Source organism: Artemia sp. Qi Xiang Cuo, chromosome 8, assembly GCF_049724085.1.
Source record: "Artemia sp. Qi Xiang Cuo chromosome 8, ASM4972408v1, whole genome shotgun sequence".
NCBI classification, from domain to species: Eukaryota; Metazoa; Arthropoda; class Branchiopoda; order Anostraca; family Artemiidae; genus Artemia; species Artemia sp. Qi Xiang Cuo.
In genome coordinates, this window is record NC_142801.1 from 9679864 (window position 1) to 9824042 (window position 144179).

A 144179-nucleotide genomic window follows, 5' to 3' on the forward strand; every position below is an offset into this window, starting at 1 on the left:
TATTGTTTTGAAAAGTAGCGTTGCGACAGTCAACCTTTAGCGTAAAGAGCGAGGCGCTGAGAAGGGGCAGCCCCTTTCAGCAGTATTGCCGTTTCTCTTTTCCAAAACTTGGTCAAAGGTTGCTTAAAATCGATACATTTTAGGTATACTCGAAGTAACTGTCGGCAGCAAGAATTGTAAATAATTTCTGAGACCACACTGGCTAATTATAATAAAAGGAAAAACCGTAAAGAAGAGAGAAATGAGGATAATAACAGTGAAAAAAAAATAACAAAACACCGATAAGAATCCAAATGATAATATGAAAATCAAATCTTAAACAAACACTAAAACTAAAGTAAGAAGACCCTCTCAAAGCAGCGGCGAAAGGGTAACTGAAAAATAACACAATACTGAACGACAATTCAATCTTTTAGTTTATGTAGAGCTACCTTAAAACCAAATCGATTACTATGTATGGTATAATCAGAGATCCTATTAGGTTGCCAAATATTATTTTGTGGATGGATATATAAACGATCGGAATTAATGTGTTCATTGCAATTGGGGCTTAGACAATTTCTCCAGTATCTTTATTAAGGGCGACCTTTTATTGAATGTGTTTTCTTTATTTCAACTGCCTCCCTGAAACCTTTAACGAGGGCAGTAATGGAGGTGTTGTCGAATAAAATGAAATTTTGCGAGTTTTCATAGACATGTTGATCTAAAGCGGAATCAAAAGTCTCAGACCTTCGCTAGAACCCGGTGGCTTTGCAGATTGAGGATCTTTGTTCCGACAACATCTCCCCAATTGTTGGTGGGTTCTTCTACCAACAATTAGAAATATGTATAGAAATAGCCGCAAGGGAAACCCTATAAACATTCCTCCCTAGAATGGCTTGACTTACTTGATTTAAGGCTCCTGTCACGTTGGGGGTGGCGTAGAGAGCGTCGCAACTCTTCTCCTCCAGGCTGACCGGTCTACGGCTATTAATGGGGCCTCTTCGACAGTGATATTAACCATCTCCAGGATTTTGGTGAGGCTCTCCTTCCACCTTGTCTGAGGTCTGCCCCTCTGGCAAGACCAGCCATCAGCTTCAGGGTCAGAATCGTAGACTATTCGGGCTGGGGTTGTCGTCGGCATACGCAGGAGGTGTCTGAACCATCTGAGAGTACGGTGCGCTATTTGGACGGAGAATGGCCCTTGGGAGGTGAGTGCGAGCAACCTTTCGTTACTTACGAAATTTTCCCATGAAAGTACCTGAATCCGACGGTGTTTTTTCATCTGGAACGCGTCTATCAATTTGATGGTTGCTGGTTTGAGAAGACAGGTTGTTACTGCATAAAGAAGAACAGAGCCTACGACTGTATTATACATTCACATATTCTTGTGCCTAGGTATACGCAGTATTCTTCAAAAATTGTTGAGCCTTCCGACGATAGACGAGGCTTTTGAAACTCGGCTGCACACCTCTTCCTCTATAGAGCCTTCATTAGACAGCGCGGAGCCAAGATAAGTGAAGTTCTTTACAACTTCAACAGGAGCTCCGCAAACATTTATGTTCTCAGGGGGCGAGACTGGGCTTGGGGGATCAATTGCCATTATCTTCGTCTTAAGCCAGTTTATTTTTAGCCCCACTTTTGCTGCCTCTTCCTGTAGGACTTCCAGAGCGTCAGTCAACTGGTCGATCGAGTCAGCAACGAGACCAAGATCATCTGCGAAGTCAGCGTCCGTCAGAACGCGATTTTCAAACTGCAGACCAAAGGGCAGGCGATTTGTTGTTCGTGTCATGACATGGTCTATCACGCAATTGAACCGTTCCGGGGCGGCAGCACACCCTTGTCGTACACCGGTTTTGTTACCGAATGTCGTGCTCCGTTTGCTGTTGACTTGGACGCAACCCACGGTCTCTTCGTAAAGCTTTTCAAACAACTTGCAGTATTTATCTGGTAGACCAGTTGATCGAAGTATCAGCCAGAGCGAGTTGCGAACCACCAAGTCAAACGCAGCCTTGAAGTCCACAAAGACTACACATGCTTTCCTCCTGACGTCCTTCGTATTCTCAATGAACTGGTGGAGGGTAAAGATTTGTTTGATACTTGATATCCCAGGAATAAGACCCGCCTGCTGTATTATCCTCTTCTTTCCGAGAACGCTTATGTATCTATCCAGCACGGTCATCGCAAGGAGTTTTCCCGGTACTGAAAGTAGCTTTATGCCTCTTTAGTTCGAGCAGGTGCTCTTGCTCCCCTTTCTTTTCCATAAGGGCAGGATCATACCAGCTCGCCAGTCCTTCGGGATCCATTCTGTGCGCCAAACCACAGAAAACAGCATATAGAGCCAAAATAGCATCGCCGGTCCGGCATACTTGAGGAGCTCAGCAGATATTCCACATACGCCTGCCGCTTTGTTGTTCTTCAAACGTTTTACTGCTGTGTAGATTTCTGATGACGTGAAAGGAGTTTCTGTGTCACTTATCAGCAGTTCCTGGGTGCTGGTGGCTAGACTGATGAGTTCCTGGTCAGTCTGTGTTACGGCTTCGGCGTTGAGGAGGCCCGAGAAGTGGTCTTTCCATCGACTGACCTGGGCAGCTTCGTCACTGAGCGGCTGACCATCCACAGAGACAACACATGCAACCGAGGGGGCTATGTCTCCTGTTAGATCACGGAGATGCTTGTAGAGACTGCCAACGTCACCTTTCTTGGCTGCACCCCCTAGCTCAAGTGCCTTCCTTTCCAAAAACAGCTTCTTTTCTCGCTGTATCAGTTTTTTGTGGACACCATTAAGGCTTCTATAGGTGGTCATGTCACCGACTAGTCTCGCCTTGCGTCTCTACTCTATGAAGTTAAGCGCATCCGACTGTATCCATGCTTAATTAGCACGCTTTTTCCGACCAACATTTGCTGTCGCTGATTCCAAGACATTCTTTTTGAACGAGAGCCATGCGTTTTCACAACTTTCAAACGGCAGGAATGTGTCGAAGCGGTTCGAGACATCAATAGCACATTTCGACTGTATCTTCTGATCGCAGGGGCGAGAGACTTCGATCTTGGCTGGTCTTGGTTCTGGGCTTTGAGCCTTAGTCGTATGTTAGCGTCGACGAGGCGATGATCAGTGTTGCCAATCTCAGCTGCCCCATATGTCCTGCAGTTACTGATCGAAAACCTTCATCTCTGTGACTCGATGATGTAGTCGATCATTTTTTTGGTATGGCCGTCATTGCTGTACCATGTATATTTGTGAATGTCCTTCCTTGCAAACATGGTATTCGTAATCACAAGGTTGTGCATACTGCAGAGTTGTAGAAGCCTTAGACCATTGTCATTTAGCGAATCCAGAGTAACTGGTCCAATGACTTGTCGCCATAAGTCGTGGTTGTCGCTCACAGTTGCATTAAGGTCACACAGGAGAATGACAATATCGTGTGGGGATATCTTAGACAATTCATTCGTCAGGGCAGAGTAGAAAGTGTCCTTTGTTTCGGTTTCAGCTTTGTTTGTCGGGGCATAACAAACAAGGACCGTCATTTTTCCTTGCTTGTGATTCAGTCGAGCATTAGCAATTCTATCCGAGACGGGAGTGAATGACAATAGACACTTCTTGGATTTGTTATCAAGAACTAGTCCGACTCCATTTCTTCTGGTGGTTGTCTGGCCAGACCAGAGAAGATGGTATCTCTCACCTATGGGATCATTTCCATTCCTGACTAGGTGGGTTTCTGTTAGTCTAGCAATAGAGATGCGGAACCGCTTCAGTTCCATCGCCAGAAGCGTCTTAGCTCCGGGAAAATTTAATGTCAATACATTCCAGTTGGCAATTCGGAGGCCACCTTGGTCAATAAGATTCAAATGCTGGTCATTTCTCAGTCCAGGGGCAAGCAAGGGTCGTGATGGGACACAAGAAGGTTGGTCATCCGAGACAGTTGCTAAGCTATTCGTTGCAATGGGTCTCGGGTGGAAGGCTGCAAGCCCAACCGACCCTAGGCCTGGATTCTGATTAGAGCCAGGATTTACCTGGATACTGAGAATTCTGGGGTGGGCTCCACCCACCTCATGAGGTTGAGGCCACCCTGATCGGAGCGTTTAGTTAAAGGAAACCCCGTATCCAGAGGTACATGGTCAACAGACATGGTCTGCATCATTCCGGACGAGCTCCATTCATTTGCCGCTGTTGAAAAAGTTGTCTTTTATTAGAATTTTTAAAACTGACATTAAAGTTATGTTATTTTTAGGATTCTTCTCACCTTGTCACTCAATTTGGGACTATAGGGTAAAATAGTGATAAGTTTCTTATCACTCACCGAAGTGATGATATCTGTCAGGGATTGTGGAGTTGACACATCTTTTTTTTTATGATGGATTTCAACATTTTTATGGATATCCTTTGCAAAATAAAATATCCTTAAGACACTTCAGTTCTGGGACTATATGAGCTTCTGAGCATATTCTTATTTACACGGTCAGCCAAAGGTATAACAATTCCTCTTTAATCAATCATACCTATCTATTTCAGTATTGTATTTTTGATCTAGTTACTCCTTCTTCGTTGTTTGGAGACTGAAATAGGGAGCTAAAATATTTTAATATTTTAAAATAAATATATTTTAGACTAAAATATTTTAGTTTTAGGATTTGTTTTAAGGTTCGGTTTTTATATTATTCTTTGTTTTTATTGATATTTTATTATTCTGCACTGAAGACGGTCAAGCGGAGGTCTTGACCGAAATATTTGCAATGTCCTCTTGGTTCTTTTCACTAACTTCTCTCTTTTATCCTCGTTTCTCTCTTTTTTAGATTTTTCTTTTCGTTTTGTCATGATTAGCCAGTGTGATGTCAAAGATGATTTTGATTTGTCCAAAAAACACGTTAACCTAATTAACCAGCAAGTTTTTACAGCATTGTAGGGTAAAGAGGATTCTTTCAAAGTATCTTGGTTTCCGCTTAAGTCTAGGCACAATCTGAAAGGAAATTTAGAGATAGGATTGATTTCACATTTTAAAAGACCATTAAAACCGAAGTTTTCCTTAGTAATACAATCTCAGAAATTCCAGATTTTTTTTTACAGCAAAACCTCTCATAACTATATCACCAACTCTATTAAGGGTATAACTATATTTATCTATAAAATATAACTATATTTTTAGTTTTGGGATTTGTTTTAAGGTTCGGTTTTTATATTCTTCTTTGAATTTTTATTGGTATTTTTATTAATCTGCACTGAAGACGGTCTTTTCACTGGCTGTTATTATCCTCGTTTTTCTCTTTTTTAGATTCTTTTTTCGTTTTGTCATGGTTAGCCAGTGTGGGGTCAAAAATGATTTACGACAAGCTTACGGGGAGCATATGACCAAGTCCGTTCTTAATTATTTTGATTTGTCAAAAAAAAAAAAACGTTAACGTAACTAACCAGCAACAATTTTTAAAGCTTTGTAGTGTAAAAAGAATTCTTCCAACGTTTCTTCGTTTCCACTGAAGTCTAGACACACAATCTGAAGGATATTTAGTGACAGGGTTGGTTTGCAGTCATTTATCCACATTTTAAAAGACCATTAAAACCGAAGTTTTTTCCTTAGTAATACAATCTCAGAAATTCCAGATTTTTTACAGCAAAACCTCTCATAACTATATCAGCAACTCTACTATGTGTATAAATATATTTATCAGCAACTATAAGTAAATTGTAAGTAAGGAGCGATTCGGTTCCATAGTAACCGAAACTAAAAAAAAACAAAAAAAAATGAATTTTGATAACAATAGATCAATAAAAAAAAATTGACTTTTTATCCAGCTTCCAAATAATAAAAATTAATTAAGTTTAATTAATTAGTTAAATTTAAACCCATCAAAACTTACGAACGTGAGAAAATTTTCCTGAGTTTCGAAAACATGGGGAAATGCCACCAAAAGTCATACATCAGATTCAGCACATCAGGAAACCTTAAAGTAAAGGTTTCAAGCTCGTATCTACGAAAATTTAGATTTTTATTGCCAGAAGAAAGACCACGGATGCGTGTTTATTTGCTTTTTTGTCCAGTTACCCACTTCAAGCCAATGGACCGAGAAGATCGGAAGAGGGCTGATTCAAATAGAAATCAAAAGCTCTAGTGCTCATTTTTAAGTAACGAAAAATATTGTAGGGAAACTCGTCCCCCTCTCACGTCCCCAAAGACTTCTAATCAAAATGTGAGATAGCCATTGGATTCAGCATAGTAAAAAAATCCAATAAATATGCCTTTGGAGATGAAATGCCCCCCATAGTTCCCGGGGACAGGGCGGTAAGTTTCGCAATTTGCCCATTGTTCACCAATGATATATGTTATTAAATGAAAAAAAAGAAAGTTATTTCACCTGAAAGTAAGGGTAACTGAAAGGGTATCACTAAATGGGGGAAAGAGGAGCCTATTGTACCCTTTGTATGTTGACAATATTTTTTTTTTGTATTGATGAAAATTGAAAAAAGAGAAAAGGAAAATTGAAAAGGTCACACATAATAATTCCTCCTCTTCCTCTACCGGATTTTCTCCTTCTTTCCTTTTCTTGTAAATATATGTCCAGTTTTTATATAAAAAGAGTAGTTTTCTGGGACATTCCCAAAAACTGGGTAAGTTTCACAATGTGCCCATTGTTCACCAATGGTATATGTTATTAAAAACAAAAACAAAAAAAAACAACAAGTTATTTCAACTGAAAGTAAGGAGCGACATTAAAATTTAAATTAAACGCTCCTGATCAAAAGGAGCCAAGAGATGTCATCAAGATTGCTCGAAATGTATCCGAAATTGCTACTTTTGCAAAAAGTACTGCACTTTTGCAAAAGTGCACCGTGTTTTGAACACGGTGCAAGATTAAGCTGAAACTTCCACTCGGCTGGTCTTTTGGTCGTCTAATAACACCTTTATCACGTCACGTTCAGCATAATAAAATATTAAATTAATCTTATTTCTCATTAAAATTTATTAATGTACTATGATGCCATCTATTCATTGATAAAAATTGCTCTATAAATTTGGGAATGAATTCTTATAAGTCAACTCTAAAAATAACTTTAAAGCCGTTGCAATTCTCAAATATGGGATTTTAGACAAAAGTGATTCCAATGGTAGTTTTGATTTCGATTCAGAACCAGTCTTCAGGCTCTTTTTCAAAAATGCTTCAAATTTTTTTTCACTATAAACGTTTAGTATTAAGAATAACCGAAACAACAGTTACTAATCCTGAGTCAGCTGCAAATGGAAATTTTTCATCTCTAGACATTTTTAGCTTTGCTTTTTCGTGTTTTTTTTCGAAACTTCTTTTTAAAATTCCGGTTACTACTGGCCATGGTTAAATCTTTAATAAGTTGCAGTCATAGCTACAACCATGATATTTTTTTCAACAACTTTTCTGGCAACTTCAAACTGATTTCCTAGATTTACAAGCTTGTACCTCAACTTGAAAATAGTTAATTTATAATCCCTAATACATTAGGGATTGTATTCCTATTTGGGATTATAATAAATTTAAATCCCTAATAACGGCCTAACAATAATAAAAAAAAATTACACCACACTATTTATTCCATTCAACCACTGAAATGTGTTTTTTACAAAACAAGAAAAATGGCGAGGAAAAAACCATCATAAGAAACAAACAAAAAATCAGGGCATAATCATAAGAATACATACTCTAAAGTAACTAAAAATTCACAAAACACTAGTAAAGCCGAAAGTACACAAAAGTAAAAGAGCCATTTTAGGTACGCAAAATACAGTCTGAACTAAGGCCTATATGTAAGACTCCTACAACACAATATATTTATTTTTCTGCTATCCACAAGAGTGATCTTACTCTTCGATGGAAAATATAGTTTCTTTAAACTATTTACTAATCTTTTTCGACGGCGCCACCCCTGCACAACACATACAAAGCGATTTTCATTTTTTCTTACTGATACCCTTGCAACAGTGTTTTACTACACATAATGTGTTAACAAAATTTTGTAAAAAACATTATGCTACACATAATGTGTTAACAAAATTTAATCTTAAGTTTTTTATCATTGCACGTTAAAATTTTTACAAGCTTTGTTCTTTTCACAATTTTTACTGAGAATAAATAAAAACACTAATATAAGAGATAACTGGAACTAAAAGGACACAATTTGTAGAATAACAAAGAATGGAAACGTTGGATTCGGGCGATTCTTATCAAAAAGTTTTTTTAATGGAATTAGAAAAAAAAAGAAAAAAAAAAGAGAAATGTTTTATAGAGTTTTCCATCATTGTACTTCCGATTTTTCTTTCGCGCATCCTTCTTTCCGAAAATAAAGTCAAAAAACGCAAATTCTAAATAGGATGAACAAGGCTAGAATTTAAACTGACGGACTGTATGCACGTAAATTTCTGAACAGGATGAACAAGGCCAGAATTTGAATTCACTGACTGTATGCATGCAAACTTTCAACTTTTTGGCCTAAATAAACTCCTTTGAAACTAAAAATAGCCATCCTTAGAGTTTACAGCATGGTTACTTGGAGGGAGGGGTCTGTGCTAAAGGGACTACAAAAATTTTGAATTGAACTGCTTTATACTTCTGATTTACTTGAAAAATCAAGCAAAGCATCTTAAAGCACAAGTTTTGAAATTGAATGTGCAATAGCATTGAATATAGACAACAATTGTTACCAGATTTAGTAGCAAAATTCAAGGTAATTACCCCCCCCCCCTCCTCCTCGAAGAAAAGAACACAACATAGCCCGTGCTTTAAAGGGCCTAAGTAATAGGAAATCCAGTTCCAAAAATTAGTATACAGGGTATATGAACTACAAATTAGCCCTTTCACCCCTTTGACTCTCCAAAAAGTATCATCGGATATTCAGAAATCCATCATCCTCATCTATAACTAAGTAAGTATTCTTATCAGTTAAATAGTAAGTAGTCGTATAAGTTAAAACTAATAACTCCAATTAAAGTTCTGAATTCTAATTGGTGGGTTATGGGAAGTGCGGGTATTTGAGTTACCTATCCCTAGAAGTTTAAGGCCTATAGTTCCCATTTAAACTTAGGCACCGTCGATAAAACCTAATAATTAGAATACACAAAATATTATCCTACCAGAAACTGATGGAGGCTTTCCCAAATATTTAATTACCCCCCCCCCCCCCAAAAAAAACAAACAAAACAAAATCAATCAAAAGACAAGAGGCAAACAGTTTTGACCTCCCATACTAATCTTGGGCTATATGCTGAACATTCTATTGGACTCATCCAATCATACACAATTGAATCTAAGTTTAACCTAATACAAAAAAGTGCATTTTAAAACAAATTAAATCTGTTAAATGATAAATAAGTGGGACCACTGAAGACAGAAAAAAAAAAATTGACTGTAAAATACGAGTTAGCTCAAGCTATTGTTAGTCAAATAATAAATAAGAGTAGGGAACAGCGTTAATCATAATATGCGTGGGATATCTATGATTCCTGGGCCCGTTAAGAGGCATGGCTTCATGCACTTTCATTACAAAAAGTGGATTAAACTAATCCAATCAGTTACATGACAAGTAAAAAGAGCACAAAGATACAACTTTCATTACTGAGCTAACTTAACAATTAGCTTTAACTGCTGGACTTTGGTACCCGAACAGAAAATTTGAGTCAAGTAGTAAAAACCAATGAGAGCCTTGAGTGACAAGAGGTAAAGGCATGTTACCCTCCCTCTTTTTGGTAATCCTAATAGAAGTTTTGGCAATACATAATTAAAAATCAAGAGTAAGGAGGATCGCCAACTTGTCTAGTAGTAAAGCTGAGGATTAAGCAACAAAAAATAAAGAGCAAAAAAAAAAAAAAAATAACATTGACTTAGGCAATTAATGACATTGAAATAATTGATCAATCATATTGACATATTACTAGATAGAACACAATTAATTCAAGTACAAAAATAAACAGCCTAGTTTTTCGGCAGTTTCAATTTGTACCTCGAAAAAATTGTCAAGCTTTGATTTACTAATATATATATAAAAAATGATTTTGTTGTTTTTATTTTTGGCTATTGAAATTTCGGCCAAAATAATCGGCTCTACGTAACGATACTGAAAACAAATTCTCAATCATTTCCATCATTTTTGCTGATTTACCAAAAATAATTTTTCGATTTTTTTTTCAAAATATAGCAAAAAAAAAAAAAAATATAATAGCCACCGATTGGCTGATAATAATAAATAATCGGCTCTATGTAAGGATACTGAAAACAAATTCTCAATAATTTCCATCTTTTTTGCTGATTTACCGAAAATAATTTTTCGATTTTTTTTCTTCAAAATCTAGCTAAAAAAATAAAAAAAATAATAGCCATCGATTGGCTGATAATAATAAATAATCGGCTCTATGTAAGGATACTGAAAACAAATTCTCAATAATTTCCATCTTTTTTGCTGATTTACGAAAAAATTATTTTTCGATTTTTTTTTCTTCAAAATCTAGCTAAAAAAATAAAAAAATAATAGCCATCGATTGGCTGATATTTAATTTTCAGGGCTGGCTAAATCGTAGCTGGACAGAATAATCCACACGATTTCGAAAACAAGAAATACAATCAATAGTTTCTTTAGTCTTTACTACTCTCTTAGGATACTTTTGAGTTTACAACAACAAATTTTTTTTTTTTTTTTAATGATCTAGAGACATCTTAAAATTAATTTAGTTGAATGCTGTAAAGAAAAAGGACAGATAAAATTTATAATATGTAATATATTAACATAAATCTTATATATGATATATTTCATAGATAATATATCATTGCTTAATGATTGTATCTGATATTTTCATACTTTGTAGATCTTTATGTAAAATCAATTGCAAAACTATCCTCAAAGAGAGGATCCAAAGAGGAAACAAGATAAAAATTTAACTGAAAACAGATTGCCATGAAGACCCTCCCTTTGGGAACAGCTTAGCAATCATTTTTTGACATACATCAGAATAAAAATGTCAGATACGATTTTTTCACTGAAAGTTATAGAAAAAACAGAAACAAAACAAAAACAGACAAATACTGCAGCAATGAAATTGGCATAGAGCAGAGAATCTTTACTATCTTTCCACTTTGGTAAAACTTGTGTCTTGAAGAACACACCGAGAGATAATATCAAGACATGACAAAATCATATCAAACACTATTTCGTGAGTTTTGGGCTGATAGTCATTTTCTAAAAAAACAACACAGAAATTGGCTTTTGGTATAGACTTTTTACTAAAACTAAATTGTTCTCACATTAATACAATTTGTATACAGAAGAAAGACGAGAGGCGATACCTAGATACAAAAAATAATATTAAAAGTATGAAAAACTGAGTCATTTTGTGGATTCATTTAAAGAGGAAAAACCCATGTTTTGGTGCGATTGAGAAGAAGCCAAGGGCGTGTGTGCATGGGGTGAGGGGGCAACTTAGGAAACAAAACTTTACTTAGATCCCTAGGCTATTGTGTATTTAGCCCCCTTTACTCTTAGATCTATTTATAAAACGGGTTAGACATTACTGCCTTTTTACATATTTAAAGATCTTTTCATAGTTACATATTCATTGGAAAAGTGCCCCCTTTCCCTGGAAAGCATTCCTGGTATCATCTTTGCCCCTACATATTGGTAAACAGAAATAATACAAAATTTTACTATCTTGCAACACAATCCTTGCCATCCTAATAATATGATGATAAATCTTTATATTGATGATATAAAAAGAAAATTGATTGTAACATTGTCATACCATTAATATCAAATTTCAAAAAAAAAAAAAAAAAAAAAAAAAAAAAAAAAAAAAAAAAAAAAACGAACCGGGGTAAGTACAAAAAAGGAAAAAAGAAACAGATACAATAGGGGGTGCAAACTTATATTACAGATCCCAAAACCATATTAGAGGAAAATCACTGGCAGTTTGTACAATTGAATGATTTCTATTTTCATTCTAATATATTTCTCCGTCACTATTTCCTAATTTTCGCTGATTATATTTTATCTCACATATCTGCCTTCTATTTCAACAATTTTTATTTCCAGACATTCTCACAAATTCATTTCACTTTTTACTTTTCTTAGATTTTTTCGTTTCTTTTGCTTTCTTTGCTGGTGGCTCTTCCTCTTCTTTCTCTGCCTTTTCCTTTTCTTCTTCTCCCTTTTCCGAGGATTCTAAACAATAAGAGCAGTAAATTAAAGTGATATGAAAAAAAAATCCAATGTATGAAAATATGCATAAATTTTAAATGCAAAAAATACAAAACACAATAGTACGCAATACGGTTTATATTGTTCAGAGATACCAATAAGGCACATGCCCTTTTTGCATGACAAGATTCTTATAGAAACGTAGATAACGCCATGAAATTAAATTTATATAAATATATATATTTATTTTTACTTAATATTTATGTAAAAAATCATACTAGAAAGGAAAGCAAGGTTAGATCTTTATTTGTGTAGGGTTTGTGACTAGTTCCAAAAAAAATGAGGATTCTAGAATTTGATTTTCTCCATCGCGGTATCAATAGACAGCATTTTTTTTTTTTATAGTTTCCCTCGACCTTTGTAGAGCAAAATTATAATACCGATAACAGTGAAAATTACACGATGAAATGCAAAATATCAGAGAGTCCTATCTACATAAGAAACTATTTAAAGAATTAAGAAACTTCGATATTCTCCTGAGAAGGATGATACCAGGGATGATCAGACTGAGCTAATAGTCTTATAATATCGGAAGAGGACTCATTCAACAACTTTTTTTTCCAAAAACAAAAAATAATACCAGAACAAGGTACTGAATCCTACCATTTTGTACGACAAAACTACAGTTTTGCTCGAATAGGGCCAAAATATTTTCGAGTAGAAATTCTGACTATCGAATAGGGCCGAATAGACCCTACCGAAAAGGACCGAATTTTGCTCGAATAGGGCCAAAACATTTTCCAGTAGAAATTCTGACTATCAGTTAAAAAATATCAAAAGTCTATGAGTAAAAGTTTACCCGGGATATCTAACAGCGGTGATGCATTCATCCCTAAGCATACCTGCAGTCTACACAAAAGAGCAATATACACTAAAACACAAACACATAACTAATACACATACACATACTATACACAAACACAAATACACAAACACTAATACACATAAACAATAAATGGTAAGAACAACTTCACTATGTTTATTTATTTTTTAATAAATTGTTCATATATTGTATAGTTATGCAGCAGATAGTAGGGGATGAGTCAGTGGAGCTTCTTGCGAGGAGGAGAGAAATGTCTAAAGCACTAAGGTATTCACTTATAGACTCGGATTTCCCAAATGAGTCCTTTCATTCTCAATGCATTTCGAAAACAGCTGAGGGCAGCATCCCGTCTATTTTGGGGATAACACTAACACTTAAACATGAACTTTATTCTGATCCATCAAGAAAAAGCGAAATGATGGGTATAGGGGGATATGATGGGATGGGAATGGGAATGATGGGGATAACACTAACACTTAAACATGAACTTTATTCTGATCCATCAAGAAAAAGCGAAATGATGGGTATAGGGGGATATGATGGGATGGGAATGGGAATGATGGGGATAACACTAACACTTAAACATGAACTTTATTCTGATCCATCAAGAAAAAGCGAAATGATGGGAATAGGGGGATATTATGGGATGGGAATGGGAATGATGGGGATAACACTAACACTTAAACATGAACTTTATTCTGATCCATCAAGAAAAAGCGAAATGATGGGAATAGGGGGATATTATGGGATGGGAATGGGAATGATGGGGATAACACTAACACTTAAACATGAACTTTATTCTGATCCATCAAGAAAAAGCGAAATGATGGGAATAGGGGGATATTATGGGATGGGAATGGGAATGATGGGGATAACACTAACACTTAAACATGAACTTTATTCTGATCCATCAAGAAAAAACGAAATGATGGGAATAGGGGGATATTATGGGATGGGAATGGGAATGATGGGGATAACACTAACACTTAAACATGAACTTTATTCTGATCCATCAAGAAAAAGCGAAATGATGGGAATAGGGGGATATTATGGGATGGGAATGGGAATGATGGGGATAACACTAACACTTAAACATGAACTTTGTTCTGATCCATCAAGAAAAAGCGAAATGATGGGTATAGGAATTAAAGGAAACGGCAGCTCCTCTGATATTTAGGATAAGCGTGAATACAATATTAAAACGAACATAATACTATAGCTGAAAGTAAAAACTTCACAAAAATTAGTTCTACTACTTCACAGTTGAAAAAAGTTTGGAAGAATAGGAAGATAAGTCTGCAAATCAAGATTAGAATATTAGAAGCCACAGTGTTGACAGTGGTCAAATATGGTTCTGAAGCATGGGCGCTCCGAAAAGCGGTTGAAGATTTGCTAGATGTTTTCCAGAGAAATTACCCACGGATTATTATGGATACTCCGCTGACTGACCGTATTTCAAACAATAGGCTGTACGAAAAGTGCGGTTGAATCCCTTTTTCTAGGGCTATAATGAGGGAAAGGTTGAGATGGCTAGGGCACGTTCTGCAGACGAAAGATGACAGATTGCCAACGATTGTCCTTTTCGGCCAACCGTCTAGGGCTAAAAGGAAAGAAACTCATCCACGGTTGGGGTAGGAGGATGTCATAAAGAAAGATTTAAGGAAAATAGGAATTTCCTGGGAGGGTGTAAAGAGAGAAACTTTAGATTGGGATGGACGAGGAGCGTGCGTAGCTGTGTTGGCCTCTGACGACTTTGTACTGCGGTGAGTTGTTAGTAGTAGCATAAAATATGCCTAGGCTGATTTAGTAGCATTTACTTTGAACAATACATTTTTTATTGCAAATTGTTTTGAACGGCAATTTTAGAATAAACACGAAGCAATAATCAACTTGTTAAATTTGTAAAACTTTCAGTAAAGCACATGTTAAATTTTAATGAGAACATAAGGGGTTAGACGGGGAGGGGGTGGGGACTTTTTATCATCAATTCAATTTCATTAAAAAAATCCTTGTCATAATCAAAGAATTTCACTTGAAAGAAAATGTGTTTCCCCAAAGCTTAAAAAGAGCTGTTATACCAAATAATCAAAAATAACAGAACAACTAAAATAACTGAACGCCCAGAGAGTGGGTAACAAAATCGTCACCTTTTTCTTTTTTCAATTTCTTTTCCTTTTTGGCTGCTTTTTCTTCTTTGGATTTCTTCTTCTTGCTCTTTTTTTTCTTCTTCTTCTTTTCACCTTCGCTCTCCTCTGATCCGTTTTCGTCATCTGGAGAATCACCTTGAAAGATAAATATATAAAATATTATTGACTTCTGTCAGTCATCATCTATCAATATACAAAAACAAGTTTCTATTCGTATAAAAAGGTAAAAAAAAAAAAAAAAATAAAAAAAAAAAAAAGACATAAAATGTATCTGTGACGAACACGATTTAACTACTCAAATATTAACCAAAAAATCCCTCAGTGTTATAAAAATTATATAAAAAACGAAAGAAAAACCTAACAAACTGGCAGCGTCCCCCGAACGTCAGTTTACTGAAATTACCTTTGTAAGTTTAATGAAACATCATTACAGCGTTGAGCCACTTGAGAGTTCAACCCAAAATCAATCCGATCTTTCATCCCTTAGTTCTATGACTATCTACCTTAGTTATACCCTAGGATGGATGATAAGACTTATCTATCAACAAGTAAAATGACATCATTTTTATACAGTCCTAAAAATGACTTATGCCAGATTTGCCCCCCACTCAGACTATGTGTCTTGGCTTCATCCCCAATTAGCCATGGCTTGATGGCAACTTTAAGAGGCAAAGTATTACCCCCTCAAATCACCGCCCTGTGCAATGGACTTTAATTTTAAGATAGTAATAATTCAAGAAAAAAGGCTTATTCAGGTGCAAAGCCGTATCCAAAAGGGCAGGGTTGACCCCCCCCCCCCCACCCCCACCAATATGTGTGATTCCTAAAAATGTAACAAAAATGTATGTAAACAAATTTCAGATGCTTTTTTTTTTAAGTTTTCTGTAAACCCATCCCTACCCCCGAACAAAAATACTGGATACGGCCCTGTTCTGGTGTGTTTTTTTTCAAATAAAATATAATTCTCCTAAATAAGAGTGAATCAAACCGTGATTATTTCTACTAAGTTCAACTTGTGATAACAGTGCTTCAATAATTAAAACAAATACACCCTATTAAAAACTACTGTTGCAGAAATAATAGAGTAACTGTAATCTTAGTACCCCGAATTTACTACTACTAATAACAACTCACCGCAGCACTTAGCGGCCTGAGGCCAACACAGCTACGCACACTCCTCCTCCATCCCAATCTATTCAAAGTCTCCCTTTATAAACCTCCCGGGAAGTTCCCATTTCCTTTAAATCTTTCTTTATGACGTCCTCCCACCCCAGACGAGGACGACCTGCTTTCCGTTTAGCTCTTGAAGGTCGGCCGAAATGGACGATCTTCGGCAATCTGTCCATCCTTCGTCCGCAGAACTTGCCCTAGCCACCTCAACCTTTCTTTCATTATAGCCGTAGAAACGGTATTGAACCCCATTTTCCCTACAGTCTATTGTTTGAAATACGGTCAGTCAGCCGGGTACCCAGAACAATCCGTAAGCAATTTCTCTGGAAAACATCTAGCAAATCTTCATCCGCTTTTCAGAGCGCCCATACTTCAGATCCATATTTGACCACTGTCATCACTGTTGCTTCTAATATTCTAATCTTGGTTTGCACACTTATCCTCCTATTCTTCCAAACTTTTCTTAACTGTGCAAAAACACCCTGAGCCTTGGCTATTCTACTTTTAAGTCCTTGACTGCTCACACCATCTTTACTAATAATACTACCAAGGTAAGTGAAACTGCCCACCTGATCAACCTTTTCGTTACCCGACGTCACCTTTTCATCTTCACTAATTCCTAGCCTTAGTGACTTAGTCTTCCTAACATTAATTTTCAAACCAATTCTAGCACCCTGAACTGGCAAAACCTCTAAAACTTCATTCATTTTGCTCACACTTTCATATAGGGTGCTTAAGTCATAAGCGTATTCTAAGTCCAGGAGAGTTTTCCTCACCATTTGATTCCGTGGTCTCCCATTGCCTTTCTTGTTCTCCTGAAGACAAGGTCCATCAAAATAATCCATATAAAGCGGGATAGAATACAACCCTGCTTAAATCCTGATTTAATACAAAACTAGCTGCTAACCTCATTTCCTACCTTAACTGTAGCAATGTTATTCTCGTACATAGCACTAATCTTTTTGATATATTTGTTTGGTATACCATATAAGGATAAAACCTTCGCTAAAGCTCTTCTATCAACAGAATTGAACGCTTGCTCATAATCTATGAAACTGAAGACCAAAGCTGTTTGATAACTCAGGCACTTCTCAATTATTAAACTAAGAGTGAAAATTTGGTCGACAAATCCTCTACCTTTTCTAAAACTGGACTGTTCTTCTCTTAAAACTTAGTTTACATTATCTATCAGTCTAAAAAGTATCACATTACTAAGTAATTTGCTACCTATATAGAGACCAGTCACCACCAGACTACACAGTCAGTGACACTAGTAGTTTTTAATCCCTATTTTCCCACGTTAAATCGCTGAAGATCCAACTCTTATAAGTTTCCTATTCTCTTTGAATCTGTTCGTATTCTCTTTCTTTTAATAGTGGATGTAACGGCCTTCAAAATGTTAGTGTATCTTCCATTTTTTTTTTGTATTCTTGTATTTTTTAAATTGATAAAAATAATGAATCATGGAGGTATCATCTTCTTCTAATTATAGAAGTCAAGGGTAGAAAGAAAGAGAGAGAAAGAGAGAAAGAGAGAGAGAGAGAGGGAGGAGAGAGATAGGGGAACACATCAATGTTCCATGTTGTCAAATCCCTATCTACTTGTATGAATTGGTAAATTCAAATGATTCTTACCCAAAAAAGGAGGAATTTATGTACCAACACAGTTAAACGCTAATAAATAATAATTTAAAAATAGTTTATTGTTATAAAATTTATAACGAGAGGCGCTAGATACCTAGCTTTGTTACCTAGTTACCTACCTTTTGTTCAACATTACGACATAACAGGTTCCTAATCCTCTTCCCATCTACTGTAAATTAGACAAGCAAAAAATAATAACTTCTCTACTGTTTCAACTGTTGCAATTATTATAATCGTTAGGCCATAACTGAGGAAACTAGCAAACCAAATCCGAATGTCCAATACAGGTTTCTAACAAACCCATGAACGAGCTTCTCCGCTTAGCGTCTAGCTGACAATCGCAATGTTACCTTCGTGGCGTTCTAATGTTTCATAGTCTATATTTAGATCACATCCCGTGACCTGGATACGGCAGCAACAAATGGAAAGGTAATTAGAGCCTATATAGGCTCCAATGTCCCAAAGATTTAAAATTTAGCCCTCCCTGGAAGACGATAAATTTATATTGGATACTGTCACTTGACTACGATTTCAATACTCAATATATTCTATTTGGTATTGAAATATCGAGTATAGAAGTTTATTTAGAGCAGATAGTATTAAAATATTGAGTTATAGAGCACTCTGTAGAGTAAAGTATAGAGTATTTTAAAATATATTATTTCAAAACTCTGTATTGAAATACAGAGTTCTATTTGGTAATAGTGCAATTTATTCCTTCCTCTGAACGAAACCCTACGAAGAAAACTTCTACTTTATTAAATTGTTCAGCAGGATTATTAAATTGGCAAAGCACGTCAGATTAAATAAAGGGAATAATTTAAATGAACACACCTGACTTACCGAGCAGTTCCTCAAACTCGTCGTCTGTCAATGGTGGCAACTCAACAGCTGAAGGTCGAGCACGTTTCGATGACCGTCGACTTTCTGAGGAGCTCGACTTTTCGTCACCTAAAAAAAAAAAAAAAAAAAAAAAAAAAAAAAATGTATCAAAATAAGACTAAAATTTTTGCTACCAAAGTTCTCAACCAAGACACTTAAAAATTATTTTTCATCAGTTAAATAATGTGTCTTTTCTACAGTGTAGTGATTTTCCAAGCATGTACCATATAAGACAAGTTCATTTTTTTTTACCCTCAGCATAGGGAGGCCCCTCCCCAAAAATTGATGAAAAGCAGTCCCTTTCAAAAATTGAAAATTTCCACGCTCATAGCACACTTTATCGTATGTTCAGTTTAATTTTAAAATAGTTTAGTTTCAGTTTCAATTAAAATAGTTTCTGTTTAATTTTAAAATAGGATTTAAAAACTATGTATTTTAATAAATTTTGTCCCAGGAAACATTAAATTTTGTCGACCAGGAAACATCGCTATTTAATAGCGCTCCTTAAAAAAAAAAAATAAATAAAAGGTGTCAATCTAAAAAGCACACTTTTTTTTACCCTCAGCATAGGGAGGCACCTCCCCAAAAATTGATGAAAAGGAATCCCTTCCAAAAATTGAAAATTTCCACGCTCATAGATAACGTAAGGAAGAACATGATTGATAAGAGGGGATATAGTAAATATGGGGATAGATGTGAACTCAAATTTGTTCTGAAAAAAGATTAGCAATGCCATCTAGTATTACCCAATAATATCGTTTTGTAGCCCACCAATACCCATTAAAAACCCTCTAGCCCCTCTCCCCTGTAATGGCCGACCTTTCTCAATTTATATCGATGTCGGTAGATAGTTCAAGAATTAATTGAATCACGCTAATGATCATCTACCTTAACAGGAGCCACTATTTTAAATTATAGACTTAATTTAATAGTATCCTTAATTAATTTAATTAAATTTTAAATATATTACAGAAAAGGATAGTACTAATATCCAATCAATTACAACATGGGGCATAAATAAAAAGTTTGGAAATAATTGGGTCATTGCATATCTTTGACATTTTAAAATGAACGCCATATTCTTTCTTTTATATAGATCGACTCACTGGAACTGTCTAAGGAGTTTTAGGATACGTTATTTGTCATTTATGATATACTATATCACAGGAGAGGTGATGTATTGAGCACAAAAAAAATTAGCTCACCATCAGAGAAAACAACCAAAACTTCAATTAAGAAAATGGAACGGTTTTCTGAGATTGAACAATAGAACTTTGACGTTTTCCAGAAGGTCCCTAGGCTTACCGTGAGAAATTTATGAGATTAACTAATTTAATATAATATTTGCAACATAATCTACAAAAATATTGAACTTGAAAAAAAAAAAAAAAAAAAAAAAAAAAAAAAAAAAAAAACTTTTTAGCATTTTTCTTTTCCTTTCCCTCCCACTAAAGAATAGTGTCATTCAACTTAAGCACAAAAATAAAAAAGAAGAAGAGTGGCCTATTTTAATTTTTACTTCATATTGAAGTTTTTTGTTTTGAAATTTTTAATATTGAAATTTTAAAATTAATTTCAGACGGAAGTCAGTCAAAACCACAGTAGACAGAATACACCAGTAAGCTTATTGCAGATAATTTCTGGTCTTCGTTCTCGTTGCGAACAAAAAGCTCCTCCCACTTATTTCTGCATTAGCGGGAATGCAGGTTAGTCTATTTCCATTTGTTTCAATGGACTTTGATGGAAACAGACGTAAACAGAATAACTTGCATTCCCGCTAATCTGACTTCGCCTATGTTTATATCTGCAAAAACGTTCTCCGGAGCATTCGCACCCCGGTCCGGGTTTTTATAATGGGTGAGATAGAGAATGATCATACTGGATTATATTGTGGTCAAAACAATCAAGCAACGTCACTATTAAAAATTTAAGTTATATGTCTGAATGAAAGCTAAATTATTTGGTTATCTGGAAAAAAATATATATAATAGATACTGTTCTAATCTAAAAAGAATAACAATAGTACATTTTAACCAGTGGTTAAACAGGAAGTTTCCATTTTGAACCGAATGTTATCGGCCCTAGAAACATATTTTTCAACTTCAATCAGGAGCAGAAAAAACTGAAAGTTCGCCAACGTTACGTTTTTTTTTTACATTTATACAAACTAATTTTTTTTTTTTTTGCAAAAATATTTAGCATGGCAGTATTATTCATCCAATAGCAGTTTTAGTATTATTCAACTTTAAAGTCAGAATATCCTTAAAAAACGTAAGTCTAATTTTATTAATGAGAAAAAAGAAATCATGATATGTGGAAGCAGAAGTGTGTTCCTTACACAAAACAAAATTTTCCTAAACAAAATCTTAGTAAAAAAAAAAAAAAAAAAAAAAAAAAAAAAAAAAAAAAAAAACTCATAAAGTTAACAGACCAATGGTATTTTCTCGTAATTGCTGTTAGATACCCGAAAAAAAAAACAAGAGAAAGTACCTGTTGCAGCAACAGCCTCCTTCTTAGATTTAGGTGTTGCTCTTAGGTTCACCGCTGCCTTTACTACTGTCTTTAAGGGTGGTGCAGGGGTTTTGGGTTGAACTTTTTTAGCGGGCGTCTTTTTTACTGGAGTTTTCTTGGTTATCCTAACCGGTTTTTCTTCTTCTTCTTCCTCATCCAGAACATCTTCTTCACTTGTGGACGCAGCTCCCGCTGAACGTGTACGTTTTCGTATGCCTTCACTATCTTTTATTAGGGAAACGTCAACTATAAACGAAATCAAAATAAGGTAAACAACCATTATACAGTCCATGGAGCATTGGCCAGGTCTGACCCACGGAATGCTCCCCAGCACAGTGATTTGATAATGAAAACACGTAAATGGTATTTACCTCTTTGAGGCACTAACTAGTTGGTAAAATATTCATTCTAGTTTTACGAGTCTATAAGAGGGCCATAAGAGGTTGATGACTATTACTTTAAACATATTACTTTAGTTGGTAAAATATTCATTCTAGTTTTATGAGTCTATAAGAGGGCCATAAGAGGTTGATGACTATTACTTTAAACATATTACTTTAGTTGGTAAAATATTCATTCTAGTTTTATGAGTCTATAAGAGGGCCATAAGAGGTTGATGACTATTACTTTAAACATATTACTTTAGTTGGTAAAATATTCATTCTAGTTTTATGAGTCTATAAGAGGGCCATAAGAGGTTGATGACTATTACTTTAAACATATTACTTTAGTTGGTAAAATATTCATTCTAGTTTTATGAGTCTATAAGAGGGCCATAAGAGGTTGATGACTTTTACTTTAAACACGCTTCATTATTAGGCTTATCTTTATTGTGAAGAGGGGGGGGGGGGGCTACATGTAGATTACGGAAAAATGATTGTTAACAACTACTAAGTTGGATTAGCCTTGAAAAATTAGTAATATGATGGTTTATTTCAAGCAGACGTAAGGAGGGGTCTCAGAAGAGAGGTCTTAAGTAGGATTTCCACCACCAATTGTTTCTCCCGATTGTCTAATTTTTCAAAAGGTAATTTCTTTTAAGTAGTGGGCATAACAGCCGGATGTACCCCATCAATTTGCAATTAACAAAGATGAAGGACTAACAAACGCTTTTTTTTAGTATTATTCCTAAAATTCAACTATTTTTAGCTGAACAATTTTCATTTTTTTAGAGCTTTCTATATTCTTTTTAGACTCTCCTCTTTTATGGATTTCGAAATAATAAAAAATCGTCATGATTTTATCATGGTATAACTTATGATTTTTTTTGCAACTGGTGGCAACCTTAGTTATGGGTATTAATCAACGTGAATCTTGATCCATTGTACTCCTTACCAACCATTGTACTCCTGGCAACATTGGTTATGGGTATTCATCCACGTGAAGCTTGATCCATTGTACTATTTACCAACCATTGTACTCCTGGCAACCTTGGTTATGGGTATTCATCCACGTGAATCTTGATCCATCGTACTCCTTACCAACCTGTTCGTAATCCTTACCAACCATTGTACTCCTGGCAAAATTGGTTATGGGTATTCATCCATGTGAATCTTGATCCACTGTACTCCTTACCAACATGTTCGTAGTCCTTACCAACAATTGTACTCCTGGCAACCTTGGTTATGGGTATTCATCCACGTGAATCTTGATCCATCGTACTCCTTACCAACCTGTTCGTAATCCTTACCAACCATTGTACTCCTGGCAAAATTGGTTATGGGTATTCATCCACGTGAATCTTGATCCATTGTACTCCTTACCATATAGTATTGAAAACTTGTAAAATGGGAAACTTGTACTAGTGTCGAAAAGGAAAATCGGTAGAGACATCTAGCTATTGGCAACTCTGAACACTGTAAGCAGCATTAGTGGTTTTTAATTCCTCTCACACTGAATCGCCAAATCTCCAACTCTTATACATTCTCCATACTTTTTGGCCCTTAATTTAACAGATATTAGCATCAGAATTCAAACTAAATATATTTCCTCTTGAAATGCATACAATGTCAACAATTAAAGGGTGGGTTGGGATAGAAATTCCAATTTACAGGCAGTTTATAAGCTTAGGGGGAGGGGACATTAACATTTTGGTGGTGGTGGGGGAAGAGGATAATTCACTTGCCAAGTCCACCCTTCATGGTGTAAATTATTCTTTCACATTTAAAATGTTGTCCTTACCTTTTTGCTTTTGAGGATTAATTTCTAAGGCCTATATTTTCTCCTACACCCAAAGAAGAGATTCAGAGAGCAGAAGGACACGAATGTAAGTGATAGTGAATTGGGTATTAAAAAGAAGAGGTCACTGAAGAAAGAATAACTATGCTATAAGTTCCATCAATATTGATGAATAGTGAAAGGAAAAACAAAAATGGAATAAGAAAAGAATATAAACAGAAGAGATTCAGAGGGCAGAAGGGGGACACAAATGTAAGCGATAATAAATTGGCTATTAATGAAGAGGTAACTAAAGAAAGAATGACTTTAAAATAAGGTCCAGTCAAAAAGTCAAAAAGATAATTCATATTTTGGATTCATATCTGAATAAAGAAGAAGTGAGAAAAGGAATAAGAATGCAGTTAAAGCTTCTTATCATTAAATTCATAACATAGAAAGCAATAATGAAAGCTAAGCGGAAGGTTTACAAATCAAAACAGAAAAATACACAATCAGGATCTATATTAGAGACAGGCAGAAGAAATTTCAGGATTTTGGTAGGGGGGGGGGGGGGATAGTACCCCCTCTTTTGGTAAGGGTGGTGGTGGTTGTGATCCAAGTAAAGTTTAAAGCCGAAAGTTTTCACGTTTCCCGGAAGCTTACTTCAGGACAATCTTGAAAGGGAGACTCCCCCATCCCTCACCTTTACGTTGGCATAAAATCAATATGCTTAACTTACTATCCCTCACCTCTTAGACTCCCCTACCCCTCACCTCTACGTTGGTATAAAATCAATGTGCTTAACTTACTATCCCTCACCTCTTAGACTCCCCTATTCCTCACCTTTACGTTGGCATAAAATCAATATGCTTAACTTACTATCACTCACCTCTTAAACTCCCCTATCCCTCACCTCTACGTTGGCATAAAATCAATATGCTTAACTTACTATCCCTCACCTCTTAGACTCCCCTATCTCTCACCTCTACGTTGGCATAACATCAATATGCTTAACTTACTTCCATCCGGGTTGTCTTCTGTAATAGATGCGTCAACAACTCCCTTTTCTCTGTCCAGTGCTCTCTTCAAAATGTTTTCTGTTCTTTTGGCCTCTTCTTCTGGTAATCGAAAACTGTCTTTATCCACTTTCTCCATTGTTAAGTTGGTCAATATGCATTCAAAATCTAAAAAATAGATTTTAATTCTAAAATATAATTTTAGATTTTAACTTAAAAACTAATAAATTCTTTATTCTTGTAATAAACGTAGCCAGAATCCTTTTTGGAAAAATTAAAATTAGCATAAAACGCCCTTTTCCACTGGTTAAAAAAAGAAAAGAAAAGAGGGCAGCTCAGAAAACACGAGAGCTTACAGGTGGGGCGAGAGCCGAGATTTATCCTTGGAAGAGGGTTCAAGATAAAAAGAAAGAAAAAAAAAGAAAAAAAAAAATTATCAAGAGAATGACTCTGTCGAAAAGCATATCCCTTCAAAGCAGATCCAGGTGTCCAGTAAGGACAAACCTTGATTCAACGCCCAGTGTAAGAAGACAATCCGAGCAAAGCAAAAGGCACACAAGCGATGGCTACTTTCGAAGAGCGACGAGGACAGAATTGCATTCATAAATTCGCGCAAAGATGCAGTTCAAGCGATTCGGCAGTCCCGGGTTCAGTATAAGGAGAAATTCGCCACCAAGCTTCAACTTGCTTCGGCAGAGTTGGTGGAGAATTGTCAAGGAGGCTTTACCGTCGTCCAAGGGGACCGCAATTCCTTCTCTCCAGACTAACGGTACAGTGGTACAAGATCCACAGGCAAAGGCTGATGCTCTTGCTAAGGCTTTTGCCGAATTCTCGAATCTAGACGACAACGGTAGAGAAGTGCCAAATTTCTCCGACCGAACCGACACTGTCCTGGAACGCGTGAATTTTTCTGCTCCCAAGATCCCTCGCATTCTGCAGCATCTTGATGTAACCAAAGCTACGGGTCCTGACAACCTACCAAATGTTGTCCTCAAGTCCTGCAGTGCCGAACTAGCTGGACCCTTGTCATTGCTTTTCCGGCTGTGCTGTCGCTCCGGAACCTTCCCACGAACACGGAAGTCCGCCCATGTTATACCTACTCTAAAGCCAGAAGGCGATCCAACGAGCGTGGGCTCCTACAGGCCTATTAGCCTTCTCTCCTATGTTGGCCAAGTCTGCGAGAATGTTCCTAATAAAACACTTCATCAATATCTGGAATCCAATAACCTTCTAGGCAACTACCATGATAGATCCTGGTCGAGATGCCCAGCAAATCATTGGCGAGTGGCCTATTACCAGATTTACGTATAACTATTGACACTGTAATACGACATTAGGCTATTATCGTCTGTCATGCGAAAGATTTTGATAGAATATGGTACCATGGTCTGGTAAGGAAACTATATGTATGGTGTTCGTGTATGTCTGTTAAAAGTGATTGAGAGCTTTATTTCCGATCGTTCACAGCGGGTTGTTCTTGACGGGTTTATTTCCCGCGAATATCCAGTGAAAGCAGGGGTACCCCAGGGCACTGTCTTGGGACCCACGCTTTTCCTTATATACATAAACGACATGGGAGACAACCTCGCAAACCCTCTGCACCACTTTGCCGACGATACCACGACATACTCAGCCGTCCCTAAACACGAAGACCCAACACAAGCCTCACTTTCCCAACAGATGGATCTTTTGAAAATTGAAAAGTAGTCTGATGCAAGGATGATCAACTTCAATGCATCGAAAACAAAGGAGCTTCTAATTACCCGATCAAAGGTGCCACGTCAACACCCCAGTTTCATCTTCAAAAATGAAGCTATAAAGAGAGTCGACGAGCTTAGTCTATTGGGGATTCAATTCTTCACCAATCCCTCTTGAAATAACCACCTTGATCGGGTGAGAACCTCCTAAGCAAGAAAACTGGGAGTTACTCTTCGCTGCAAAAGCCAACTTCCATGCAGCTCGATCATCCCACTCTACAAGTCTTGCATCACTCCCACAGCGGAATAGGGCTTCCCACTTTGTTTTGATGCTCAAAAAATACAGTTGGCCTCACCCCAAAAAATCTTTAATTGAGCAAACAGGGCGGTTTGTACCAGTAAACATGAACTGACGATGTCTCTAAATGAAAGGTTTGATGCAACGTCGATGACCTTTTTTTGCGAGTACATGAATTCGCCTCCCTCAGACGAGCTCTCTCGAATTGTGCCTCCCTTTGTCCAGCCGACAAGGCAGACACGAAGGCACACAGCTCGGTTAAATTATCTAAAGGAGGATACGCCGAACCGAGTACTTGAGGAACAGCTTCATCCGGCGCTGCACTTCTATCTTGAACAATGATTATAGAGACGTCATTATCATAACTTTATCTGGTGACACCTAAAAGACAAGGTTTAATGGACATTTTAAGTCTTGGGATTATTGACAGACACAAAAAAACACCGACTTATCGGATCCCACTTCGTATATAATGCCATAACCGTCAGAATATTAAAAAAAAAAAAAACAAAAAAAAAAAATAAAAATAAAATAAAAAAAAAACTATCAGGAGAATATTATCATGTTAGGGTTAGATTAATTTTAGTTGAGTCGCTGAGTTGGGTCGCTAGAAACAAAAAAAGTTTACTTCTTATCTCCAATTGAACTCAAAATTTAATAGCAAAAGGCCATCTAGGAGTGGGAGCAAATTTACCAGCTTTTTCCAGCCTTTGCTCACCTTAGAGGATTTTTTAGAGGAACTGAGTCTTGTCCACCCCACCCATCTAAAGAGGTCACAGGAAACGAAATGTCTAAACTCTCCCATAAATGAGAATTTCTAAGAAGGCTACCATTACATATGAATACTATTCTAAATAACGTGAACTGTTCTGTTAAAATTTGACTGCGAAGAACTACTAGCACATGTTAGGGATGTTCAAATTCGCGGTCATAGGACAAGAGAAGGATATATACTCCACACATGTGGCCATAGGATAGAAGAGAAATTATGAATTGATTGCGCCGTTTACAGTGCAGTGTTACCCAGAAGAATTAAAAAAAATGTATTGAAATTGTATATTAAAAGTCTAGTTTCAATTGTTGGATCCAATTCAAATTGTTCTAAAAATAAAGCAGGCTTTAATGCCTTTTGAATACTTTTATTGATTATGTATGGATTGTTGACACAACTGTATCTATTGTGCCCTTTTAAAGTTTTAATTGTGCCATTTTTAGAGTTTTAATTGGTATAAGGAATGAAAGGACTCCACATATTTTCCTCCCACTATTGAAACTGGATTAAGAGATTTATAGATAATTGTAAGAATATGATACATAAAATTTTCATTTTTTACTTTTCATCAAGTTACTTCTCACTTTCATTTCAGTTGCTTCTCATTTTCACTTCATTCAGTAGCTTCTCATCTTCATTTCAGTCATAGCTTCTTCAATCGCTAGACATTTTCAGTCATTCACTCATTTTAACTTAGACATGCTATATTAATTCTATTCACTCCATAATATAAGTTGTATATCTTGCATAATATATGAGAGCTTACCACTCTTACTGAGCTCATCTTTCAATGCCTACTGCCAACATAAGAACAATAAAGGGATTTCAAAATCTAAGACAGGTCGCATAGTCAAGTAAATCTGTGAAACTCTGGGACAAAATTACAATATAAAAGATTTTTACACCGTATTGTAGAGAAAAAAAAAATCCTGTACAACATTTCAAAAGTCCCTAAACTTCCCCTAGACGGAACAGGGTAAAAAACAGGGGGGAAGGAAGAAAACTGGAAAAATTCAGGGGCAGATTTATTGTGCGCTCGAATTTCACTTCTGCTTTTTTTCTGCGCGGAGAACTCGAAAAAAGAAAATTATAATGTTTTATCACTGGACTTGGTTCGATTTCCCCCTTCGGTGGGGAAGGGGGAGGTAAAGAAAGCATCCTCGAGAGTTGTATGATATGGCTGGTCAAAATGTTGCCCCCAGAGTTTTTGACTCAATGATTTACAAAAAAAAAAAGTATTAGATTCGTATCTTGCTTTTCTGCAGTATTTTCACTGTAGGGGAGACAATGCATTGGGCCTTCGGAGTACTTGGGCAGATTTACTTCGACTATATAATAGAAACATAAGTACAAAATGTAAAAAATGAAACAAGTCAGGTAACTTCGGTAATCACAGCAAAAGATAATTACGGTTTTGATTGAACTAAAAAGGATAAGATTAAAGATTTGCACTAAACATCGTCTTCTTCATCGTTATCAACAAAAACATCTTTATTGGAACACACTATCCCTTGGCAGTATTTTCAAGCAAGTGTGCAAGGCAATCCATTTTTTTGGGAACTACAACGTGAACTGTCACGGTTGGAACGAGTGCAGCTGCAACGAATCGCATTTAGCAGATGAGGCGGTGTAGTTCCGATGTCTGTCATGATCGGAGTGAGGCGTCCGTCACGTAAGGCCAACCCCAGTATTACGGGTCGAGTTCTGACACAGTATTACGCCATTCCATTAACTGATAGAAGACTATAAGAAAGAAATTTCACAGCTGATGGAAGTCTGTCTGGGTTCACAAAAGTTGATGTCTTTGAGCTGTTCAGTTTTTTAAGAAAAACCCTGTACCTAGCTTTGCTGAGACCATCGCCTTTCTCAGCCTTTTAGAAACACAGCAAAATATTTTCACCGGCTTCCTGGACTTCTTCCTTCGTAGAGCGCAGATTAAGGAATACTTCACAGTGATTCCTAAAATCTTCATGGCTTTTCAGGAATGGCAGGATAGCCTGCTTTCCTATCCCAAACACACGGGTCGTCGTGTCACAACCAAGAAAAGCGTGGGCAATAGGAATATAGTGACAAATCTGTCCCAGCTATTTTTTGATAAAGTTGATGTATCAATATTTAGTTGACAGCGCTCTTAACTTCATACTGTTTTCGAAGTGGAGACCCCTGGCTTCTAGAGGTAGGTGATGGAGGAAAATGATCAATGAATCAGTGTCGTTTCCAACTACTGCGGTTACCCTTTTTTTTGGCCGCATTAATACCTGCTAATGCAATCAGAAGTTCTGCATCCCTCTCTGCATGAAGGACAGTGAGGCCGGCTTGGACAAGCTTCTTGCCAATAGCTCGAATAATGTTTTGCTTATTGTTGAGATTCCGCAAGAAGTCCTCCTTCTTCCTTTGTAGCTTCATATACAGTAAGAAATCGACGGTCGGACACTGGATACATTTCGTTCCTCTAACCTAGGTGACATCTTTGGTAGACAGACCTGAAGTGTAACCATCAAAGACGACGGAAGCATTTGAATACTTCTGTGTCACAAATGAAACGTAACTGTTGCAAATCTGTTCGAAAGTGTTTCCTGTTTTCCATGGAATATGCTGGAGCGGCCATCCACACCATCGATCACGTATTTTTCCGGTTCTTTTGATAGGACGTTTACAGGTTCTGCCTTTGCTACTTTCCTAATAGCTTTCGCTAGCTCCGCTTTATCTGGATGTCGCGGCAGGCTTGACGATTTGAAAAGGGCAGTGGGATAGCTAGAGAGTTCGAATCTGAGAGTGTCTGCCATATCCCACCCGGCTGTAGTTGCCGCTGCTGCAAGACGTTGGAATAGAAGACTTGGGTCAATATTTATGTCTTCATCGTCAGCTTCAAAAATGTTGCCTTAATAGGCCATCGTAATCGCTTTGCTTTTGCGCTTGAAGATGTAGCGATCGACATCGCCGTCGTCCATTGACTTAAGAATTTCTTTTCCTATCGCCTTTACTGCATCCGTGTTAACATCCTTTGCTGCTGTCATACCATTCGATATATCGCGCAACAGAGTGCAGTTGTCGCACGGACAGGACTGCGCAAAAAAGCTACTAAAGCCTTTAAGTCCTTTTTATCTCTTTCTATCCGAGCTGGTCTTGCGGAAACGTGTTGGGCAGATGACACGTACTCAACGCCAGTGAGTGTCTGTATAAGCTCATTAGTTTCAGCTCGCACTGGCAATGACATTGTCCAGTTCAGCCTTAGCGTCTCATTCCATTTCCTCTTGTGAGTCCAATGCTTTTTTTCAGCAAGCTCATCAGTACTTGCTCAATTACTGAGTCGGGAGAGAGCCCATCCCAAAACCTATCGCTTCTTCAAATGACAAACATCCCATTCGTGACGTCTTTATACAGCTTCTGGTTACTTTCTTTCAGTTCTTCCATTTGCTGAAGAAATATTCTCCCCGATTTCACATAGAGGTTGTGGCCGGCAGCTGCAAAGTAAGGGAGCATCTCAGAGAGTGCTTGAACATATGGCACCCAGTTTCCGGTCCGTTCTGTCCTGATGGCCTTCTTAAGCTCTCCAAACATTTCTGAATACTGAAGCCATATTTTTGTAGTCCAGTTGTTCTGCAGCGTGTGATGAAACTCCATCATTCGCGTTTGGATTCGACGCGCTACGTCTGTGCTGGATGCGTCTTCAAGGGTTACTTCCCCATTCAGTAGAGCTATACGTATTGCCGAAGCTTCTGCAAAGACTTGATGACTCGCATGTATGCCATTTGTGCAGTCGAAACCATACGATTTTCAAATGAGAGTGATCTGCAATGTTGAATCTATAAGCTCGTGCGCTCTCATGGCTCTTGAAACAGCCTTACTGCTAAGGACATGCTTAATGGTGTTACCAACATATAGGCATTCGAGCACTTCTTTTATTTCTTTTTCCATTTTCAAGTGCCCTATCGCTCCAAGAAAGATTGTACGGCAATGGAGACCACCGATCATTGGAACTGCTGCCTTGAGATGACTATCAGCAGGCTCAGCATTGATGATGTTCAACGCTTTTATGTACCAAAGTTGGTCGAAAATGACAACTGGTACCATTCCGTGCTGGCGTGCTTTATCGGAGATAAAACGTAAGGATGTGTATACACAGGAAAGATCGGAGAGATTATAGTCGATCATAGACAGAAAATAATCGACGAAGCGCCTTTGTATGACCCATAGTGAATTGCTTGCATAAATCCAATCCATCCGACCCGTTTCATGTCATGTATAAAGCTTGTATGCCGTAGTAGGTCAATGCCATCGATCTTGTCATCGAAGATGATGGTCGGGATGGGTTTGTACACAAGACTGTTCTCCTGTTGGCTTCTGCTGTAGAAGAAGAAAGGCACTTGTCCAACTTGCTGGAGTACTTCAAGGTTTACAAATGCTACTGGGATTATGATTGGAAATTTTGGTAGCCTTGATGTGGCAGCAGCTAGCATGCCCATCCCATGGAAAGTACCTTTTCCGTCGATAGTGCAAATGTTGTGGTCGACATTGTAGCCAATGAACTGGATGAAACTTTTAGAAGTCATCCCTGGATATTCCTTACCATGAGTTACTGCATTAAAACGCTTGAACCGAATCACTTCAGAGTAACAAGTAGAAAACTTAGCATATTCAGCTGGTCGATGAGAAAACGTGAACAGGATTGCTGGCGTAGCTGGACTCCAAGGTATACTTGTAAAAGAGCGAGTAAAGATTGGGCACGGCAAGCCTGCATTATTGCTTGACCGATTGAAACTAGTAGGTAGTGAATCTCCATCAAACAGGGAAAGAGAAGCACCAGGGAAAAGGATATTAAACTCTCGTCAAAATGGTGTTAGAGAGGTTTTAAACCGACTTGATAGACCTTTGTTTCCTCTCTAAGTTCTGTAAAGCCTTCTGACTATCTTTTCCCTTTAGAGGATATCTTGATTTCCCCCTCGTTTTCCCTTGTAACTATAAAACGGGGGGAAAGGCTAATGACAGAGCAATCAATGTAACATATTCATTCTTCTCGCACTGGGAAACCCCAGAAAACAATACAGGATCTTTATTTATCCCCTCTTTTCCCCCTTTAAGTGGGGAAACGGGGGGAGGGGGGACGACTTATTACACAGCAATAAAAAAAAACGTATATTCGATCTTTTTGGACCCAAAAGCATCAGGAATGCCATTCTCAGCATCAAGAACTACCGGTTGTACATTTTTGAGTTTTCCCCTGGATTTTTCTTCTCTCCCCCCCCCCCCGTTTTCACGCTGTTCCGCCAAGGGGATTCTTGGGGACTTTTGGTATGTTGTACATAATTTTTTTCTCTACAAAATGGTGTAAAAACCATTGCAATTTTGCCCCAGATCATCGATTTTTTCCGTAGATTTACCGAACTACAAGGGCCTCCTCCCTTTTCCCAAACGTTTAAAAAATTGATGCAACGTTTTAGACGTTTCAACGTCCCAAACTTTTAAAAAATGATGCAGTAGATATATGGTACCAAATAAAAAAATTAGCATTATATTGACTATTCGAAAAAATTTCGGGCTCCTTCCCCACACTTTCCAAAAATGTACGTCGTTGCCGATGACAGGAGGGTTGGTACAATTCGTCGTAACGTAAAAACATATTTCAAACATATATTTGTGGCTCGCGAGCCACATGCGGACACTCACAAGCCACAATTTCAAACGTATAAATTGTGGCTCGCAAGCCACGTGCGGCTTTTTAGAAGAGCTAATGCGAGTCTAAAAAAAAAGAAAAAGAAAAAAAAGATGGAAATTAACGGACATGGAACTTATTATTAATATCAAGACGATCCCTCAGTAAACTCTACGACTCACTGCTGACTCAACTGTTTCTGTGAATAAAATACATACATTCAATTTTTAGTGTCAAATATGGCTTCCTTATTTCTTTTGTTTCATTTTGTACTTCGCTTTTTTTTCCATTTATCCATTGTAAGCGGGCACAAATATATAAATATATATAAATATATATATATATATATATATATATATATATATATATATATATATATTTATATATATCCAACTGTACAATCGTAGTGACTTGAGACAAAAATAGTTATTCTAAATAATAACTGTAAAAAATTGCAAATGAAATAAATTGTTGGAGCATCAAGATCAGTCTTAAAAATACATCGCAAATCAACATATTCTGAATTTTGGAAACCAGTGCTACAATCAAAGTACACCGCTTGCAGACTACCCTCCATAATCGGCACAAAATATTATTATGAGTGACTTTTTTCAACAATGAAGTTTATAACTCAATGCACAATTCTATAGAAACTGATGTTTATGAAATTTCATTTTTACGTTAGCTCTCGTAAAAAAATTTTATTGGAATACGGCTCCACCTGTAGTGAGGCTTGGTCATCCCTGATATATAAGGTGAAATGCCCCATTTAAGAGAAAAAAAAAAGTTAGAGGGAGGAGAGAAAGAGGAAGAGATAGTGAGGGGAGAGAGGGGAAAGACACAGAGAAACATGCGGCTCCACCTGTAGTGAGGCTTGGTCATCCCTGATATATAAGGTGAAATCTCCCATTTGAGATAAAAAAAAGCTAGAGGGAGGAGAGAAAGAGAGATAGTGAGGGGAGAGAGGGAGACACAGAAACATGCGGCTCCACCCGTAGTGAGGCTTGGTCATCCCTTATATATAAGGTGAAATGTCCCATTTGAGAGAAAAAAAAAGTTGGAGAGAGATAGCGAAGGAAAGACAGAGAAACATGCGGCTCCATTTGTAGTGAGGCAAGGTCGTCCCTGATATATAAGGTGAAATGTCCCATTTAAGAGAAAAAAAGCTAGAGGGAGGAGAGAAAGAGAGAGAGAGTGAGGGGAGAGAGGGAAAGACTCGGAGAAACATGCGGCTCCACCTGTAGTGAGGCTTGGTCATCCCTGATATATAAGGTGAAATGTCCCATTTGAGATAAAAAAAAAGTTGGAGATAGCGAGGGAAAGACAGAGAAACATGCGGCTCCATTTGTAGTGAGGCTTGGTCATCCCTGATATATAAGGTGAAATGTCCCATTTAAGAAAAAAAAAGTTAGAGGGAGGAGAGAAAGAAAGAGAGGAGAGAGAGGGAGAGAGAGAGAAAGAGAGCCAAAGTGTGGAAGAGGAAGAGGAAGAGAGAGAGAGAGAGAGAGAGAGAGAGAGAGAGAGAGAGAGAGAGACAGAAATTACCTGTTTTGTCATTGTAGTCTTTCACATAAATGTCCTTACTCGGCTGCTTATCGTTCGTCATCCAACAAATTTTTATGTTATGGCTGTTCCTTAGGACATCCTGAAGTGCTCGACAAATATAGAAACTGCCCTCAGGGTTACGAACAGCGAGAAATTCGTTTCTAAACAAAATAAAAGTTAAAATATGAATAATGATCTTTCTGATATGGAATGGTCTAATATATACACTTAACTAATAGGACATATAATTTCTAAGTTAAAACAAAATATTTCTTTCAAATATATTTCTTTTGACAAACATCAGCAATATTTAAAAATTAAAAACTAATTTACAAATAGAAAATATAGATAGTGCAATGTAGTGTATCCCAATGTTCAACAACATAAAGGGTATAATATAGAGTTTCTAGGACTTTACATTGCTCAGAAGGATATGAGAAGTTATTTCACGGGTTATGACACAGTGAAGAGTTACATAGTAGAATAGTCAACGTATACGTATAGGACAATGGACAACGTATAGGGAATAGGACGGTACGTCTTAGAGCTAAGGGTAGGATACTTGAGGCAGTAATGACAGTTGCCGAGTTCGGGCACTTTGGACAAAGGAGGTAGACGCTAGATGTTTTCCAGACAATTTTTCCGACAATGTTTTCGTAGACAATTACATAGACTACGTAGACTATCGTAGACAAAGTAGACACTCGTTTGAACGACTGTATTTTAACAATAAACTACACAAAATCACGGTTCGATCTAATTATCTAATAAGGTTGTAATGAAGATTAATACAGTTAGGTCATGAACAAAAGATGATAAAATAGTGTTTTTGGGCAATCTAATAGGAGAGGGGGGGGGGGACAGGACGAGAAAAGAAAAACAGGATGTCATCAAGCCCGATAGGGAGAGGTTGTAATAAGACATTTAAAGGAAGTAGGGACGTCATTGGTGGGGGCAAAGAGTGAAAAAGAAGGCGCTGAATTGACACAGTTCATCTACATCTACCTTTAACCAAGTAAAATGAACAAGAAGTTTTGACTAACTATATTTTATACAAATAAACTCTCTGTCTCTCAAAAATTGTACTATAAACATATGTGCGAATCAGTTCATCTGTTATTAAACCAAGATATTTGTATAATACAAAACCATGTATATTATATCATATTGTTCTAACAGTAGGGAGTTTATCTAAATCCAGTTTCGGGTGGGAGAGGGTTGCTTAAAATTGCGCTTTGCAGCAATCAAGGCAGGACCAAAGAAAACGCTGGGCGTCCTCGAATGAGGTGGGAACAGGTTATATGAAAATATTTAGAAAAATTAGGGGCATCACACTAAGGATGAATCTATGAACAGAGCAGGAATGAAAAGGAGCAGGCATAGCTTTGTTACCCTCAGCCACATTGATGCTATATTCATAATAGTATTAAAACTAAACATTTTTACCATGCAAACAGCATCTTACAAATTGAATTATTTTATTATTAATATTACTTAATTCATTAAGTATTGGATTTGAAAATCGTGAGTACAAAAAAAAAAAAAAAAAAAAAAAGCACACACACAAAAAAAATCACAGCAATGAATTTGAAACACATCAAATCAAGATGGCATTGACCCCGCCACGTGAATTAGATTTGGTATAAGAACCTATATTAGTCTGTGATTATTATGTTGTATCATTGCTGTTGTCATTTTTGTAATGTGAAGGGCCAATGGGGCAATAACCTCTATGGCTTTGATGCTTAGAATCAGAAGCGTTATCTCTAATTTTGTTATATTCTTGTTATTTTGTAGTGGCTATCAGACTGTTATATTTATGGTTTTGTTACATGTTTTTCTATCGTCTTTGAAACGAGACAAGTCTAAGGCTTGTTCCGTTTTTGTTTAAATAAAAAATGAAACAGTTTAAATAGTCATGTTTAAATCGGAGGGGGGGGGGGGCGCCTACCCCAAAAATTTTCGGCTGACATGTAAAAAAGTAACAAAATGGATTTAAACAAATCTTCGATGCGTTTTTTTGTACTTTCTTTAATAATGCTTATTGCAATCAATGGCAATTAATTTCCGTCACTGACAGCCAATGGAAACCATTGTTCTTCAATGAAAATGGTTTAGATTGGTTGTCAGTGACAAAGACCCATTAAAGTCGATTATGTATTATTCTTTTTATTCAAGAATCATTCATCACCAATTCAACCTAATGGCATGTATCTCGAAGGAATAAACCTTAATATTGGAGCAAGTTTAAGTCTGATACTGGATAAAAATAAGAAAATTGTAAATAATAAAATAATAATAAAAAAACTCAACAAGGAATGACAATATAAGATGAGTTACGACTACTTTTTTAGGTTTCTTTTTACAAATTTGGAAGAAGAAAAAAAAAGAAATGGAAAAGAAGGCTTTTATCATAGAATTCGTTCTGGCTCAAACGGGCTGAATTTCCTGGCATTCTCTTATCAGTTCCCTAATTCAAGTGGCTCAGTTCCCTCTTCCCCTCTTTGTAGGTATTGTAATATTGATAATGAAACAATTGACCATTGCCTATTTGAATGTAATATGCTGACGTCTGCACAGTATACCCTGCATTGTAAACTCTTAAAGTGGTTCAAACACCACAAAATCTCACTATCAGCCAAGAGTCTAGCTGACTATACCTGCCCACAGAGCACAGAAGTAAATATCTATCTTTTTATATTTCAACTACTAGAATCAAATTTACTGAAAGAAATCTGAGAATATTCATATAACAAGAGGCAACCAAGCCAGTAGCTCTGTTCAGCTCACAGAGTGAAGCAAAAGGAAAAGGGCTGAATAGTCTTGACTGAAAAGCCCGCCTTGCTGAAATAGAAGAAGAAGAAGAAGGCTTTGTAAAAGCCAGGCCTGAACGCAGAAGAAGAAGAAGAACGCAAGTCTTCAGAAGCCCTTTTCTAAAGGAATTCATCCCATTGTAGTGTTCACACATTGCATGTGTTATTTTAGACTATCCGTTTCAATAAAAGACCATTTCCTACCAATTCAACGTAGTTGGATATTTAAATGTCTTAGGTTTTGGTTTGACTCTGTTTGCAATGTTTCGATTTGGCATATAAAAATTTGAATGACGATGGCCATGACTGTGGTTATTATATGTTTAGTGCCTTTTCTTTTATTGTGACAAGAACAAGCAGAAGTTGCTACTGAGCTTAGTTAATTTTTATCTTTATAACATATAGTTACGTAGAAATACCAAGGAATAATGGCTTCAAATTAAAAAACTTATGGCTTTTAATGTGTAAAAATCAAATATTAAACCAGAAACTTACTTCAAAAATATTGTTACTTTTTCCTCCGTCGGTTTTGGAGGTTGAGATAGCTTTTTGACCATTCTCAAATAAGTTAGATCCTCCAATGCGGCTTGGAATGGCTGTGTCTGAGTTCGAGCTCGCTTGGATTTTCTGTCATCCCCACTTCCAGAATCAGGCTTTGGAGGAGTCACTCGCTTCTATTTAAAAGATAAATTATTTAATATCAAATATTATAAGATGTTCAATATAGTGGATTATTTTCAAACAAATACAAAGGAAAAACAAAATTGTCACAAATCAAAGTAATAACGCAATGCCATAAATCAACACAGGTCAAATGGGCAAATAAATCCGGTAAAAGCTTAAGCCAAAATTTGAACTCTAGTGGTTTTAAAGTTAATATTAAACAAAGGTCAATTATTGGGCAACTCAGATCTTCAAAGAATGAATACAAGATTTAAAATAATATCATAGTATTTGAGCCGCAAAACAGGGTAACTTTTATAATCAAACTAAAATCGCTTATATTTGTTCATTACTTTTTTTGCTCATTTACTTTACTTTATTCATTTACTTTATTTGCTTTACTTTTGCTTTATAATTACTTTTTTTTTTAATAAAATGCTTTAAAGATTACTTTAAATTATTTTAAATTAAAACTTGATTGTACCAAACACATTAAGAATTACTATCTAAACTAAACTATGACACCATTTCAGAAACGGTGTTAATTTAATTCTACAATAAAAGAATCTGTTGTCGAACCAAAAAGCCGGCTTAGAAGTGTTTCAATTTACGGTTTTGTCTACAGATTGTGTAAAGTCATCATGAAACTACAAATTCGACACGCAAATGCTACAGGCAATCGTGTGTTTCTCCACCCTGCAAAAAAAAAATCCAGCTGGAAAACTCAAGCTAGAAGCATTGGCTATATTCAGGATAGCCTCGGAGCCGAAACAAGAGCTATTATCTATAAAAGCGGAGGGAGGGGGGGGGGGTATCTTACCCATCTTCCACAACATGAAAAATCTACTGAAAAACTACTTTCAAGCTGACAAAGAAGAGGAGGAATCAAGGCTATACATGTCAACAATTTAGTCATTAGAATGACATTTTTAATTGTACAATTTACTTGGTTTGAATTAAGAGTATGCGGTACCTTCAGTGGCGGTTTTAAGAGAGGGGCATTTGCCCCGGGAACAGAAATTTTAGGAGAGCAAAATTTTAAATAAATAATCTAACGGTTATAATCATTTTGTAGTTTTATTTTTATTAAAATAAAAGAGGACACAATTAGTAAATGAAACTGATTAATAAATTATTAATTCATAAAATTAAAATAAAAAATTTAACAATTTAAATAATTACTTAAAATTATTTTGCGAGCCTCAGTGTCAGCTGACCGTCACAGAGACAAAGGCCCATCAGTGAATTGTCCTAGGGGACTAGCTATAATCGAGAGCTATTGAGAATCTGTGGGTTGAAAATGAAATTTGATTGAAAAGACAATGAAATTATTACGCCCCTTATGTCGGCAGGCTTGTCAATATAAACAGATGACACTACAGGGAGCACCGAAAGATATCAGATTGTTCAAATGATAATTCCTTTGAGCTGATCTATCTCCAGCACAAAACGGAAAAGTTAATGATTTTTCTAAGAATTCCGGTAAAGTATGTGTCACATTTTAGTGTTGCCGTTTATTCAGATCTCTTATCTAAGCTCTACAATTTATGGTAAGACCATCCAATCGATTCTAAGCAATTTGGCCACACTAACTATTTTTTTTTTATAATAGAAAAGATAGATTGATTTTCAATGTACTGTATCAGCTTAAATAATTTCTCCTTCTTAGCTATTTTCCTTCTTATTTTATGTTTATGTTACCGTGAATTCGTGAATGTCGACGTTAATCAGTGAATGTCCGAAATACTTTTTGTTTCTCCTTGGATTTAGTCATTGTTGCCAGTCAGCGTTTTCAATTTAGTGCAATTTTTAATGATGACGGGTTAGGTTGGATTAGGCTTGGTTAGGTTTTTAACCCATTTCTGATGTTTAGAACCAGATTTAACCTAGCATAATCTAACCTAAACTAACATTAACTTCTACCGTCATAGCTTGGATAACACTGAGAAACCTGACTCACAAAGCTAATTCAATCCAAGCAGAGAAAAAGGAATTTCAGACATTCACCAGAAAATGTTGACATTAACCAGATTTCGGCCATTCAAGGTAACATTTGTCATCTGAAATAATTTTGGCTTCTTAGGTGATTTCCTTCTTATTTTATGTTGAGGTTTTAAAATTGGTACCCACGTTTTTATTAATTGCAAAATTCCAAGCAGAAGTCAAATTTGTAGAAGACAGTCAAATTGAAACATTCTACCTTTTTTTGAAATAATACCTTTCTAAACCCTACTTGATTTCCATCCAGAAACTAAAACACCTCTGAGGAAAAAAACTTGGAAACTTCAAAGGTGTTAGGATCAATTACTCGAAGTCTAAAAAACTTAAAAGAGTTCAGCAACAAAATTCAACCCATGTTGAAATACCCCCCCCCCCTACATCTGAATAAAATTAACATAGGAAAACACGGAAATTTCCAATTAATAAGATTACCACAGGCCTCCCGCTAGATTTTTTGTGAAAAATATGAACTTTATGAACTTTTGACCACAAAAATATGAACTTTTGATTGCGCTTTTTATGAACCTAAATTTACGATATGTGCACCTCAGAAACTGTCAGTGGACACAAAAAAGTGGCATTTGGTGTTTTCATCACTGGTGCACATATTCTTCTTGTTTTTTTTCATGAGTTCAGTTAAATGCGTTTAATTTGTATAAAAGTACAAAATACAATAGTACAAAATAATCCACTCTACTTGTTCCTTTTTTGGCAAAATATGACGAAATCAAAGACGACTTTCGTTTGTTTACCCTGCTCTGTATCCGCTCAATCTCTCTGGCTGCCTCATCTTCTTCGCGCATCTTCCGGCTCAAAGCCTCGATCATACTTTGTGCGAGGCGTATTTCTACGAAGTTTTTGGCATCTATGGCTTTTTTCAGCTTCTCATTAGCTTCTTGAAGAAGCCTTTCTGCTACTTGTCTCTTCTCCTTTTCAACTGACTTCTTCTCAATCAAATCTTTTTCCAGGTGTTCAATGGTCTTCTTCTCAGATAACATCCTCTTTTTTCCTCTTCTTCTCTTGCCTTCTTCTTTCCTTTTGACTCCTCTTCAGCCTGGCTAGATTGCTCAGCTTCCAGGCACAGTTTATAGCTCTGGCACGCATTTCGCCCCAAATTCAACAGCTCTCTGGTAATAGGGACTATCTCGGGCCTGTTCTCAAAACTTCTTTAGAGCGTCAGAGACTATCAGTCTAGCATTGAGTATTTTGACTTTCATTGATGATTTTTCCTCTGTCATGATCCGTCCTGACTGGGAAAAATCACGTTCAACGTCAGCGTTCCCATGCGACATGCAGAGAGATGCTTTTACTATCTTTGAAACAAGGGGATATTTTGTCTGTTCTTGATGGTTTTTCAGTGTTAAAACCGAATTCCGTGAAACATCAATCCTTGCTGAAGTCATGTTCTTAGGCAAACTCGGTTCCAGCTGGAGCCAGTTCGATTCGTCAATAGCAGCTTCAGTATTCACACGGAAAGGCATAAATTCAACGATTTTCACAAAGTCACTTGTTCTTGTCTTAGGATTCGAATCATCCAGCCGCAGACACCGGAAATGCTGAAAGGCACTTTACCCTAGTGATTTCTCTTCAATACGATGGAAAGCAGCCAGGTAAGCAGTTCTGGCACTACTTCTGAAGTTCCGAGCATCAATTTTTGTACCTTCGACAGGCATTCTTCCACACCGTCACAGCAGGCTACTTTATCGGATGGAAGAAAATCCCCACTTGAATTCGAGAACTTAGAAAAAGTTTTTTTTTCCTTCTGAATATCAGTTAAAGCACTTTGCTTGACATAACGGCTGGCAGTCATCATTACTAGTCGACACATTTCGTCATACAGAATGTGGAGAGGGGGTTCTCCCAATTGCAAGAACTCTGTAAGCAGAATAAATAGCTTTCTAAAAGAAACGATAAGAAAGCCTAAAGCATTGGTTGTGGTACACTGGACAAGATTACTATTTAACTCTTAGTATTCACTAGACTTCATCAATTCTTATCTTTTCTTAAGGAAGAATTTCAGGAAATACTCACCGAGAGCATCCCATTGCTCATCAAGTCTCTCAGCTGAAACAACGAGGGTTAGCCATCGACTTGGCACATGTTTCAGGAAACGATGTGGAGGAAGCTTGAGATTCTCCTGGATGGTACCGAAGTCTTCTAAACGGGCAGGCCAACCACTAAAGAAGTAGAAAATTCGAATCGCAAAATCGGAAACTTTGGATCCGTGATGGTCCAAACCTTTAAAAAAAGCGTTGTGGACTATGTGTATGTTGCATGTCCCAATGTCAGATAGGCCTCGATCGCGGCGCACAGTTCTAACTTCGGAATCAAATAACCTCCAAACTTTCTTGTTGACATTAGGTCCGTCACTTCCCAGCATCAAGACTATACGGAGATCAAGGTTAGCCTCCTTTAGAGCTTATAGTAGGTGCTGGTGTAAATCTTCCGCTTTTGCGTGTCCTATGAAAATGGACTGTAGGTGGCGTACAGAGACTCTTTCTTCAGTCTCCAACCAGTATCTAATCATGATATTCAACTCCTTTGCACCTTTGGCATTTGTAGTCTCATCGTAGAGCAACGCCAAGTAAGAAGATCCTTGCGAAAATGGGGCGACAGCGCCTCTGTTATGAGGTATGATACCTTGGTCTCTCCAAGGCTGAGTTCCCCTGACACTTCACCAGGGAACATAGCTTTAAAAAATGTTCGCAATGCCATTGCAGGAAGCAGCGCTCATATCACGGATGACATTATTCATGGCCCAAATGAGCTCTGCCTTTAGGACCTGGCCCTTTCTAGAAATCAAATTTATTTCGGGGTTTGACGAGCTAGTTGCTGCAAGACAAGCTGGAGCGGGTCCAGTTTCGCTCTAAGATTCGAAACATGCTTTTCGTCCTCTGAGTGTTGGATTATAGAGTTTCATCCTCTAATGCACATAAAGCTGTAGTTACAAACTTTGCAGAAAGCTTCTCCGGCACTATTAACACTGCCTGCACACCAATCACCGAACAAGCGCTTAGTATTGTCCTCTTTTTTCAACCATGCCCTATTAAACTTGCATCTGCCCATTTTTAGCTCTTAAGCAGCAACCAAGCAACCATTGGCACAAAGCAAAAAAAGCATTAATATAGCAGCAAACCTTTCCTAAAAAAAAGAATAATCAATCAACTTATGATCTTCTGCCAAGAAGTTATGTTACATCTCATAAGCTTAAATCAACTATTTAAGAATATTACTACTAGAAAACTCTATGAAGGTAGCAAAGACTCAAGCCAGAAAAAGGAAAAGACTAAAAGATAGCTTAGGACAAGAAGATATAGAGACAATATAGGAACAAAGTTAGATGCAACAATGTCTTTTTGAAGAGAAAATGTATGTTCACAAAACAGAGAGTGTTACAGTTTGAAACGTTTCAAATAAAACTTTTGCACATACATTTACTCTGCTTGCCTTTCATAAGAAAGAAAACACCAACTTTCCAGCTAAGGGCAAGAAAAATAGGAGCTTTATGAACCTTTTTTCTAAGTTTTGACCCATTTATGAACCTAGGTTAAAAATATGAACTTTTTTCATAGTTATGAACCCAGTGGGAGGCCTGTTACCATTGGTACACACAGACCCTACCCTGTGAGACAGCAAAAGCAGCTGTTGTTTAGCATTAACGTTATAATTATAGAAGTAACACCATAAAACTTGTTGAAGCTACATATCTCAAAAGTTCCTGTTCTTATTATACTGTAATTTATAAACATACTATTTAAGTATAGTAATATAATAAAACAAGCAATAGAAAAACATTCCACAGCATATAAATTTTATACTTTTTAAAAATTACCAAATTTTTCAGATAAAAAGAAACCTAAAAAAGTTATAACTGCTATAATTACTATAACTATAACTGCATGAGATGACAAAGTTAGAATACATTTTCGAATACAGCAAGGGCACTTACCGCAAGAAATGGCTAATGGAAAAAAAAAGAAAGAAAAAACCTTTCAGTTTACATTACTGTATTGGTGATGTAAACATTCAGGGGAAAACATGTTAGAAGCTCTGGAGTTCCAGGTGTTGTTTTTCAGAAGAAGAAGAAGAAGGATGATAACTTTCTACCCCCCCCCGGCCCCTAGAAAAGGGGAATCAATGTAGTTTTAGTAATTTCTGCACTATGGTTCTTTACAAATGAACAACTTACCGCTGATTCATCACGTTTCCTTTTGGGAGGACTTGTCTTGTCCACTTCTGGCTTTGGCTCTTTGGCTGGTTTTTCAATCTTCTTTTGGATTACTAGTGGCTTGATTACTTCCGATTTCTTTTCAGCCTTTGTTTTTGTTGGTGTTTTCTTTGGACTTGGTGGCCTAGCAACTGTGCTAATTTCTGGAACAGGGGCTACTGCAAAAATATAAGGATGCAATAATTAGTGATGAAATGATGAATTGGGAATCAGGAGATTCGGAGCTTTGTGATGGATAAAAATAAGAACTAATTAAATTTTACCCCAACTCCACTGCATTATTCGACTCTATAAACACATTAAAATTAGCAGTGGGATGACGAATTGGGAGAGTGACAGTTTTCCAAAGTATCAAAATCAGAATAAAAGTAATTTTTTTTTCAATTCCATTGTGTAAATAACCTTTTCTTATAAAAAGAGGTTGCATGTTTTTTAGACAAGGTTGTCTGTGAGCTTTTTTAAAGTTTCTTTTAAAATATAAACATTTAACAGTTAATGTCATGACAGTGAATAGAAATCGGGAGAGTTGGTTTTTTTTTTTTTTTTTTTTTTTTTTTTTACAAAGAATTAAAATCATCAAGTGGAGTTTCCCAATTCCACTGTGTAATTAAGCTTTTCATAAAAAAAAGTTGCTTCTTTACATTTGGTGGTCTGTGCTAATTTCACAAACAGAACTTTCTTTAAAAATATCAATTCACAAAAATAAGTGATGAATTCCAAATCATGTGAGTTCAGGCTTTATATATACATATATATATATCTATCTATATATATATATATATATATATATATATATAAAGCCTGAACTCACATGATAACCTTTTCTTATAAAAAGAGGTTGTATGTTTTTTAGACAAGGTTGTCTGTGAGCTTTTTTAAAGTTTCTTTTAAAATATAAACATTTAACAGTTAATGTCATGACAGTGAATAGAAATCGGGAGAGTTGGGTTTTTTTTTTTTTTTTTTTTTTTTTTTACAAAGAATTAAAATCATCAAGTGGAGTTTCCCAATTCCACTGTGTAATGAAGCTTTTCATAAAAAAAAGTTGCGTCTTTACATTTGGTGGTCTATGTGCTAATTTCACAAACAGAACTTTCTTTAAAAATATCAATTCACAAAAATAAGTGATGAATTCCAAATCACGAGAGTTCAGGCTTTATATATACATATATATATATATATATATATATATATATATATATATATATATATATATATATATATATATATATATATATATAAATATATAAAATTAAAAAAAAAATCAGACAAATTTGTCTGATCAAACAGATTAGACTATTTATCAACAAGTTAAAATGACATCATTTTTGTGCAATCCTGAAAAAGGCATATGCCAGCTTTGAATATTAAAATATGAAAATTTCGACTCCACGTTCACAAGACTTTACAACAGACACTAGGTATTTTTTGGTCTTTCTCCTTAAATATCACCTAAATGTAAATTGAATTTTTAATGAAGGTGGTAGAATCTTCTTCTTCCAATTGCAAAATCAACAATATTTGTTTTGCAATTGGAAGAAGATTGTGCCACTTTCATCAAAAATTCATAAAAAAACTTACATTTAGGCATTAAGGAGAATAGTTAACAACTCCAGACTTTGAACAAACCCTCTTTTAGCCAATGAGTCAGAAACTATTTATGACCTGGAAATAATTATGTTGTTCTGTATAAATGTTGCTTGTTTTAATTTCAATACTTTAGTTTATCTGTTGATGAGTCTGGATGAAGAATCTATTACAATGAACTGTGACATTTGTAAACAATGGCTTTGCATCGATTGCCTTGAAATTAGCAAACCCGAGTATAATCTTCTGACAAGAATGACAAGGAGATTAGGTTGCGAATGGAAGCGTCCTGTTTGTAAAGGTAACGCCCATAGTGGTGCTAGTGCAGCTGAAATACAAGCCATAGTTAACAAAACGCTTGAACCACTTGAACTTGCAATAACTGGTGTACAGGACCTAGATATTAAAATCAAGAATGCAGTTAAACAGTCATTTAGTGAATTCAAAGGAGAGTTCAAGAAAGACATTGATGCCAAGTTCAAGGACGTGGAGACTCGTATTACTTTGCTTGAGCAAGCTCTGGGGGCTGCTAGTAATCCTGATCTGTTACAAAAGCTAATCAAATCTCAAGTAGAATCTCTTAAAGATGAAATGAACCAGCAACTCGAGAGCCACGTGAGAATATTGATTGCTGAAGATAGAGACAAACAAAGACGCAAATTAAATATCCTAGCATTCGGAGCATTGCTGCAACCCAATGATGAGACATTCACTTGTGACTTCTTATGTAACAAATACAGCCTACAACGGATAGCTGTAAAAAATGTTCGCCGCCTCGTCAGTCCCAATAACTCCGGGAATGAAAATGATTTGCGTAAGGCGAGCCCCATTTTTTTAGGATGATGAATTAAAAATTAAGAAAGTGATCCTGCAAAAGTCATATGAGAGAAAGGGAACCAGCCAAATTCAGTTTAGAAATGATGTTTCAAAAACCAACCATATAAAGAGGACAAAGCTGTATGAAGTACTTCATGCGTGACGAGCTAATGGTGAAGAAAACCTAGTCATTTGAGGCAACAGAATTGTTCCAAAAACGTGCCCACCTCCACAGCACCAGCTGCAATGGACACGAACTAGATGATTCTCAAAGAAATATAGATAGTAGTGTAAATAGCCCTGTGTCTTCTAATTTTGAAATAAGTACTATTGACGAATCAAGTGAATCTTTTTACAGTGCGAGATCAGTAAGCTGTATTCTTTCCGAGCAGACTGTTTTCATGAGTGATGATTCAAACCACAGCAGCATGGAGTCTGGGGAATGTAATGATATGGATAATAACGCACACAGCCCGGATAAAAGTTGCACTCATTGCATGAACAATGGTCCGAAAGTCGTCTTCTGTAACGTAGATTGTTTAACATCAAAGCTCCATGAGATAAAATATGCCGTTTTGACAGAAAAAGCAGACGTTTACGCTCTCTGCAAGATTAAACCTAAATGGACCAATACTCCTCTTGGAGATACCCAGATCCAGATACCCGATTATACCCTGGTCACCAGCTTATCTAGAGAAGGAGGAAGAGGAATAGCCATGTACATCGGAAGCTCTCTGAAGGTAGGAAGCATAGATATTAATTCAGATTATGAGCCATATATTGAACAAGTGTGGATATCTGTCCTCCTACCTTGTGGGCCATTTTACATTGGTTGCATGTATAGAAGCCCCAGTTCCCCTAGCCTTGAATCTTCCCTACTTGCTATGAGTAGTACTTCAATTGATATTAAAATGAAGCTACGAGGAAACATAATTATTGTTGGTCACTCTTCTACAAAATGGAAACGGAAACCAAAAACCCTCCTGTATATTACAAAAGAAATTAAAAAGGCTAGGAATAGAAAAAAAGAAATACTGGAAGCTGTACACAAAGAATCAAAACCAGGTTGACTATTACACAAAATATAAACAGGTGCGTAACCAGCTGAGAAGTCTCACCAGAAATACCACCAAGAAGTATGAGGAATCAGTGGCAGCAACAACAAAAACTAACCCTAAGAAATTTTGGAGGTATGTGTCATTGGGTAAGCCTGGAAGGCATTCTGTCACTCAACTTGTACAAGATGGATCAAAAATCTGCAGCCCAAGGGAGATAGCTAATGCATTGAATAAGCAGTTCATTTCAGTATTCACAGTTGCAGATAATGCCCCACTTCCAGACCCCCCACAGTAAAAAATTCAAAAAAGTATGCCGCCCATTAATATTACTAAAGTAGATGTAGAGACTCGACTAAAGAAGATTAACCCAAATAAATTAACAGGACCTAACGGAGGGCCCCCTTGGCTTTTAAAGGAGATGTATGCAGTACTATCACATCCTCTCACCCTACTATTCCAAAAGTCTCTAAATACTAAATCTATCCCACAAGATTGGAAGTAAGCTTACATTACACCTGTTCATAAAGGAAGCAGCAGAGATGAAGCCAGCAACTATCAACCAATTAGTCTCACCTTAGGGGTGGGAAAACTTCTAGAAGGCATAGTTAACTCAGCCATTATTGAACACCTAAGTGCAGACAAGCTATTATCTCCTAGCCAACATGGCTTCCACCCCAGTTGATCTGTTGGGACTAACCTCATTGATGCTTATGAGCATGTCACAGAACTTATGGACACGGGATCCCCAGTTGATATGATATTATTAGACTTAGCAAAAGCATTTCATAAAGTATGTCACAGGAGACTAAATTCTAAACTCCACAATGAAGTCATAAATTGAACAATGTAATTTCTTTCCAACAGGAAGCAGGTGGTAAGAGTATTTGGGGATGGTGGATCAATTTTCTCAGAATCAGCAGATGTAGAAAGCAGAGTACCCCAAGGCACAGTTTTGGGCCCAACTCTATTCAACATCTACATTAATGATGCATCTTCAATCATAAAGAATAAGTTATGCTTATATGCTGATAATTCCAAAATAATTGGTCCAATTTGTGACCCCCAGAGTATCAAAGACATACAAGCAAATCTTAATGCACTCTCAACATGAGCAAAAACCTGGCAACTAGAATTTAATATCAAGATATGTAAGGTCATACACTTTGAAGCAAATAACCCCCAGATTCACCATTTTATGGACTCCAATGATGGTTCTAAGCAGCCACTTACAACCAGTCACAGCAAAAAAAGATCTGGGAGTCTTGGTTGATGATAAGCTTAAATTCAACTTAGACACACAGTCTGCAGTAGCCAAAGCCAACCAAACTCTCAATATAATAAAGTGAACATTCTGCAGTAGATCTCCAGCATTGATTACTAAGCTCCTAAAGGGCCTGATCTGACCAAAATTAGAATTTGGGATGTCCATTGCCACACCAGTTAACAAACTTGACCAATTGATTCTGGAATTGGTGCAGCAGCAAGCAACGAAATGCATAAGGGGTTTTCAAAATTTGCCATATTCTACCAGACTCCAGAGGCTCAATATACCATCTCTCACATACCAACATAAGCAAGGGGATATATTGATGACATACAAATTGATCTGCAACAAGAATATCATCCCTGACTTATTCCAGTTAGATAGTTTGTCAAGAACATGAGGGCACCCCCTGAAGCTCTACCAGAAACGTGCTAATACCAGGCTGCGAAACAAAGTTTTCTCCAACCGTGTGGTTGGCTTATGGAATTCCCTTAGCCAGAATGCAGTCATGTCCCCTAATACCCAAGCCTCCGAGTCAGCTGTTGACAGAGATTGGTGCAGCAAGCCATGGCGCACAGTTTGGGATGCACCTGATGAGCTGAGTCACCATCATCATTGACCGGCATCTACAGGATTCATCCTTATTGCTGGCAAGTGATTTAAGGTAATGAGAATTACTGTTGTATATGATTGAATTATCCAGAGCTTTTTGTATCTGTTTTTGCTGTCTAATAAAAGTATTTATCCCTATTTTGAACTTTAATTTGTTTGTCATCAGACACTATTTGGATTTTTATTATTTGAAGTTTTTTTTTGTCCACTGCTTTGTTTATATATTATACCCACTTTTTTTTTTATCTATATATTCATTTGTTAAATTCTGATAAATAGGGTCAGCCACAAAACAAACAACATAAGAAGATAAGCTCTCCTCCCACAAAAAAGACACTAATTCTACAAAAAAAGTTTTAAATTAAATCACCTTCTTTTGGTTCTTCTTCTTTGGGTGATTCCTTTACTTCTTTATCCTCTTTGACATCTTCTTTTTGTTGTGGAGCCTCCAATTCCTTGGTAGTGTCAGGTGTTGAGGTAGCATCAGTTGATTCAGGAATACTTTTTGTTGCAACAACATTTTCACTTGGTTTTTCATCTGTTTCTGCTGGCACTGATTCCTCCTTTAGTGATAACAGAAATGGAATGTAACATTTTTAAGGAACAGATATCCTCCAGTCATATCAGCAAACATGAATAACAGGAGATTCTCCCCTAATATTGATCCCCAAGGCACCCTCTCTCCCTCCCAAGAAAAACTGTAGCCTTAAAACATTGATAAGGCTGGGTATCAGAGAATTATCAAAGGAAGATAGGGTAATTCAGAGCAAAGTTTGAGAGGGGAGAAAGGAACTTTAGTCTATACAGGTACACTTGAATGTTACTATATTTTGATTTTATGAATCTGAGTTTAATTTTTTATAAGCAGCTGCCCAAAAAAGTAGATTTTTGACTACACAAATTCAAAATGTTTTATGTTAAATATTTTACTACAGTTAAATATGAATTTTGTTGTGTGATAAAGCTCCCATAAAATAAACAAAAAAACATATCATAAAAAATTGCAACCCATTATTCTTAATCAAAAACAAAATTATAAACTTCAAAATATCTGTAATATGACTTTAATGCTAGCCTTTTATGCCAGCATATAAACATACAGATTTAAGAAGGATGTGAATCCTTCCCTGTAAGATTTGCCCAAGACACCTTCTAATATCTTTTTGGTGAACACTTTTTCCCTTGGAATTTGAGCTGTTTTTGTTATTACCATTTGCTAGATTTTATTTGCCATTTGCTTTTGTTATTACCAACCTTAACTCATATTATGAATCTAATATCAGAAACTGGCTGTAGCAGTTTTGTTTCTAATCTGATGAATGAAGGGGAAACTATTTGCATTTTGAACAATAATAATACTTTTGTTGACAGGCTGGTATGAATTTAGTAGGACAAAGAAAAATAAAATAAAAAAAGAAGCAAATAAATTCTAAAAGTTAATAAAAGAAAGGTCTAGAAGTCTCAAGAAGAAGTGTTTATTACCTCTTGAAAACTTTCTATGGCTTTGTGAGCTTCACTTTTTTATGGCTTTGTGAGCTTTATGGCTCACTAAGCTGGGGAATATAAGAAGACCAAAAGGGTTTAAACCCAATGATCTTTACTACAAAATAAGGCAAAAAATATTCAAGCTGTATGGCACACAAATATTTCACAGCAGCAAGACCACAGAAATAAAAAGAAGGCAACATAGTTTAAACCAAAAGAAACACAACTCTGAACAGAAAAGATATTTCCTTGTCTCTTAAAAACTGAAACTTTAGTTTTATAATTTTTAATTATTAGTTCTAAGACAAGAATACAAAGACACAAAACTAAGAAATTTATTAGAAAATAAATAGAGCTATTTCATGTTCATGGAAACTTTGAGGGAGGCAATAGGTCACCTTGAAAGTAGTCCAAATGAAGCTACACCCTTTTTTATGGAACAATTGTCACCTAGGGAAGTTTTCTATATTTTTTAGGTCAGAAAAATTTCAATCCCCTAACAGTTGGATCTGTTTTATGTTAATAAATATTGAAAACTCATAGGAAGTTTGTTTATCATTAATAATAAGGGCTTACCTACAAAGTAAACTCAATTTACAGATATGCAATGTAAAAATATAATTATTTAGGCATAAGACACATTCTAGGAAAATATTCCCCACCACCAACCTGAAACCTGAGTCTTTTCATGCTTATAACAAACAGCTTATCACATAACTGAAAACTTTAAACTAAGTACATAACTTACAGTTGGCTTATTTTCCTCTTTTGTCTCAGATTCTGTGCTAGAAACCTCACTAACACTTGTTTCTACTTTGTCTTTGTCTTCCCTGACACCATTTTCATCACTCTTAACAGGCACAAGGTCACTTGGTTTTTCTATTGAAGAAACTTCTTCATTAGTATTTTGACTCTTTATATCAGGTTCATTAACACTTTCTACTGGCTTAGAAGCAGCACTAGACACATTATTAGTTGTCTCATCTTTAGTTGGTGATGATGCTACCAGACTTTGAGCAGTTTTTGTACTAGGTGGTTTAATAGTCTCTGCTGTTGGTGCACTCACATTTTGGGTAAAATGGGTCTGAGGGACAGTCATGGCATGCATTGCTTGAATAGGTGCCATTCCAGTGTGAGTACCAAGAAGATGTGCTGGAGGAGGGGCCATTGCAGCCAAGTGTGCAGCATTATGTATGTGAGCTACTGGTGGTGCATATTGATATTGAGATGCAGCATTGTACATTTCTTGCATTTGAGCTATAGGATATAAGCCAGGGGGAGGATGCAGAGTCCTTGGGGGCATAGCAGCCCCATTTTGAGGGGGTAAAACTGGCTGAACTGTAGGGTTTTCTGGTTTACCAGAGGGTCTAAGAGATGGACCATTCATTATTAGTTTCTATTGGACAATCACCAAATCACCTAGAAGAATTAAGATATAATTTTACAAGAAAATTTACCTTTACAACAATGAACTTGTAGCTCAGTAGGAAGTAAGTAACTCCCAAAGTTTTATTTGAGAGCAACAAAGCAAAACACAACTTAAAAACACATGTTACAAAAATCCCCCTAACCATATTTTTTTCTTCTCTCACACTAAACAAAGTGCCAAAACCACAATGTTCTCATCAATCTCATAACTAACCCTCTGATTACAGCAAAATCAAAGAGCATTATATATTGTCATTGTTAGAATCCAAAGACAGTTTAGAGCTGTGTTTGCTCAAACCAAGTTTAAGATTGATATGACTGCTATGAAAAACTGTTAAGAGACATACATAAAAAAACATGATGAAACACATGGGCAAATAAAATCACTAGTCCCTACTTATAGAAAAGAGAGAGAGAGATTACGTATAAGCTGATTAAGAAACACATTTTGCAATATTTACACTCAAAAAGATTATTATCAGAAGACCACAAGAAGTTATCTATCCATCTTTACAGCCAGTGTAAAGACAGTTCAAGAGCAATGTATATGACAATATATCCAGTTCTAACTGTAGTCTCCAATAAAGTGAGCAAAAATTTCGCATCAGCTACTCATCAGAATGGTTCAATTGCCTAATATTACTGAATAGTTATCAAGAAGCTTTACACAGCCCTTGTTCACCCCATCTTGAGTTTGGCAAGTTGGTTGCCAAACCACACTTTAGGTGTGACATGGAGATACTTGAGAAGGTCCAGCATAGAGCAACCAAGCCCCCTTTTGCCAAAAAACAAAGCTCCTACAAGCAACAACATAGGAGCGTGATCTGCCTACCCTAATGTACTATAGAAAGAGAGATGTTATTCTTATATTTAAGATGATGAACACTGACACCATTAAGCCTGTTTTCAATCACAGTGAATACACCAGAACACAAGGAAACCTTATAAAATTGCATCAAAAATTTAGCAGAAAGCATGAGAAGTTCAACTTCTTCACCAAACACATTGTTTCACTGGGGAATTCACTCAGCAAATCTACCATGTCTGTCAGATTAGTAGACAGCTTCAAGATTGGTGTTGGCCATGATTGGAGCAGCAAGTCATTGAAGATGCAGTGGAATGAACCAGTATCATCCAGCAGGGTCTATTAGGTGCCACCTGCTGCTTTTAGCCCCCAAACATGCCTAGCCAGCAATACATTGAGTGACACCCAAAAAGGAAACCAAATTGTCCTGTATATATGTAAATAGCGATGATTCACTCATGAACTGTGACATGAAGATTATCAAGTCAATGTTACCTGGCAACAACCTTAGTTGCTAGAAGATGCAATTTAAGGTAATAGAGGCAAAAATTAGGTAAACTAGGACAAAATTTATTATTTATTTCATCTGACATGCTTCCAGCACCATCTGTTTTGTGGGATGCATACTCTTAAAAAACAAACAAACACCCCCCCCCCCCCTAATGGTCTCATACAGATTTATACTATATAGAAAATATGATGGAATTCTTAATTTATAATAAGCATCAATTATTGATGAACAATAATTTCCTTGTTTTCTCTCATTTTTACCGCTTTTCTGAATCATTTTTCATAATTTTTATTTTACAAAGCCTAGGGATATATTAGACCATTAAAGGGGGGCTGAACTGAACTGTCAAAAACAAGAACAAAACCATTAATTTAGCAATCTAAAACCAACTCTTCTTTTTTGTTTTGGCATGTCACCTGGACAGCTACTGCTCTGTAGCTTTACCTTATTTACTTTACTCTACTGAATGCAGTTTGGCCACATGATTTGCAAAAGGTTAGTGAAGATGTTGAGCAAATGCATTGGCTAGAAATAACAGGCCCATTTTTTAGCACTAGGATCTTTCATCTTTCTGCAAAGATTATTGTTTTTTAACTCATCTTTGTTCTAAGATCTTACAGCTCACTGATGTTAGCAAAATGTGTGAAGACCACCACTGTTCTGGTGTATTCCCTTTGACAAAAAGTGGGGTAAAGTTCAAACTTACCTCTTATTTGCATCAGAAATAAATTTTACCAGCACCCCCCCTTAAGATGCAAATATATACCCTGAATTGGTATATATAAGAGTAGGGTAAAATTCATTTGCAGCAAAAATAATTATTATATTTTGAAAGAGCACAAAAAAGGCATCAAGTGGTATGTTTACTTAATTTGTAAGTCAATTATATGAACTGCAAAATATTTACCATTTTGACAATTAAGTTCTCAAATTACAATTGATGAAGTGATCTTGACAGAGTTCACATACTAGCCTGAAACTGACATATAAGAGACTAGGCCTATCTATCTACTGGGGATCAGGCCTAGGATGTTCTAGGGCAGAGGTAAGTTCCAACTGAGGCACAATTTTAGGGTGATTTCAGCAAACAGGTCTCTACAACACAAATGCAGAATATATTAAAGCAATAGACTAAAACCATGAATTAAAATTCCTGGTTTCATCTTTACAGTAGGCTACCCTAAGCAGCTTCATGAGAGAAGTTGAATGTACAAAGTTTGCATGTAACAATCAAACTAACCCATAATATACACTTATTGAAAGAGAAAATTTCGAGAACTAGATTAGGTAGTCAAAATGTATAGAAAAGTGATATTCATGCCCACCATTAAATCAAATTTCAGCGTGAAGTTTTGTATTCTGAAAAACCGCCATTTACAAATGATAATAAATATGATGAATGTAAACAAAATATTTTATTTTAATAAACGCAAAAATTATTTTTAGAAAGAATTTAGAATAAACAAGAGGATTCATCTAATTGATTTATTATTATTTTTGTATATTATGAATTATTCTTCAAATCCTATTACCTTTATTGTTTCCGGTTGAGCGCGCCATTTTTAAAATTTAAACAGCCCGCCACAAAAAACGTATACGTCTAAAGTTCAGCATATGTCAAGCAAAATAGACTATTAAAATAATAGGTAATTTAGGAGACATATCAATTGAGTGCTATGGGATTATTTTTTTGGCTCAATACTAGGTAGGCTAGGTAAGCCTAGATTTAATAGCCTAGTATTGGCCACACAAGGTGCTGCACCTGTTACTGAAATTTTACCTGTCACCCAAGCACAAAGTAAATATATATGAGATTTCATAACTAAAAATAGGGGTACTTGTCTATTATATAAAACACTCAAGAAGTGAAATTTGGTCAATGCTAATGAAAAAAAAAATAGGCCTATCATGAAAATAGGCCTAGAATACTTATTAGCAAAATTGTGAAAATTATTAGGTAAAAAAATGTCATCCCAATAAACAACTGTTTGTTTAGATATGCCTAGCTCTTGTTGACACCAGGCCATAGATTGCAATTTGTTAACCCAGAAAGAGGCTAAATGAAACAAAATATAGTAACAAATGGTATTTTACTTTCAGAAAACCACATAGGCCTATTGACAGTTTTCAAACCTGACCTAATGTTTTGCTTCCAGGAATGTTGCTTCTTCTAAGAGTACAAAATCATGGTGTGTCCATTGATGCAGTGTTTTGTTTTGGGCAACAACCCCCTATCCTGGAAAAATATAATTGCCTGTTCTTTGGTTGTTGACAAATCCCAAATCTTAATTTGAACATCCATGGTGAGACACTATTCTATCAATAGTCTGTAAATTTTTTGTTATTCATATTTAGTTCTTGAAGATGTGCAGAGACATGCCACTAAAGTGATATCTGGCATGCAAGAGCTTTCCTATCCTGTAAGACTATCAAAGTTTCCCAAAAGCTGTCCCCTCCTCAGTGCCTTGCTCTTTATGCTAAAGTTTTTTATTGTTTAAAAAAAAAAGTTGTGAGACAGAGTCAAACTTTAGCATAAAGAGTGAAGCATTGAGGAGGGGACACCCCCTTTCATATACAGAATAATTTCTGTTTGTTTTAAGTTTTAATGTTGCTCTTTACTTTCAGTTAAAAAAACTTTGTTTTTTTTTATTTAATTTTTGAATGTTTTTGAATTAATGGAGGTTTTGATTTTGGATCACTGTACATGAATGATTAAAATGAAATTTGCTTATTAATTTTACTTTTTTTTGGTTAAATGGCTTTCTCAAAAGTTGTTTAATTTTATTTTAAAATGTTTTTATTATGTAAATTAGGGGGTTCACCCCCTAGTCAATACCTCGCTCTTTATGCTAAATTTCAAATTTGGTTCTAATTCTTTAAGAATAACCCTGTAATCATAAAGGCCATTAATTAGAATAGATAGCTCTTATGAAATTACTAAAAAAAAAACTGTAGCGTAAAGAGCAAGGTATTGACTAGGGGACAAACCCAATCATATACATAATAATTCCTGTTTGTTTTAAGTTTTGAAGTGCTCCTTAATTTCAGTTGAAAAACTTGTTTTGTTTTATTTAAGTTCTGATTGTTTTTTTAAATAATTACCTTAAAATTACCTTAAATCGCACTTGCTAGCGATATGGACGAGTCCAGTGTACGCCAGTTAGTGATGATAGGGCCGCGGGACATCAGCTTCATCCCATTGCGATAGCCATAGTTTAGTTTTCCATTCCTTATCGAGATTTGCTTTGAAACTGTCAACAGGTGGTGAACTCACTGTTGTTTTGCTCAGATTGTTCCAAAGGTTTATGATGCAGTTGGAGAAGAAATGGTTCCTCGTCCTTGTATTAGCACGCTTCCGAAAAAGCTTCACTGAATGACCCCTGGTTCTTGACGACTGGGCAGGCTGAAAGAGGTCCTTGTCGTCAGACTTGAGCAGTTTGTAGGTCATTATCATATCACCTCTTCGCCGACGGCATGTCAGAGTTGGTAGCTTGAGGCTCTGCAGTTGGCATTCATACTCTTTGTCTCTGAGCCCCTTTACGCATTTTGATGCCCGTCTTTGGACAGACTCGAGAGCCATCTGGTCTGTTTTATTAATTGGCGTGGCGACACACATTCCAAATTCTAATCTCGGTCTCACCAGGCTCTTGTAAAGTTTTGTGATTATTACAGGGGATCTACTTGTCATTGTATGTTTGATGAAACCGAGAGTTTGGTTCACCTTTGCTACTGCAGCTCGGGTGTGGCAGTTGAAATTAAGGTCTTTGGCTACAACAACCCCCAGATCTCTTTCAGAGGGGCTCTCAGAGAGTGGCTGTCTCGCACCGGCATTTGCTGACATCGAGTATTGCCATCGTGGGTTATTTCTTCCAAAATGGAGAACCTTGCACTTTTCGACATTAAACTCGAGCCTCCATGTCCTGGCCCATTCGCCAAAGCTGTTAAGATCTGACTGTATTGAGGTCACACCTTGCTGAGTTCCGACGGGACCAATGAGCTTCGAGTTGTCGGCGTACAGGCTAAGCTTGCTTGTAACGGTTCTTGGAGCGTCATTAATATATACATTGAAGATTGTAGGTCCCAAAACTGTTCCTTGAGGAACCCCACTTAAGACCTCAGCTATTTCGGAGTAGTAAGCTCTGCCACCTTCACCAAAAACTCTGACCTGCTGCTTTCTTCCCTTTAGGAAAGACGTGATCCAGTCCACCACTCCCTCTTGAATTCCAATTGCCTTCAGTTTCAAATGAAGCCTTTGATGGCAGACTTTATCAAAGGCTTTAGCAAAGTCTAGGAAGACCATATCCACTGGGAGACCTTGGTCAAGGAGCTCAGTTATGTAATTATACGAGTCAATCAGATTGGTTTCGACTGATCTGCCTGGTCGGAAACCATGTTGTTGTTTCGATAGAAGGTTATTTGTGATCAAATGTCTAAGAATGGCAGTGTTGACAATACCTTCTAGGATTTTCCCAACAGCAGATGTAATACTGATTGGCCGATAACTGTAAGCTTTGCTCTTGTCTCCTCCTTTATGTATTGGCGAGATATGGGCTACTTTCCAGTCCATTGGTATGACTTTAGTGTCAATAGATTGCTGGAAGAGTCTTGAGAGGGGTATTGCTAGTTGGGAATGAGCTTCCTTTAAGAGTCGTGGATGTATGCCATCAGGCCCAACAGACTTATTTGGATTAGGCTTTTTAAGCCGAGATTCGAGCTCAGCCTGATCCACTCTTATTGGTGACATTTGAGTGGTGATTTCGTAGCATGGTGGGGTTGGCAGGGGGGCTTTGTCTGCGGGTAAAGCCCCCCTGAGAAATCTGAGAAATATAATGCTGAGAAATCTGGTGCCCCCTTCATAGCAATGTCCCTTCTCCCATGAAAACTTACTCCATGGGAAGATCCTCCCAATTAACATTCGACCCCCCTCCACTACCAGAAAAAATCCCTCCTGAAAACGCCTGTATACGTCCCAATAACCAATACTATATGTAAACATTCGGCAAAGTTCATAAATTGCAGCCTTTCCCCCGGGGACTGTGGAGGATTAATTGTCCTTAAAGACATAGTTATTATATTTTTCAACCATTTTGAACAAAATGGCTCTCTCAAAAGTTTGATTGGGTGACTTTTGGAAAAAAATGAGTGTGGGAGGGGGCTTAGTTGCCCTCCATTTTTTGGTCACTTAAAAAGGACACTAGAACTTCTAATTTCCGTTTGAATGAGCCCTCCTGTGATATTCTAGGACCATTGGGTCAATGCAATCACCCCTAGGGAAAAGAAAAAAAACAAACAAATAAACACACATCTGAGATCTTTCTTCTGGCAAAAAAAACAACAACAAAATTCCACATTTTTGCAGATAGGAGTTTGAAACCTCTACTGTAGGGTTCTCTGATACGCTGAATCTGATGGTGTAATTTTTATTAAGGTTCTATGACTTTTTGGGGGTATTTCCTCCTTTTTTGAAAATAAGGCAAGTCTTCTCAGGCGCATAACTTTTGATGAGTAAGACTAAACCTGATGACATTTCCATATTTGAAATCAGCATAAAAATCTGATTCATTTAATGTATCTATTGGCATCAAAATTCCATGTTTTAGAGTTCGGTTACTATTGAGCCGGGTCACTCCTTACTTACAGTTTGATACCACAAACTGTTTGATTTCTCTTGAGAATTAATTAAAAAAACTTTCCACAAAATAAGTTTTTCAAAAAAAAGTAAAGAACTCCATTAAACAAAAAATGAGCAAAAATTAAATCAAATAATCTACCAAGTATGAAACTACTGCAAATCAGCATCGATACATAAATAAAACCCAAAACGAGCAGAAATCAGAGGCAATGCTGTAGTGTTGCCTATAGTAAAGGCTCCAATGTTTTATTATTTTTTTTTTCCCTAGAGGCACTTCATATGGAAGGGGTCGTTGTAGAAGCTTCAAAGTGGGCTCATTTGGTTGGAAATCAAGCGTTCTAGTGCCCTTTTTAATAGTCAAAAATGATTGGAGGGCAACTAGCCCCCCCCCCACGCCCATCATTCCCCCAAACACCTCCAATCAAAATTTTGAGATAGCCATTTGGTTCAGCATAGTTGATTTCTTGATATAAAATATATTTTTGAGGAGGATACTCCCCCACAACCCTCAAAGCAAGGGTTTTATGTTATGCCCTGGGGGCATATAAGGTTTTTATAGAAGGCGTTGTTCTAGAAAATTCAAAGCAGACTTATTTGATTGGAAATTAAAGATATAGAATCCTTTTTAATAGTCAAAAGGTATTGGAGTGTTAGTAGCCCCCCTCCCCCTCCACGCCCATCAATTCCCCAAACACATCCAATCAAAATTTTGAGAAAGCCATTTTGTTCAGCGCAGTTGATTTCCAGAGAGAAAATATGTTTTTGAGGAGGACAATCACCCACAACCCTCAGGGCAAGGGTTTTAAGTTATACCATGGAGGCATATAAGGTTTTTATAGAAAGCGTTTCCGTAGAAACTTAAAAAAAGGCTTATTTAATTGGATATTCAAAGGGATAGTGCCCTTTTGATTACTCGTAAAGTATTGGCGGGCAACTAGCCCCCCCCCCCACGCCTGTTATTTCCTAGCATCCATCCAATAAGTATTTTGAGACAGACATCTTGTTCAACGTAGTTGATATTCTGATAAAAAAGATGTTTTTGATGAGAACAATTCCCGATAACCCTTAGGGCAAGGATTATAAGTTATGCCCTGGGGTCATCTAAGGTTTTTGTAGAAGGCGTTGTTGTAGAAACTTCAAAACATGCTCATTCAATTGGAAATTAAAAGGCTAGTGCCCTTTTTAATAGTCATAAGTGATTGGAGTGTAACTAGCCCCCGTCCCCCCCCCCCCCATGCCCACCATTTCCCCAAACACATCCAATAAAAATTTTCAGATAACCATTTTGTTCAGCGTAGTTGATTTCCAGATAGGAAATATATTTTTGAGTAGGATACTCCCCCACACCCCTCAGAGCAAGGTTTTTAAGTTATGCCCTAGGGGTATATAAGGTTTTATTGAAGGCGTTGTCATAGAAACTTCAAAAAAGGCTCATTCAATTGGAAATTAAAGGGCTAGTGCCCTCTATAATAGTCAAAATTGATTGGAGTGCAACTAAACCCCCCCCCCCACACCCATCATTTCCCCAAACAATCAAAATTTTGATTTTATATAGCCATTTTGTTCAGTGTAGTTTTGTTCTATAAAAACCTTATATGCCCCCAGGGCATAACTTAAAACCCTTGCCCTGAGGGCTATTGGGGAGTGTCCTCCTCAAAAATATATTTTCTATCTGGAAATCAACTACGCTGAACAAAATGGCTATCTCAAAATTTTGATTGGATGTGTTTTGGGGGAATGATGGCATAGGGGGGGGGGGGGCTAGTTGCCCTCCAATCACTTTTGACTATAAAAAAGGGCACTAGCCACTCCCATTTCCAATTGAATGAGCCCTTTTTGAAGTTTCTACAACAAATCCTTGAATACAAAGTGCCCGGGTATGGAGAAACCAAAAACACATTGTGCCCACATCATTCTTTACTTAGGCAGCGCTAGCGCGCTGCCTATGTAGTCGTGTAGTAACATTGTCGAAATTTTTGACAGGAAACAACAGCCCTGCCAAAATATAGGTGACTCTGTTGAAACTTCATTGAACATGTAAAACAAATGAAAAACAATTGGTTTCAAAATTCAAGGGTCCTCTGACAAAAACAGTTGTCAAATATGTGGGTACTTTCTCAACAATGAGAGATTTAGATGATTGACATACAAAACTTGTATGTTTTTTTCACATGAAAAAAACATTTAAAAAAAGTTTTTTTTTTCAATTGTAATTTTACTGATTTGATGCTAGATTTTTCCATCATCTGAGGAACTGCCACTTGGCCTCATGCTATGTTCATATTTCTCTCTCTCTCTCTCTCTCTCTCTCTCCCTCTCTCTCTTTCTATTTATATATATATATATATATATATATATATATATATATATATATATATATATATATATATATATATATATATATATATATATATATACCATAGGCTTTATTTGTCTGGAGCAGCCACAAGGTATTATTTGCTATGAAAAAAAATACCAATTGTTATATTTCAGGCAATACTCAATTGCTATAATGGTATGGGGCAATTAGAGAACCTCTGAACATAAATTTGACCTTAAATTGAGTTCTTTTTGTTAATGTTTTTTATACCCTTCCCTCAAAACAGGCATTCATCAATTGAAATATTGTCTACCTATATTCTAATGAAGATATATTTATCTATCTTAGTTTCAAAGGAGAACTCTGGCATAGTTTGACATGCTGGATTCTTTTATTGGTAGAGTATAAGATTAGTAATATATTTTATGTTGCTTTCTCTGTTTTGGAAAAATGTATTAGAATGTTTGAAAGTTTGGATATTTGGGTCTAAAAATGAACCGTTTCAACTTTTATACACTGGGTTCATCCTCTATATTATGAACTTTTGATATATATATATATATATATATATATATATATATATATATATATATATATATATATATATATATATATATATATATATATATATATATATATATATATATTTTATGACATTAGTGCACACATATCTGATCCTTAGAAGGGTGGAGGTATCTGAGTATAGTTTTGTGGACACTATTCTCCAGTTTTCGGGTTTTAAATGGATCTTATTTCATATGGCTAAGATGGGGGCTCAAAATTGGATGAAGGTGCAGTTTTGGAATGCTATTTTCCATTTTTTGAGTTTTAACTTAATCCGTTTTTCATATGGCTGAGGAAAATTTCCTCCTTCTGCAATTTTCTTGGATTTTTTCTTAATAGTGATTGATATTTTTTTTTTAGAAAATGCCAAGAGAAGGAAAGCAGATGAGTTCAAAACAACAGGGTCGTAGTAGAAGTAGGTCGCAAGCCAGGACTCCAACTAGGATAAAACAAGAAAACATACTTGCTCAAGATTCGCCAATTAAACGATCTCCTGGACGACCACCCAAGACTGTAAAACAAAGTCCTAGTCGCCAATTAAGATCTTCAAGTAGAGGAAGATCTCCAGGAAGGAATGTAGCTAAAACTCCCCCTAAAGCTGAAAAATCTATGGAACCAAGAACTCCAAGAAATAGATCCCCAGCCAGGGTTGTCAAACAAGCAGACACAAACCTAGGTGCCTAATTATATGTATTTTCCCCCTAGCATGGTTATTATGAGTTTTTTTTTACAGATGTGCAGAAGATTCAAGCATTGGTTTTTCATATTCAACGAATTCACTTGTATGCACTTTCCATTTTGTTTATCAGGAAATAGTTGAGTCCATCCATACACAGAGGGAGGATTCCTATTGGATTATGTCCACTTTCGTCAATTCTCGGCAATATAGGGAGGGGGGGGTAATGTATTTTTCAATCCATGGGAAGGTTTTTTTTTCAATGAAAAATGACAAAAATATACAGTTTATAATTAAAAATACCAAAAAATAGGTACTTTAGAAGATGTAGAGGGAAGGGTGGGGGCAAAAAAATTTTTTTACACCACTGGCTGTGCCTAAAAGACACACTCAATCTAAAGGCTGGATCTGTGTGCATCAATGGTTGAGACCAACTCACAGTTCTATAGATTTATCTTGAATCCATATTTGAAAATAGGGAAGAACTGAATAATGAGATCTGTACCTGGTCCTCTCTTCAAACCTTTCTACTTTATAAGTCATGGAAGGATAATTTGCATGATTTCTTCAAAACTTGTATTGAATTGCTCTAATATTTATGTTAAGTGCTTAGTGTGCAAGAGCAAGACCATATCCAGGGGGCAGGGTAGGGGGTTTTTAACCCCTCGAAATTTTTCTCTGACTTTTAAAACGTAGCAAAAATGTATATGAACAAATTTTTTATGTGTTTTAAAAAAAATTGTAATTTATAAGTTCTTTTGCCAACATTTATATTAGATATCAGAGAATCTTTTGTGAGGACAGCCTTCGTTTGAAAAAATGGGAAATTTTAGACAGTCATTTTCTTTTTTTAGATGGGAAGATTTTTCCCATCAAATTTTAGCCTGAGTTTGAAATCCTTAAAATAGGTTTTTAGTCCCTTTGTGTCAGTAAAATAAATATGAGCTATCTATTGGAACACTAGATGGGTACTATAGAAGATTGATACTGATAAGCTCATATCATCATCTAAACAATGGAGATTAGTAACTAACTGTTTACTTATTGCTTATTATTATGTTTATTTACTAGTGTTTATTACTTATGTTTATTTATTAGGTTTTGTACTAGTATCAATTTAGCCTGAGTTTGAAATCTTTAAAATAGGTTTTTAGTTTTGTATCCAATACCCTATGGCTTGATCAGGGATACTAATTCAAGGAAATGAAGGGGAAGTTGGGATTTATTTTCAGAATGTAGGGGGGGGGGGCATTTTGTCGGCCTTTTCCATTTGTGTGTAAATACCAATAAAAGAAGTTATTACTCAATGACAACACCAGAAAACGTTTTTAAGTCTGGATGGGGCAATTGCCCCCCCCCCCCCACACACCCTCACCCTTGGGCTAGATCACTGCTGGGAATTTGCATCATTTATTTGCATTAGCCAAAGGGCTGGGTCTTGGTTTAAAAAAATAAAATTTGCCCGTGCTCTGTCCTCTGTCTTTGCACCTTTAGCCTTTAGCTTTTCCTGCGTCATTACATAAATACGTTTGGTTATGTAGAATGTACGACAAAAACAGAGCATGAAATAACAAATTCAGAAAGAAAAACTAAACCAAACGACAATGATAACCCTATTTCTTCTGTGTAGCTTACTTTTAAAAGGTTCCATGTACTCAACCCCTGTTTAATTCAACCCTGTTTAGCTCAACCTTCTTTCATCTCTACTTCATTTAACTCAACCCCTGGTTCAACCTCATTTCAATTCTAATTCAATCCAAAAATTCAATCCTTTCTAAATCTTAGTTCAAAACAGTTTAGGCTCAATAGTGTTGAGTTGAATGGGATATGAGTATAACGAGGGTTGTGTCAATCAGGTTTGGGTTACATGTACAACCTTTAAAAAGCTAAGTTTTTTTATTTTTTCACTGATGAGGGCTTAGCAGAAATATTTCTCGGCGTCTCTGCTATTGTTAACTGGCTGAAAATCGCCGTCGTTTGATTTAGTCTTTTTCTTAATTATTTTCTTTTTTTTGTTCTTCTTTTTTTTTCATATGTTATGTCATGACGTCAATTAAAATTTTCGTTTCTTTTCTCGATAACTTTTTGTTTTTTCCAGTCTACAACTCCCAGGAAACAAAGATTCAGACAAAATCTCCCAGCTTCTTGCTTGAATAATTCATATTTCTTCAGTGGGTAGAGACAAATCCCTTCATTTTATAGTTATTGGAGCTGGCAGGAATTAAGTTTATTTTTAACATTCCATTATATAATTGCAGAGGTACCAGTCCAGCAATCTGCAACAGCTTGGGAAACAACAGAAACCACAAGTAGAGGAAGGCTTGCAGGAAGGATGGCTATCATATCACCTAAAGTTAGACAAGCTTCGAAAACAATAGCTCCAAGAAATGTATCTCCAGCCAGGGTTGTGAGACAAGCAGGCTCAGCATTAGGTGCCTACTTTTTATCATTTTTATAATTATCAACTTTTCAGCATATGCACTCTCGTATGCGCTCTTTCCAGTGGGGTCATTTGGGAGGATAGAATTTTTTGACCCCTCCCCCCTAGATTTTGAAGAATACCTTTTTGGGGGATATTTTCAATGAAAAATGCCTTTTTATGTTATTTTTATTGAAAAATTTACGATAAATTTACGATAGTAACTGAAAATCCAAAAACGCATTAAAAAAAAACAAAAAACAATAAATTATCAAGTGTGAAAAAAATCGCCATTTGAAGCTGGTTCAATAATGGTAACTATTATTTCGATCAATTTTAATATTGAAAAATTATTGCAAAAGCAAATTTGTGAGAATTTCGAATGATACCCTGAAAACCCTCGAGTATGGTGTTGGACCGAAATTAAAACTGCACCATTAGAATCGCCATTGCCAAAAGCCTCATACAAAAAGTTTACACCCCCCCCCCCCCACCTTGAACAACAAGGAAAATTACTTCGTATTTTCTTCATTTTTTTTTCTTCGCTGCTAGTGGGGCACAGAAAAACATAGAGAGCTGCTTAAGGACTCATTTGAAAGGAAGTTTCTATATCTAGTGCCTTTTGTAAATACTAAGAAATCTTTGTAAGAGCTGGACAATTCCTTAGACTTTCACGGAAGAAAAATTTTAGGGTCTTTCTTCATTAGGAAAATGAACGAGAGGGTTTTTGCTTTTTTAAAAGCTTATTAATAAAAGCGGATATCAGGGGCACCAGCTCTCAAAAACATGGAGGAATTCCGTTTCAAAAACATAGCTCTCAAAATTTATAAGCATTTTCCTGCACTTCTCGTAAGGGAAAATCAGAGATTAACTACTAGTGATAGTGAAAGAATTTCTTTCTAAATTTGACCCTTTTCTCTCCCTTATCGTTTCTTTTTTTACCTTTCTTTCTCTTTTTCTGACCTTTTTTGTTTCTTTCCAATGGCTTTTCAATAATAAAAAGTGTTTGTCCCAAGATGCATATGACGTAGATGAAAATGATCTGGGGGTCTTTGGAATATTACTTGAAACGGAACTTAAACCACCTAATCAGTTTAGAAACCCTTACTGAACGGCATTAGTTCCAAAATCCGGCATAAATCGAATGGAATCGAACTGTGGACTCTATTTTGGGAAGCAGAACATCAATCTACTGTGCCCCCACAGGATGTGCCACATATGTGAGCATCAATCCACTGTGCCACCACTGGATGTGCCACATATGCGAGGATCAATCCACTGTGCCACCACAGGATGTGCCACATATGCGAGCATCAATCCGCTGTGCCCCCACAGGATGTGCTACATATGCTGGTTTTTTATATGTGGCTTGAAACAGAATTATAACCACTTAAGCAGTTTGGATCCCTTCATGAAATGATATTAGTGCTGGATTCGCCAAGGTTCTGCCGAAATATGGTATAAATCAGGAGGAGACTTCTACATCAGACAGCACTTCTGATGAAAATAAAGCCTTTAACAGAGATAATGCTCGAATTTCAGTAGATTTTTGTGCTTGCAATGGTAAAACAATTCAAGAAATTAATTATTATTATATATAGAAATTAAAATTTTTTAATAAACTAAAAAAAACTAAACGTTTTATTTACAAAGAAAGACTTAACCTCATCAAATCGCAAATATATTTGTTATCTTATATATAATTTTTTTTTTCTCGAAAATGGCAAAATATAATTTTTTATGAAAATTGGTACATTACGGAATTGAATTGAATTTATTGAATACCCATCGAATTAACAAAAATAATGAAGGAGCCAAACAACAAATATAAAAAAAAACTAAAGAAAAATCACCAAACATAACAAAACAAGGGAATCAACAAATAAACCAGCATTACATATAAATAAACAATACACTAATAAAAAAAATCATCCGGTTCTGTAAGAGTAAATTATGCCATTGGTGGCTATGAACTTTTTTTTGTGAAAAAAGATCTAGACAGGTTACGTCATTGGGAAAATTTGTTTCCCAGTCCTCTTGATATTTTTCATAAACCGTCTGCTGACTGAAATTAGAGGCCCCTCAACACAAATACTTGGAATTGGTGGTATTGGGGTAAACGAATTAGTCACCTGGACTTTTTGGACAGATGATAATTGTAACCAGATGACATAATGAAAACAAGAAAGTAATTTCTTTGTGAAGCTCTGCTGACAAATGTCTTTCTTTTCACCGAGTAAAGCTCAATCCCCTGGTACTTTATTAAAAAGTCATATTAGTAATTCGCTTGTTTTTGAATTTTGATTAAATTCGGATTAGAACCAAATAAAAAATCAGATTTTAAATTTATAATCTGGATTGTAAATATGCCCACCCACATTTACTGAATATGTGAGGGGAAGACTTACAAAACTAGTAAATTTATTCCATTCACCAAAGACAAGATTATTCTTTGCACCATAGAACTAAATGGGGTGCAGTTTTTACTGCATCCCATTGTGTAATTCAAAATGGGTCTTCGTCTAGATTTTGATCATGTAACACTGTAGAAGACACTGCAACATCTCTTGTATGAGTGCCAACAAAGTGCAAAGCTGCTAAGAGAAGCAGCTCCAGATTTTCAGTCAAAAACCTCCTTGGTTCTACTAATAGTAACAGAAGGAAATTTTTATGACAGGTCATGAATCTGCTGCAGTCATGGGACATCAGTTAATAAAGTTAGAAGATGAAAGGGAAAAGAGTTTTAAGAAGAAGAAATATCATTCCGCTGACAATTTAGGTCGTCAAATTATTGTTGCGTTGACAATTTGGATTGTGAAATCATAATCAGATTTTAATTGCAACAACTTGGCTAGAAAGAAAATATGGATTTTACTAGGCTATGGGTCACGCTTTATAACGGGCTCCCCCCCCCCCCCTCAAACAAAAAAAAAGTTATTGTCCGACTCATAAAAACGTAACAAAAATACATATAAGCAAATTTTTCATGCGTTTTTAAAGTTTTTTTCGTAGTTATAAAGCCAACCTAGCGTTCTCTTGATAAATTGGCCAATTTTCCAATTGGCCAACTCTAGAGAGAAATTTACTCTTCCACAGTTGACAATTCGACAATCCTGTTTTACAAAGGGAAGAGAGCTTGAAGAAAAAGTTATCTCGTTCCACTGACAATTTAGGTAATCAAATTACTGCATGAGCGCCCATAAGCTGAATTTCAGGGGGGGGGGGCGTAGCTATTCTAGTTAGAAGTTCTCATATTCTATAATAGAAATCTCAAAACAAAAATATATGCCAGTATTATCCCTCCAGGGGGGCTGTAGCCCCCCTCTGCCCCCCCCCCCATATGGGCGCCAATGTATTACTGTTGCGTTGACAATCTGGATTGTGAATCCATAATCTGACTTTAATTGCAATAACTTGGCTAAAAAGGAAATATGGATTCTACCTGGCTGTGGGTCGGGCTTGCAAGATTTATTGTTCCACAGTTGGCAATTCGACAATCCTGTTTTATACAGGGAGAGAGCATGAAGAAGAAGATATGTCATTCCACGGACAATTTAGTTCATCAAATTATTGGTGCGTTGACAATCCAGATTGTGAATTCATAATCTGACTTTAATTGCAATAACTTGGCTAAAAAGGAAATATGGATTCTACCTGGCTGTGGGTCGGGTTTGCAAAATTTATTGTTCCACAGTTGGCAATTCGACAATCCTGTTTTATACAGGGAGAGAGCATGAAGAAGAAGATATGTCATTCCACGGACAATTTAGTTCATCAAATTATTGGTGCGTTGACAATCCAGATTGTGAATTCATAATCTGACTTTAATTGCAATAACTTGGCTAAAAAGGAAATATGGATTCTACCTGGCTGTGGGTCGGGCTTGCAAAATTTATTGTTCCACAGTTGGCAATTCGACAATCCTGTCTTATACTGGGAGAGAGCATGAAGAAGAAGATATGTCATTCCACGGACAATTTAGTTCATCAAATTATTGGTGCGTTGACAATCCAGATTGTGAATTCATAATCTGACTTTAATTGCAATAACTTGGCTAAAAAGGAAATATGGACTCTACCTGGCTGTGGGTCGGGCTTGCAAAATTTATTGTTCCACAGTTGGCAATTCGACAATCCTGTTTTATACAGGGAGAGAGCATGAAGAAGAAGATGTCATTTCACGGACAATTTAGTTCATCAAATTATTGGTGCGTTGACAATCCAGATTGTGAATTCATAATCTGACTTTAATTGCAATAACTTGGCTAAAAAGGAAATATGGATTCTACCTGGCTGTGGGTCGGGCTTGCAAAATTTATTGTTCCACAGTTGGCAATTCCACAATCCTGTTTTACACAGGGAGAGAGCATGAAGAAGAAGATATGTCATTCCACGGACAATTTAGTTCATCAAATTATTGGTGCGTTGACAATCCAGATTGGGAATTCATAATCTGACTTTAATTGCAATAACTTGGCTAAAAAGGAAATATGGATTCTACCTGGCTGTGGGTCGGGCTTGCAAAATTTATTGTTCCACAGTTGGCAATTCGACAATCCTGTTTTATACACGGAGAGAGCATGAAGAAGAAGATATGTCATTCCACGGACAATTTAGTTCATCAAATTATTGGTGCGTTGACCATCCAGATTGTGAATTCATAATCTGACTTTAATTGCAATAACTTGGCTAAAAAGGAAATGTGGATTCTACCTGGCTGTGGGTCGGGCTTGCAAAATTTATTGTTCCACAGTTGGCAATTCGACAATCCTGTTTTATACAGGGAGAGAGCATGAAGAAGAAGATATGTCATTCCACGGACAATTTAGTTCATCAAATTATTGGTGCGTTGACAATCCAGATTGTGAATTCATAATCTGACTTTAATTGCAATAACTTGGCGAAAAATCAAATTTGGATTCTACCTGGCTGTGGGTCGGGCTTGCAAAATTTATTGTTCCACAGTTGGCAATTCGACAATCCTGCTTTATACAGGGAGAGAGCATGAAGAAGAAGATATGTCATTCCACGGACAATTTAGTTCATCAAATTATTGGTGCGTTGACAATCCAGATTGTGAATTCATAATCTGACTTTAATTGCAATAACTTGGCTAAAAAGGAAATATGGATTCTACCTGGCTGTGGGTCGGGCTTGCAAAATTTATTGTTCCACAGTTGGCAATTCGACAATCCTGTTTTATACAGGGAGAGAGCATGAAGAAGAAGATGTCATTTCACGGACAATTTAGTTCATCAAATTATTGGTGCGTTGACAATCCAGATTGTGAATTCATAATCTGACTTTAATTGCAATAACTTGGCTAAAAAGGAAATATGGATTCTACCTGGCTGTGGGTCGGGCTTGCAAAATTTATTGTTCCACAGTTGGCAATTCCACAATCCTGTTTTACACAGGGAGAGAGCATGAAGAAGAAGATATGTCATTCCACGGACAATTTAGTTCATCAAATTATTGGTGCGTTGACTATCCAGATTGGGAATTCATAATCTGACTTTAATTGCAATAACTTGGCTAAAAAGGAAATATGGATTCTACCTGGCTGTGGGTCGGGCTTGCAAAATTTATTGTTCCACAGTTGGCAATTCGACAATCCTGTTTTACACAGGGAGAGAGCATGAAGAAGAAGATATGTCATTCCACGGACAATTTAGTTCATCAAATTATTGGTGCGTTGACGATCCAGATTGTGAATTCATAATCTGACTTTAATTGCAATAACTTGGCTAAAAAGGAAATGTGGATTCTACCTGGCTGTGGGTCGGGCTTGCAAAATTTATTGTTCCACAGTTGGCAATTCGACAATCCTGTTTTATACAGGGAGAGAGCATGAAGAAGAAGATATGTCATTCCACGGACAATTTAGTTCTTCAAATTATTGGTGCGTTGACAATCCAGATTGTGAATTCATAATCTGACTTTAATTGCAATAACTTGGCGAAAAAACAAATATGGATTCTACCTGGCTGTGGGTCGGGCTTGCAAAATTTATTGTTCCACAGTTGGCAATTCGACAATCCTGCTTTATACAGGGAGAGAGCATGAAGAAGAAGATATGTCATTCCACGGACAATTTAGTTCGTCAAATTATTGGTGCGTTGACAATCCAGATTGTGAATTCATAATCTGACTTTAATTGCAATAACTTGGCTAAAAAGGAAATATGGATTCTACCTGGCTGTGGGTCGGGCTTGCAAAATTTATTGTTCCACAGTTGGCAATTCGACAATCCTGTTTTATACAGGGAGAGAGCATGAAGAAGAAGATATGTCATTCCACGGACAATTTAGTTCATCAAATTATTGGTGCGTTGGCAATCCAGATTGTGAATTCATAATCAGACTTTAATTGCAATAACTTGGCTAAAAAGGAAATATGAATTCTACCTGGCTGTGGGTCGGGCTTGCAAAATTTATTGTTCCACAGTTGGCAATTCGACAATCCTGTTTTATACAGGGAGAGAGCATGAAGAAGAAGATATGTAATTCCACGGACAATTTAGTTCATCAAATTATTGGTGCGTTGACAATCCAGATTGTGAATTCATAATCTGACTTTAATTGCAATAACTTGGCTAAAAAGGAAATATGGATTCTACCTGGCTGTGGGTCGGGCTTGCAAAATTTATTGTTCCACAGTTGGCAATTCGACAATCCTGCTTTATACAGGGAGAGAGCATGAAGAAGAAGATATGTCATTCCACGGACAATTTAGTTCATCAAATTATTGGTGCGTTGACAATCCAGATTGTGAATTCATAATCTGACTTTAATTGCAATAACTTGGCTAAAAAGGAAATATGGATTCTACCTGGCTGTGGGTCGGGCTTGCAAAATTTATTGTTCCACAGTTGGCAATTCGACAATCCTGTTTTATACAGGGAGAGAGCATGAAGAAGAAGATCTGTCATTCCACGGACAATTTAGTTCATCAAATTATTGGTGCGTTGACAATCCAGATTGTGAATTCATAATCAGACTTTAATTGCAATAACTTGGCTAAAAAGGAAATATGGATTCTACCTGGCTGTGGGTCGGGCTTGCAAAATTTATTGTTCCACAGTTGGCAATTCGACAATCCTGTTTTATACAGGGAGAGAGCATGAAGAAGAAGATATGTCATTCCACGGACAATTTAGTTCATCAAATTATTGGTGTGTTGACAATCCAGATTGTGAATTCATAATCATACTTTAATTGCAATAACTTGGTTAAAAAGGAAATATGGATTCTACCTGGCTGTGGGTCGGGCTTGCAAAATTTATTGTTCCACAGTTGGCAATTCGACAATCCTGCTTTATACAGGGAGAGAGCATGAAGAAGAAGATATGTCATTCCACGGACAATTTAGTTCATCAAATTATTGGTGCGTTGACAATCCAGATTGTGAATTCATAATCAGACTTTAATTGCAATAACTTGGCTAAAAAGGAAATGTGGATTCTACCTGGCTGTGGGTCGGGCTTGCAAAATTTATTGTTCCACAGTTGGCAATTCGACAATCCTGCTTTATACAGGGAGAGAGCATGAAGAAGAAGATATGTCATTCCACGGACAATTTAGTTCATCAAATTATTGGTGCGTTGACAATCCAGATTGTGAATTCATAATCTGACTTTAATTGCAATAACTTGGCTAAAAAGGAAATATGGATTCTACCTGGCTGTGGGTCTGGGTTTGCAAAATTTATTGTTCCACAGTTGGCAATTCGACAATCCTGTTTTATACAGGGAGAGAGCATGAAGAAGAAGATATGTCATTCCACGGACAATTTAGTTCATCAAATTATTGGTGCGTTGACAATCCAGATTGTGAATTCATAATCAGACTTTAATTGCAATAATTTGGCTAAAAAGGAAATATGTATTCTACCTGGCTGTGGGTCGGGCTTGCAAAATTTATTGTTCCACAGTTGGCAATTCGACAATCCTGTTTCATACAGGGAGAGAGCATGAAGAAGAAGATATGTCATTCCACGGACAATTTAGGCCATCAAATTATTGGTGCGTTGACAATTCAGATTGTGAATTCATAATCTGACTTTAATTTCAATAACTTGGCTAAAAAGGAAATATGGATTCTTCCTGGCTGTGGGTCGGGCTTGCAAAATTTATTGTTCCACAGTTGGCAATTCGACAATCCTGTTTTACACAGGGAGAGAGCATGAAGCAGAATATATGTCATTCCACGGACAATTTAGTTCATAAAATTATTGGTGCGTTGACAATCCAGATTGTGAATTCATAATCAGACTTTAATTGCAATAACTTGGCTAAAAAGGAAATATGGATTCTACCTGGCTGTGGGCTGGGCTTATAAAATTTGCTGTTCTACAGTTGGCAATTCGATAATCCATCTTTATAAACTAGGTTCCACTGTTAATTCTTGATCTTATGATTATTATGGAGGATAATGAATCTTTTATCCCTTCTCTTATAATGCTGCCAACTTTAATAATGTATAGGGACTTTTTTCCCCTAGCTAGGATTTGAACATTGAAAAATTTTAAGATTGGGGAAGGAACAGATTGTTCTTCCAAGACTCAAGTAAAGTTGAAAACTTGTCGAGAAACTTGTGGGATTGATCTTTACTTGGTAGCACGGCATCTGGAGTTTGAACTTAGTTGCAGTCCAGGATGGTGATTGGTGATGAGGCTATGCGAAACGAGGTTGATAGTAGGACTCAGTCTGACAGCAGGAACAACAACCGCAGCTGGTTAAACACAACCACAGCTGGTTAAAGAAGAATGCTGGTTAAAGAATGGGAACAACCACAGCTGGTTAAAGAATGCATAAGTTCATAGTACCAAATTTTTATGAAGGCATCAGAAGGTTTTTTTGGAAGGAAAATTTAGTACTAAAATTTTTATGAATGCATCAAGAAGTTTTTTTTTGGAAACGAAAACTTAGTACCAAAATTTTTATGAAGGCATCAGAAGGTTTTTTTTGAAGGAAAATTTAGTACCAAAATTTTTATGAAGGCATCAGAAAGTTTTTTTGGAAGGGAAATTTAGTACCAACATTTTTATGAAGGCATCAGAAGGTATTTGGAAGGGGAATTTAGTACCAAAATTTTTATGAATGCATCAGGTTTTTTTTTTCAAAGGAAAATTTAGTACAAAAATTTTTTTGAAGGCATCTGAAGGGTTTTTTTTAGAAGAAAATTTAGTACCAAAATTTTTATGAAGGCATCAGAAGGTTTTCTTGGAAGTGAAGTAATGGGTATTTTTAGAAAGACATTTCCATTTTTTCCATGAGAAGATCCCGCCACTCTGTCAGTTAAATATGTGATACAAATCATGCCAACGAAGGGAAGTGGTAACTAGTAATGTCCCATCAAGACAATAATCTTTGTAACTGTCCCTCTCTCTTTCTCTCTCTTCTTTTTTCTTCAGACGTTTTCTGTTTAGAGTTTGTTAAAAAACACTTTTTTTTCTTTTCCTAGAAAGATAATGTTTATGTAAGTTTTAAACTAGTACTAGTTCGCTTCTAAGTGTTCGCTCCATTTCATTCTTCTTCTTCTTTTCTTTTTTCAATTCCATATGGCTAGATCGACACTTAGAGATCGATTCTTCTATTTTTCTTGAATAGAAAGTAAATTCCGTCCTGTATGTAAATTCTCCTCTTTCAGCTTTTCGTCTCCTTGTTTGTATTCATGGCCTTTGGCTCCTCCTGAGTTATGACGTCAGTCTAGTTTTCAGATGTTTTGGGAATCATTGCGGTTTTTTTTTGTGGTGTGCAACTCGCATGACAAGAAGATTCAAGTCAAAAATTTTTTTGGTCTTTTTGGCTAAATTATGCAAATTCCTGGCCTGCATAATTAGGCTTTTTTCAGTATATATGTAGACACTCATGATTTTATTTTATATATATTAGCCAGAATCTAGGTCGATTTTTGACGTTCCATCATAATTGCAGAGGTACCAGTCCGGCAAACCCCAACAGCATTGGCAGCGGTGGAACCTACATTGGGGCTACAACAGAGGTTTGATTCAGATTATAATTTGGGAATAAGAAGGTGTAAATCCCCAGGAAGAAAGATAAGTCCCAGAAAATCATTAAAACCTGAGGTGCCATCTAGACAATCTGAAAGAATTTCCATGAAGCTATCCAACGTAAGTTATATTAACAATTTTTGTGTTACGGCCTTCTAGTTTATTCTAATGTTTGGCCACCAGTGGCAGATCCAATTGCTTGGCAAAAGGTAGTAGGGATGGGGTCTAGTTTTTGGTTCAGTCCCTTTTTCTGTATTTTTATTCACATTTATGTGAGTCCGTCGCGCCCTAAATATTGACAGATCTAGCCTATGAATCTGTCGCGAAAATGAACTTAAGACATTTCTTCTCTTCGGTCGTGCATTTTCGCCCCCCCCAACATTTTGAAAAATAATTATTTTTATATCTTCATAAAAGAATTAAAAAGATTCCCTCCTCCCTCCCCCTCCATGTTTTTGAGAGCTGGTGCCCCTGATATCCGCTTTTATTATTTGACTTGGAATCCGAATATTATGCTTTTTGGATCAAAACGTAAAACGTGTTGAAATAAATATAGAGGATGTAGCTTTTGTTCTTTTAAAACTTTTTGAAGAAATTAAGCTAATTATTAAGCTTTTAAAAAAGCAAAAACCCCTCTCGTTCATTTTCCTAATGAAGAAAGACCCTAAAATTTTAATTTCTTCCGTGAAAGTCCAAGGAACTGTCCAGCTCTTACAAAGATTTCTTAGTATTTACAAAAGGCACTAGATATAGAAACTTCCTTTCAAATGAGTCCTTAAGCAGCTCTCTATGTTTTTCTAGTGCCCCACTAGCAGCGAGGAAAAAAATGAAGAAAATACAAAGTGATTTTCCTTGTTGTTCAAGGTGGGGGGGGGGGGTTGTAAACTTTCTGTATGAGGCTTTTGGCAACGGCGATTCTAATGGTATAAATTTCATTTCAGTCCAAGCTAATAGCCCCTAAAACCCCTCTCCCATTTCCCTATTTTACCTCAGTCGCTTTTATAGAGCCTCAATCTTTTCAATTGAGACGGTATGACCTGAAATCTTAGCCTTTTGGGCCAAAACCTTGTCTGTTGGGCCAACCCTTGTTTACCCTTGTCTGTTGGGCCACAATGGGAGAGGGGTGGGCATGTAACATCTTTTTTCTCGAAAAGTCAAAAGAAGAAAATTCCATTTTCATGGGAAAATTCGGGACTGTATGGATTCTTTAGAATCCGTAGATATTCATGTAGTCTTTTAACGCAACAATTAATTGTTCCAGTCTATTGTCGAAAAAAAAAGCTATGGCTCAATTTACTTCAACATTGTCTCCTGACAAACGATAATAAGAGGAGTGAAACTCAAGAGGAAAAATGGGAAATGATATCCTTGATTGGAATGTTGGCTACTTGTATATGCTCCCTCTAATTATAGCTTTGATTTAAGCCAAAAAAGAATAATAACAATAGTAATTTATTTCTTCTCTGCTATTGATTCAGATATTTTTTACTTCCTCCTCCCCCCCCCCAAAAAAAAATAAAAATACAACTACATTGTATAAAAACCTCAAGAGCCATGTAAACGCCTAAAACCCTGTGAGTGGCTGTATATTTTAACCACCTTTTACCATAAACATTATTCAATAAATAATGGCCCATTTATTATATTTTTTAACGCCATTATTTAATCTGTTAACACATTATGTAACAATAACACATTATTTAATATGAAAAACGAAAATAATGAAAAAAAAAAAAAAAAACAGGTACAAAAGTCCAGATATTTCGGTCACATATACAGCGACCGTCTTCAGTAGAAATACTAAAATAATAAAATTGAAACTAGGATATTTATACACAACAAAACAAATAACTTTTCGGGTCATTCACGAAATAATGAACTTCCGGATTATTCACTAGATTATTTTCAGAGAGAGTTCATTGACAAAGTTCAATCAGAGTTCTTGATGTAAATTTTCTTCTTTAATCTTGCCCAAATGTAAAACAAATTTCCCATGAAATTTGTGAAATTTGGGCAAGATTAAAGAAAAAAATTTACATTTGGGCAAGATTAAAGAAGAAAATTTACATCAAGAACTTTGATTGAACTTTGTCAATGAACTTTCTCTGAAAATAATCCAGTGAATGATCCGCAAGTTAGTTACTTCACTGATGAATTGGAAAGCTATTTAATTTTTTTTATATAAATATTCTGGTTTACACTTTATCATCTTAGTATTTCTACTTAAGACGGTTACTGTGTATGTGATCAAAATATCTGGACGTTTGTAACTATTTTTGCACTGTCTAAATAAATGGATTTATCCCCATTTGAAAGTTTATTTTTTCGTCTTAGAACGGCAGTGTGGTCTAAGAAAACCACACCTAATTTAAAGGTGTTATATCGAAAATTTTTCACAAACAAAAAAAGGTTTGTCATTAAAAACAAAAAAAAAAGTTTCTTGTCAAAACCTACCAACCTCCCGCCTCCTTGAAATCCCTCCCAAAAAGCTACAGATTTCAACCACCTTTTCAATAAAAATCTCTTTGACTTTGTTTTAAACAATATTAAATTACCCGACGCTCTAACACTGTCTGAGAGACCATTTCACACTGAAACAACATTGTTTCTGATAGCGAAATCCGACCTCGTTGAGTGTCCGATTTCATGAACCAGATGACCAACGCTTCTAGTGGCATATTCATGGCAAAGAGAATTCCGGGGAAGCATATTCCAGAAGTATTTAAACACTGAAATGCACATTCATTCAAACACTGAAAAACACTGAAACAATTTATTTAAACACTGAAATGCAAAAACTGATAGCTGGTAGTTACGCTGTTGTCCAACATTCAGAACGCCAAATTTTTCTTGAAACCGTGTTTCTACCCTCCATTTTTTTCTAAATTTACGTTCTGTACCATTTCTTCTCTTTTTTTTCAAATTTTTGGTCTTTGAGTTGGCCTGTACCCCTTCTCCTTCAGTTAATTTATGTCTCCAGTTCCACGCTAGGTACTTGATTTCTAGCTCAGCTGTTCACAAAAACCTTCTATCAAACAGTTCGTGGTAACGAACTGTAAGTAAGGAGCGACCCGGCTCAATGGTAACCGAAACTCTAGAAAACGGGTTTTTGATACCAATAGATACATCAAAAGAATCAGATTTCAATGCTGATTTCAAAAATATAACTTTCATCAAGTTTAGTGCTACCCATCAACAGTTATGCGCCTGAGAAAATTTGGCTGATTTTCAAAAAAAGGGGGAAAAACCCCCTAAAACTTATAGAACCTTAATGAAAATCACACCATCATATTCAGCGTATCAGAGAACCCTACTGTAGAGGTTTCAAGCTCCTATCTACAAAAATGTGGAATTTTCCATTTTTTGCCAGAATAAACATCATGGATGCGTTTTTATTTTTTGGTTTTTGTGTTTGTTTTTTTTCCCCGGGGGGATGGTATAGACCCAGTGGTCCGATAAAATAGTGGGAGGGGTCATTGGAACGGAAATTAAAAGTTATAGTGCCCATTTTAAGTGACCAAAAAAAATGGAGGGCAACAAGGCCCCCTCCCACGCTCATTTTTTTCCCAAAGTCACCCGATCAAAATTTTGAGATAGCCATTTTGTTCAGCATGGTCGAAAATATGATAAAAATGTCTTTTAGGATGACTTGATCCCCCAAAGTCCCCAGGGGGAGGGCTGAAAGTTATGAACTTTACTCAATGTTAACATATAGTATTGGTTATTGGGAAGTATACAGACTTTTTCCGAGGAGATTTTTTCGGGGCGGGGGGGGCCGGCGCGGGTCGGGGGCAAGAGGGAAGGCGCGTTCCATGACGGAAGTTTTCATGGGGGAAGGGAAAGTGCCATGAAGGGGGCGCCGGACTTGCCAGCATTATTTATTGGTTATTGGGAAGTATATAACCATTTTCAGGAAGGATTTCTTCTGGAGGGGGCCCCCCGCGAGGCGGGGATGACGCGGGAAAATAGTGTTATGGAGGATGTTTCTTTGGGGGAAGGAACATTTATATGAAGGGGGCGCCGGATTTCCAAGCATTATTTAAGAAACGATCAGAAGTTAAATAAAAAAAAACGAGTTTTTTCAACTGAAATGTAAGAAGGAATATTAGAACTTAAAACGAACAGAAATTATAACGTATGTGAGGGGGTTCCCCCCCAAGTCAATACCACGCTCTTTACGCTACAGTTTTTTTTTTAGCGCTTTCAAAAGAGCTATATATTCTAATTAAACGGCCTTTGTGATTCTGGGTTTTGTGAATCAAAATTTGTTTTAACTTTTAACGTAAAGAGCGTGGTATTGACTAAGGGGAGAACCCCTTCATATAAGTAATAACATATACGTAATAAAAAAAAAACAATAAAAAAACAAGCGATACGGCTCAATAGTAATCGAAACTTTTAAAAACGAAATTTTGATGTCAATAAATGTATCAAAAGAATGTGTTTATAATGCTGATCCTAAATATATAAATTTTATTAAGTTTAGTATTACTCATCAAAGGCTACGAGCCTGAGAAAATTTACTTGATTTTTTAAAGAGGGGGAAACATCCCCTACAAGTGAAAGAATTTTAATGAAAATCACACCGTCAGATTCAGCGTATCAGAAAACCCTATTACATAGGTTTCAAGCTCATATCTGCAAAAATCTGCAACTTTGTATTTTTTGCCAGAAGAAAAATATACGAATATAGAAGTTAGTTACGTAAGTTAATTTGTAAAGACATCCATTTAGCAAAAGAAAAATAAAATTTTTATGCAAATAAAAGCTGCATTAACTAAAAAACGATCAGAAATTAAAAAAAAAAACAAGTTTTTTAAACTGAAAGTAAGGAGCGACATTAAAACTTAAAACGCACAGAAAGTAGTCCGTATATGAAAGGGGCTGTCCCCTCCTCAACGCCTCGCTCTTTACGCTAAAGTTTTTTATTGTTTTAAAAAATAAAGTTGTGAGAAAGTCAAACTTTTTATTGTTTTAAAAAATAAAGTTGTGAAAAAGAGTCAAACTATAGTGTAAAGAGTGGGGCGTTGAGGAGGGGACAGCCCCTTTCATATACGGAATAATTTCTGTTCGTTTTAAGTTTTAATGTCGCTCCTTAATTTCAGTTTAAAAACGTGTTTTTTTTATTTAATCATATAAAAAGTAGAAAAGTGTCCATAGATCAAGAGTGCAGTATTGTCGACACACTACGAGCAGTAGGCGAGTGGCACCAAGATAGATATATTCCAATGCCGAATAAGATCCTTCCTCTAGCTAGGCTACTAACATTGCCTTATATGCTTGCAATGCCATAAAATGATACATATTTTTTTATGTTTAAGCTTTACATTTTTTTTAGACAGTCTGATTTTTTTTCCCATTGGGGTGGCTTCTTTAACTAGAAGCAAAATTGGAAAAAAGGATAATAGAACAATAAATAAAACAGTAAAATTAAATATAGACTATTCAAACACATGTGAAGAATTTTTTAGGGGGGGGGGGCAATCATAAAACAAATTCTGGGAAGAGGCAATAATAAAAAAAAATCCAATTACAATTTGGGTTTTAGGGGGGAATCCCCCTATCCCCATTGCTTACCTCCTTGAAGTTGGTCCTTGCTCTTGCTGGATTTATGCGAAGATTTCTTTCTATGCGAAGATTTCGAAAATTTAAATCTTTTTTGCGTATTAATAGATCAAAACTTCGAAAACCAACTACAAATATTTCAAGATCCCTGTCAAATGCGCATGAGCCTCAAATTCTAAAGTTGCCCCTCAAGATCGGCCTACAAATTCGTCTTCTAGTAATTTCTTTTGCTGGTGGCTTTTACCTAGAGTTGTTGAATATAATCCACCATAATGGGCCATAGCATTTTTGCCACTCATCGAGATTGCCCCCAAGATCTTCGGATGCCAGTCTTGATAAATTCAAAAAGGGCAATGGGAAAAACATAACAACGTGTGGTATAATAGGGAGGGGTACAAGGCAGTATTTAGGGAATGACATTGCTTAGACCCTCGTTTAATAGCATCGATCCCCTTTCTTTTCTCCTAAAACAAGTGAGAGATTGTGATCAAAAATGTAATTATTAACCAAAAAATGACCTTCTGCAGTTGGACCCCAACCAAAAAAAAAAGAGGAAAAAGAAATACTCCAAAGATATGTGGTTAACGAAAGGATTAATTTAGCTGTTTTTTACTTCTATTTTTAGGAAGCGCAACAACTTATAGAAGAAATAGAAGCCAGATTTAAAACAACTTCTACTCCATCAACAATGCCAAATCCTTTTGATATGGCTAGGCCATCTAGTGTAGAAGCCCTTGATTTTTCAGATGTTGACGAAGTATCTGTTAGAGGTGTGGATGAAATCAGAGAGGTTGAAAGTGTACCTGCGGCTCGAGTGAAGATCTCCAAGTTTCGGTCTGGTTTGGCATACCTTGGAACTTTGGCTAAAAGTTTTATTTGGCCAATTTTTATATTTTTGACAAGCATTGCGTGTGAACAAGTATGACTTGTGTTTATCTTTCTAGTAGCCGTAATTTGAAAAACAGCTTGTGGTATATTCTTAAGTTGTTTTTTTTTTCGGGGGTGGGAGTGGGAAAGGGTCGTGATTATGGACGATTTTATATTGTTGACAATCATGTGTATGAGAAATTATTATTTTGCTTTATTATTTTAGTTGCTGAACGGGTGGAAATGTCTAGTGCTAAAATATGTAGATCGGAGGGGGGATTTATTTTATAGTCCCGGTGAACAGTTCCATGTTGTCGATTAGGCTAGTAAAAATCATTTCCGTATATCCTGCCAACAAATAATGTTTCTTTTCACACTACGCTGTAAATCCTTTCACACTAGCATAACTTAAGATCTTATTTTATGTTATATTATCCACAACGGTACCTAAATGAAGACATGTGTAAAAGGAAAGAAAAAAACTCCGTAAAACTATGTTCAGGGTAACAACTCGAGCAAGCATCTTCTTATGATTTTCTTTAATTATGAAGCTCTAAAATAGCCATAAAAGTGATTGGCAGTGCTAAGCAGGCTCGAGCTCAGCTTAGAATTTTAAGTTTCGTAATATATGTATATATATATATATATATATATATATATATATATATATATATATATATATATATATATATATATATATATATATATATTACATAGTATAATAATATACTATCTATTACATAGGAACCAAATACAAAATGGAATTGAAAAATAGAGATATACAGAACAAAATTGAATTTTTGGATGAATAACTAAAAAATAAAATTTAAACAAAACTGATAAACTTTTCCTAGAAAGCCTTTCCCGCTTGATCAGAGTTTTAATCTCCATCTAAACGTTTTTAATCTTTGAATACGTTGCTTAGATCATTTTGATGATTTTAGACGGTGATTATTATGGTTTTTAAAGATTTTTACGTTAGCCTAAAAATGCGTAAGGGCTTGTTGAAGTGTGAAAAGTTATGCTTTAAGTAACATAACTTAATCACTTAGAATAGAAAATTAAGTACATAGTGTGAAAGCCCTTTAACACCTAAATATATGCCAGATGTAACTCCTAACATTTATACCTTAACATTGTTAATATGTTTAAAGATTAAGACGTTGTAATGTTTAAGTTTTATTTAAACAATTATATTTAAAAAACATTTTATAACATAATTTATAATTTTGTTGCATAATTTTATTAAACATAATTTTAATGTTTAAACATTGTTAAGATGTTTAAATGTTAAGATTTATATCTTAACATGTTCCTTCGGTATTCCTGTATTCAAAGGGTTGTCATTCATAGATCTGGTGAAAACTACAAATTCTGATTTATTAATATCCAGTTTGGTTTATTAACCCTTAATCAAGAATTTACAAGTTAGAGAGAATTAACCAAAGGTCGTACCAATAAAGTTGCTAATAAAGCTGGCTGTATAAAAAATATTCTTTACTCTTTTTTCTCTTTTTGTCTACAGCACCTGATGTCTAAATCTAATCTAAATATATATATATATATACCTATTTCTGGACCTAGATTATAGAAATTATACTTTGTACTAGGAAAGTTATTGGTGCCGTATCGAAATAGTTCGATATTTATCGATTTCGATATAAACGCAATCATTAGGCAGACCAAGGTCAGCGAATTGCTGGAAATCGATGATGACCTCAAGATTACGATTTCCTTGCTTATAAAAACTGTTTTGAGTGAAGAACCAAAGGTTATTCGTTTCAAAATGATTTTTAGGTACACGTCTTAGGTCACGTGATTTTCAGATTTTACGTCTCAGCTACTCTACGCAATTTCACATAAAACCACACTGTAATTGTACAAAGATTTTATGAAGTTATGTCAAAGTAGTGGATCATACCTGACTATAGGCTAAATTAAAAAAAAAACCTTAAAATGAAATAAATTAAAATAAAAATAAAATAAAAATAATTCCCACATTAAAATAAATCTTACATTGGGTCCGCTAGAAATTCACGCTCCGAGGATTTTTCTTTCGTCCTTGTCATCAGACTTGACTGTATTCGAGACTCAAACGGAAATTAGTGAAATGCTCTATGTTCATCAATATTTCTAACAACTTGGTCACTTTTTCCTAGTGGGCAAATTAGTATTCAAAATATCATCAACTGATTTAGTAAGAACAAGATCTAAAATAAACGGAGCCCTTTCATTCCTGGCGAAAGTTACCTTGTCTTTTTGTTTTCTTGTTGTTTTTTTGTTAGTCAAGGTTGTTCTGTGTTAGAAACTTTTCACAAAGATCGTATATCAGGAAGGGGCGTGTCCCACAATGCTAATACTTTACAATTTTCTATAATTTCTGATTTGTATATACAAAGAATTGCTTTTTGTTCTAATTTGCATAGGTGATTCCTATCTTTTGAACAGATTCAGTACTTGCTTTATCGTTAAACTAAAGTTAATAAAAACAAAACATTTGTCAATCAAGGATGAGCGCCTGATTTATGGTGACTTTAAATAGAAGAATCATAATAAAGATATATTAATTAATAAATAAAGATTTAATTAAATTAAATTAAGTTTAATTAATTAAATTAAGTTTAATTAATTAATTCAATTGAAGAATCTTAATACGTCAAAGAATCTTAATAAAATGAGCATAAAGTAATTTTTTTTTTTTTGTGACACTGAAGTTGTTTTTCATTCACGAATATTTGTTCAGTGTATTAGCTTAAAATGTATTAGCTCGGTGCCATATGGCACCGAGCCGTGTGGGCCATGGCTGTCCGTGGTCCTCCTCCACTTTACTTTATTCGGGGCTTCAATCTTTACCACCCTCCCTCTTGAAGCTCCGAATTCGTTAAAATATTTTATTATAACTTCTTCTTACTTCATCTGAGGACGTACTGCTATGCACTTGGTCCTTGCTGGATTAAAATCATTATTGATTATTATTATTATCTATTATATTATTGTTATATCTAATATATTATTATTATTATTCTATTATTTATTATTTTTTAGAACTCGTGTGCCTTGCTCCAAGTTCCTGCAATTTCAAGTGATCTTCACGATTACTTGGACTTCAAAACCATCAATTTTGTCCTTGGTTTTGTTACAACCGTATTTCTTTTGAAACTCCTGCCCCAAGGCTTTGGTCGCTTCAAAGGATACCTTAGTGGTAAGTCATCTCCAATAATTTGGTTATTATTTTTCAAGAGAAAAATGGAACACTCAACTATCTTATCCAAACTGTGATTTGTTTTGCTTCTTATAAAATCTTTCTTGTGAAGACAGGGGGGTGTGGTAATCCTTTGTGTGTGGACCATATTTTTTAATTATTTGCGCTAGTCTTGGTGCTAAGATCAAGGAGACGAATGTTGGAGCTACACCAACTTAATTTAAAATGTGTAACCAAACAAAAATAAGTGTAAAATAAATTCTGAAAAAAGGGAGAAAAAACTGGTTATTACTGTGTACTGAAGGGAGATTTATATGGAGAGCGAAAAATGTACTCTGTTTATTTTTATTTTGTTTTTCGGGGGGCGGGGGACAACAGATTCAGCCGCAAACAAGTCTTATGATGCCCTGCACATGATGGCTTTTTGTGACGGGAACAATAAGTTCCTGGCAATATTCAGGAGAAATATGTCGAAAATCCTTTTTCGTGACGCGATATTAAGTACTTTTTCACAGCGACGGACTCAAATTCAGTAATAATCTCAACGTGGTGGTTAAAGATAAGCCTGATTATGGCCTGGACTGGGTGGTCAAAATTTGTGACAGGAAACACTTTGTTCTGACAACTGATTCAAATTCAAAGAAGCCTCGTAATGGCCTCAACACGGGCGGTCGAAATTATGCTTTATGGTGGCATGCACAGGATCAGATTCCTAGTAACAGATTTGAGTTCAAATAATCCTTATGATGTGCTCTTGATGGTGCTCGCCTAAGCTTGCCCTGTGGCCTGCACAGGATCACATTCCTAGTAATAGATTCGAATTCAAATAATCCTGATGATATGCTCATCATGGTGCTCACCTAAGCTCGCCCTGTGGCCTGCACAGGATCACATTCCTAGTAATAGATTCGAATTCAAATAATCCTGATGATGTGCTCTTCATGGTGCTCGCCTAAGCTAGCCCTGTGGCCTGCACAAGATGACATTCCTAGTAATAGATTCGAATTCAAATAATCCTGATGATGTGCTCTTCATGGTACTCGCCTAAGCTTGCCCTGTGGCCTGCACAGGATCACATTCCTAGTAATAGATTCGAATTCAAATAATCCTGATGATGTGCTCTTGATGGTGCTCGCCTAAGCTTGCCCTGTGGCCTGCACAGGATCAGATTCCTAGTAATAGATTCGAATTCAAATAATCCTGATGATGTGCTCTTCATGGTGCTCGCCTAAGCTTGCCCTGTGGCCTGCACAGGGTGGTCGAAGTTATCGTATTTTACGGGAACTTTTTTTGCCTGATTATTGGTTTAAATTCAGGCGAGTCTTGTGATCCCCGGTACAACACCGGTTGAATGTATAGCTTGAGAATAGTCTCTGTCGTTAAAGGTGAGCTAAAATAACACTTTTGTTCAAAATTAAAGCCTCAGTGTCCTTGTAAATTATATAATTTTTGCTTGTCACTACAAGAAACTGCTTATTTAAATCTAAACTCATTTAACTTCAATAAACCTATTTAAATTTATTTCTGAGCTTAGTTTCGCTTTTCGTTTTGCTTATTGTTTATATTCGGGTCAGATATGTAAGAGTTTATTTTTCTATTCTCACAAAATTTGAGTTTTTGTACAAATTTTGACAATCCGATTGGATAATCGTGTTCCGTTATAAGATATTGGATTCGAGAATTCCAGTTAGACACCAATTATAGAACTGTCAACAAAACTCAAATTCTCACAATCGGATTTTCAATGAATATCAAAATTCACGAAATGGTAGCTAGTTTTACAATTCAATCCTTAATGAAAAATACTTTCTGCTTGGTGCGTATACTGTATTGCGATATTTTGATGAATATCTCTCAACGTCATTCATACTTATCATCCATACATACTGAATATTTCCCAATATTACTCATGCATATAAATTTGTATATAATTGATAAAAGCGGGTAAATTCAAACTGAGGAGAAACCTTCCCAACAATTAAAGTCGATTGAAATATCAGCCGAAGTATTTGGCTCCCTCCTCTTTCCTCGAGTGTCCTGAATTTTGTAATTATTCGGTGTTTTTTTTTCTGATCTTATTTGAAGAGCCCCCCTCCCTTCACAAAATAAAATTATGTGTGTTTGTTACCTATTGTTAAGATTAATCACTTAGATTTGTGTCCTCATCTTTTACCGTATCATTCATCCTTACATTTTTTACATCGCCCAACAAGAGCAAAATGTTAAAATGTTCTGACTTGCGCTTCTTGTCATGAGGGTATCAATGTAGTCAAAGATACATCAAAACCGAAATCCAACTTTAAAGCACATTCCCTGCTAATAAAGAGATATTGGGTTAGATTAGCCACGTTTAATAAAACAAAAAAATATAACATAAGAAAACCAGGGTAATTTTCAGTCGGTGGTGTAAAAAGACAGAAACAGAGATTTCGACAAGGACCTCAGCAGAGCCACCCACAGTGCGAAGAAAAACTACTAACATCTTTGCAGGCTAACAAGTTGAACACTAACGCACTAACGAACACTAAAGCAGGCAACCTTCAAGCATTTTTTTTTTTTTTTTTTTTTTTTTTTTTTTGGGGTATTGAGAATGGGTTGGTGGAGGTCCTTGCTGAAATACTGGTTATTGTTGTAGAAAATTATGAAAGAAAACTGGGGTTTTATTTTAAAAGTTTGTTAAGTATAAATAAGAGAACCAAGGTAATTTCCAGCAGATTGAAAAGACATAAACAGACATTTCAGCAATGGCCTCCGCAGAGCCGTAGTGCTAAAAAAAGCATCTTCTGAAGGCTAACAAGATGAAAACTAGCAAAGTACTTCCTCTGATTTTTTTTTTTTTGTGTGTTAAGGATGGCTTGGCGCATGCCCTTGCTGACATCCACTTTTTTTCAACTGGGAGAAAATCATCCTCGTTTTTATGGTTTTCTTATTTATTTTTATATTTTTTCGGTTTTTATCATAGGTCATGTATAGCCAGTGCAATCTTAGAACGTATATAATCTACGTACTATGATCGAACCAGATGTGTTGATATGTGATATCTTTAAAACAGAATACCAACCGTACTCACATTGTATTTTCCGCACACTCAAGAATCTTTTCTTTTTAAGGGAAGCATTTGATAATGGTGGAAGTTTTAGCCTTGGCGATGGCTTACGACTTCTATCCTGCTATGTTCTCAAATATTCGTGAAAGATATATTCAACTTCTTGCCAGTTGTACACTTGTGGGTGTATTGATCTCGATCGTTTCAACTATCGTACCTGTCGTTCTTAGAAACCGTATTGATCTACAACGACTTCAGTTCAAAGAAGCAGTAGCAGCTATACCTTGGCTGGCTGTGGTAAGATTTTTTTGCATTAATAAACGCATATATATATATATATATATATATATATATATATATATATATATATATATATATATATATATATATATATATATTTTAATTCGATTATAAATTTCTGTTGTTTCCGGTCTTCTTGGCCCAAGTGGTAATCTAACCCTAGTGTAACTTTGAGGGCCAAATTTGAAATCACTGGGTCACGTAATCTGATATAGTTATAAAAAACATATCAATAAACCACGTGGAACATCAATTACCTCTATTTTAGGCACGTATGCAAGGATTGTTTGGTGTCTGGAGGCTCTTTAGCGTCAAATCATGGACCTAGGTAATTTTTACTAGTTTTACTACTGATGACGGTCACTGCATGTGTGAACGAAATATCTGGTATTTTTGTGAATTTCTATCACTGTTTGTGAAACACTGTCTATTAAAAGGATTTTATCCCTATTTTAACTTTTATTTATAATCATGGACCATGTGAAGATGAATCGTGTTTTAGCCCTTTTAGACCCCTTTTTAGATTTTTTTGCATAAAATAATCTTTTTGCATTACCTTCTTTCAATGGTGTTGTTATCAAATATGTGTTTGCTGTTTTTTAACTGTTATTTATATCAGGCACATAAGCAGAAATCTATTTTAGAGGGCTGGCATTTGAAAAAGGAGCGGGTGAAACTAAAAAAAAAAAAAAAAAAAAATCTTAGTATAAAGAGGAGCCAACATAAAGAGGGCTGGCATTTTAAAGAGGGCTGGCAACATAAAGAGGGCTGGCATTTGAAAAAGGAGCGGGTGAAACTAAAAAAAAAAAAAAAAAAAATCTTAGTATAAAGAGGAGCCAACATAAAGAGGAGCCAACGACACCTTGTGTACATAGTTAGCCAGAAGCCAGATTAACCGCAAGAAGCTTTTCGAGGGGGGAGGTGACATTTTAGGAAAACAGAGCTTTGATTAATACCATGTACACAATGCATGATCAAAACCATATATGAATAATATAAGATATAATTGGAGGAAAAGCCGGAAAAGAAAGGGATTCCAGGTGGGGTGAAAGGCGGATCCAAAGACCTCCGCATGCCTGGCTCTAACCCATTCCGTCTCCATTATTCTAATTATATTTCCAATGTCAAAGTACTTTTTTTGCACTTTTTTAGAGCAAAACCAAATTTTTTCCGGTATAAAAACAGAAATTTGTCCAGATCAGGAGGCAATTCGCTATTTGGATTTGGATAGAATTTCCACATAATTTTTTGGCTAGTTTGTTATACTATAAAGGTTATAAAAAAATCGTCATGTTATACATATATATATATATATATATATATATATATATATATATATATATATATATATATATATATATATATAAAAGAACATAACGGTTCTCAGCCCCACATGTATTTAATTTTAACTCGTGAAAGCCTTCAAACATCATTTTGTAACGTCAATAATAAATTCTGTATTTTTTATCAAATAAATAATGTTTTTTATAAAATTTTCATGAAAAGAAAAGTAAACTTCTGTGTTTTATCTGTATTTTTATTCTGTATTTGTATTCTAATGATGCCTTATAGATGCCTTTTATGTAAGGTTTCCGTTATTTGACAGATTGTCCTTTATATAAGGTTTTCGTTACTTTTCAGATTGCCTTAAATTTCGCCTATTTACTGAATAACGTAAATGCCAAAGAATATAAGATGTCCCCCACTTTGTATCTTGCGGCCGCCATGCAGATATTATATAGTTGTGCTCAACTGTGGTTTTTGGAAGACATCAACTTGCCTGCCCCCGACTTACCATGGATTTTATATAGTATGACGCAGCCGTTTTTATTGTCAATGTCAGTTCGGCATGTGGCTCTTTCGTGGTAAGTTGTTTTGATTCTTAGCATACACGGGCCTCAATGATTTACTAGTCATAATGCTAAAATCTAAGACAAAATTACCACATATTTTAACCATAAAATTGCCAAATTTTACCATTATAGTTTGAATAATCTGATAGTTTGGCTTATCTGTTTAGGGGATTTGATACCTTAAAGCAGTACAAAATTACCACACATTTTAACCATAAAATTGCCAAATTTTACCATTATAGTTTGAATAATCTGATAGTTTGGCTTATCTGTTTAGGGGATTTGATACCTTAAAGCAGTACAAAGTTACCACACATTTTAACCATAAAAATGCCAAATTTTACTATTATAGTTGGAATAATCTGATAGTTTGACTTATCTGTTTAGGGGATTTGATACCTTAAAGCAGTGGTTCTCAAACTTATTTAGAGACTGTACCCCATTTTAACCATAAAATTGCCAAATTTTACCATTATAGTTTGAATAATCTGATAGTTCGGCTTATCTGTTTAGGGGATTTGATACCTTAAAGCAGTACAAAATTACCACATATTTTAACCATAAAATTGCCAAATTTTACCATTATAGTTTGAATAATCTGATAGTTTGGCTTATCTGTTTAGGGGATTTGATACCTTAAAGCAGTACAAAATTACCACACATTTTAACCATAAAATTGCCAAATTTTACCATTATAGTTTGAATAATCTGATAGTTTGTCTTATCTGTTTAGGGGATTTGATACCTTAAAGCAGTACAAAATTACCACATATTTTAACGTAAGTGTAAGTTGTTTTGATTCTTAGCATACACGGGCCTCAATGATTTACTAGTCATAATGCTAAAATCTAAGACAAAATTACCACATATTTTAACCATAAAATTGCCAAATTTTACCATTATAGTTTGAATAATCTGATAGTTTGGCTTATCTGTTTAGGGGATTTGATACCTTAAAGCAGTACAAAATTACCACACATTTTAACCATAAAATTGCCAAATTTTACCATTATAGTTTGAATAATCTGATAGTTTGACTTATCTGTTTAGGGGATTTGATACCTTAAAGCAGTACAAAATTACCACATATTTTAACCATAAAAATGCCAAATTTTACTATTATAGTTTGAATAATCTGATAGTTTGACTTATCTGTTTAGGGGATTTGATACCTTAAAGCAGTAGTTCTCAAACTTATTTAGAGACTGTACCCCTTTTTACCCACAAAACATTTTAGGTACCCCTTCTCAGTTACCGGTACTAAGTAAGATATAGCTAAAATGTAAATGAAATTGCCAGTCCTAGAATTACAGAGTTGTTTTGTTTTTTTACGTTGGCTGGCCACGTACCCACTAAAAATTTTTTGTGTGCCCTCAAGAGGTACACGTAACACAGTTTGAGAACCAATGCCTCAAAGGATCACCTTATCTCGTCCATTATAATTTTTTTTTTAGTTTGTTTGGCCAAACTATTTTAAATTTGGCGGTCTTGTAATAACTTATAGAGCTTGGATAAGAACTTAAATTAAAGGAGCGAAAACTAATAGCCGATATCTACTTTCCCAGAGATCTATGAAAAGACTATTTAACTTAACCCGTTTTGTGCTGGAAATAGAGATATTCAGTTTAATGAGACTTACCTCATTGGAAAGTACAATTTTTTTCAAATAAAAAGAGCAGAATTTTGTTTTTAAAGTTCAGGAGAGGACAGCTCCCTAAAAATTCTATAGCATACCTGCTAAGAAAACGCTAGAAAAGGAGTACCATTTGAGCAATTTGGCCGCTTTGAGAGTTTCCTTTGGTGCTACGTTTTTGATTGAAAATCAAAAAGGCTGACTCAGGGGCCGTAAAATTTCATCGTTAAACCCCAGATTCTCGATAGCTCTTGATGGCTAGTCCCTTGTTAAAGATCACTAATTGGACCATTGTCTTTGAGACGGTCAGCCGTCGCTGAGGTTCGCAAATGATTTTACGGTATCAAACCCCTTTAATTCAAAGTTTTATCCACGATTTATTGTGAAGGTTTAGATTCGAAGGGACAGATTCAAAAATACTTCGGAATATCGTCTGCATTACTTCAAGAATAATCTTATAACTTTACTTAACTGATAAATCGAAGTTTGGCCCATGATATACAGTGGCGCTTCGGAATATCGGAAACTTCGGAAAAACTACTTCGGAATATTGCCTGCATTACTTCAAGAAAAAACTGATAAATCGAAGTTTGGTCCATGATGTACAGTGAAACTATAGATTGTAATGGACAAATTAAAAATTAATTCAGGATGTCAACTATGACAATTTTTATTTTTATGAATAAAGTTTATTTTCATTTTATATTTAAGTTTTATTTCATATTTAACTCATGGATCTTTTCTACAGATAAGATAAACGAGGTATATGAAAGTTTCTCCAGTGTCAGGGGCTTCCTAAATTAGGGAAAGTTATTTTTGGGAAGATTCAGTTTTCCTTCCAGATGCTTTAGAAAGTACGTCACCACAATTCCTTTGTAGAGTGGCAAAGTGGCAAGGATCCTATATTTATTTGATAAAAAAATGCGATTTTTGTGTGACAAGATCAGTAGTGATTGTTCAGTTTCTTTTTTTACATAGACTCTTTTTTTACTTTTTTTTTGCTTTGTTTGTTGTTTTTTTTTGCACGTTATTTCACCTCTAATAGTGTGATATGTCAAAGGGTATATAATAGGGTGAAAAGGTCTCCATAGCTATACAAACACAACATTGCTGAAAGAACAATTTAATATTCTATTTTTCAGTGTGAAAGCAATTCAATTTCCCCCAAAGTTTTGAAGATGGCTGATGTAAGACTTTTTTACTTATTTTACTTTGCGAAGCCATAGAAACAACGGTTTTTTTTTGTTTTTGTTTTTTAATTAGGGTAATGTAGCATTCATTGCAAAGGTATTTATCAGACCAAAAGGGCTATGTTAAAACACATACAAAGACACACTGGCTTGCAAGATAGAAGAATTCAAAGAATTCAAGATAGAAGAACTGCCTATATCATGCAAAGCAGCTATGAAAGTTTGACTTAATTGATTCAAATTGTTACTAATCTGACCATGTCCACTTGTAGTATTTTTAAAGGTTTATTTTCAAAGTGCTTGATCAAAGCAATTGATGACAATAAATATATGGGAATTTCAAAAAGATGTGTAGAACTGTCTAAAACGGCAGCAGAACAAAATAAAAAGTTCATTGTTGGGATCACCATGGTCGAAAACCCTGAAATGAAGGGTCTTAGCCCCTCAACTTCAAAAAGCAAGAAAAATTGCTTTCATGCAGTAATTCAAGCAGGTAGTAGTGATGCGTCTTTTTTTTCTTTGTTTTGGCAATTTATATTAAGGCTCTTTTAGACGTTTCTTTTACGCTTACTTATTTAAGTTTAAGGTTTATGCTCAATTAAACCGAATATTTTGATAGCGAATTTCTGAACATGCTATAGAGCAGTAAAATAAGGAAAATCGATTTAGCATAAGTCGGCAATGTGTAAAAAAGACTCTTATGAAGGTAAGAAACCTAAGGGTGAGGGACCAAGGGAGGCTAGGGAAAAAACATACAGTAAAAAAAACATGGTAGAGTCGACCCAGGGTTACAGTCCGGAGAACTCATCCGAACAGAAGAAGGACGCATGGAACGCTGGCGAGAGCATTTCTCTGAGCTACTGAACCCTGTCAAACCCCCGTGCGATCTACCTGCCTTCTCGAGTGCTGCTAGAGAGCCCTACGCAATAAACCTCGATCCTCCAAGTGTTGTGGACGTAGAAAAAGCACTGAAGTGCATAAAAAACAATAACACTCCAGGAGAGGACGGGATCCCTTCTGAAATGTTCAAGGCCTCACCAATTCTACTATGCCAGCTTACCGACCTGGTTGTCCAGGAATGGATGACGAAGACCTTCCCAAACGACTGGAAAGTATCAGACTTCATTCCGCTATACAAAAAAGGAGATAAGGCCATTTGCGGAAACTATAGAGGTATCTCCCTGATCGACCATACCATGAAGATCTTCTGCGTCATTCTTTTGAATCGATTCAAAGACGCACGTGACAAGTTAACCCGTCCTGAACAAGCAGGCTTCAGACCAGGCAGAGGCTGTCCAGAACAGATATTGACGATTCGCTTCATCCTTCAGCAGTACAGCAGGTTTCATCTACCCCTTCTCATCGCCTTTATTGACTTTGCAGCTGCCTTCGACGCTCTCATCAGAGAGGAGCTATGGAGAATTATGGCTGAAGACGGTGCGCCACAGGAGCTCATTGAGATACTTCGAAGTGCGTATAAGGACACTGAGACTTGCGTCCGTGTTTCCAGCAATTACACCCCTAAGTTTCCAGTGGAGTTTGGGGTAAAGCAGGGATGCCCCCTTTTACCTACATTATTCAACTACACGATAGACTGGATCATGAATAATGCAATGTGAAACCAAAGCGGAATAGTTTTCGGACAAATAGCTGGTTTCCTCCAGCCCCTGACAGATCTGGACTTCGCAGACGGCGTTGCTGAGCTGGAATCTACCGCCGACAGCTTACAAGGCATTATCGACGATACCTCTGAGGTCTCAAAGCGCATCGGACTGACCATTAGTGGCGAAAAGACTAAAGTATTTGCTCTCAACCAACCTGCTCCTTGCCAAGTTACCCTCGACGGTGAGCCAATAGAAAGCGATGAGGAATTCAAGTATCATAACACCAGATGGCGGAGCTGAAAGGGATATGTCTGCCCGCATAGCAAAAGACTAGGGAGTCTTTACTAGTCTGAAAAAAGCATTATGGACCAGACGGGAGATCTCAACCAAAACAAAAGTCAGAATCTATGGTGCAACTGCTCGAGCAGTACTCCTGTATGCTTGTGAGACATGGCCGATCAAGGCTGAAGATGCGAGAACTTTGGACGTGTTCGACCACCGCTGCCTTCGTTACATCCTCCGCATTAAGAGATGGGACATGATTTCCAATAGTGAAGTAAGGAGTCGCTGTGACCAATCAGAAGAGCTATCGCTTATCATTAAAAGGCCTGGAGCTCTTTGGCCACACATTGAGCCGCCCCAAAGGCACGATATGTTGAGACATACTTGTCTGCGAACCAGCCCCCTCCTAGAAACGTAAAACAGGAGGAAAAAGAAGAACCTGTGGCAAAAATACAAGGAGGACCTGGAACCGTGGGGAGGATTCAAGAGACACGGTCGGAGATGGGACAAACACTGGCTGAAGATCACTGGAGAAGCTGCAACCGACAGGTCCAAGTGGTGGTCGGAAGTCATCCCAAGATCCTTTGGTGCCGGGCAGGACAGTTCATCGTCTGGTTTCCGCCGAAAGTAAGTAAAGTAAAGTAAGACCCAGGGTTACTACTCGAGCAAGCACCTCCTTACGATTTTCCTAGCTTATGATGCTCTAAAATCGCCCAGAAAAGTGGTTGGGGTGTTTTGCACACCCAGGCCGTCACAGAACCCGAACTGGTATTCTCCATAGTCGCACATTGCGTTGACATCTTCTGTAAAGACCATCCTCTCAAAGAGCTTTCTGATGAAGGGCCAGACTTCTGTGAAGTCTGATCCTCTGTGAAGACCTCTGTGAAGTGTCAGTCTTCTCTGAAGACCAACCTCTCAAAGAGCTTTCTAATGAAGGACCAGACTTCTGTGATGTCTGGTCCTCTGTGAAGACCTCTGTGAAATGTCGGTCTTCTCTGAAGACCAATCTCTCAAAGAGCTTTCTAATGAAGGACCAGACTTCTGTGAAGTTTGGTCCTCTGTGAAGTGTCGGTCTTGTCTGAAGACCAACCTCTCAAAGAGCATTCTAATGAAGGACCGGACTTCTGTGATGTCTGGTCCTCTGTGAAGACCTCTGTGAAGGTCTTCTCTGAAGACCAACCTCTCAAAGAGCTTTCTAATGAAGGACCAGACTTCTGTGATGTCTGGTCCTCTGTGAAGACCTCTGTGAAGTGTCAGTCTTCTCTGAAGACCAACCTCTCAAAGAGCTTTCTAATGAAGGACCAGACTAATCAGTCATTACGATTTTCTGAGTTTATGGTTATTATCCTTCTCAAGATTATATGAACAGTGTACGAAGTTCTTGTGATTATCGTAATAATCTTAAGCGCTTAGAAGGGCTATATCCAGGGTAACGGGTCTGATTTTGTCACCCCTCCGAAATATTTATCCGACCCGTATAGTGGTCTTAAAAATGAAGGTAAAAACCCTGATTTGGGATCGTTAGATAAAGTCCACGGGGGGTAAACCCCTTCTTTTTCAGTATTTTGGTATCCCCCCGAACAAAAAATTGTAGATATGGCCTGGGTTCACTGTGTTTGAAATCTACATGCATTTCTTAGAGCAATTTCTTCTTGAAATACCTTAAATTCAACAATGAAGCTAAAATATGAGTCAAGATATTACTCCGGGTATCAGTGCTTATTTATGCAAAGTATGCAATAAATATGCCCTGAAAATGTGTGGATCAATTGCGTATCACATTACATTTTTCTTTTCATTAAATAACCTCAGAGGATTAAGCTTAATTACCTCAGTTAGCGACATAACGTTGGTGTTCTTTTGTTAACTCGGCAAATAATTCAGTCTTCATTAACTTTCTTTTTCTCCTCCTAAACACTGCGACTAATACTGTCTTTGGGAGTGAAAATTATCCCATTAATTCTATAATAGCAATGAATCAGAAACCTTGAAAATTTTTACCTAATTGAAAAAGAAATTTATATTGAAGGATTCTAAGCAGGCAAGCTTATTAGGCTTAGGTCATTTTTTGGCCTGTGAGTCTTAGCAAATTCAGTCCCCCGTTTTGCATACAAGTCCAGTGGACATTGTCCGATCATCCCTTAGTTCTATGACCATCTATCTTAGTTCTGCTCTAGGATGGATGGATGATAGACTGTCTGTCAACAAGTGAAAATGACATCATTTTTATACAATCCTGATAAAGGCTTATGCCAGCTTTGCCTGTCGCTCAGACTATCTGTCTTGGATTTATCTCCAATTAGCCGTGGCTTGATAGCAACTTGATTTTAATTCAAAATCATGACATTTTCTTTTAAAATGTATTGATTCATACAGGCTTTTGTTTTAGGTCTGAATTGAATGTTTACGCGTTGGCGGCAATTGGGGTACTCTTCTGCATATCATTCTACATATTTTGTTCAAGCAATTATGATAAGGTGGCCTTTAAGCAGGATCCACATGCACCCAAATTTCAAGGTAACCTTTTTTTTATTTATTGGAAATATTGCACCTCAAGAAAGCACCCAAACGGCAAAAAACGTTAAGAGGAAATTAGGAAGACTCGTAAGTGGTGTAACTAGTTAGGGAAAGGACTCTAGGATTCCTACCCCTCCCCCCTTAAATTCCTCAGATGTGTTTATCTATATCTGTTTTTTAAAGTATAAAAATAAAATTGCATTTTATTTTTATGTTTCAGTTACTATGGGCCAGAGTTTATTCTTTACTATTATTTTGTGTCATGAATTGATTTGGTATATTTCGGAATTTGCATTTTATTCTAATATTTCGGTTACTATTGGCTAGAGCTTGTTCTTTACTATAAACATCCATGAAATATTTGATATAATACCCATAACCATTGTTTAGATTTGGCCGCTGTCCGTAATTCCCAAAAATTTGTTCTTCCTGAAAATTTTTACAAGGATAAGAGTTACCGTTCTTGAATCAGCATCAAATGTCAATCCTTCCTCGATTGATTTTTTTTTTTTTTCAAAGTGTTCTAAATTTTAGAATAAAATTCTACAAATAAAATTCTGAAAAATAAAATTCTACAAACTTACGATTCAGCTGTCGCAGCAATCTGTTGACTATCAGAGGCAACGCTGTAGCGTTGCCTATAGTAAAGGCCATACGGCTCCAATGTTTTTTTTTTCAGTGGCACTTCATACGGAACGGGTCGTCATAGAAGCTTCAAAGGGGGCTCATTCTATTGGAAATCGAGAGTTCTAGTGCCCCTTTTAATAGTCGAAAATGATTGGACGGCAACTCGCCCCCCCATGCCCATCATTCCCCCAAATAAATCCAATCAAAGTTTTGAGATAGCCATTTTGTTCAGCGTAGTTGATTTCCAGATAGAAAATATGTTTTGAGGAGGACAATCCCCCACAGCCCTCAGGGCAAAGGTTGTAAGTTATGCCCCGGGGCATATAAGGTTTTTATAGAAAGCGTTGTCGTAGAAACTTCAAAAAAGGCTCATTTGATTGGAAATTCAAAGGGCTATTGCCCTTTTTAATAGTCGAAAGTGGTTGGAGGGTAACTAGTCCCCCCCACGCCCATCATTCCCCCAAACACAACCAATCAAAATTTTTAGATAGCCATTTTGTTCAGCGGCGTTGATTTTCAGATAGAAAATATATTTTTGCGGAGGACACTCCCCCACAACCCTCAAGGCAAGGGTTTTAAGTTATACCCTGAGGGCATATAAGGTTTTTATAGAAGGTGGTGTTGTAGAAACTTCAAAAAAGGCTCATTGGATTGGAAATTCAAAGGGCTAGTCCCTTTTTAATAGTCGAAAGTGATTTGAGGGCAACTAGCCCCCCTTTCACGCCCACCTTTTCCCCAAACACATCCAATCAAAATTTTTGAGACAGCCATTGTATTAAACGTTGTTTTAAGTTCTGTAAATTAGGTCCTTGAGGATGACAACTCCCCCACAGCCCTCAGGGAAAATGTTGTAAGTTATGCCCTAGGGTATAAAGTTCTTTTTAGAAAACATTTTCTTATCAACTTCAGAGAGGGCTATGTTTTCAGTAATTTGAAGGTTATTGTTCAATTTTTAAGCTTCATAGTTTAATGGTGGATCACCAGCTCCCCCCCCCCCCCCTAACTCTTTTTATCCCAAATGCATCCAATAACAATTTTAAGATGGCTATTTTGTTAAAAATAGTTCAAAGATTATATAACAAAAATTCCGGTATTGACACAACCCACCAGGGCCCGGGGGCAGGCGTTGAAAGTTATGCCCTGGGGGCATATATGGGTCTTATGGAAGGGATGCTCGTATTAACTTCAAAGAGGTATCATTTGATTGGAAATTGAAAGTTCTAGTTCACTTTTTAAGAGTCAAAAGAGATTGGAGTGCACCTAGCCCCCCCCCCTCCTCGCCCTTTTTTCTGAATCCCATCCGATAAGAACATTGAGATAGCTTTTTTTTAAATAGTTCAAATACCAAATAACGAAAACTCAGCGGTCAACACAGCCCCCCAGAGCCCGAGGGCAGGTGTTGTAAGTTATGCCCTTGGGGAACATATGGTTTTTATTGAAGGGATGCTCGTAAAAAATTCAGAGATGGCTCCTTTGATTGGAAATTGAGAAAGTTTTTGGAAGGTTTTTTCGAGTCAAAAGATATTGGAGGGTTATAGTCCCCCATGCCCCTTTTCCCCAAATGTATCCAATAAAAATTTTGAGATAGACATTAAGTAAAAATTTTTTCAAAAGTCAGATAACAAAAGCTCAGGTGTCGTCACAACCCCCCTGGGCCCGGGGGCAGGCGTTGTAAGTTATGCCCTGGGGCATATATTTTTCGTATGAAAGGGATGCTCGTATAAACTTCAGAGATGGCTCATTTGATTGGATATTGAAATCCAGCCCTTTTTAAGAGTCCAAAGTGAGCAGAGGGCAACTGGCCCCCCAAGCCCTTTTCCCCCAAATACATCTGATAAAAAATTTGAGGTAGCCATTTTGTTAAAAATAGTTAAAAGATCATATAACAAAACTCCTTTACGTATCGTCATTTCGCTAACAATAGTTCAAAGGACATATAAGGAAAACTCTTGTGTTGACACAACCCCCCCCCCCCCCCGGGCGGGGGCAGGGGGTGTAAGTATTACTCTGGGGGCATATATGGTTCTTATCGAAGGTATAGTGTAAACTTCAGAGAGGGTACATTTGAATGGAAATAAAAGTTGTAGTTCATTTTCTCGGAGTGAAAAAGATCGGAGGGCAACTAGCCCCTCCCGCCCTCCATGCCTTTGGGCGTATCGGATGGATAAACCCATCCGATAAAAATTTCAGGTGACCATTTTGTTAAAAATAGTTCAACCATCAGATATTGAAACTCCAGGGTCAACACAACATCCCAGGGCCCAGGCACAGGCGTTGTAAGTTATACTCTGGGGATTTATATGGTTTTTATAGAAGGGATACTCGTATAAACTTCAGAGAGGGCTCATCTGATTGAAAATAGAATGTTCTAGTTCACTTTTAAAGAGTCAAAATAGACAGAAGCTTAATCTAGTCCCCCCACGCCATTTTTCCCCAAACCCATCCAATGAACATTTAGACATATCCATTTTATTTAAAACAGTTAAAATATCAGATAATAAAAACCCCGAGGTTGACACAAGCCCATTATTTCACTTCGATATTGCTACCTTGATATCAGTTTGCTTATTTTGATGAATATTTGATTTTTTTTTTTTAAGTTTGATTTTGAAATAAGGAATTTTTAAAAACTTGAATTTTTTTTCAATCAAAAACGAACAAAAATAAATTAAAAAACTTTTCGAAAAAATAAGTTTTTCAAAGAAAAGTAAAGGCCATTTTGAACTTAAGCTCAGCAGATACAAATACCTTTTAAAATTAAAACTCAAAAAGACCAGAAATTACTATTACAGAAGAAATGAAACCCAAAACTAAAAGAAATTAAATAATCGATCATAGCAAAAACATACAAAAATCAATGTTATATATGAATTGATAGATCTTAAAGCGATTAATACTTAGACTGAATATGAAGATCAACCTTAAGACGAAAATAATATTTTCAAATTGAAGTACAAATGAAACTTAAAACGAACAGAAATTAAATAAACAATCAATGCAAACAAACATACAATATATATATTAATGTAAATTAATAAATAAATGTAAAAACGAGGGAAACTCAAATTGAATATGCAAATTAAGCTTGAAACAAACAAAAATCACCACAAACAAGAGTTTGAGCATGACCTCCTTCTCTCACTGAAGTCCGCTTATATGGCACCTGATATATCTTGTAAAATCGGAGCCTTGATGTCCTCATCTTTGTCTGATGCTTGATCCAGTCAAGATTACAACTTGTAATTCATGATAAGTGAATTTCATTGTTTATGCTGAATTGGAATTTCGCATTGTTTCTATCACCCAGGGTGTCTGCGTAATGGATGTTTCGATTTAAAGACAAAAATAAATTCCACGTTTTTGAGTTTTCTAATAGTTATATGTTGAAAATAAAAAATCTCATCAGATATTCTTTAGTACGCGTACTACTACTACTACTAAAAATCACCGCAGCACCAAGCCGCTTGAGGCCAACACGGCAACGAACGCTCCTCCTCGTCAATCTATTCAAAGCCTCCCTCTTTACACCCTCCCATGAAGTTTTCATTTCTAATCTTTCCTTGCAACATCCTCCCACCCCAACCGAGGACGACCTACTTTTCTTTTAGTCTGAGACCGTTGGCTGACAGGGACAATCTGTTATAGACTTTGGATAATGCTTTATTATTATAATGTTTATAATCTTTGAAAATTTTCGGCTTAATTCCCAGTATTACAGAAAAAAAATCTAAATTTCTCTTCTTTTAGTTTTGTACCTACGCCTATGAAAACTAACTATCTGACAAAAGAACGAAAAATTTCACCGAATAACAAACATGGAACAATGAACCGAATTCAGCAGAAAAACCTATTAGTATTGCATATGTTAGTTATTAAGCCAAAACACAAATAACACTTTGTTCTTTATTATTATAAAGGTTGTGCTAGTAAATTTTTTTGGGTTTTGATGTACTGTTTTTTGGATTTTTGTTTCTTCATTTGTTGTTATCATTATGCGGAATTTAGTTGTCTCAGCATTAAGCCAAAGCAGAACTTTATTTATTTATTTTTTCGTTGTAATTAAAGTTACTGTTAGTAAATTTTTCGGATTTTGATTTTCTGGTTTTTTTTTCGATTTGTTGTTATTATTATGCGGAAGTTAGTTGTCTCAATATTAAGCCAAAGCAGAACTTTTTTTTCTTTTCTTTTTTTGAGTAGTGCTATTATTTGCCCATGTCTTGTTGTTTCTGCAGTTTAGTTTATTATTTATCCATAATACAGTTTTAGTCCCTGTTTGCAAGCTTATATTATGTGTGTGTATACGTTTTATTTATATCATTTTATTATTAAATTTTATATTATTATATTTCTTTTTTTAGTAATTATTTATATTGTTCTATATTATATGTATATATACATATTTATAGTTTCCTTTTATTTTTAGGATACGAATTCATTCCCACTGGGACAGGTGAAAGAATATTTGCTGGGAGATTATGGGGCAAAATTCGTCATCCAGATTATCTTGCTGATTTGCTCATGCATGTTTCGTTGACTTTCTGTGGAAGTTTAGGCTTGTATATTTACCTCTTGGAGCCATTGATGACATTTATTATGCTTTTAAAACAAGCAAGATTAGATGATGCCTGGATGAGTCACAAATATGGTCCAGCGTGGGACAGATATTGTTTAAAGGCCAAAAGTAGACTAATTCCAGGCATTTATTGACGGCATTTTTGTACTATTTGTGTAAGTGATAGACCGTAGCAGCCAAGTTGTCCCTAGATCTCGTGCCGTGGCGTCAATTGAGAGGGGTGCATACGCCCATTCTAGATTTTTTCACCTTCTACACCTTGACTAATACCTTTTTGAGAGAATTTTCATTGAAAATTGCCTCTGTTTTTCGGGCATTTTCATTTAGAACAAATAAAAAACGAAAAATTTGCCCCCCCCCCCCTTCACTTCTCGTGAATTGACGCCACTGATCTCGTGATTGTATGGTCCTTTTTATTTAGTAGGTATATGTCTATTTGTCTTTTCCCTAAAGTTCTGCCTTAATAAATATAATAATGGTCATAAGGATTCTGTAGTTTGGATAGCTTGTACATGTAGTGCGGAAAACTGGTCAAAATATAGCCAAAATATAGTTTCTGCAAAAATCTTGTCAAAACTAAGATGCTTGATTTTTACTTGCTTTTAAGAAATTGGATCCAACTTTGCCCCCCCCCCCCTCGAATCCTTTATAGTACTATATGGACTGTCATTTCACTTGGTTTTGGGAAATTGGCTCCAACTTTGCCTTCTTCCCCCGAATTGTGACGCAATTACGCCTCTGCTTTCCTACCCCTCCCCCACCCCCCTTTCTCGTGTCTACCCTCTCCTCTTTTTTTAGTTTCCTTAGTGATAGATAAAAGAAGATTAGAAAAGACAGCGATTTCCTCTCCTTCCAAACCAATAGCCCTTCGAAACATGTAATACTAGGGGGAATGAGGGGAATGAAATACTATTCTATTTTAGCATTATTAGGGCTATTTGCCTTATTTGTGTTATTGACCAAAAACACATGATCCCTATTACTGTTATTTTCTAATTAAGACAAAGCTAAATTATATATATATATAATTTTATTAACCCACACTATAAAAAACCAAAAAGGGAACGAATGTAGTATAAAGAAGAAGAAAAAAAAAAACAAAAAAAAAACACTTAAATGAAAAAATAAAAAAAAACGTTACGATAAACCCCCAAAAAATAAAGAAATTATTACAAAAACACACGAAGGACGAATTGCAATTTCCAGACAAAAAGGCCCAAGCGACCCCAAAAATTCAGAACGACGTTTCGTCACAGCAGCAATCGGATCTGTGATACCGAACCTTGCAGACATCTTGGAATTTTTAACCCCCGGTGGGGTATTTAAAAGAAATTTTGCATATTTGTAAAAAAGTGATCGAAGGTTTCTTTTATCACTAACACTAAATATATGCCAAAACGGTGATAAAGCCAGAAAGTGTGGGATCACCAGTGCATTATATAGCCTAGCTCGAATTTGTCGATTATATTTCGCTTTAGTTGAAGATAGCGCCCCGTAAGCCTTACGTGCCTTTTCTGCGAAATTACTTATTTGGCGAGCACGTGTAGATGCCATGTTATGACCTATAGGCATTCCTAAGTACATTATGGAGTCAGACAGTGGAACCTCTTGAGCACCAAATTTGACAGCAAGATCTATACAATCTGCATTTCTCCTATTGAAAGCAACAATCTCGCTTTTACTTGCATTAAAAGATAGGCCTATCTCTCTATAAGCATCATCTAGAATCTGAAAATTTTCTTCAATACGAGACAAACATCTACTTAAATTAAAAATATCATCTGCGTAATTAAGTAATGTTACATCCAAACCTCGGAAAATGCAGCTCATTTGCACTAACTTTTGGGCCTCGAGAACACTATTATTATACAACCGGGGTGACGAAATTGCACCCTGCCTAATGCCCTTTCTAACCGGAATAGCTTTTGGTAATACAATCGGCCCGTTAGGAGACGGGACTTTAACTTGGACTCGAAGCTTCTTATACATATCCCGAAAAGGCAAAATAACCGATCGGTCCACACCACGTTTATGAGCAGACACTAATAACTGGGGATGTATCCCAGAATCAAAAGCACGTCTAACATCATGACTCGCTAGAATAAGGGATTCATTCAGTTCATCAGCTTCTATTAATATATTAGCAAGAATATAATGGACGTGCTCGCGACCAACACCTTTTTTAAATCCGAACTGATTATCGGGGGTAGAACATTGAAAAGCAATATGATCTATAACTAGCAATTCCATAAGCTTACATAAAACCGGCGAAACAGTTATAGGGCGGTAAGATACGCATTCAAACGGATTTTTCCCTTTTTTCAAAATAGGTGTAATTACTCCAGTACCAAAAACGTCGGGAACGAGACCAGAATTAAAGATAATTTGGAATAGAAGCTCTAAATGACTCAGGAGACCAGCAGTACCATGTACAAGATGCAACCCACACAACTTGTCGACACCTTTCGATTGTTTCTTTTTTAATTTTGAAATTGCACGAATCAGATTAGGAACAGTTACTATGTAGCCAACACCAGAACTAGGCAATTCCATGAACTTATCAAGTTCGACTTCATATTTATCTTCAAGATCTTGTTCGGGTGGAGAGAACTCAGAAGTAAAGTGGGACACCCAATCTTGCTCAGAGATCACAGGTTCGACACTATTCTGATCACCATTACGTTTAAGAAATCTCCACACAGCATTTGGATCATTACTTATCAATTGACTATGTTGATCGATCACTTCACATTTATGCTTAGACAAAATCTTAGCAAATCTGCGTTTGCTGAACAGCCGAACTTCATTTACAACACCTGATTTCGGACGACCACACTCGTTCCAGAGCCTAAGCCAAAATTTTGCACGACCACATGCTTCACTTAGAGCAGGGTTTTCGGACCACTTTGGAATTTCCGTTCCCACTCGGACTTTACGAATGGGGACCGCAGCGGCCTCGGCAGATAACAGTGCGTGAGATATTTCACTACAGTAGATGTTTAGTAGCAGCTGTTTCTCTTCATCTTGAATACATACACTCTGCTGTAGTAATTGGAACGGCACTTTTATCTTTGTGAGAATCTCATCCAATACGTAATGATAAGTAGCCAGGTCAATTTTACTCCAATTAGTTTTGATTTTCCACTTCTTTTCATTAGTTGGGGGGTTAGGAGAGGCAGGAATTACTCGAAAAGTGTTTATAATTGGAAAGTGATCAGACGCGCTTACGCTCAGATCTACGTGCGAATTGCCGCAAGCTGGAGATTGGATGGAACTTAACATGAAGTCGAGAGATGAAGTCGAGCCTGAGTTATGGATATAAGTAAAACACAGATCATTGTTAGCAAGACGAAGACCGTCACAGGAAGATAGGAGGATCTGTGCTCGAGCGTTAGACTCATCAGTCAAGTCACAGTTCACGTCACCAGCGACTATACATACAAGGCCCTGGCTAGAACAGCTGCCCACCGAACTCGATAGCTTACTGCAGGCTTCACTAAATTTTTTTTCTGATTTACTGTCTCTGTAGTCTGTTGGCATGTACACAGAGTGGATAACAGTTTTGTGCACCTTAACAGCAACAAAAAAGTCTGAAGATTTATACAGAATGGGATTTAACCTGCTGCTAACAAGAATGGCGATTCCACCGGACGGCCTTCCCCTGCCCGATGACTTTGCAGGAGTAGCAAATACTTTGACGCCATCGTTTAGCTCAAGCAGACTAACGGCTTGATTCGAGAGGAAGTGTTCCTGCACACAGAGTACATCATTATAACATAACAATCCTTCTAACAGTGGCATTTTATCAACCACTCCACCATTTAAGTTCCATGAAACAACCCGTATAGAATCACCGATCATTGTTTAGAAATTAGCTTCTGAGCTACTGAACATTGGAAGCTGTAGCACGGGTGTCGAGAAGAACCACACAGAGCGCATTTGGGGGCAATTTGGCATGGAGTGTCCCGAGAGCTGGAATGATCTCCACCGCACTTTGAACATATCGGGGGATCTACACAAGATTTTGCTGCATGTCCGTAGGACTGACAGTTGTAGCACTGCATCGGTAAGAATTTAAATTCTGTAATGGGTAGTCGCTCGTAACCAAAAATGGGCGGAGAGTTCATTGCGATAAAGAGATGAGCTTTGCTTTCAAACTGTAATTTGAATGACCGAGTACTACCAATTTGTACGGCCTTAACACAGTTCGGTACAACTGAGCGCAGTTCGTCATCTGAAGTTTCAGTGGGAACGTGGCGGATTATTCCGAAGAAAGCGGGAGTTTTTACTTTAACACTTATAGTTGAGTCACTTTTACCCACTGCCTCAGCCAGGGACTCGGCAGCATTCTTGTTGTTCAAGACTACTCTCCATTCAGATTTCCTAGGTTTCAGCTCCACAATGTTCGAACTAGTATCACCACATACTCTGTCCAAATAGGATTTCCGAGCGCTAGGGTTCGAAAGATCTTTCGGGGGATTCTTCAAAACAACCGCATATGACAGTTTCGACATGATCGTGTTGGTTTCTGCCGCAGGCATAGCAGAGACAGAAGGAGAGGGATTAGAATCCACGTAACTATCGAACTTAGCACACAATTCGTTTACTTTCCGGGTTAGGGTAGCCGTCACTTCTCCCGGGATTATCGGAACTTCATCAGGTTCGAAAATCACAAACCGCGGCAACGAGATATTTTTATCTTCACAAACCCGAAATACTTTTAATATGTCCAGGATATCATCGGTGTTCTTCGATCGCGCAGTAACACGTGTGGTAATTCCTGCTAGGGGCCACAATAACTCCTTCGCCATTGCAATTGCTTCCTCTGAGAAAAACTCGACTGCTTTTTTCGCTATATCCTCCGAGCGATTACCAGCTTTTATCGCACGGAAAGCATAATTCAGTAACGCATTCCAAACCAATTTCTCATTACTCCCCATCGCAAAAGCCACGTCACAATCCGTAATGCAAAATCAAAGTCCGAGGGGAGGAGCCAGTTCAATAAACTACGACGTAATACAGAGCTATTTAAGCTAATAAGCGAGGGAAGCGTAGTCTCTTGCTACCTGATCCCCGCAGTTTAAGGGAGTCACACTCCCGGCAGGTACAACGGCCCTTGCGACAAGAAACTCCCCTCTTCTGCTCGCTTATTAGTAAAATTTAACAATATGAACGCACTCTAGAATCCGCTATTAAGAATTATTATTAGTATTTCAAACTAAGTCACTGAATTAAATTCAAGCCCAAGCAGTGAATGAATGAATATCAATAATCTAGGTCAAGTTCAGGTCAATTCACCAAAAGTCGACTGTTATTTATTCCAAACTAAGTCACTGAATTAAATTCAAGTTCAAGCAGTGAATTAATGAACATCAAGAAACTAGGTCAAGTTCAAAGCAAATGAATTAATCCTGGTTGAGAGCACGCTTTAAAGTTCAAGAAATCCAAAAAAGATGTTTTCACTTGGGAGACTGAATCAAGACTGATTCAGTCTTGATTCAGATTGATCCAAATTCTGCAATTTGGTGGAAATTTTATAGCCCAAGGAGGATCCTCGTACATTTTTTTATTGAAAATAATTTGTCTTCCATGTTTCACTCATTTGCTCAAGTTTATATTTTAGAATATTTCTCAAATGGAAAATGTGTCTTTCCCTTAAATTTATGACCATGGGGGGGGGGGCAAAACAAGTTTAGATTTTGTGCCCTTTATCTAAAATTCTCGGCTTGCTGATACATATGCAGGAAAGGCTCAGAATCATCTTGTTTTGAAAGGGGTTTTATGAGCTTGCCCCCTCCCTGGACTGTGTCGTTCTCTCTTAAAAAATTTCCTTGGCTGCTACTTGCCTGGCCGGTTTTGAAGTTAAATATATTACGTCTGTCAAGTCATACGTCGGATTTCTAACTGCATTTCTAATTTCTTTTTCTGATGAAGAGACGGACCTTTCAGAATCCGAAAGGATTAATTGTAATTTTTGAGGATTGAAGATGCTATTAATGCTGAGAGCACTTACTCTCATTTTATAAGTGCATTTAGGAATGATCTCTCTTTCTTTCTCTATCTAATCTCTCTTATAGTTTTGGCTTGGCTATTTTTGACTTAGTCAAAAGGAGTTGATCCACATTATGCGAATGTATTTAGCATGGGACTACTCAGGGGTGCCATTTCACGGACTTTGGGGGAGGGGGGCTCAAGGACTTCAATTTTTACGAGGTTATTAAACGAGGCGTTTCTCTAAATTTAGAAGTTATTCCCCCTCCTTCTGCTCCCTCAATTGGCACCCCTGGAACCACCTCAATAAATAACAAAAACCAAAATTCCACGACTGAAGACGAAAATATATTTTGCTGTTTTGTTCAATTCCTGCATATTTTGTTTTTCTAGTTCTTTTAGAGGTTTAAGAGGTTGGTTTCTTTTAGAGATTGGTTTATTAATGAGAACAAAGACTTGATTGACGTATTGAATAGAATCTTTTTTGAAAAAATTGTATTTTTGTCTGAAGTTTCATTTGAAACTTTTCATATTTGCTATTAGTGCTTTTTAGAATTTGTTTCCCTTTTTTTAGTATTGTAATTTTTTCATGTTTGAATAGTTTTTATACGTTATGAACGTATTGTGTGTATTTGATACTCATTATAATTTACCTAATTGAGGATTTCAATTTAACAGATGTCCTGCATAGTTGTGCATGGTGACAAAAACGCATATTAACGAAGTCTTGGCTGCCCATTTATATGCTTATTGATATCTATGATTACATATCGAAACTTTGAGGTCTTGAGCTGCAGAAGCTGCTTTCTTTCCAGTTCTAGTTTTTCTTGTTTCTAAGCTATACTATTTTACTTGAAAAACTCTTCAAGAGTTAACCTGAAAAGGGCCCAGTAGATTTTTTTTTTTTTTTGTGGCTTAGATTTCCACTGAATACAAAATTATTGAAACAAAAAATTTTGATCCTCTGCCTGCAAAATTATCAACAATATAGTATGAAAATCACAGTATCAACAATAATTATAGTATGAAAATTATAGTATCAACAATAATTTGCGTTAGGTTCAGATTTTTCCACGGCCTGAACCTCGAAGGGGCTCATACGTCTTTTTGTAATGAAAATTAAAAAGTTGTAATTTACATCTGTTTTATTTATAGTCGAATTTTTTTTTCTACGGCTTCGTTTGCTTTCCAATAGCAGCAGTAAAAGAATTGATACTTAGAAGTTTTCACTGATTTTGACTCATAGTTCTGTATTTTGCCTAAATCTCCAAATTTCACCCGAAATTTAAATTACAGCTTAACGTTTTAGCTCTTAAGCGAAGAAAACTGGACAAAAAAATATTCGTACAATTAACCAATAATATAAGTTAAGCAAGCCCTTTCAACACTAGGCTAACTTAAAGTTCATAAAACCATCATAATCATTTTCTAAAATCTTCACAATCTTCATAAGTAAACTATTCAAAAGTTTAAAATGTGAAATGGAGATTGAGATTCAAGCTCTGATCAAGTGTAAAACGCTTTCTAGGGAAATTTGTTAATTTATTTTCAAAAATCATTAATTATCCATGAACAAAATTTGTCCCATACGATTACATACCGTAAATGCTCAAATTATGCTATTATGAAAGTTTTGTGGTCTTGTGTGAAAGTGCCATTCCTATGGCGTTAGGGTATATTTCTTGTGAAACGGAAATTTTACATACCCGTTTAAAATGATTTTATCGAATCATTTGGTCTAATATCATTGCCAGTCTCTTGTTTGGTTATTGAGATGTTAAAATTTTCTTATTGAGTTTTCTTAGTTTACCTTATTTTCAGTTCTGATGAATTATCTGAACGATAATTAACTTCAAACCCTCAAATATGATGATTTTTTTCTTCAAGAATGACTATCGGGTGGCTTTTTTTTTTTTTTTTTTTTTTGCTTAATGGAGAGTTGTAATAAAAATACATCAAGTAGTAAAAATATCAAGATCGACAAAAAAACAAGATTCTGCTCGCCAAGAAACTTAGTGATCTTATTATTAGACTTATGACAGGTCATATTCTAAGATTTATTTTCAAGAATGATTAATTATTCAACCAGGTATTCCACTTTATGGATAAGATTTGCCCAACGCAAATTCCCAAGTTATGCTATAATGAAAGGTTCTACGGTCTTGTGTGAAATCACCATTTAAAAGAGTTACGTACATGTTTATGCCGTGTTCCAGGGGTGGATCCAGGATTTTGTTTTAGGGGGGGGGGAATAGGTTGATCCGATAAACTTGCGTTAGGAGCAAGTTTAATTAGCGCAAACTTCAGTTAACTAAGTAAATTACACTACTTTAGACAACGTTAGGGGGGGTGCGCCCCCTGGATCCGCCACTGCCGTATTCTATCGGTCGTAAGATCCATTGCTAGGAAGGGACCTTTCTAACCAAGGACTTATCGAAGGAGTAGGGATACCTTTAGAGGTCTACATATAGGAAGAACTTCAAACTTCTAGTGTTTTATCTTTTTTGTCAGATTCATTAGATCTAGATGGTAGAGATTGGAAATATGTGTACTCATTTTATCACTTCGTAATCAGGGTGCCAATTCATGAAAATATAGGGGTGTCTGTGCTTTTTTTTTTTTTTTTTTTTTTTTTTTTTTCTTTTTTTTTTTTTTTTTTTTACTAAAGTTAAAAGAGAAGATATTTTTCAAAATGGAGGGAATGTATTATTGTTTTATTGCAATGTTGAGTGAAAAAAACAAAACAATTATTTTTTATAGACCCCCCGCCCCAACTGGTGCCCCTGTTTATCGTTGATTTACTGGTGGTTTCAATGGATACCGCAGCTTACGCTGTCTCTTTCTTTTTTTGCTAAATTTGTAATTTTCTTTTAATATTTTATTTTTATCCCTTATCTTTGTTTCTCTGGTAAATGTAATCTAAAAAAAAAACATACCCTGGTATACGACAGAATAAATGTTTCGATGTTAGAATAATTTTAGTTTTTTTCTACGATTGTATCAAGACACTTACCAATTTTTGTTGATGCAGTGTTACCTAATATATATCACTAAATTTTTTGACGTGCTACAAAAGTAGCTTGCGCTACTCGGCATGACTCAAATAGCCCCTATAGATCTACGTCTACAAAGACGTAGCTAACGCTATGCAATACTATGCATTCGTCATCAGTTTACAGTACATGACCTATTTATTTCTATATTAATTGTATACTAATTAATTAAATAAAATAAAATTGCTGACCTTCGCTGTAGAAAATGTCAAACTAGGACCATAGTATAATGTTTCTCTCTCACTCTATCTCTCTCTCTCTCTCTATCTCTCTCTCACTCTCTTCTCTCTGTCTCTCTTTTTCTCTCTCACTGGCATCAATTGGGTTAAGGTGGGTGGCGGTGCCCCTTTCGCTTTGAAAAATACCTTTTTTGGGAGTTTTCTTTCGGAAGATCTTCTTTTAGTGTTTTCATTAAAAAAAAAATTTAAAAACAACAAACTAGCCCCTTCGCTCCTAGACTTTGAGAAATACACTTCTTATTTTTGTACTCTCTCTTTCTCTCTATCACTCACTCTCTCTCTCACTCTCTCTCTCTCTCTCTCTCTCTCTCTCTCTCTCTCTCTCTCTCTATCTCTCTCTCTCTCTCGCCCCACCTTATCTTTCTGCGAAAGGAACTTTACTATTATTAGTAAATTACTTTACTATTATTTTAATAATTATTTATGTCTATAGAAGTTTGAAAATTAAAGTGTTTTGTATTTTTTACTCTTTTACTCAGAAGTATTATGTAAATTTTTTGTCAAATATACTATTTTGTGTGACGCCTGGTTTTTAACTGCTCAAGGTTTGTGAATACCGTCCTAGGCTGTATTTATTCTTTTATCTTAAGGCGGTCATTTGCGTATTAATGAAACCGATTGTTAATCTTTATAGAAAATAATGTTGGTTTTATTTGAGTGCATGGTAACTATTTTGATTTTCGTAGATTGTCTGTACATAAGAAAAAAGAACAATTATAGCTATTAAGAAATTGGTGAAATAATAAAAAAAAATTAAATTAGTAATTCTATTTGTTTTATTTAATCAAAAATTTAATCGAAATGAAAGAAAACCCTTAACAAAAAAAATAAGCCTGTCTATACTTGTCTATCAGAAGCCTAAATGATATCATTTGTCACATTATATTTATTATGCTTTTTTTTTTTTTTTTTTTTCGCATTAAACTTAAAATTTGTTCTTTTCAGAAATTACTAGAAAACTGAAAGGCAGTAGATGAAAAGAACAAAGAAGGTTTGTCAAATAGCCTATCTCTAGATTAAAACCATAGGAAGTGCAATAGCGCTGCCTAAGTAAAGAACGATGTTGGCACTTCGTATAGAAGGAGTTGTCGTAAAAACTTCGAAAGGGGTTCATTATATTAGAAAGTAAAAGTTATAGTACCCTTTTTAATAGTTGCAAATAATTGGAGGGCAACCTGCACCAGCCCCACGCCCATCATTTCGCCAAACACATCCAATCAAAATTGTGAGATAGCAATTTTGTTCAGCATATTTGAAAAGTCCCGTAATTATTTCTTTGAGGATGACACCCTCCCCCCCCCCAACGGTCCTCAGGGCAAGGGCTATAAACTATACTAGTTGCCCATTATTAACATATAAGGTTTTTATGGAAGGGGTGGTCAAAAAGTTCGGAGGGGGCTCATTCAATTGGAAATCAGAAGTTCAAGTGCGCCTTTTTAGAGTCAAAGTGATCGAAGGGCAACTAGACCCCCCCCCCGAAGATCATATAACAAGGCCCTCAAGGTTGAACCAAACCCCCAGAGTCTGGGGGCAAGAGTTTTAAGTTAGGCCCCTAGGGTTATATGAATCGTTTTGGAAGGGGTGGTCGTATAAACTTTAGAGGAGGCTCATTTGATTGGGAATTGAAATCTCTAGTTCCCTTTTAAGAGTGAAAAGTGTTGAAGGGCAACTACCCCCCTAACGCCCTCTTTTCCCGAAACGCATCTGATTGAAGTTGTGAGATAGCCGTTTGGTCCAAAATAGTCCAAAGAACATATGACGATGCCTCCAGGGTTGACACAACCTCCCAGAGCCCTGGGGTAGGAGGTGTGGGTTACACCGTCCGTCACGCGACAACCCGAAGTCAATCCAATCTTTCATCCCTTAATTCTATGACTATCTACCTTAGTTCTGCCCTAGGAATGACTCGTGGATGGATGACAGATAGACTTATCTATCAACAAATGAAATGACATCCTTTTTATACAATCCTAAAAAGGGCTTATCCCAGATTTGCCTCTCAATTACTCGAACTATCTGTCTTGTTTTTTTTCTACAATTAGCTGTCTTGATGCCTACTGCAACATTCTTGATTTTAATTTAAAATCAACAAATTATACAAAGCTTATATTAGAACGTGCACCATCGGAATACATCTCAAGATCACTTTTCATTTCGTTCAACTGTAAGTGTGCATATGGGCTCAGTAGCTTTTTTGTGCCAGTAGAACAGGACGGCGCGGGTTTTCTTGATTTGACTGACAAAGAATACTGCAACTCAGTGGCCCCTGAGGAGGTTTAAGCTTTTATAGCCATTGTTTGGCTTGAGTGGCAGAAGAGGGGGGATGTCAAAGAGGATATGAATTGAATTTTGTGGCGAGTGTCTATGGGTCATCTGCTGCAAGTGGGTCATCTAGGATTAAGTCATGCAAAGCCGTCGGAGGAGGGTAGTTAGGTGTGTACTTTTAAAGGGGGGATAATTGGTCGAGGTGGAGTGGGAAGTGGAACTTGTTCTACTCGTCCTCTTAAACTTTGAGTAACATCAAACAGTTCGTGGTAACGAACTATAAGTAAGGAGAAACCCGGCTCAATATTAACCGAAACTCTAAAAAACGAAATAGATACATCAAAAGAATCAGATTTTAATGCTGATTTCAAATATACGAATTTCATCAAGTTTAATCCTATCCATCAAAATTTACGCGCCTCAGAAAATTTGCCTGATTTTTGAAAAAAGGGTGAAACACCCCCTAAAAGCTGTAGAACCTTAATGAAAATAACACCATCAGATTCAGCGTATCAGAGAACCCTACTGTAGAGGTTTCCAGCTCCTATCTGCAAAAAAGTGGAATTTTGTTTGTTTTTTTGCCAGAAGAATGATCACTAATACATGTATTTGTGTTTTTTTTGTTGTTTTTTTTTTTTTTCAGGGATGATCGTATCGACCCAGTGGCTCTAGAATATCGTGGGAGGGCTCATTCGAACGGAAATTAAAAATTCCAGTGCCCTTTTTAAGTGACCAAAGAAATGGAGGGCAACTAGGTCCCCTCCTACCCTCATTTTCTTCCCAAAGTCATCTGATCAAAACTTCGAGATAGCCATTTTGTTCAGCATGGTCGAAAATACAAATAACTACGTCTTTTAGGATAACTTAATCCACCAAAGTCCCGGGGGGGGGGGCTGAAAGTTATAAACTTTACCAAATGTTTACATATAGTATCGATTATTGGGAAGTATACACACGTTTTCATGAAAAAAACAAGTTTTTTTTATTTATTCTAAGTTAAGATCATGATATGATGAAGGGTGAATCCTATCACCCTGAAAAAAATATAATGGCATTTGTGATTTTTCTTCTGGTAAAAAATAAAAATTCGATATTTTGGCAGATAGGAGCTAGAAACCTTTACAGTGATTCTCTGGTACGCTGAATCTAATGATGGGATTTTCATGAAAATCCCATCATTTTAGTCATATCTACTGAATATGAGGTTTTGTACCTGTCCTCGTAATTGATATGTTTTATATACCAAACCGAAGCCTTATTATTTAGCTCTGAATTTTTTAGTTTGATTTTCTAATATAAATCTTCGAAGAAAAGACAGTTCCAGAAATAATCCAGAAATGTTCCAGAAACAGTTCCAGAAATAATAAGACTTATTTTGCTCTTCTATTACGCAAAGAAAATTGGAGATATGACCTTTGTTTCAGAGACAACAATATCAGTTATGCAATATCCAAAGTTTTTTAATTATATTTTTGTAATTACGCAAAAGCTCATTTCTTTGTTTCTTAATAGGCATTTGATTAAAATTGGCGCTTTGGAATGGTCTTAGAAATGTTAGATAAACTGTTGGCATAATTTGCAGGTGGTTTTTATTCTACTTATTTGCTTTTCTGCACTATTATGTCTAGTTTATGCAATATCTATTTGGTTCTGAAGAAAGATGCCAGATTGTAGATAATTATTTTATTATAGAATGTGGATTCCACTTTCTCTGAAGAGCCTGTTTAAGAAGAAACTGTAGCCTATACTCTTATTTAAGGAACGTAGAAAAAAATTTAGCCCCCTCTTCTCCCCCCCTCCCGATAGAAATTTGTGTTACTTATGTCAGTCCTTACTTTTCAACTTTAAGCAAAGAATTATCCCAGTTTTACTCAACATCTCAAATTGAATCTCTTTTTATAGCCGTTGGTCTGAAGCTTTGTGTTTTCTATTCTTTCGATTTCTTCCATTTCAGCGTACAGTGGTAGTCTTTGATAATTTTCTGTCATAAGAAGGAATAAAAATGTATCCCTCCGTTCCTGTTCAATGCGGTAAAATTGACAAAACAAGGCTATTTGAAATGAGTTAATATTATAACCTAAATAATGGTATATGTCAAAGTGTTAAGTTTTTTGAGGGAGTGGGGCAAGAAAAATCCATAAGTTGGTGTTAGAAACAGATATATTTGTATAAATGAGTTTTTTTCGTATAGATTTAAAGCAAACTATGAAAATATTCAATTGTTAGGCCCAGTGGCGTCAAGGAAAATTAGGGGCAAGGCAAAATGATTTTTTTTCGAAATCCACGGGGAGTAGTTTTGTTGTTTTTTCATGTTTTTTTTTTAATGAAAATTCTTAAAAGAAGGTATTTCTCACATTCTCAATCTTGTAGGGGTGGAGATAAATCTAGGAAGGGGCAAAGGCCCCTCCCCCCAGTTGATACCACTACATAATCTCCAGAGGAAGATTTTTTTTCTTGATAATATTCCTACTTTTATTTAAATCCTTTTGTAAAAAAAAGTAAACCTTTTTTCGTTGCCACTTGACTACCCTTTTTTGATACCACTACATAATCTCCAGAGGAAGATTTTTTTTTTGATAATATTCCTACTCTTATTTAAATCCTTTTGTAAAAAAAAGTAAACCTTTTTTCGTTGCCACTTGACTATCCTTTTTTCGTAATTCACTTGCCTTGCTCTTCACGCTTTTAGTTTTTAGCACTTTTAGAAAAGCTTCCTGTTCTAATTTAACGGCCCTTGTGTTTCTGGAGTCGTTCTAAAAAAATTGGGACAAAAAGTTTAAACTGTAGTGCAAAGAGCAAGTTATTGCGGAGGGTGGCAACTCCATATACGGAATAATTTATACTCGCTTTAAGTCTTAATGTTTCTCCTTATTTTCAGTTGAAAAAACTACCATTTTTATTTAATTTTGATCGTTTTTCAAATAATGCCAGTAAGTGTGGTTCACCCTCTATAAAAAATTTACTTTCCTCACTAGAAACTACCCCGCGGAAAGTTCTTCCCACGAAAAATACACTTCTTTCCCTTAAAATTCCTTCCAGTTTCGTTTGAAAAAAAAAAGACTAAGCTCTTAACGTTTTTCTGATCAATCCGGAAATTTCCCCTTCCACGGAAATTTTTTCCCGGAAATCAAATCACGCTAAAAATGTCACCCAGAAAACTTCTCTGGAATATCTGCACATTCAAAATTGAGTTGGCAAAGACAAAGTAACAAAAACAAAAATAATTTTGTACATGTTTTGTCAAATCCGTCCACGGAAAATTATCCCCATGGATGTACTTTCCAATAACAAATAATATGTGTAAACAATGGCTCTAACAACCTCAGGAACTGTGGGGGGTCATGCTATCTCTAAAGGTATAGTTTTGGTACATTTCAACTATACTTAACAAAATGGCTATCTAAAAATATTAATCGAAAGATTTTGGGACAAAAAGGATAATGGAGGGATGCTAGTTACCCTCCAATCTTTTCGTCACTTAAAGAGACCACTAAAAATTTTAATTTCCGTTCAAATGAGCCCTCTCCCGATGTTCTAGGACCATTGGTTCAACACGATCACCCTGAAAAAAAAATAATGCCGTTTGTGGTTTTTGTTCTGGTAAAAAATAAAAATTCCATATTTTGGCAGATAGGAGCTTGAAACCTTTACAGTAAGGTTCTCTGATACAGTGAATCTAATGATGGGATTTTCATGAAAATCCATTGATTGATAGACGCTGTTTCCTCCCTTTTTGAAAATCAGGCAAATTTTCTCAGGCTTATAGCCTTTTATGAGTGAAACTAAGCTTAATGAATCTTGTATATTTAGAATCAGCATAAAAAACAATTCTTTGGATATATATCTATTGATATCAAAATTTGGTTTTTCAGTTTCGGTTACTGTTCACCGTGTCGCTTCTTGCTTGCAGTTCGTTACCCCGAACTATTTGATTAAAGAATCATTATTATAGTTAGTCACCGAAACCAAATTCAGTGAGAATTTTAAAACGACAAGAAAATTTAGTATTGGTAACCCTTTTTTTATGGTGACAAACTGTATTATTGCCTGTTACAGCTTGTGCAAAAACTTCCTACTCCTTACATTCTCCACCCCTACTCCCTAATCCAAGTCTGTAAGACACTTTACTAATTTATTATTTGTTTCAATATATATTATTTTGAACTATAGTCGAAACTGTAAACATTAGTTCTAAAACTGTGTCAAAGAGTGATCACCTGTCTTCATCCCTGAAAAAACAAATCCTGGGTATGCCCTTGATTATAGGTTTTAATTTCTGTTCGTTCTGGATTTAATTTATTCACTCACAGTCAATTCTGTTCGTATTAAGTTCAAATTGTTGCGGGATCAGTTAAAAAAAAAAAAATTCACAAAAGTAGTTTTTCATAGAAAAGTATAGAGCTACATTAAACCAAAGACGATCAGAAATAAAGTCGAGCAAAAATTAAAGCGTACAGCATTAATCACCATCAATAAGTAACTGAAACCAAAAAACGAACAGACAGTACCACAAACAAGAGCAAGGGTAACGCCCCCTGTGCCCTCTAAAGACCAGAACTTCATTCGCACTTTACTGGAAACAATTTTACCGCTTTTGCAAGTTCTTACTTGGCTTACGTATTATGATGTAAAACACGTATATTAGTAAAAATATATATATATATATATATATATATATATATATATATATATATATATATATATATATATATAGTGTTCTGGAAATTTTTGTGCTGTCGATATCAGAATTGAGAAGTTCTTTGAACGTTGAAGGTCTAGTTATGGTCTTATTGAGGCTAACCTGTACTTGTTGAATGTCTCTCTAAATATTAAGGAATACCAACAACTTCTTTTGTGTGGGTTTGTTTGCAACCCTGATTCTAATACATCAAGCAGACTATTTTGTTTCTTTTGCAGGGGGAAGGGACATAGATTTTTTTTATCCCTCTGGTTCAGTACTAGATCTTGATGTTTATTAACATTAAAAAACTTTCTAGGCTTTGAATAATAAAAATTTATAGCTACGTAAAATTTAAAAAAAGAACAGCCTTGAATTCAACCTGAATAAATAAATGAATGAAAATTGTCCCTATGTACCAAGCCCGTGTCAACCGACCTTCTTAACTTCTTTACCCCCATAAAACTTTTATCACTTAACGTAACATCAACCCATTCCTCCTTTTGAATTACCTGGAAAATTTCCCTGCTTAATCTCTTACAAAACTCGTAAAATCATCTTCTCCACCCCTGCATACTGAACAAAAATAAGGGCCTGCTTTCGACTCACTCTTCCGAAAGGCTTTATCTTATCATCAAGTGGTAAAATAAAATTCTCTCGTCGATATTATCCGCCTTAATTTCTCTTTGTTAAGCCTTGGCTTAAAATAAAATTCTATCCCCCAATGCTTTGTTTTCTTGTGACGAGACTATGAAAACTTATTTTTGGTTCTAATCGATGGGCCTCCTGACTCCTATTACAGTCAAGGCTTTGCCTACCTATATTTTGTCGATTTTATGTTTTCACAGTAATTACTGTGGATAACTAATTTGACTTCACACCTCATTCAATGATTGTTAAAGTCGTTGGGATAAATTCATTCGACCAAACACACAGAAGAGATTTTTCTTTTATCTGTTTACGTTTTTAGCTTTAACATCCAAATTTTTTAGGTATCCAATAGTTATTTCTTTAATTTACTGATTTTTGGGGGATTAGATCTCAATAGGAAAATTTTTGACAAGGGGCCCTAGTAAGTATGGGTTTTCTTTTGGAGAGAATGGCCCTCATTTTTTCATGACGTCATACAGGTTCAACTGGCATGATAATGACGTCATCACCAGACCTTTTCTATAGCCGTGGTATTAAAACGGCATGACGTGTGGTCATATGACGTCATTTAGGCATTATATACGTGTGCCTAGACTCAAATCACCTCATTAATGAAAGTTTTGAAGAGCTAAATCAAGTATGTCACTCATTAAGAAAAGAGTAGTCAGTCGGTTTCATAACCAGTATATTTTGACGGATACTGTTCTAGGAGAAGGTGCTCAAGGAAAGGTTTTTGTTGCGAAAAGACGACACGACTATAAGAAAGTAGCTGCAAAATTTATTAAGGATAAATCCCCTTACCTCAAAAATCTAAAAAGGGTGAATTTGTGCCAGACGAAGTTTACTTCTTAGACAAAGTGAAGTATATCGACGGATGTCTAAAAATGGTTGATTATTTTGTGGAGAGAGAGGGATGCTGGATTATAACGGAATATAACGAGACGTCAATGACTCTACGTGAATGTATTGAAGAATATGGAAGCCTAGATGAATCCACAGCTGCGTACGTTTTCACACAATTAGTCTGTGCAGTCTTAAACATGGAAAATGCTGGAATTGCCTATAAAGATTTAAAGTGCGACAATGTTCTGGTGGATGATTCATACACTGTTACGATAATTGACTTTGGTTCTGCTACGTCATTGGATGACCTAAATTATTTCTACAGTGAGGGATACGTTCCTCCCGAAGTTGAAGAAGATTTGTTGAATTATATGTTTGATACAGTAACATCTTGGTCGCTTGGAATAATTCTCGGATCAATCCTGATTGGGGCAGAACCATTTGAATTGGGTCTACGGTCTTACAACGTTAAAAAGGTGATATTTAGAAGGATGAAAAAGTTAAGATTTTCGAAATTGGCGTGGGAGTTAGTATGCAGTTGTTTGGAAGTGAAAACTGACAAGCGGCCAGAAATAAGAGAAATCATACACAGACATCCATGGTTCCATGATTATGTATCTAATTTTCCTAGAATCGAAAACAAAGAAGAAAACGCGAAAGAGTTCATCCCAATGAACATCAAACAACAGAAAATAAACCCAGTTTGTGACTGTTCACATCTAAAAAGATTATGGAAGAATCAAGAACTTTTAGTGAGTACAAATTTGACAAAACTCCTCACAATTGCAGGAGCTAAGCCTTGGAGGCAAAAATATACCAAGAACGCCAACATTTGGCAGGCAATAAGGCAATGCAGCTCAACCCTTGACAAATTGAGAGTTTACCAAAACAGTAGTTGTATAAGTAGTATGAATGGAGGAATCGCATCAAGTCTGGGAAAACAAGTGGATCGCGCCAATTACTTATGTCAATTCTGGACGACCCTTTAAATCACATCATGTCGAGAAATGAATCCAAGCGTCCTAAAATTTATATTCTGTTATGTTTGATATATTTTGTTCTTTGGAAGTTAAGTTATATACTAAATAAAATTTACATATATTTCTTAATATTAGACACACTTTTGTTATCTTATGTAAGTTACGCAAATTCAGGGACATGGTTTTGTTAAGATTATCAAATTTTAGGGGAAAAAATGGGATAATCTTTTCTCAAACTTACGAGATTGTTTACAAAAAAAATAAATATTTGTTTATTTTTGCACTAAAATTGGGTACTTACTTTTGCAGTCGAAATAAAGTAAAAAAAAAGAAATAAAGAAATAGGAAAACTCCCAACATGCGTTAGGGAGTACAGATTATCATACATTTCCCCCTTTTCCTCCATCTTATTACACTTGTATTTTGGTTTGTTTTAAGAGACTTTCTGGGATTGGTTCAAATATAAAGCTCAGAAGAGCTCTGAAAGTTTCACTTAACAAGTGTACCTTACTCTGTTTGCCATATTAAAAAAAGAGCTGAGAAACCTGTTAGATAGATAGATAAAGTTTTATTTTCACCAAAATTTTCTTCCCACTGCCAAATTTCTTTGGTATAGTCACATTAAAAAGCAAATACATAAAAACACTAATCAATCCTTCTTATTTTCGTTATTTATTTTTACAAAAGTAGGTATAAAACTTTTCGCTAACCGCTGATGAGCACAGCATACCGGGTGAAGTTTCTTGACAAGCACTGCAACCCTGTGCGGGATTTGTTTTTTTGTGAATTGAGGGGGGGTAAAGGGTTTTGTGGATTGGGCGGATCAGAGATTTTTTTCCGAAATCCACACAGAGTTTCTCTCTTCTGTTTTCAGAGTTTGGATTTTAAACTTTGTCAGCAGCTCTTCATACGACATTTCTGCCTGCTTCAATACTATCATTACAGCTCTTTTCTGAACTCTTTCGAGCCTGGCGCTTTGCTCAGCCGTCAGTCCAAAATACTATACAGAAGCTGCATATTCAAGAATTGGGCGAATAAACATGTAAATATTCTGAGGAGGTGATCTGGAGGGGTGCCATGTTTCGACATAAGCTTGAGCACCTGCAGCCCAGCATTACCCCTTTTTACTAGAATAGATGTATTTGCTTCCCATTTTAAATCACTGGTAATAATAATTCCCAAGAGTTTAATCATCCTGACTTTAAGAGCATCAGAGTTAGTTGGTAGAAATTTTGATTCAGAAGAATTTAAAAAATAAAATAATTAAAATAGAAGATTTACTGTCATTACCGTCATATTTGAACTGGAAGCTTTAGTCTTCATTTTATCAATTAAAATTTGAGCTTTGCTACAATCATTTGCTTCATACATTTCTCTAAGGGTAATGTCATCAACATATTTCCAGCGGTCTTCATAATCACTAGCAATATGATTAATCATAACTAGAAAAAGAATAGGACCCAGAATGGTACATTGAGGTACACCACAAAAAACTGGCTCAGGTTCAAAGAAAAACTTCTTATATTATAAAATTTGGAATCTATTTATTGAAAAACTCTGAATGATTTTCACACCAGCAGGATTATCTCTAAAATCAATAAGAAGCTTAGAAATTAAAATGTTATGATCAATAAAATCAAAACCCTTTTTAAAATCAATTGTTATTAAGTTTAGCCATTTACCAGGCTCATAATCATGCTTTAAAAAATATAAAAGACTGACTAGATAATCGGATGTTGAAGTATTCTTTCTGTTACCGTACTGATGAGGATCAAAGAGGGGTTCAACTTCAGCTTTTAGCCAATTAGCTACAAAACTTTGGTACATTTTGCTGAACAAGGGGGTCAATATTGTCTTTGTATTTTCCCAATAAACCATAGAACTATACACTGGAGATACGCAAAAGAAGAGAGAAGTCTTCAGTTATAGATGGGGCAGTTGTTCTGTTGTCTGAAAAAGGAGCAGAAATTAACAACAAAGACAAAAATTTTCTGCTGAAGGTAAAGAACGACACTAAAGCTGAAAACGGAGATAAATTGTCGGATCGAAGCCCATATAACATATATCTAAAAAATTAGTATATATGGCGACTGCTTATATTTAGCTATAATTGTAGCACCACCCAAAGGATGGCTGGCGTTTAAACCCCCCGCGACTACCTCCCCGGAAAATCCTCGGGGGGGGGGGGGGTAAACGCCTAGAACTCACCAAAAGATAGTGCTTTACTGAAAACATGATTATTATTGATGTACATGATGTACTGAAAACATGAAATATATACCAATATTTTGTCGATTTTATGTTTTCACAGTAATTACTGTGGATAACTAATTTGACTTCAGACCTCATTCAATGATTGTTAAAGTCGTTGGGTTAAATTCATTCGACCAAACACACAGAAGAGATTTTTCTTTTATCTGTTTACGTTTTTAGCTTTAACATCCAAATTTTTTAGGTATCCAATAGTTATTTCTTTAATTTCTTTATTTTTTGGGGATTAGATCTCAATAGGAAAATTTTTGACAAGGGGCCCTAGTAAGTAAGATTTTTTTTCTTTAAGATAAAAAAAAAAAATAAGAAAAAAAAAATATTGTATACGAAGCATGAATGGAGGAATCGCATCAAGACTGCGAAAACAAGTGGATCGCACGAATTACCTATGTGAATTCTGGACGACCCTTTAAATCATATCATGTCAGGAATTGAATCCAAGCGTTCTAAAATTTATATTCTACCACTCTATGTTATGTTTGGTATATTTTGTTCTTTGGAAATTAAGTTACATAATAAATAAGATTTACATATATTTGTTAATATTAGGCATATATTAGGCATAATATTAGGCATCTTTGTTATCTTATGTAGGTTACGCAAATTCAGGGGCATGGTTTTGTTTAAATTATCAAATTTTAGGGGGAAAAATGGGATAATTTTTTCTCAAACTTACGAGATTACAAAAAAAATAAATATGTGTTTATTTTTGCGCTAAAATTTGGTACTTACTTTTGCACTCGAAATAAGGTAAAAAAATAGAGAAATTCCCAACATGCAGTTGGGAGTGTAGATTATCATACATATCCATTTTCCCTGCATCTTATCACACTTGTCTTTTTGTTTGTTTTACGAGATTTTCTGGGATTGGTTCAAATATTAAGCCCAGAAGATCTCTGAAAGGATTTTCAATCTGTATGATTTAAAGGTCCAAACTGAGACCATTGAATCCGTGGCCTCCCCTATTTTAATTTCCCCTATTTTCTAGTGTGTGCTTGCTTTTATACACCAGGGGTTGATTGGGTAACATAAGTAGTATCCCAAGAACGAATGAGGTTGTTAAGTTGAAATTTTTATGGCTACGAATATTACTACTTCTGCTCTTACAGTTTAACTAAATCAAAAGAGTGTATCCAGGTTGTCAAAGAGTATAGACATAATTTTTTGGAATGGTGTTAAGTTTTATTTTTCAGGTCAACTAGAGGAGGTATAAAACTAAATTAAACAATACTATTTTTGCATAAAATAAATTATTTTATTTCTGAACATTTTTGGTTTAATGTAGTTCTTTAGTTTTCTTCGAAAACTCGTTTTATGGAAAAAGTGTTTTAAATTAATGAATAGAAAGTTAAGTTTGCTCGACAATCAAAGTTAATCGGAACAAAACTGAAAATAATAATCAAGCCTAAGATTAAGAAATATGAAGCTTCAAAATAATTTTATACTTAAAAATATAGTAATTTTAATTCAAATCTATTTCTGAACCATACACTATAATTATAAAATATGGGTTTTTGTCAGAATTTTTTTTTATACTGGATTTTCACAGTCGTTTTCCTTCCACAGCTTGGAATTAGGGAATTTGGGATTAGAACTACATTCCAGTTCCAATCCCCTAATTGCCTGGATATGCTCCTGGGCTATATACAAGAGTTGGTTTATAAATTTGAAAAAAAAAAACGCAGTTGGTAAATTCTTGGGCGTAGCTTAAGAGGGGAGGAGTTACCCCTAGCAGCTCTTCACTCTAAGGAATATTCTCGGCCTCGTGGTGCAGTAGAGTTACTTTGGTGCAACCATAGTTAATTAGTTGTATTATCTGCAAAATAAATATGCAGACGCTAAGCCGAGTATGGCATAAAAAAGGGGTAAAGATTTCGCGCAATTATTAATAGCAATCAGCCTAGGCAAACAAACCCACACAAAAGAAGTTGATGGTATTCCTAGAAATTTAGAGAGGCAATCCAGCGAATACAGGGTAGCCTCGATGAGACCACAACGCCCCTAAAACTCCTCAATTCTGATGTGAGCAGCACTAAAATTTATATCACATTATATTTTTTCCAATATACATGTTTTACATCCTAATACGTAAACCAACTAAGAACTTGCAAAAGCGGTAAAACTGTTTCAAACCGTTCGTGGTAACGAACTGTAAGTAAGGAGCGACCCGGCTCAATGGTAACCGAAACTGTAGAAAACGAAACAAGATACCAATATATACATCAAAAGAATCAGATTTTAATGCTGATTTCAAATATATAAGTTTCATCAAGTTTAATCTTACCTGTCAAAAGTTACGCGCCTGAGAAAACTTGGCTGATTTTTGAAAAATGGGGGAAAGGAACACTAAAAGCTATAGAACCATAATGAAAATCACACCATCATATTCAGCGTATCAGAGAATCCTACTGCAGAGGTTTCAAGCTCCTATCTACAAAAATGTGGAATTTTGCATTATTTGCCAGAAGAAAGATCACGGATGCGTGTTTATTTGTTTTTTTGCTTTTTTCTGTGTGTTTTTTTTCCCAGTGGTGATCGTATTGACCCAGTGGTTCTAGAATATCGCGAGAGGGCTCATTCAGACGAAAATTAAAAGTTCCAGTGCCCTTTTTATGTTACCAAAAAAATAGATGGCAACTAAGCACCTTCCCACGCTATTTTTTTCCCAAAGTCACCCGATCAAAAATTTTGAGATAGCCATTTTGTTCAGCATGGTCGAAAATATGATAAATATGTCTTTTAGGATGACTTAATCCCCCGAAGTCCCTGGGGGGAGGGCTGAAAGTTATGAACTTCAACCAATGTTAACATATAGTATTGGTTATTGGGAAGTATACAGACGTACGGTGAGCCAAAATCAAAACCTGCATTAATTCAAAAACGTTCAAAAATTAAATAAAAAAAAAGTTTTTTTAACTGAAAGTAAGGAACGACGTTAAAACTTAAAACGAACAGAAATTATTCCGTATATGAAAGGGGCTGTCCCTTCCTCAACGCCTCGCTCTTTACGCCAAAGTTTTTCATTGTTTAAAAAAATAGAGTTGTGAGAAAGCCAAACTTTAGCGTAAAGAGCGAGGCGTTGAGGAGGGGACTAAAGTTTGACTTTCTCACAACTCTATTTTTCTATCTCACAACTATCACTATTTATTTTCTATCTCACAACTCACGACGCTAAGCAGAGTATGGCACATAAAAGACAAAGGGTCACAGATTTCACGCAATTATTAATAGCAATGAGCCTAGGCAAATAACCCCATACAAAAGAATATGATGGTATTCCTAAACATTTAGAGAGATATTCAACGAATACACGGTAGCCTCGATAAGACCATAACTAGACCTTCAACGTCCCCAAAACTTCTCGATTCTGATGTCGACAGCCCAAAAAATTCCAGAACATTATATTATTTTATTAATATACGTGTTTTACATCGTCATACGTAAATCAAATAAGAACTTGCAAAAGCGGTAAAACTGTTTTCAGTAAACTGCGAATGACGTTCTGATCTTTACAAGGCATAAGGGGCGTTATTCTTCCTCCTGTGTGTGGTAATGTCTGTTCGTTTTTTGGTTTCAGTTACTTATTGATAGTGATTAATGCTGTACGCTTGAATTTTTGTTTGACTTTATTTCTGATCGTCTTTGGTTTAATGTAGCTCTATAATTTTCTTTGAAAAACTATTTCTGTGAAGAAAGGTTTTTTTATTGATTTTACAACAATTCGAACTTGATACGAACAGAATTGATTGTGAGTAAGTAAATTAAACCCAAAACGAACAGAAATTATAAACTATAATCAAGGACATGCCCAGGATTTTTTTTCAGGGATTGGGGGTATTTTTTTTCAAAAACGCAAAAAAAAAGTTCTTATATGCTTATTGCTACAGTTTACGGTCGGACAAGGCCAATGGCCCAAGGACTTCAAGATATAAGTTTCAACCTGTTTGAAAAAATGCCCTTTTGTGGCCCATGCTCCCGAACTAAAATCGTCTCCCTTGGACCCCGGTCCTTACGACTGTAAGGTTCAAACTGATCAGAGACGACAAATTTTTTACCCAATTCCTAGTCACCATTCACCCTGCTCCCATCCAAGCCAAATTGTGTGGTCCTTTTTGTCCAGGCTACGGTCCTTGAAAGTTTTAAGCCAATAAATGACAATTTTAATCCGCAATTTTGAGAAGGAGTGCCCCCAAGTTAAGTTCTTTTTTATAGCCTACAGTAAGGTCTATTTGGTCCAAGAATTTATGGCCTCAAGTCTCAAGCTATTCAGAAAGAAACAATTTTGTTGGCCTTTTTTAAGCCCCTTTTTTAGCCCCCAAAATAAAATTGGTTTGTGCTATAAGGTGCCTTTGGTGGAGGCACTAACGGTTTTAAGGTTCGAGTCACTCAGAAACAAAAGTTACTGACCGTTTTTTGGCTTCATTATCAGGCAAAGCAAAATTTTCTTTGAAGTTTTTGTTTCCATTATGGTCACCTTGGCCCAAAGGCTTAAACATATAAACCTAAGATTATTGGAAAAACAGTTTATTGGACCTTTTTTCAACACAATTTCGAAGGGTTTGTGCTTCCCCTGACATTCTTTTTTAACATAGGGTTTTCTTGGGCCAGAGGCTTATGGTTAAAAGTTTTTAACTAATCGGTGGACCAAAGACCAAGTTCTCCTTGGTCCAAGGAACCATCCTAAAAATTTTCGAGTCTATTGAAGATACAAAATCAATTATAGTCCCTTTTTCACTCTAAGAACTACCTGTAAACAATTGGCAATTATCAAAATTTGCTGGCCTTGCCCTAGGAGCTTTGGTGGTCCTGTTACTCCATGAGGCAAATGTGTTAGACCTTTCGTTGATTACGAACAAAATGGCTAGCTCAGAGTTCATATCCGGCAAACGTTGGGATGGGGCTGGATAACAAAAAGGGAATGTGAGGGGTTTGGCTGCACACCAATTACTTTAACCCTTAAAAACGCACTGGAACTTTCAATTTCCAATGAACTGAGCCCTTCCCACATTTCTGCGACTCCACTTTTCATATAAAGTGGTTGAAAAAAAAACCTACATTGAAGGCTCATATCTCTCTACTAAACTTAACGCTAGTGCGTTGCCTCTTTTTATGTAAGGGAATAACAATAGATCTGTCGAAACTGCTATTAAATGAACTCAATAGCAACTGGTTGGGCTTCGGTTGACTGGGAAATAACAACAAATTCAACAATTCAACGATGAGCGTGCTTTCTGAGCTGAGCGTCCCATTTTGAAACCAAATCAGGCATCACTAGCAAAACAAAGGCGATTTAATTGATATGTTCGATGACAAGTAATTCAAAAATCTTACAGAGAACAGGTGTTCACACTACGAGCTACACTCAAAGGGAGCTGTGGTTTTGTAATATTTTTTCAATGCAGGAGTAACAATGCCTACACAAAGCAAATCAGACTCTAATTTGCTCAGAAATATTACTTAATGAGAAATATACGTAATAGGTAAAAGAAACATCATTTGTTAATAGCGAATGTAGTGCTAGCTACAAATTCTTAAAATGATCTTTGCTGCATAGAAATATTTAAATAATCAAAATCTATAGGAAAAATAAATCAAAATTGTCTGGAATTAGGTAATTCTCTGAATAAGCTCTGTGACAGCAAGGAAAGTGTATTCATTGCACAACATTTTCCTTCTTCAAATTTCGAGAAAATCTTAGCCAATACTGAAACTGAAAGAGAGCTGGGATGTAGTTTAATTGAATGTTCTGATAAATAGCCTGGTAATTTTCTAAATGGGTTAGGCCAATGGGGAATTTATACATATTCATATAGGCCTAATTTAACTTGGAAGAAAGTGAATAGAAAGCTTGATGCATTAGGAAAATAATATTCACCATTCCTGAATCAGCTACAAATGGCAAGTTTTCTAGTAAAATTCTAGTTTAGCTACTTTTTGTTATTTTAGAAAGGGGTTAGGCTAGGAAAATAAAACTCATAGTAATGAATCCAGACCAAAAACATACCTTAGGAAGGCATTGCCAAGCTTCCATGTTAACCCTCTTCTGATTTCTAGTCTTAGAAATGTGCCTAGGATAGATCACAGGTCTAGGCCTATAGGCTACCAATTAAAACTTTGACAAAACAACATTTTATCTTAATTTTCAGTTACCAGTTTCTTTTTCTCTGGTTTTAGTTCTGAAAATGCAATTGCTATTGTTTTGAGTAGAATTTTAAGCCATATTGATCAGTTTTTTTTCTTTCTAAATTTAGGGATATGTATATGGGAATCTTTAAAACCTCATAAATTGGGATTGAGCAAAGTTCTGAATCTGAAAACAGTTTTTTTGTGCTTTATTCAAGCAGACAATCTATTTTGCAAGGTTTCAATTTTATAACACAAAAGATTTTAAAGGTAATCAAAGGTCAGCCTTCTAGAAGAAGAAGGATTAGCAGTAGGTACTTCAAAATACCTTCCCAGGACATACTTTAGTCTGTAGAATCATCCATGAAAGTTTCATTTTCCTAACCTAACCCCTTTCCAAGATAGCAAAAAGTAGCTAAACTAGAATTTTACCAGAAAAATTGCCATTTGTAGCTGATTCAGGAATGGTAAATATTATTTTCCTATGTCTTAATAGTTAAAAGTTACTCTGAAATCAAGTTTGCTGGAATTTTTAAAAGCAGCCTAAAACTTCTCAAAAATTAAATCACATCAAAACTGATGTCATTTTTAGGGGCTTCTGGATCTTTTGGAAATTTCAGCAAATTTGTTTTCATAATGACATTTTACTATTAAGACTAATGGAAATAATGATTATCATTCCAGGATCAGCTACAAATGACAATTTTTTATCACTAGCCAGTTTTTTGGAATTGTTTTTCTAAATTTTTTGTTCTTATGGGCTGTATTGAGTCATTTTATCCCTTTAAGGGCTTGTAATGCAATTTACACTATAAGCAGTTAATGAATTATCAAAGAATATAAAAAGATCAAGTGGTGTATTCACTTTCACTTTAGCTAAATTATGTTGAAAACTGCATACTTATCAAATTGTCATGGTAAAAGCCCTTTAAACTGTTATTAACTACAACTTTTCTGTATATTATGAAGTAAGAATTGCCCTGTGTCTAAAGCCCTTTTAATTTGATGACTCCTCCAGGACAAGGGGGCATAGTAAGAAATTGTCCTGGAAGAGGGCAGATACCAGAGTCAGCAACCACCACTTCTCTAATATAGTTATTGAATATTGGAAAAATCTTCCTGATACTGCTGTCATGGCTCCCTCCTTTTATGCCTTTAAGATTGCTGTTGACAAGAGTTGATCCATTCAAACTATGGAAGACAGAATGGGATGCAATTGAGTCAATGAGTCCCTGTCATCACTGAAAAAAATGCAAATGAATTTACTGAGAAAAAGGTGCATTGTCAGTCAGGAGCAAATCTACAGCATTTTCATTTGGGGGCAAGAGGGGTCAAGATCCAGATATTCAAGTAGCATGGTCTATATAATACATTTTTCTCCACATTGTTGGAGGGGCAAATGCCTCCCCCTTGTCCCTCCCAAACAACGCCCCTGTTGTCAGTTTAATACACACATGCTGATATTTATTCCTTAAAATCTTAATTTATTTTTGATTTCTTAAAGCTATAAAAGTGAAAACATTTAGAAGAATTTTTTTCAGTAAAGTACAGATTATATTCTGGCTTTTAGAAAGCATAGGGCTCAGAACACAACTCAGATTAATTTTTGCTTGTTTTGAGTTTAACTTATTTTAATTTCTTTTTGTTTTGGGTTTCATTTATTTATTAATAATTATTTGTGGTACTTGTATGCTTGGTAGAATATTTGGTTCTATTTTTGTTCATTTTTGGTTTAATGGAGTTCTTTACTTTATTTTTGAAAAACTTATTTTGTGCAAAAAGTTTTTTTGATTAATTTTTGTTTGTTTTGTGTTGACTTTGTCTTTTTTAGGGAGAAAACTTAGCCTCTTCTGAAGTTAAACACCATCCCCTCCATAAAAACCTTAATTACCCCCTGGGCATAACTTACAACCCTTGCCCATAATCTCTGAATTTTGTTTCAACCCCAAAAGCCTTGTTATATGATATTTAGGCTATTTCAAATAGAATGGCTATCTCAAAATTTCTATTAGACACATTTCAGGACAATACAACTTGTGTGTAGGGTGGAGGAGGCAGCTGCCCTCTGATCACTGACTCTTAAAGAGACCACTAGAGCATCTGATTACCAATCCAATGAGCCCCCTCCAAAGTTTATATGACCAATTTTTTTTATAAACCCTAAATGTTCCCAGGGCATAACTTTCACCCCTTCCCCTTAGGGCTGGGGGGATTTGTTATCCTCAAGTCATAGTTTCCAGACCTTTCTGATGGGCTGAACAAAATGGCTATATCAAAATTTGCTCTCTGATCACTTTCAACCTATAAAAAAGGCACTAGTCTCTCAATTTCCAATTGAATGAGCCCTTTTTGAAGCTTCTACAACAAAACTTTCTACAAAAACCTTATATGCCCCAAGAGCATAACTCACGACCCTTGTCCTGAGGGCTATAGGGTGAGGGTTGTCATCCTCAAAGATATAATTTACAGACCTTTCAACTACATTGAACAAAATTGCCATATCAAAATGTTGATTGGAAATGTTTGGGGAAATGATGGGCGTAGGGAGGGGGGGTGATTCTCCCTCCGATTGCTTTCGACTATTAGAAAGGCCAATAGCCCTCTCAATTTCCAACCAAAAGAGCCCTTTAGTTTTATGTCAACACTTTCTATAAAAACATTATATGGCCCCAGGGCATGACTTACAACCTTAGCCCTGAGGGCTGTGAGGGGATTGTCATACTCAAAGCATAATTTCCAGAACCTTCAACTACATTGAACAAAATGGATATATCAAATTGTTGATCAGAATCACCTTTGACTATTAATAAGGGCACTAGCCCTCTCAATTCACAGTTGAATGAGTCCTTTTTGAAGTTTCTATGACAATGCTGGCAAAGACCTGATCTCCAGAACTTTAGACTATTTTTGACTAATTTTTTTATTAGACTAATTTTGATTGGATGTGTTTTGGGAAATGGTGGGCATGAGAGGGGCATTAATTGCCCTCCAATCACTTCAACTATTAAAAAGGTTTGTACGCTGGAATTTTTTATTTTAGTAATGCTGACTGTAACATGTTTTATTTAAATTACATTAAAAAATGAACATGCCCAAAATAACCATGAGAGGGGGTTTAGTTGCCCTCCAATCACTTTTGACTAATAAAAAGGGCACTAGCCCTTTGAATTTCAATCAAATGAGCCCTTTTTTAAGTTTCTACAACAAAGCTTTCAATAAAAACCTTATATGCCCCCAGGGTATAACTTACAAATTTAGCCCTGAGGGCTCTGGGGGAGTGTCATCCTCTAAGACCTAAATTCCAGAGCTTTCAACTACGTTGAACGAAATGGCTATAACAAAATTTTAATTGAATGTGTTTTGGAAATGGTGGGCATGAGAGGGGGTTAGTTACCCTCCCATCACTTTTGACTATTAAAAAGGGCACTAGCCCTCTCAATTTCCAATTAAATGAGCCCTTTTTGAAGTTTTTACGACAACGCTATCTATAAAGACCTTATATACTCCCAGGGTATAACTTACAACCTTTGCCTTGGGGGCTCTAGGGGGTTTTGTCATCCTCAAATACATAATTTCCAGAACTTTCAGTTACTTTTGACTATTAAAAAGGGCACTAGCCCTTTCAATTTCCAATCAAATGTGCCCTTTTTGAAGTTTCTACAACAAAACTGTCTATAAAAACCTTATATGCCCCCAGGGCATAACTTACAACCCTTGCCCTGAGGGTTGTGGGGGGAGGGTTGTCATCGTCAAAGACCTAATTTCCAGAACTTTCAACTATGTTGAACAAAATGAATATCTCAAATTTTTATTGAATGTGTTTGGGGAAATGGTGGGTGTGAGACGGGGCTTGGTTGCCCTCCAGTCACTTTCGACACTTAAAAACGGAACTAGCCCTTTAGATTTCCAGTCAAATGACGCCTTTTTGAAGTTTGTACAACAACTCTTTCTATAAAAACCTTATATGCCCCCAGGGCATAACTTACAATCCTTGCCCTGAGGGCTGTGGGGGGGGGGGGGGTTCATGCTCAAAGACCTAATTTCCAGAACTTTCATTTATGTTGAAAAAAAATGGCTATCTCAAAATTTTTATTTTATGTGTTTTGGGGAAATGGTGGGCATGAGAGGGGGGTTATTTGCCCTCCAATTACTCTCGACTATTAAAAAGGGCACTAGCCATTTCAATTTCCAATTGAATGAGCCCTTTTGAAGTTTCTACAACAACACTTTCCAAAAAAACATATGCCTCCAGGGCATAACTTTCAACCCTTGCCCTGAGGGCTGTGGGAGGGGGTTGTCATCCTTAAAGACCTAATTTCCTAAACTTTCAACTACGTTAAACAAAAGGACTATCTAAAAATTTTGATTGGATGTGTTTGGGGAAAAGGTGGGCTGAGAGGGGGGTTAGTTGCCCTCCAATTACTTTCAACTATTAGAAAGGACATTAGCCCTTTGAATTTCCAATCAAATGAGCCCTATTTCAAGTTTCTTCAGCAAAGCTTTCAATAAAAACCTTATATGCCCCCACGGCATGCTTATAACCCTTGCCCTGAGGGCTCTGAGGGGGTTATCATCCTCAAAGACCTTATTTCCAGAACTTTCAACTACGTTGAACAAAATGGCTATTTCTAAATTTTGATCAGATGTGTTTGGATAAATGGTGGGTATGAGAGGAGGGTTAGTTGCCCTCCAATTCCTTTTGACTATTAAAAAGGGCACTAACCATTTCAATTTCCAATCAAATGAGCCCTTTTTGAAGTTTCTACAACAAAACTTTCTATGAAAACCTTATATGCCCCCAGGGCATAACTTATAACCCTTGCCCTGAGGGCTGTGGGGGGGGGGGGTTGTCATCCTCAAAGACCACATTTTCAGAACTTTCAACTACATTGAACAAAATGGCTATCTCAAAATTTTGATTAAAGTGTTTGGGGAAAAGGTGGGAGTGAGAGGGGGGTTAGTTGCCTTCAAATCACTTTTGACTATTAAAAAGGGCACTAGCCCTTTGAATTTCCAATCAAACAAGCCCTTTTTTAACTTTCTACAACAAAGCTTTCTATAAAAACCTTATATGCCCCAGGGCATAACTTACAACTCTTGCCCTGAGGGCGGTGGGGGGAGTTTCCTCCTCAAAAACATAATTTCTGTGTGGAAATCAACTATGTTGAACAAAATTGCTATCTCCAAATTTTGATTGGATGTGTTTGGGGAAATGGTGGGTGTGGAAGGGGTATTAGAATAAACAACGGCTCTCAATTTGTCAAGAGTTGAACCACATTGCCGTATTACCTGCCAAATGCTGGTGTTATTGGTATATTTTTGCCTCCAACGCTTAGCTCCTGCAATTGTGAGCAGTTTTGTCAAATTTGTACTCACTAAAAGTTCTTGATTCTTCCATAACATTTTTAGATGTGAACAGTCACAAACTGGGTTTCTTTTCTGTTGTTTGATGTTCATTGGGTTCAACTCCTTCACCTTTCCTTTTTTGTTTTCGATTCTATTTTCTTCTGGAAAATAAGATACGTAATCTTGGAACCATGGATGTCTGTGGATGATTTCTCTTATTTCTGGCCGCTTGTCAGTTTTCACTTCCAAACAACTGCATACTAACTCCCTCACCAATTTCGAAAATCTAAAGTTTTTCATTCTTCTAAATATCACTGCACCACTAATCCAAGTATATTCCTCTGAGTGAAGAGCTGCTAGGGAGTAACCTCCCCCCCCCAGGGGCGTAGCTCCAGAATTTTTATTGAGGGGAAAGAGACTTCTATCCGGAGAGTCAAGCGGCATAAGCTATATAATAATGTATTTAGAAATTCCTAATTTATTTAGATATTAAATTTCCAAAAAATAAAATATACCAAACATAACATAGAGTGGTAGAATATAAAATTTAGAACGCTTGGATTCAATTCCTGACATAATATGATTTAAAGGGTCGTCCAGAATGTACATAGGTAATTTGTGCATTCCACTTTTTTTTGCAGACTTGATGCGAGTCCTTCATTCATTTTTCTTATACAATAACTGTTTTGGTACACTCTCAGTTTGTCAAGAGTTGAACCACATTGCCGTATTACCTGCCAAATGCTGGTGTTATTGGTATATTTTTGCCTCCAACGCTTAGCTCCTGCCATTGTGAGCAGTTTTGTCAAATTTGTACTCACTAAAAGTTCTTAATTCTTCCATAACATTTTTAGATGTGAGCAGTAACAAACTGGGTTTCTTTTGTGTTGTTTGATGTTCATTGGGTTCAACTCCTTTGCCTTTTCTTCTATGTTTTTGATTCTATTTTCATCTGGAAATTAAGATACGTAATCATGGAACCATGGATGTCTGTGGCTGATTTCTCTTATTTCTGGCCGCTTGTCAGTTTTCACTTCCAAACAACTGCATACTAACTCCCACGCCAATTTCGAAAATCTGAACTTTTTCATTCTTCTAAATATCACCGCACCACTAGTCCAAGTATATTCCTCAGAGTGAAGAGATGCTAGGGAGTAACCCCCCCCCCCCAGGGGCGAAGCTCCAGAATTTTTATTGAGGGGAAAGAGGCTTCTATCCGGAGAGTAAAGCGGCATAGGCTATATAATAATTTATTTAGAAATTCCTAATTTATTTAGATATTAAATTTCCAAAGAATAAAATATACCAAACACAACATAGAGTGGTAGAAAATAAAACTTAGAACGTTTGGATTCAATTCCTGACATAATAGGATTTAAAGGGTCGTCCAGAATGTACATAGGTAATTTGTGCGATCCACTTGTTTTTGCAGACTTGATGCGAGTCCTTCATTCATTTTCCTTATACAATAACTGTTTTGGTACACTCTCAGTTTGTCAAGAGTTGAACCACATTGCCGTATTACCTGCCAAATGCTGGTGTTATTGGTATATTTTTGCCTCCAACGCTTAGCTCCTGCAATTGTGAGCAGTTTTGTCAAATTTGTACCCACTAAAAGTTCTTGATTCTTCCATAACATTTTTAGATGTGAATAGTCACAAACTGGGTTTCTTTTCTGTTGTTTGATGTTCATTGGGTTCAACTCCTTCGCCTTTTCTTCTTTGTTTTCGATTTTATTTTCTTCTGGAAAATAAGATACGTAATCATGGAACCATTGATGGGTGTGGATGATTTCTCTTATTTCCGGCCGCTTGTCAGTTTTCACTTCCAAACAACTGTATACTAACTCCCTCGCCAATTTCGAAAATCTGAACTTTTTTATTCTTCTAACTATCACTGCACCACTAGTCCAAGTACTATATTCCTCAGAGTGAAGAGCTGCTAGGGAGTAACCTCCCCCCCCCCCCCCAGGGGCGTAGCTCCCGAATTTTTATTTAGGGGAAAGAGGCTTCTATCCGGAAAGTCAAGCGGCATTGGCTATATAATAATTTATTTAGAAATTCCTAATTTATTCAGATATTAAATTTCCAAAGAATAAAATATGCCAAACATAACATAGAGTGGTAGAATATAAAATTCAGAACGCTTGGATTCAATTCCTAACATAATAGGATTTAAAGGGTCGTCCAGAATGTACATAGGTAATTTGTGCGATCCACTTGTTTTTGCAGACTTGATGCGAGTCCTTCATTCATTTTTCTTATACAATAACTGTTTTGGTACACTCTCAATTTGTCAAGAGTTGAACCACATTGCCGTATTACCTGCCAAATGCTGGTGTTATTGGTATATTTTTGCCTCCAACGCTTAGCTCCTGCAATTGTGAGCAGTTTTGTCAAATTTGTACTCACTGAAAGTTCTTGATTCTTCCATAACATTTTTAGATGTGAACAGTCACAAACTGGGTTTCTTTTCTGTTGTTTGATGTTCATTGGGTTCAACTCCTTTGCCTTTTCTTCTTTGTTTTCGATTCTATTTTCTTCTGGAAAATAAGATACGTAATCATGGAACCATGGATATCTGTGGATGATTTCTCTTATTTCTGGCCGCTTGTCAGTTTTCACTTCCTGACAACTGCATACTAACTCCCTCGCCAATTTCGAAAATCTGAACTTTTTCATTCTTCTAAATATCACCGCACCACTAGTCCAAGTATATTCCTCAGAGTGAAGAGATGCTAGGGAGTAACCTCCCCCCCCCCAAGGGGCGAAGCTCCAGAATTTTTATTGAGGGGAAAGAGGCTTCTATCCGGAGAGTCAAGCGGCATAGGCTATATAATAATTTATTTAGAAATTCCTAATTTATTTAGATATTAAATTTCCAAAGAATAAAATATACCAAACACAACATAGAGTGGTAGAAAATAAAACTTAGAACGTTTGGATTCAATTCCTGACATAATATGATTTAAAGGGTCGTCCAGAATGTACATAGGTAATTTGTGCGATCCACTTGTTTTTGCAGACTTGATGCGAGTCCTTCATTCATTTTTCTTATACAATAACTGTTTTGGTACACTCTCAATTTGTCAAAGAGTTGAACCACATAGCCGTATTACCTGCCAAATGCTGGTGTTATTGGTATATTTTTGCCTCCAACGCTTAGCTCCTGCAATTGTGAGCAGTTTTGTCAAATTTGTACTCACTAAAAGTTCTTGATTCTTCCATAACATTTTTAGATGTGAACAGTCACAAACTGGGTTTCTTTTCTGTTGTTTGATGTTCATTGGGTTCAACTCCTTCGCCTTTTCTTCTTTGTTTTCGATTCTATTTTCTTCTGGAAAATAAGATACGTAATCATGGAACCATGGATGGGTGTGGATGATTTCTCTTATTTCCGGCCGCTTGTCAGTTTTCACTTCCAAGCAACTGTATACTAACTCCCTCGCCAATTTCGAAAATCTGAACTTTTTTATTCTTCTAACTATCACCGCACCACTAGTCCAAGTATATTCCTCAGAGTGAAGAGTTGCTAGGGAGTAACCCCCCCCCCCCCCAGGGGCGTAGCTCCAGAATTTTTATTGAGGGGAAAGAGGCTTCTATCCGGAAAGTCAAGCGGCATTGACTATATAATAATTTATTTAGAAATTCCTAATTTATTTAGATATTAAATTTCCAAAGAATAAAATATACCAAACACAACATAGAGTGGTAGAAAATAAAACTTAGAACGTTTGGATTCAATTCCTGACATAATATGATTTAAAGGGTCGTCCAGAATGTACATAGGTAATTTGTGCGATCCACTTGTTTTTGCAGACTTGATGTGAGTCCATCATTCATTTTTCTTATACAATAACTGTTTTGGTACACTCTCAATTTGTCAAGAGCTGAACCACATAGCCGTATTACCTGCCAAATGCTGGTGTTATTGGTATATTTTTGCCTCCAACGCTTAGCTCCTGCAATTGTGAGCAGTTTTGTCAAATTTGTACTCACTAAAAGTTCTTGATTCTTCCGTAACATTTTTAGATATGAATAGTCACAAACTGGTTTTTTTTTCTGTTGTTTGATGTTCATTGGGTTCAACTCCTTCGCCTTTTCTTCTTTGTTTTCGATTCTATTTTCTTCTGGAAAATAAGATACGTAATCATGGAACCATGGATGGGTGTGGATGATTTCTCTTATTTTCGGCCGCTTGTCAGTTTTCACTTCCAAGCAACTGTATACTAACTCCCTCGCCAATTTCGAAAATCTGAACTTTTTTATTCTTCTAACTATCACCGCACCACTAGTCCAAGTATATTCCTCAGAGTGAAGAGCTGCTATGGAGTAACCTCCCCCCCCCCCAGGGGCGTAGCTCCAGAATTTTTATTGAGGGGAAAGAGGCTTCTATCCGGAAAGTCAAGCAGCATAGGCTATATAATAATTTATTTAGAAATTCCTAATTTATTGAGATATTAAATTTTCAAAGAATAAAATATGCCAAACATAACATAGAGTGGTAGAATATAAAATTTAGAACGCTTGGATTTCGTTCCTGACATAATATGATTTAAAGGGTCGTCCAGAATGTACATAGGTAATTTGTGCGATCCACTTGTTTTTGCAGACTTGATGCGAGTCCTTCATTCATTTTTCTTATACAATAACTGTTTTGGTACATTCTCAATTTGTCAAGAGTTGAACCACATAATAGTAATAGTAATTTATTAACACACACAAGGACAATACATTTTACTCACTACCGACCCAAGAACCTGGGGTCAGGTTGTCCTAAGGGTAGGCATATATCAAAATTTCATATTCACAACAGAAATATACAACCTAGGCCTAAAAAAAAAAAAAATAAAAGAAAAAATCATTCCCCTTCGCACGCAGTTCCTACCACCAATCACAAAATCACCATACTTGTCCTCCAGGTACATAAAAAAAAAAAAACATTAAAAAAAAAAAAAAAAAAATTTAAAAATAATATTTATAATATAACATTCCTTTTTTTTTATTTTTAAATTCCTTCAGATCCCCTATTTCTCTTAACTCTTTATTAACCCCATTCCACAACTTTAATCCCCTATAAATAGGCGAGAATGTCGACCTGGCAGACACCACGAGCGGGGCATGTAAATTTTCCCTTTGGCGAGTTTCTTGATCATGAATCGAAGATCTAGCTTTTAGCATTCCTGAAAAGCAAGACGGTAATAATTCATTATTATATTTGAACATAAATTGAAGGCTATAAAAATCTCTAAGGCCTGCAGCAGGTAATACTTTTACATCAATATAGGTAGCTCTAACGGATACAAGATTTGATTTACCAGTCAACACACGGATTCCATTATTTTGGATCACTCGAACTCGATTAGTAATTGATGGAAACGTACTCAGCCAAATAGATGAGCAATACAATATATGTGGATGTATAATAGAAAAATACAAAGTGCGAAGAACAGAAGGGGGTAATACATGTTTCAATTTACGCAGTATTCCCAGATTACGGCACAGGATTCCTGACACCTTTTCAACAGGTTTCCTAAAAGATAGTGTTTCATCTAGCATAATACCCAAATATCTAACACACTGATCACGCTTAACTTTACCTTCCAGGTAACTCACTTCTTGGATCCATGGGTAGTAATTAGATGTACGCGAAAATATTACAAAACTGCTCTTTGATGGGTTTACTTTTATTTTATTAACTCTTAGCCAGCTAGACACTTGATCTAAACACTGTGTCATTAATTCAACTAAAAGGCGTTCTGTTTTTGCAATGCAAATCAATGAAGTATCATCGGCAAATAGAGGTACTGTAACGTCACTGTCACTGTGAAACATGTCGCTCATTTTAGTTTTCGCATCCTTCAGGGACAGTACAAGATCATTTACAAATATCAAAAATAGCAAGGGGCCAAGAACGGACCCTTGTGGCACACCACATTTCATATCTACAACGGAAGAAGTAGATCCATTTATTCGCACATACTGCTGCCTATTAGACAAAAAACTACGTAGGAAATCAAGAGCAGGCCCTCTAATCCCATAAAATTCACATTTTTCAAGCAATATACCATGGTCTACAGTGTCGAAAGCTTTTATAATGTCCAAAAAGATGGTAGACACTTTAAAACCAAGGTCCAGGGCAGTGTTCACAACACCACAGAGATAAGCCACAGCTTGTTCGGTCGTGCGTCCATTTCTGAATCCAAACTGGGTGGATGTTAGTATTGAATGGCACTCTAAATAATGGTACAACCTCCAGGAAAAGCACTTTTCCACAAGTCTTGACATGACCGGTAAAACGGAAATCGGGCGATAGTTACTTACCTCACTGTGATCACCCTCCTTATGAACCGGTGTAATTCGTGCCAACTTAAAACAAGATGGAAATACTCCCTGTTTAAAACAAAGATTTATTAGGTTAACTAATACATGCGATATAGCTGGCCACAGATATTTAATTATCCGTAGAGACAAAATGTCACTACCAGCTGCACTATTTTTCATGTCGAAAATTATTTCTTTTACTTCACTCTCGGTCACCGGTTTCAGGTAAACTGAAAATTCTGTTTCGCTATTTCCAAGGTAATGTTGGAAAGGGCGGTCGCCATCCACTATTCTTACTCCCTCAGCCACATTATGTCCAACTGTAGCGAAGTGGTCAACAAATTCTTGGGCTATATCAGACGGGTCACATAATTCTGCACCTACTCGACCAATAATCTGATCCGGGGCGACTGTGTGGGGAGGATTTATGAGCTGTTTAATTATCCGCCATGTTTTATTGGGGTTTCCAGCTGCATCACCAAACTTTTTCTTATAATGAGCTTCCTTTGCTTTTCGCAAAAGTCTATTTAATGCATTTCTGTAGTTTTTGTATATCCTTTCATTAACATCACTAGGTTGTAACATTTTCTTTTTAAACAGCAAATCCCTTCGATTTATTGATCTGAGCAATCCTTTTGTCACCCACGGCTTCTTAGGCATTTCTCTGCGAGCTCTTTTCCGTACCTCTTTAGTGCAACTAATCAGCAGATTATGCAGTTTATTATAGAATTTCACAAACTTCGCATCAGCATGATCAGGTAGAGCTAGCTCTTCATCCCAATTAACATCCATTATTTTGTTTTTACAATCACGGAGGGCACTAGGATCCAGTACTTGTGTAATCTTATTAAACCTGCCATTTACCGAAGGAGAAGTCTGCGTCGATGTTGAATATGAGCCAAAAACACCAAAGTGGTCCGAGGTATCACTAACCAGGACACACGGATTAGAAAACGGTACATTTGTAAAAATGTTATCAAGGCACTTCGCAGTTGACGCAGTTACTCGAGTACTTACATTAATTGACGGAATCAGGCCATAAGAAATCATCATATCTAATAGAAGATTAGTCTTTTGACCAGGATCAATTAGGTCAACGTTTAAATCACCCATCAAAAAACAAGGGGTCTCCACTGGAATCTTCTCTAGCTGCTGCTCATGGAGGTCAAAAAATTCATAAAACGCAATCGATGGTGGGCGTTATGCAAAAATAACAAAACTTTGTATTTTATAAATATACAACTTTAACAAACACGACTCAAATACCATTTCTTTATAAACCGACATATCACTTTTTACCGTTACCTTAATATCCGAGCGAACATACGCTGCCAATCCCCCATGTTGACGAAGCTCCCGATTTTTGGTGAATAAAGAGTATCCAGGAATCCGCAGCAATTCAGAATTATGCTTGTTAAGCCAGGTTTCCGTAAGGCCTATTACCTGAAATACAGAGAGACTAGATATATCATTAATAAAATCAAAGCTGGAATTCAACCCTTGGCAATTTATATGGAAAATACTGATCTGCTTCTCATCCCCCCGGCTCTCCGAAGGGACATCACTCAAAAACACATACCTTGAATCCTCACATGCCAGCCGACAGAATCCACCAGGATCAACGTTCTCACTCAAAATTTCATTATATCTTTCAAAACTTACTTTTTTACTTTCCAACTCCTTAAAATCAGGTGTACCTGGAGGTGATTCATTCATTCTAACCAATTCTTACAAGAAACCTTGCGTGCGAAAGAGGGAACCAATAAAGCATATAAAATGTCCACGGCATTCGGTTACAAAAAACAACACATAAAAAAAAAACAAATTCCAATTTACTCCCAACCATCTGGTCATTCATAAATAATGTCAATATTCTTTTCCAAAATAGAACTATATTATCGAACCAAATTCCGGTCACAGTTAACGGGCATTGGTAATTTTCACCAAAACACATACAACAAAGAAACAAAAACAAAAACACGTATTGGGTTTCTGCATTCGCAGTTTCGCCCATTACATTCCCTAATACTAGTGGGTATCGTAGCTATTTCAAATCATCACATTTATTAACACACATTTCATAACACACGAAAAAAAAAAAAAAATTAAAAAATGAAAAAAAATACAAAAATAAAAAAACAAACAAAAATACAAAAGAAAAAAAAATCTTTATAGGAAAATAACGAAAATAATATTTAACTGGAAAAAAAAATCATAAATAATAATATAAATTAATAATGCAAATAAAGAAAAAAAAAAATACGGAAAAAATAAAGTAAAAAAGAAAATAAAATAGACTAAAAAAAGAGAAAATAAATTCAATTAAGAGCAATAACAATCAATAGCTATCACTAATCAGCCATCACATCACCAGGTGCGTCAAACCGTCCGCCACTTCTTTCTCCTCGCATACGCTCTGGACTATCTTTATTGCAAAAATTTACTGCGCAATTAACTTTCGTTATTAGGAAAACAACGAAAATAATATTTAACTGGAGAAGAAGAAAGAAAAAAAAAAAAAAAAATCATAAATAATAATATAATTAATAATGCAAATACGGAAAAAATAAAATGAGAAGAAAATAGACTAAAAAAAAGAGAAAATAAATTCAATTAAGAGCAATAACAATCAATAGTTATCACTAATCAGCCATCACTTCACCAGGTGCGTCAAACCGTCCGCCACTTCTTTCTCCTCGCATACGCTCTGAACTATCATTATTGCGCAATTTACTGCGGGCAAACTGATCTAATTCAGGAATAGAAT

At 36.1% G+C, this 144179-nt stretch overlaps 5 protein-coding genes and 1 pseudogene across 6 annotated transcripts in view; 3 read left to right on the forward strand and 3 right to left on the reverse strand.

Moving 5' to 3' along the window:
• Nucleotides 1–2203: 2203 nt before the first annotated feature.
• On the reverse strand, nucleotides 2204–2785 carry LOC148949142 (uncharacterized). The gene has a single exon (XM_089092635.1). The coding sequence runs from the start codon at nucleotides 2783–2785 to the stop codon at nucleotides 2204–2206; it is 582 nt and encodes a 193-aa protein (XP_088948761.1).
• Nucleotides 2786–3147: 362 nt separating this feature from the next.
• LOC148949143 (protein CFDP2-like) lies at nucleotides 3148–5516 on the reverse strand. Its single transcript, XM_089092637.1, has 2 exons — nucleotides 5387–5516; nucleotides 3148–3941 (listed from the first exon to the last, which is right to left on the reverse strand). The coding sequence occupies exons 1-2, from the start codon at nucleotides 5514–5516 to the stop codon at nucleotides 3148–3150; spliced, it is 924 nt and encodes a 307-aa protein (XP_088948763.1).
• Nucleotides 5517–11989: 6473 nt separating this feature from the next.
• LOC148949144 (uncharacterized) lies at nucleotides 11990–55135 on the reverse strand. 2 transcript variants are annotated; one of them, XM_089092840.1, is made up of 11 exons: nucleotides 55092–55135; nucleotides 51771–52441; nucleotides 49908–50100; nucleotides 44162–44358; nucleotides 37804–37982; nucleotides 34496–34656; nucleotides 24534–24698; nucleotides 21337–21603; nucleotides 18808–18915; nucleotides 15152–15286; nucleotides 11990–12145 (listed from the first exon to the last, which is right to left on the reverse strand). In XM_089092840.1, the coding sequence occupies exons 2-11, from the start codon at nucleotides 52407–52409 to the stop codon at nucleotides 12036–12038; spliced, it is 2154 nt and encodes a 717-aa protein (XP_088948966.1). In that variant the 5' UTR covers nucleotides 52410–52441; nucleotides 55092–55135; the 3' UTR covers nucleotides 11990–12035. The 2 variants fall into 2 exon arrangements, with proteins under 2 accessions (XP_088948966.1, XP_088948964.1); XM_089092838.1 differs by having other exon boundaries at nucleotides 18799–18915.
• Nucleotides 55136–55343: 208 nt separating this feature from the next.
• Nucleotides 55344–103657, forward strand: LOC148949145 (delta(14)-sterol reductase LBR-like). The gene is made up of 10 exons (XM_089092841.1): nucleotides 55344–55412; nucleotides 62643–62958; nucleotides 65217–65390; nucleotides 75314–75510; nucleotides 81581–81874; nucleotides 84868–85024; nucleotides 88135–88367; nucleotides 90012–90235; nucleotides 97322–97449; nucleotides 102500–103657. The coding sequence occupies exons 2-10, from the start codon at nucleotides 62646–62648 to the stop codon at nucleotides 102781–102783; spliced, it is 2004 nt and encodes a 667-aa protein (XP_088948967.1). The 5' UTR covers nucleotides 55344–55412; nucleotides 62643–62645; the 3' UTR covers nucleotides 102784–103657.
• A 16508-nt stretch (nucleotides 103658–120165) lies between these two features.
• On the forward strand, nucleotides 120166–121358 carry LOC148949146 (serine/threonine-protein kinase pim-2-like; annotated as a pseudogene).
• Nucleotides 121359–129364: 8006 nt separating this feature from the next.
• LOC148949147 (transmembrane protein 62-like) overlaps nucleotides 129365–144179 on the forward strand; it is a 194378-nt gene continuing 179563 nt past the window's right edge. Inside the window, exon 1 of the mRNA XM_089092848.1 lies at nucleotides 129365–129381. The gene's annotated coding sequence lies outside the window, so the exon portion shown is untranslated. The remainder of the gene's footprint in view (nucleotides 129382–144179) is intronic.

What these genes read in the sequence shown, in the direction of transcription:
- LOC148949142 (XM_089092635.1), bottom strand. Translation starts at nt 2,785, where the DNA reads ATGACCACCTATAGAAGCCTTAATGGTGTCCACAAAAAACTGATACAG.
- LOC148949143 (XM_089092637.1), bottom strand. Translation starts at nt 5,516, where the DNA reads ATGTGGATAAATGACTGCAAACCAACCCTGTCACTAAATATCCTTCAG. An exon ending in AGCTTTAAAAATTGTTGCTG is followed by an intron (nt 3,942 to 5,386) that starts GTTAGTTACGTT and finishes TTGGGCTTGCAG; the next exon opens with CCTTCCACCCGAGACCCATT.
- LOC148949144 (XM_089092838.1), bottom strand. Translation starts at nt 52,409, where the DNA reads ATGAATGGTCCATCTCTTAGACCCTCTGGTAAACCAGAAAACCCTACA. An exon ending in AGAAGACAACCCGGATGGAA is followed by an intron (nt 21,604 to 24,533) that starts GTAAGTTAAGCA and finishes TTTCGTTTATAG; the next exon opens with TTGACGTTTCCCTAATAAAA. An exon ending in GGAACTGCTCGGTAAGTCAG is followed by an intron (nt 15,287 to 18,798) that starts GTGTGTTCATTT and finishes TTATCTTTCAAG; the next exon opens with GTGATTCTCCAGATGACGAA.
- LOC148949145 (XM_089092841.1), top strand. Translation starts at nt 62,646, where the DNA reads ATGCCAAGAGAAGGAAAGCAGATGAGTTCAAAACAACAGGGTCGTAGT. An exon ending in ACAAGCAGGCTCAGCATTAG is followed by an intron (nt 65,391 to 75,313) that starts GTGCCTACTTTT and finishes TCATAATTGCAG; the next exon opens with AGGTACCAGTCCGGCAAACC. An exon ending in CTATACCTTGGCTGGCTGTG is followed by an intron (nt 88,368 to 90,011) that starts GTAAGATTTTTT and finishes GTTACTTTTCAG; the next exon opens with ATTGCCTTAAATTTCGCCTA.